Genomic DNA, 144,179 nt, shown 5'->3' on the forward strand with positions numbered 1-144,179 from the left:
TCGTTAATTATTTAATGTGTGGTTATCCGCAGCAGACTTACGTATCACATAATATAATAATATACCGTTTATCGATTCACTCGCCAAGGTTAACTGATGAGTAGAGTCATCTGTTCGCTCGAACGTATAGAGATAATATATTAATATGTAATAATATTATTTAAAAATATTTATGTAATTTAAATACCTGCATCCAATATTCTGTCATAAAAATACCATATAATCCGGCTTCAAGAAGTACCTGTATAGGTGTATTTAGGTTATACATTAGTGTATAATATATATTATATTGGTACAATGATTTATCACCGTCGTCAAAGTTGTGATTACATTTGAAGGACTTGCATACGAGTTTTGATTTCGGAAAGAATAATTTTTGGTCGGTATTATTACCATACAGCTGTATATGATATGCATTTCGGAGTTTTTTCTTCATCTCCGCGCAGTGCCGCATTAAGCCAAATTGCCGCCCCGGGGCAATATAAAATTTGCCGCCTCTATAATATATTTAAAAAAAATATCATATGATTTTCACCTCTCTTTATTCGGTATCATAAACACTGTGAGTTGATCTCGTGTTGTTACATCAGGAGTCAAGTCTACTATAAGTGAAAAATATTTAAATAATTTTTAGTTTTTTTTTCTATAAATATCTTGAAAATTTAATAGAAGGCTCCTAGGTTATTGTTTCAAAGGCAGATGAAAAAAATTAAAAATCTTTAGTCACAGTTTTTATTTATAAGCATTTAAAGTTCAAATTTTGACAAAATACGGAAAAATTAAGAAAATTAGCAAATTTTTTTGAGTTGAGAATTTAAAAAAATTTTTCTTTTTAAATCTAAGATTTGAAAATGTAATATAAGATTACTCATAAGTTTGTCTAACTTTATCAAAAAAAAAAAATGTCTACAAGAAACTTAAATTAAATTTTTATGAGCGTCTGAAATTTATATTTTTACAACATTTGATAATTTCTCGATTTCTCATGTAACAATTTTCTTATTTTATTGTAATTAAAAAACGAATGACTGTAGATACTTGGAAATTTCACTAAATGTTTATATTAGCATTTTCTATACACCATAAAATTTTAAAAATATTTTGACTCTTTTTGAGCTGTTTACAGACATTGTCAGTTTTCAATTTTTTAGTTTTTTTTTCTATAAATATCAATAAAATTTTATTTGTTGGGTAAAAAAGTGTGAATATTTAATATAAAGCTCCTGATATATAATAGCAGTTGAAAAATATTAAAAATACATAGGCAACATTTTTTTTATAAGCATTTAAAGTTCAAATTTTGACAACATTTATCAAATTTATAATTTATTAACTATTTTGTAGTTAAAAATATATAAAATGTTTAACTTTTATGGCTAAGGATTGAAAATTTAAAACAAGGCTCCACGTAAATAGGTTATATATAAATTACTTTATTCACAATAATATCATCAAATATACTTGGTAATATCATAGGCTGACTGACCGTTTTCGCTCAGAATCGTTTTTCTTATACAATGATATTATATCATTGAATTCAAATTTAACACCATCCATTACAGTGACCCACTTGTAACCTACTGTACAGTAGAGCGACTTCAACTTATCCACCTTTTTATCTTTTGCTGCTTTTTGGTAAGCTGCACCATTTAATTTAATTCGCTTACCAGACATGGTATAGTACTCAATAACATAAATTTAACAAACACAACACTGTTGTCTACCGAAATTGCATCGATACTGTGGTAGTGTGGTCGTCAACAGACGACAGTCGATGATAAGATTACTAAAATGATCCTCAAATACGTATTTTTGCGATTATTATTAGATCATACAGCCCGCATTGCCCGCAACTGCAAACAGGCGACAGCTCTTCGATGTGATTGAGTCACTCGCCGAAAATTAAAAGCTATAAATAACACAGACACACAACTGTGATCCATTTAGTTATTATTGAATCGTTGATAGATAAAATTATTATTGGTATTAATATTTTTAATATGATAATAATTATTTTAAAAATTTAATACGAAATTCGTAACGGAGAACGTATAATATTATAATATGATATATTTTCTAAAAATCTGCCGCCCCTCAAATCACCTTAAAATTGCCGCCCCGGGGCAATTGCCCCCCCTTGCCCCCCGTTAAATGCGGCTCTGTCTCCGCGGAGAAACATGCTGAGCACCTCCCATCACGATGGGAACCATCTGAACCGTAGTCGTCTAAAAATCAACAGACCATATCAGAATAAACGTTTTCAAGATATACTATACGAGGATTAAATAATATCATTTTAATAACACGATTATGTTCCGAGTTGTGCCCAGTTGCAGCATTATACAAAGTCGGTCGGATAAACGACCATCTACTACACATATATTTATATAATGTGATATAGACAACTATATATATATAGATAGGTATTATATACGGAGAACGACTCTAATTGACCGTACATAAACATGAAAATTGTGTTTATATATCTTTCACATCAGCTAGGTGCACCTGATCCAATATAATATTATATTATAAATCAGTGCCACCGAAGTCCATGCCAAGTTATGACGGGATATCATATTATACATTTTGTACGGACACACACCACCATTTTTTTTTCATGCACACAGTTTTCCACACCCCTTATTTCGTAATTAAAATCTTCAAATACTTGATGGTTATTTCAGCTGTGTTGGTTCTCCGATATACATCAAGGACATACCAAAAATGTAAAATTCGGTTTGAATGGTTTTGATAATATTATGTTAGAATTTATTGTGGGTAGATACAATAAAATATGTGCATACGGTGTATTTGATTATATATTACGCTTTTATTCATGCCAACAGTCATTATCGTCAAGTCCAAAAATTGAAAAACAAATATAAGCCATTAATACTTTCGAGTGCCACCAAAACACGACTTGTAACGGCCGCTACACTTGAAAATAGGGTTCGGCGCCACGCTGTTATATTAGTGGTACCCTGCAATGATACTTAGTGAAATAATAGAAATATTATTTTTAAATTCAGATATTAGTATATCATTTATCATTAAAATAAATTATTAGTTATTTTTATAATGGTTTAACTTTAAAAATGTGTTGTTTTGGCCCGATATACTTATATTTGATTGATCACATTATAAACGTTTAAATTATAGATTATATGGGTAAATAACAAGTACCAATATATTATTATACAATGTGTAATATTAAGAAATAAATTATAACCCATTTTGAAAATAACTGTTCGGCTTCGTAATGTATAAATATTTTTATAAGTACTTACATTATTATATAGGTAGGTACTTTATAAAATATGTGTTTAATCACGTCGTAAATTGCTTGTAATAAAATAATGGGTCCTTCGACGAAAATATTTTATTCGATAATTCCGTGGACAATATGACTTTTTTATAATATGATTTTAGATTCGGGACGGAGAAGCAGTGTTAAATGTGTTATATTATATTTGAACTATGAAATATTATAACACAAGGTCATTCATTCCGTATTTTTTGATAAATTCGAAAATACTTCATCGACATTTTTTCATGTTCGTTTAAAATTTGAAAAACATCGACTTCCAAATAAGCTACGCAAAACTCAGAAAATCGTTATTCCAACATCACTTCGATACAGTGGCGGATTAAGTAATTTGCCGCCTACAAGCAGGGCATTTGCCGCCCTTTCATTTTATACTTAAAACAAAATACATATAGAAATACATTGTTAGTTTAATAATTCTTTATTATATTAAATTTAATACAATCGTCAAATATTATTAAAATATTATAAATATTATATAATAAATTTATTAAAATATTTTTGTTCGGCTTTTTAAGTTAGCGAATGTTTCGATTAAGTCTTGAAAATCAATTGTCGACACTAATTCAGATTCAATGCAAAGGAGAGCCAAATTATTTAATCGATTTTCGCCAATTGTAGATCTCAAATACGTTTTGGTTCTTTTGAGACACGAAAACGATCTCTCTGCTGAACAATTAGTAACTGCCATACAGGAATATATTCTCAAAGCGATGCTTACATTCGGAAATAATTCTTCTAAATTTTGATTCCTAAAAAATGTAAACAAACTTTGATGTTGTTGTTTTTTTTCTGTTGCATTTTGCATATAAGTTTTGAAATGTATGCATTCTTGAGTAAATGTGGTTTCGTCAATGTCCGTTTCATAAAACTGTTGGAGTTTGTTGGCTCCTTGGACAATATCATCGGTATCAATTGACTTATTGTCTATGTTGATCAAAAATTTGAATTTATCGTAAATATTTTCATACCCAGAATGTCTCATTTCCAGTTGTTTTCTGAGTTGATCCAATACGGCAAAATAAACGGTTTTTAATTTGTCTTTGCCATCAAAAACTACTTCATTTGCTCTAGAACTACATTCGTCTAGTTCGTCGCATAAAAGGGGTCACTTAAGACGACGTTTTTTGTCCAATTCATATTCTTCTTTTCTAATTTTTTTTGCTTCACCAATGAATTGTTGGAACATTTCATCAGATCTTATTTCACTCACATAATCAATTAAAGATTTGTATAGATCAACAACATGTTCTAAGTTAGCTGATGTTGATTGTAAAACTGTGCTTGTTTTATTAAATCGTTCCAACAAAGAAGTCCAAAATATGGCGAAGTGGTACGAGGGCGATATTATATAATTGATATAATTTAATTAATATTATTTTATTCAAGCGTCGGCTGAGACACATTGTATTGTAAAATATTGTGCGGTGACACCAATTTATTAGCAGGTTAACCTAACCGCAGTGAACGTGTCATCAAAAATTTAAAAAAAAAAATATTTATTTTATAGAAATATAGAGTAAATTGTTTTTACTTGTTTTTAAATTTGTGAAAAAAGTATCGAGTTTTCTTATTTTTTGAATAACCCTTTTCTCTTTTTCTTCATGCTCTTCTCGCAGCTTTTTGTATCTTGCACCACTTTTCCTTTTTCTACCATCACTCATTGTGATGTAATACTTTGAAGAATTATTATAAAAATAAATAAAGACGTCGTTACACTCGTAGCACAAGTTGCAGTGTCGCGGTATACTAATAAGCAGAATAATGTTATGATAAGGATTAAAGAATGTGTATAACATTCTTTGTAATTGTAAGTAATAGAATCACGAAAATAAAATATAATTGACAAAAACAACGTCATATCGGCTATCGCCATAATGTATAATAATAATATGTGTATTGTGTAATCATATATATTTAATATGAACCGTTTCCGGGAAAAACATAGATTCGCTAATAATAACAATTCTAGTTGATCGCATTCACCAAAACCATTTCAGTATTTTACTGAGTTAATAACATAGTTGCTAATACTCATCTTATAAAACGTTATAATATAATTTTATAAATACATTTTTTTTGTTAAGTGCGGCAAATTTGCCGCCCTAACAAATTTGCCGCTCCAATCACCTGATTGTTTTGCCTGTAGGGTAACCCGACGCTGCTTCGATAATATCAAATCTGTTTATCATTACATTCCAATGTTTATAATAATATAGTATATTATAACATAAAACGATGTAGTCTTGCGCTAAGGTGAGCGATACGAGACGTCAGCTCGACGTTGAAATTCACAAAAGTCACTATATTATGTATCTTACCCAATTGTAGTATTTCATTCCTTAATATACTTAAGGTTTTGAATTTTTCAAGGTATGATACTATTTCATAGTATTCAATTATAAACTATTAAGAGGATTAATCTTACAAACATCCAATACGTACTAAAGTTGTTTTCAGAAGAATCCTTTAGTGTTGTTAGTTTTAAATTTTATTATTGTAATGCAAATTGACCTATTCTACAATTTTAAGGTAAATATATTATCTAGTAAATCTCGTAGGTTTTTATCGATAATTTAGTTTTTAAGTGGCTCAATGTAAAATGTGTATATGTAACTCATTTTAAAGATTTAAATATTAATTAATGTCTACGAGATGCCCTAAATAATAATATTATTGTTCCCTTTAAATTTGATACAGTCAATATTTACCATTTATTAAAATTAACGATACAAAATAAACTAGACACTTAATATTTGATATTCTGTATGTAGGTACATTGTAGGTATGACTGGAGACAACACATGCGGCCATACGGGCGTATTAAGTCCCCTCAAGATACTTTTCACAATTGTCAATTATACGCAATTTTATCATTGTAATAAACAATAAATATAAAAACCTATACAAGTATGGGCGTTGTCGTTTTAGTTGGTTAGGGTAATATAAAAATCTTGTCCCTTTTTAATTAATTTACATCTTAGACATACCACATAGGTACATACTATTATATTTATGCACGTTGAAGACATCTTTAGTACAATAATATTTTGATCGACAAATATATTATTATACATCATCCGAGAGTTGTGTTGTAGCACACCTTAAATACCCAAAACGTCTTTATGCGTATTTAACCGCGGCTGATACCTCGAAATAATATCTTATAATAATATTGTTTAAAAAGTTTACATTTTATATTAGGTAATACGAAATTATACACCCATTACAATATAATACCAACACCGTATACAAGTATAATATAGGTATGTTATTATGCTTATTATTTGTTCATTGAAATTCGAAAATACCTACTTACGAGTTCATTATTTTTATTTTATTTTTTAGGACCAAATGGTTTGTAAAATCATAGTCTTCAACGTGTACTATAATATACAGTCTTATGTTAATGGTATTATATACTTCACATTTTTATCCAAGTATTTTACATAAAATATTACATCATTATCATTATAAATGTCTATACTTTAAACAGCCACTATAGTACTGGTTTTCGAAGCGTATTATATTTCATATTATACGTTCTATACGTTCACCTTCTCAATGTAAGAGTTTTATGTAATAATCAAATACTTAAATATAATGTTGTCTCGAAAATATGTATTGAATTAATTTTGTTTGTTAAACGCATTTAGTAACCTAAATTTTAAATTCTAAGAACAAAACCAAATATTTATACCCGTATGAAACTCGACAGCTATCGCCTATAATTATTTTTTTTAAGATTATTTGCTATTCAATAATATGTTATTTATTGAATAACATTGAATAACTATATCAACACAATATTAAATTGTTGAATAAATAATATAGTTATATTTAGTTTTAACTGTCAATATATTATTATTATGTTTGTCATTGAACGAAATTCCACTAGATAAAAAAAAAATTATGAACAACTATCTGTATAAGTCTCTTTTATGTAGAGTAGGCTTTGAGTGTACTTCGCCATTGAGTAGGTCACTAGCTTCAATAGGTTAGGTGTATTGAATTTGAATCCAATAATAAATCATTGCATATTTGCTACAAAAAACATTATTACCGGTAGCGGAGATACGGTGTATCAGGATCATACTTTATTCCTAGGGATATTTTATAATTTATTTATTATTTATAATACTTATTTTTTTTCTCTTCAGTTATGTTGTTGGATAAATTGTCATCAAAAACAAATCACATAATAATATAATACCTAATATTATATCATATATTACTGTTACTTCCTATTAACCGATCTACCACAAACCGATGTGAATACGTTTATGGTATAAATAGCTTCAAATCAGTCTACAAATATATTGAAAACGTATTATTGTGTATAAAAAATAATTAAATACGCAATGGTGAAGTTTCAATAAATTTTGCAAGTATCTAGAATTGATAATTTTTTAATTACATTTTGTTCGGGGAAAAATCGTTATTTTCGATATTATCCAATTTTGTCATCATTTGAACTTCAAAGCATATCAAAAATGACTTTTTTAGTTCAACTTGATTATACTGAAAAGTACTGGGCATTTATAGTTTTTATCCTTCGAATAATTAATTACACCCAATTCGCTACCAGAAATTCTGTTCCAAAAAGTGATGACAGAGACGGAAATAAATAATAAAAAACACACACATTGTTGGAAAACCAATATATTCATGAATACGCACAGAAATTAATATTGTTTTTTTTATTGATTTACATAATTCATAATATAATGATATTCATTTGAAAAATATTATATGGGTGTATGTGTCTTCGATAAGAGTTTTAATTTCACCATTTTAACAAAATATTTAACATGCATAAATTCTCTTTAACTTAAGAGAATAAGCAATTTTGATTTTTTTTTAACACATGATTATAATTTATAAATTAGTTATAAGGCAGAGCGTAAAGACTAGAGATAACATACAAATATCATTATTTTAAATACAATTGTAAACAATTTAAATAAATAATACTATTAGATATTAATGTATTTAGCTACGTATTTTTTAGTACTGTGAGTATAATTTGTTGAATGTTTTAGATTTGTAAGGGATAACTGTATTGGTTCATATTTATTTATTTATTTATTATATTTAGACGATTGTAAAACTGTAATAGTGTAATGAAATACCGATGGTGTTGAAATATAACGATAATTTAAAAACACTAAAGTAATAGGTATGTTTTACCATTAAAAATCATTCTGTCCTATACATTGTTGGTTCGTTTTCCTTGTTATTTATTAAATACAAATATTAAATAGGGAGGTAATTTGATTTAATTAACATGACCCTGGACTTAGATTAAGCACAAACACAATTACCTATACAAATATGAATAATAATAATAAATAATAATAGAAATAAGTACAAATGCGTTTTTGTATTAGATTTATAGTAGACTGTTTACAAATAAAAATATAAATTAGACAAGATTTATACGTATGAGCAATATTCATGAAACATTACTATATACCACTGATTCAAGTAGTCCATATTATATTATATTACATATATTATGTTTATTGTTTACTTATTATACAATATTATATGTATTATTCTAAAGCGCGGGTGGACTACAAAATATATACGAATGTGTTATAATTATATTTGGCAATTGACAATGGTATTATGTATTTATACAGAAAAACTTGTTTGATTAAGTTATCAAAAACGAGTCATAACAACTTATCAATTAAATCCCTAGGTAAATTTCAAAATTGATTATTATAATTGCCATGGTTATTAAATGCCAAATATTTGAACATTTTTTATCTTAAATTTCATGCAAAGTATTAAAAATTATATGCCCACAAGCAATAACATAATAATTAGTAATATTATGATTCAAAAATATTAAATGTTCTATAATAACCCTTGAGTTTAAATTTTAACAACAATTAGATATTTAGATATATATATATTAGTATTGCATTTATTTGTCTGCATATTCTAAATTTTACTTTCTATATTTTAACAAAATGTCTAAAAAGTATATAAATAATAATTATGACGTATACTATAAAGTTTTGGATAAACAATCAAATTTGTTCAAAGTCAAAAATATCTAACATGTTTAGGTAGGTACCTGTACCTACAATATCATATTGTAATATTGTATATTATATGATATAAATAAATGTGTGTATAATTTCAAATTTTTTGCTAATAGTTCTAAAATAAAGAGTATAATATGTTGTGCGTTTTTATAGTAGCATGATGCAGAGATGATTCATTTTTGTTTAGAAAATGATTCACTTTTTGACACCGTGTACGATTTTAAATTTTCTCTTCTAAAACAAAAAACATACGACTATATTGTCTTAAAAAATATAAATCCTCAAAGTTATTGTTCATTATAAAAACGCATATTATATTCTCCACAACTACAATGAGCAATTATTTTTATTTTAGAGTACACGATGAGATTAATAACTGTTTTGCCATAATATAGTATTGTAGTCGACGCAACGATTTCACTATAGAAATAACAGCCTTCACATTATTTCAGATTCGTGAACAACACGAGCAATCGACTGAGGTACGCGAAACTGGAATTGTATAATAAATATGATTTAAGCTATTCGTGTAACAATTTTTCGCCACGATTTAGATATACCAACAGGTACATAATATATAATAAATTATAATATACAAATCGCCACGTAATAAACACCTCATATTTTTTTCAGTAATTTTTTGTGACTAATTTGTTTGTGTATTTTGAAGTACCTATACATAATAATAATAATAATAATAATAATATAATAATAATAAAGTCGCACGTTTTTACGAACATATTTTTCGCAGGTTCTCATATTGTTTGCATATTAATATCACTATCAATATTTTCAACTTCCTATTCTGAATCGAAATGTTTGCTCATTTACAAACATCGGATTTTAAACCAAAATTAAAATCATAAAAATATTTAATATTCAAAAGTGTACTCAATTCAATCGTATTTGACGGATTGCACATTTGCACTCGTGAAAGTAATTTAGAATATCGTTACTCGATAATAACCTACGTACGAACGGAATGACATGCGTAAAATATCGAATACGTTAACTATTGTGATTTATTATTATTATTATTATTGTTATAACCGTTCAACCCGATACGACACGATGCAGGTTATTGTTCGTGACGACGTCCATATTTATTTATTTTTTTAAAATCACTAGAATTTAGTTTATGATCTCCATTTTGTTCGTGAACCTATACGGCACCTCAACGTATCGCTTCAAATTACAGGTTGGTTTTATATGTTTACAAAGTGTCCCGACAAACTCGTTATAATTGCATTGAAAACGAATTTTCTGGTTGTAATTCAATAGATCGAAATAATCGTGCGATTTATAGACGCGAAAATAAAAATGGTTGTACTTATTATTTTTATAACGCAACACTGTAATATAGTTTCAAAATGTACCTATGCCTGCATTATGGTAGGTATTATAGGTACTTTTGGTCTCCGAAGGACGTAAACGTGTTTTTTTTCAATGTTAATATGGTTTCGTTCTCAAATCGTGTCCATATGCTCAAATAATTATCTCTTTTGACTGCCGGACAGGAATAACATCTTAGTTCACCAATTTATAGTATACATTTTTTTTAATCTAATATTGTATATATGTATATATATTATGTACCTTGGTAGTTTATTTGGAAAAGTTTGATTGCATTATCTTTCTGTGCCTCTGTGTTCATAATATATATAATATGTGCACATTATATTGTAGTTTAGTGCGCGTACCGAGCGTAATACTGAATAGGCTACAGTGGAAAAAAAATGTCAATAGTTTATTTTCAAGATTATTTTTATTTTGTTGTTGTCAAGCTAAAAGTTAAATCCATCTACAGTGAATGATAGAGGTACGTATACTTATTTTTATCTGCATCAGCGAACTCATTAATTATGGTATTGCAAGGTATAAACTTATTGAGACCTGAATGTGCAGTGATTGGATTATGGTCTGTTATAAATTGTAGAGCCCCGTCGAACGGTCGGGTGAATTATTTTCACATTATTAAAAATAAGTAGGTAAGTAACTTTATAAATGACATGGAAAAAGTATTTTACATATATCTTTAAAGACATTTAAATTAACTGATAATATGATAAATGGTTTATTCCAAAATTAAATAGTTGGCCAATTATTAGGAAGTTGGAAAAATCAATTTGTGATACCTCAAACGACACAATATAAACATAGTTATTTAAATGAAAGTAGGTACTTATTACAAATAACGTATTAAGCCGATTATATCAATATAAATAAATAAATAAAAAATAAAAACGTTAAAAAGCCAAAATATTATGGACATGTTATCACACATAGAAAATGCAAATTCCTATAAATATATAATGAAAATATCATCAAGTCTTTACGGTTATACATTTTTGAATTACAACAAACAACGAAATTGATTTTATCAGAATTTGTATTGTTTCTGTTTTGTCAATTTTTTTTCTTGTTTTTCCCGATGGTTTAAGAAAAGTACGGTGTAATTCATACTATCACTCCGCTCAGAATCTAAAATAAAGATAATAGAAATAATAGAAAAGGGACATGATTTAAATGAGTGCACAAAATTGTTCAACGAGGATGATTTAGGTCTAAGAATAATAAATTATAGTAAGGCGGAGTTAAAAAAAATTGGCTTCTTGGAATTGGACGGTCGAAAGAAGAAAAACGGGTCAAGAAATAATTACTGATAATAGTAAAAGAAGGACAATATTAAAGAGTATGAAATATGTAAGGAAGTGGTCATCAATATAAACTGTCTGCAGTGACGATGGTGATCACAGTGGAGAGACATTAAGAGAAAGGCGAAAAGAATGATTGGGTAGAAGATTATCGGCTAGACGAAGACGATAATTTTATACCATAACTCATAAGGGTTCTTTAATAATTGTAGCGAGACTCCAGAATTACGGACGATTTTGAACAAAGGGGTGAGAATGAATAGAGTTAATTTAGTTAATCATTATTTTTAATTAGCTACGATAATATTCTACAACGTGAAATATTATAGGCACGACTTCAAATTAACGTGTAATAAATACATTTATTTTGTGAAACTCATTAAGGCAACATTGTTTGTTCAATAATTTAAATTAATTGTTTTATAAAGAACCAGTATCTTATTTTCTGTCAATTTTGAAATATTCTGTAAGAAATTGTAATTATGTTTTTTTTTTTTTGGTCAAAAGAAAAAATGTCCAAAATAACGTAATTCGTCAGTTATATTATACGGACACCCTGTTTTTTAGAAATGAAAATTATTTTTTTTCTTTAGAATATATTATTATACAGATGTATCTTATGCCATTGTACGCGGGGGGTTTTAACGATTATAGATCGATGACATAGAATTTCGTTAAAACGAAAAAAAGACGTGTTTCTTTATTTTTAACAGGTAAAGTTTTTATAACAATTTCAAAATTTTTAAACACGCAGGTGTGCCAATAGGAATGTCAACTTTATTTTTTCAAATGGTAACTACTATATTTTTAATGGATTCTGGTAAAGCTTTTTTTTCTGAAAATTTTGATAGTCAAATCATCAATTTTGGTTCACTAGTTTATTAACTATGGTCCTCTAAAGTTTAATAAAATATATATTAATATACTTTTAATTGAAATAATTGATATATGGTTAAATTACAAGAGCTCAATAATTTTTCCTTATAAAAAACTTTTATAACTTGAAATTTGAACCTTAAGTTCCCTGTATTGCTAGGTATCGCATGCAAAATATGAATTTAGAAGTTGAAATTCTTTAAGAATTATTCAATAATCGTGATTTAAAATAAACTATTTGCAAGATATTTAGATAAATAGTCAATCTCAATATAGGTTTGTACAATTGTACGTAACTTAGGCATACTTTTAATCTGAGTTAATTACAGATTTCCAATATTATTATAACAAGAATCAAATGCCATTACCTTTAGTCAACTAATAAAGAATCCAAATTAATGCTTTTGTAAGAAAACTATGATAGGAATTTATGATAGGATAAAAGAATTAAATAAAATGTAAATGTCCAAAACTAAAAAAATATGAAGGGTTATGAATTTCAACTCCTAAATCCATACTTTGCATTCAATACCTACCAATATAGGGAACCTATATGCTTCAAATTTCAAGTTTATTCCACTACGAGAAGAGCACCACAAAACATTGCACTTTTTTCATTCAACAATTTTTTTAACCTCCATACATACCTAAGACATTAATGTCAACAATTGAATACCATTTACCAATTTATTATTATTATTTTAAACACCTAATAAAGAATCTAAATTTATGATATTGTAAGAAAAGTAACCATGAAGTAATTAATTACGATTACCTATAATAACAAATTAAAATAATAATACTGATTTTGATGATTGTATGTTAAAGTAAAAATAATGAACTATGTTTGCCAACAATTTTGTATATATATATTTTTTTTTTTTTTGAGAGTGTCATTATATTACCGATCAAACTAGTTAAGTGTATTACAAGATAGTTACAAGTAAAAATTATTTATCTCTTGTAAATTAAACCTATACCAATTATTTCAATTAAAAGTATTAATGCATATTTTACTAAACTTTAGAGGACCATAGTTAATAAACTAGCGAACCAAAGTTGATGATTTGACTATCAACATTTTCAAAAAAAAAGCTTTACCAGAATCCATTTAATATATTAGTTACTATTTGAAAAAAAAAAAGTTGATTTTACTATTGGTACACCTGCGTGTTTAAAAATTTTGAAATTGTTATAAAAACTTTGCCTGTTAAAAATAAAGAAACACGTCTTTTTTCGTTTTAACGAAATACTATGTCATCGAACCATAATTGCTAAAAAACCCCGCGTACAATGACATAAGATACATCCTGTAGAATATATTCTAAAGAAAAAAAAATGATTGGACTTTCATTTCTAAAAAACAACCATAAATATAAATACCGTGTCACATACACCAAAATAGCCCAATGAATATTTAAATTTTTGGTGGATGTCATCAAATTTGGCTAACCTTCAAATACTTGATACGATGCCCCTGATTATCGGAAATCTGCATATTATGTACCTATAAATTATAATATTACTGCAAGTTTCAAAGATGAGTGAGTTTTAGTTAGGATAAATACTACTATTGACTATTGACAAATGGCAATTATTATAATGTATTAATAAATTATTTTGAAGGTAAAATATTATGTGCTTCTAACCTGTAATTCATATTTAAATTGCTAATCATTATTATTAAAACTAAAAATAGATATAAATTACTTAATACGTCAAAACAAAAATGATTGATTAATGATTATGTTTATCAAATATCAATGAATGAGACTGACAAAAGTGTATTTAAATTTAAAAAAAATATTACTCATTTAACTATTTACCGCCTCATTAGATTAAACAATGTACTCGATATTTTATTATATAAAATATGTATATTCATTGTAGAGAATTTATAATGATGTAAAAATAATATGCTTATAGAACAAAGTTCACAAAAATTATAAACTTAAGTATACCTAACCTAAACTACAGTACCTACCTACCTAGCTAATATGTATAATATATTGAATAATATATTTAATATAAAATGTAAGACGTAAATACGTAATGAATTGTATAATACTGAAAAAAAATGAGTAACGATTAATACAATGTACAACTCAAAGAATACAACCAGAAACCATGAATATAGACTTTTATAGCAACGAATCGGAGACAAAAAAAGTGTTATCGTCTCGTGGTTATAGATATTAACAACCGTTTATGAAATTATTTATACTTAATCTTTTTTTTACGATAAGGAAAAAACGTGTAAAATATTATGAAACACAATACTAAATTATTAAGTATTTTCTTTAGATTAGTTTATCCATGATAATATTTACAAGCTGAAAATTCAAAATCTTATAGTGTAAAATACTAACACTACCTATTCGAAAACGGTTGATGGCTCGTTTGCCCATCTAACTATAACTATTGGTATTGAAATACAATACGATTGTTATTAAATGGATAAAATCTAATGTTATTTAAAATAAACATCAATTTATGATCTAGGTATAATAACAGCATAATTTTGTAAAAACGTATCCAAAACTAAAATGATTTATAATATTATTATAGGACATGGGTAACAAGTAACAAGTAATATAACCAATTCCAGTAATGAAACTCAAAAGTGTCAAAAGTCAAAACCTACTAAATACAATGCTAAAAAAAGTTGCTATAACATATGGATAATATTAATATAGCTTATATAGGTAGTTTTTCAGTTTTGGGTTTATTATAGTGATTACCTACATTGAATACGAGCTCATACAATGTAATATTCCTGTTGTGAAAGTCTGTTTCAGTGAGTAGTGACGTATAAACATATTTAATGTATTTTCTATCTTGGGTTAGTAAAGTTCGATGCCTCCCTGCTCTCAATCGCTTAGGCCATAATATGTGGGTGTAATATGCTCAGCTAAATATTTTAATTTTTGTTACCATAACAATTTTATAATACAGGTGAATATAATGAAATAGCTTACGTATACATATTATATTATATACATAAACACACCTCCGAAATATTTAATTAAAAATAATTAGACACATACACCATACAGGATTTGGTAAGTCAGAGCTTACCAAAAATTATTGAAATTTTGTTTAAAATAATCGTTTGTTTACATTATATTATCATAATTTATAATATAGGTACTAAGGCTGACTCCGTGCACTTTGTTGACAGTAAAATTTGGTTAACTCTTATATGATTCAAAGTTTGTTCAATTCGTTATTTGGAGTTAGTTATTATAAAGGTAATGGTATTAAAAACTTAAAATAAATATAAAAAATAAAAGATATAATTTTAGTTCAGAGTTTAGTGATAAGTAACTTTTTTTTCTTACGGTTAACCAAATGCTAGCAGAAATCATAGGCACAACTAGATCTCTAAAACGTGGGGTGCTATGATTGTAAATGCCTCACAAAGCCGCGTGAATCTGTACGGTAGGCCTTTGTGGTAACTAACTTCTGAAAAATGCAATAATTAATGACCTATAAATACACAAGTAAAATAAATTGTCAATTTGTATTAATTTTAAAATATATATACAGAGAAAGAATAGAGGCAAAGAAGTGCGTTTTTTTGGTTTTTTTATCGCTCGAACAGTATTTTCGCAAAATAACCAGTCAGATTAAAACTAGGAAACTAAAAACTATAAGCCAATTTTTTTAAATATTAAACTAAAGACGATATAATATTTCCTTTCTCGTTTCGCACAACAATTTTATCATGTGGTAATCGTTATACACTTTTGTTGTTTAATTATTCAGATTGCAATAATATAATGTTTTCCACCTTACGTAATACTTTGCACGTTTGGTGCGGACAAAGATCCATCTCAGTATACACCGGCTATATCATATACCTACCAATTTCATGCTAGAAGACGCAGCTTACATTCTATAGCAATATAACCGTCATGGCAATATTATGTGTTTAAATACGTGGAAACACATACGGCTAAATATCTTTTTCTTTTAACATTACGTTAATTCGTAATAATAGTCTTGGGAAAATAAAATACCGATACGAACAAATATAATAATATGATCGTGACCCCGACCGGCACACCGCGGACACTGCAGTTACAGTAATATTATGATTGTACTATATTATGAACGTCGTTCCTGACGGTGTAAAATCACATTAGGTAGGTGATACCTATATGGTATGCCTATATCTTATTAAAACATCGATGAGATAGTATTTTTTATCAACGCTCATAAATCGCGCGATTCGTTACCATTAGTCACTGTACATACATTTTTTACACAAACACGGTTTTACTCTTATACTATTGAGAATTGTATTTATTTTATTACATTAATTGCGAGAAAATGACAGCTATTCGGTGTGGTTATATCGCGTTAGAATGGAGAATTGGAGTTGTAAACCAACCTTCGGGTTGAAAAAAAAAAAAAATATCGCGTTATACTATCATGGGCCAATATAGGACCATCCGCATTCCATATACCTACTGGCTACTACCCATGATATTTTATTGTATATACACTTGTACTATAAGCCAGTGGCTAAAATACTCCCCTGACACACTTAGTGTCCCTTAAAAATCAAAGTGTGTCATCTGAATGACAAATGCGTGTCAAATATTATTGTGCAAGGTAAATGGTATATAAAAGATGGGGGGCGGGGGGGTTTGAGTGTTACAACCTCCACAGGTTTTTTTTTGCTTTAGAAATTTTCCAAAGCCCAAAGGTAACAGTTAAATTAATAAGTGTGGTCCCCTGAAATCATATTTTAGGCCCCGCAATAAACTCCCAATAAGATGACGTTTACTCGCATACTATATATTGTGGTTGTCTCTGTCATGCAGGCGTATAGAATATAGTAAGTTTAAGTTCAGCATAATTGATTTCATATTGTTAGCTTTAATATTAGAATGGATTGCGGTTTACATATTAAAAAACTTAAACTTAAATGTAATTTTCTGTGTTTATTTATTTCGATTTTTTACGGTATTTCAATTTTATGTGAGTTATGAGTGCATAAAATATTAATGTTATAATTAACTATTTACGAATGCTATCAAAACACACTTGAAAATTAATATTTCGTAAAAAAACAAAGACTAGCACACAGAAAATCGTTTTATCATCAAGATTGATAATAGGTCAAGTCACTCTATAATATTTTAAGCTAACAACACAAAATTAGATCTGTTAAGCGAAAATTTGGTGTGCTGTACATTTTCATGACGTTTGTCGACGGAAACAACGCGCATGCGCGAGTATATCGTACCTATTTAATATAGACTATGTACCGTCCTCTTAAAGTTATTATTTTTGTTCATATTTATTTACACAATTGCCCGACACTATTTTAATGGAAATTTCGATGAGGGTTCAAAAGTTTGACAGTTGTTGGTACGAATAAAAATCAGCCAACACCAACCGTAAATATTGTAAAATGGTATTGCCGTATTGGTATAAATATATTATGTCACTGCGCCAGTCTGTCCATCTGTCTTGATTTTTGACTTCGTTGCCATGTTTACAACTCAAAAGTAGTACAAAGTATTATATTTTAGCTACAAAGACATTATATGTTCGACACAATTTACATTATTCTCTTTTAATATTATACATCGTTTTATTGACTTTAAATTGTATTAGTATTTTCGTTTAGATGGGCACATATTAATATTAGTATAAGTATATATTTTCATAAATAGTAGGTTAGCATTCAATACACTAATCATTTATTGTTTAGATATTTATTTTCCGTAACATATTATCCGAGAATTTTTGTTAAGCAATAGGTATACAACGTTTATAAGTTATAACACTATTGGTAACATTTAATGTGGGACTAATAAATTACGTAGGTACTTAAATGAACCAGAAAATATATAATCTGTCCATAGATTGCATTTTTTCCTTGTTGTTATTTTATATTTATTCAAAATTAATCCTCATTGGCTTACCTACATCTTTTGTAATTTTTAAATTGTTCATTTCACTCTGTAAATTGTTTGAGAAATACTAAGACAACACTTTGGAAAAAAGCAATTATAACAGAAAAAGCAGTTTAAAACACAAATGAAAGCTGCCTACTTTATATTTTTTTATACTCGTATTATTTTGAAAAAAAAAATGTTTCATTTACTTTTTAGTATCAATACTTATCAATTATCATCAAAGATAATTTTAAACTGAAGTCGTCTGTTTTGAAGGTTATTGACTTAATTATTTCGTTTATTTATTGATATAAACGCCAATCGGCTTTTTACATATAAATAGTAGAAAATAATACGTATAAAGCTAATTATTATTTGATGACATATAAATGTTAAAGATAACAAAGTATTAATACAATTAAAAATAAACAAAACACATTATAATTACAGAAATTTAAATCAACATTATTATCATTTAATGGGGACGGAGTGGCCGAGCGGACTAAGGCGTCGGCTGCGATGCAGCCGACCCGAGTTCGATACCTTGGCCGCGGGCGGCATTTTTCTTCGGGCAAGTCACGGTGTCCGGAGAACAAGTGCCGCCATCCCCCCACCCGGGGCACGCAGAAACCTACGGGTGCCCCATTAGAAATTCTGCCAAAACAGAACACACACGTGTACCAACCTACTCAATTTAAAAACCTACAGTGCCCTCCCTCACACCCAATAGCCTATGTTGCCGCGGGTTACCCAATAAAAAAAAAAAATTATCATTTAAGCTACGCATTGTACTAACAAAAGGATCATTCAATAAAAAGTTTGAACGGAAATTTCACACATAAGATTTATGAAGTTGTATCTAGTTGTTGAATTATAGTAAAGGATATCATGTAGGTTATACTATGCTCCTCTACGGCAATAGGTATAAATATATTATAATATATATTATTATTATTATTATTATTATATTATATTATTATATTATAATATATTATATTACCTATATTATAAATATTAGTAAGTACCATATTATGTTTGTACAAAATGAGTAACTATATATATAATATATATAATATATATAATATATATAATACTACGGTTCGTCGGTATCGAATAAATTAAATTATGTTTAAATTGAAATATTTGACTAATATTGTAAATTTTGAAATAAATTCTCATTTTCAATAATACATAAAACATAAATTATATACTTAATAGTAATATACAATATTAATGTACTATATAGTTACGCAGATATAAATGAAATATGTATATTATACTGATTTATGTTAAATATCAAACAAGTGATTTAGAAGTATTTAACAAAAAATATATTTCAATTTAAGTGTTACGTTAGTTAAAAATATATATAGTATTGTTATTTATTTTATTATTTTATTTATTTGTCATATAATATGTCTTACTTTTATAGTTTTGTCACGTATTAATAGAGGAATACAATTTATTAACAGTGGATTTAATAAAATCTTTAATAATCTAAATAAATAAACACAATAAACATAATATTATTACATTCTTAAAATAATTTACACATTACATGCGTCTTATTTTTTTAATTCGTGGTATGATTAATTTTGTTTTGTGTCCTACATTGTTTACTTACGGTTTACCTGCACTATCAATTTTAAATTACATTTATTTTTATTGTGATTTTTATTTCAAAACTTTGAAAGATATAAACTCAATTGATGATAATTATTGAAACTAAAATAATAGTTTGCAGATCTATTCATCTAGAGGTATATTGAAGTTTTCTACAAATTTAAAGAATATTCTTTAATTTAATATTCTTTACATTAAGTTTTTGAATATAATTTTTTTTTATTACATAACACCAATTCAGATTTTTAAATATTAATTTGTAGATTACTGTTATGGTTTGATAGTAAATTACTGTCCTTCAACACATAATATTATGTTATAGGTAGCCCTGAACAGTGGACACTGGATTTAATATATTATAGAATTTTATTTTACATAACAGCTATACAACATAATATAAATTATAATAATAATAATATATATTATACTGTAACACAGTCAATTCTCAATAGTTTGTGTAATACGTAGTAATAACTAATATAATACTATAGTATAGTTGGTGTTTGTCTAAATCTTATACATTATTTAAAATAAATAAAAATATTCTACATCTTCCAATGAAGAAAATAAAGATTTTTTTTGTTTAATGCACTGAAAAACAGCATTATGTGCAATCGTTACTAGCAAATAGTAATATAGGTATACGGGATGATTCTTTAAGCATGCTCACCCCCATTTTTAATTTGATAATGAATTTATGAAAATTGTGATTCTTGTAATTTTAAAGTACCTATACTGAAGGGTTATATTTTTAAACACTTAGATTGGCTCCCATATCGTACAATGACAAACCTAGAATCCTCAGTTCACAAAGTAATAAAAAAATACCCAATAACTACTGTTTGAATTCCAATTTGGATACATACCAAACTTGTCCGTACATAATACGAGTACAAGATCCTAATAGGTATTAATATTTTTTTAAAAATTAATAATATCTAAAAAAAATTAAGTATTTTTTAATTTGGCACCACCGCCAAAAAAAATTATTATATGAAGCTCGCAAGGACACGTCACGTCCTATTTCCCCACCCACCCTTAGGGCCTGTACTTATAATAATCATTATTACGTAGGTATTTATACTCGTACATCTACATTATCATATATTATAAAATAACAGCGGAAAACGGTGTGGGCACCGCGCAGAACACCGGTTAGTATATGTTGTATAGGTAGTTTTGAGTCGCGGACTTGTGCACACGCAAACCTACAACTGCTCTCTTGGTACGACTATATTATAATTGATGCACGCTTCGGCATTGTATGAAATGCTAAAAACATTTGCACAAAAATGTTTTGCATGAAAACTATATTATCGTTTAAACCCGGCGATGAGAGTTTACGTACGTACATCTACAACTTGTATAAGACGCGTGTAAGTGTAATACGACTCACATAATATATTGTAGACAAGAATGATATGATAATGTACGTATATAATTGTGATAACATTATGTTATACAGGTTATGTACAGTGTGTTTTATACTTTTATATCGTCGTACTTGCCCGCCTACTATCTGTTGTATTACTCCACTCCCCGCGGCAACTGTCTAAACTTTGAGACCCACACACTATACTACATAATATTTTTACTCTTTCGAAAACAGTTTTTGAATAGCATATTATACGCTCAGTAAATAGTAATGGGTTTTAGGATATACAATTTGTGGCCCCACGCGATTGATCCGAAACTTATACAATTTTAGCAAACTGTTTGCGAGACCAAAACGTTTGAAATTGTATAAATATTTGTCAATTGGCAATAGGATTTAAATAATTTAACAATTTTGAATTTGAAAAATATGCTCCGAACTATACGTAGAGTGCCAGAGTATAAACTAGTTTATAAATACAAACGAGCCACTATAAAAAATGGGCGTATTACAATATTATAAAATAGTAATGCAGTCAAAAATCAATAAAATAAACTCACATGCGCATCAAAATCCATAATATTACTCAATGCCCATATACAGGTAAAAATTATTAAACTCGCCCTTGCGCCCACCGCACATAAGGAAGTAGGTAGGTACCTAAACAAAATATGTTGTCTACCGTTAAGGTTGATTTAATAAAAAAATAATTATTGGCTTTGCAGGGGTTATAACCTTGAAAGGAAGACAGTCCACCCCGAGGTCCATTTGGTGTACCAGCACTTTGTCAAAAAAAAAAAAAATTGACACGTTACAATAGATCAATAAATTCAAAACCTGCGTTGGCGATAATAATAAATTGCGTTTATACCAGGACCGCGAAAAAAAAATCGATTTTTAATTTTACTTTTATTCGAGTTTTGATCAACCGAAAAATATAAAAAGAAAACGAACGTGTCTCCTCGGCGAAAAGCCTCGGCACTTGTCCGAAATTTAAAATAAAAAAAACCTTTGACATGACACTCTGCAGCCGTTGAAACATGCGGTATACTCCAGTTGTACGCAGGCATTTTACTTATAGATATTGAAGTAGGACTGAGATCGGGTACTCGACACAATACGCGATATACCACAACAATAATATTATAGATAATAGGTATACCACCCGATACACGTGACAATAATAATAATATTGTCAGTAAATAATGTGCGCGCGCGCGTTGTCGCCTCCGCCGGGAAAGACACGAAACGCGCTCCCTGCCGTCCGAGCGGTGCGGCGGGGTGGAGGGGCGCTGACCACCGGCGCGCCGCCGGCGAACCGGTCCCGCAACACCGATCGGCGGCGGCGGCGGCGGCGTCAGCAGCAGCAGCAGCAGCAGTCGGTTGTCGGTGAGTCGGTGTCTCTACAGTCGTTTACTACCCGTCCGACATTGCGGTCGTCGCGTCCAGTTTTTTTCTCGGTGCACCTGTTCCTCCCTCACATAATATCATAGTTACGGTGTTCCGTCTTTTGTCCGTTTTCTTTTTGGCGCCATCCCCGCCTCGTCGTACCGAGTCGGTTTTCGTCACGTACCACCCCCCTCAGCTCTTCCCACTGTCCGTTCTGTAAAAATATTAATTATATAATCGATCGTCGTACCGAGTGCACGTGGTGAATACAAGACTCATTTATAATCAACCAGACCTGCCTATATCAAAGACGAGCAGCGCACGCCCACACCATCCGTCGGATCAGGTAAACACCTTAATTTTATTGATAATATTTATTAGCTGCGATGATAATATTACTGTTTATGGATAATTGGATATCGACGATCCGAAAGCCGGTTGCCACGGCCAAAATCTCCCGTCCCCCGAGCCCGTGTCGGATGACATAATATTATTATAATACGTCGTAACGTGTCGTCCGGCGCTTTGTCTTCCCTGTACACTTGTTACATATTTATTCACGGCGATCACTAAAAACGAGCGACAGGTTGGGGTAACGCGATATTGGGATGTATAATATATATTTTCGTATAGGTATACGACGCGTTGTTATCGTCGATCGATACGATAACGCGATACCCGTGCGATGGATTATACGTTTCAGACTGATATCGAACCCGTCCTTATCGATGTATAATAATAATAATATGACTGGTAGGTAGGTAGATAGGTTGATAGGCGATAGTTTTTTCGCAGAGTTCCACCGGGTGACTTGAATGCTGGTCTACCGAAAGGGTCTATTATTATAGTTCTAAGCCGAAAACGTGCGGCACGGTCTGCCGAACACGCTCGAGCGATGCGCTGTTCCCATGCTCTGTGAATATTCAAAAGCAAATAATACGTTATTTTTTTAACCGTAATTATTATTACGAACACAAAAAAACGCAAATAATTTAACAGTTGTGGGTCGTCTCTAGACTTCGGTAAGGAATACGTTTGGTTTAAATACGATTCATTTAAATTGTTCTGTAATAATTATTGTTTTTGGGTTATTGTATTCTCGTACATAATTATTAAAATTGTTTACTTCATTAGCGATTGTTGTTATAATTTTCGAAGAGAACGACTTAACCATTATAATAATATCATATTATTCGATCATAAATATTTTATAAATTACTATTCTGTTGTGAACACAAATATTTGGAAATTTAACGACTGTCATTAAAATTTAAAGTGTCGCATGACTACTATTTTGATTTTAAATAGACATTTCTTATGACAATCTAAAAACGATTATACCGTGTCGATTTATCAGTTCGATCCCACCCAGTAAACGATTAGGTATGATATCCACCGTACTCATTTATAATTAAAAATAAACGTCAAATTAGCTTGAACCATTTTCGAGTAAAAACATTACCTATCGTAGAAGTTTTAGAATTAAGCAAACTCGTGTAAACACTAATATTATGTACCTACTTATTTAAATTTAAAACGAAACATTATTATAAGGGTGTCGTTAAGTTTTGAAGGTCACTGTAATTTTCTCCAATAGTTTAATAGGTTTATATTATAGTAATTGTACAGTGACTCATATAATATTTAGTTACATATATTTCAGACGTTGACTAAACAATAAACTAGAATAATATGAAATATTGTAAAAAAAATAATAGGCTACGAAAACTGGACCAAGATCGTAGGAGTGCATTGTTCATACACTATATGCATTGCAACACAGACACACTATATTATGTACTCTGTCTTATAATAATGTATCCAACGGGTGATTAAAAATAATGTACGGGTGGCATTGTGTTGAAATTTTATAAGTAGGTACTCGAATCGAATTTAAAAACGATGGAAAATAAAATTTGTTTCGTACAATGGCGACCGTCCAGATATGCGGATCGTGTCCGATAAACCTTGGGCGGACGGGATGCCGTCTGTCGAATTTTAATATTTTTATCTGAAGTCCATTGTAGTTTAGTCGGAGAATATGATAGTATTATATACCAATGATACAATCCTTGGTCGATGTATAACTTTGCTGAAAAATCATATTGACGAATCATTATTATTTGGGTAAAGAAAAAAAGTAAACGATAAGTAAGCAAGTTCGGGTTTACTTTTTTTTTTTAATCTTCAGTATACAGTTTTAAGTAGTTTTAACGATTGGGTACGTTTGTAATTTTCTTGACGGTCATATAATATGTCAACGTCAACGGTATAAATCTCGAAAAGACTATTAAAAGTTTTTAAGATTTTAAAATACAAGATTACTACGAGTTAGGGACGAGGGTGGTGTGACGTGTTACGCGTAGGTGGTAGGTATATTATATATATATAATATATACGACATTTAATATACCTTGACTTCGTGTTAGTGATCTTGTATAAGGAATGAAAAATAATAAACGTAGTCCTTTCCGTAATGCTTATATCGTTCATTTCAAAGTTTATTTCTCGATAGTATAATACAGGAAATGCCGTTTATTTTTGTTCGAGGACGATACTTCACAGTTCACACTATTATAATACATCTTCTATTATTATACTGTTCATGATTTTGGGCAAGGGCGAATGTTAACTTCTACGACCATTTGTTTTTACATTGATTAATTTATTTTATAAAAACCAACTTTGAAAGTCCATTATTGCGACCTCATGAATTAAAGTACTAAATCAATGTCATAACACTTTATTATAATTATATAACAATTGCATATCATTATCTAATATTTTGTTTCAGATATTTCGTTGACGATGATAGGGCATTTATGTATAAGTTTTTTTTGAACTGTTTATTATTTTTAATTTACCAGCTTAATAATTAAGTTGAATTTAAATAATAAGGTAATCAATTACATTGATTAAATATACTATAATTTTAACTTATTATGATAATCACGAATTGGTCCCTAGAGGTAGGTGGTGCGGTTAATGAATAATATTATTAAATTTGATTACATATTGGAATTTCGTAATTTTAAAAGCTAATAATATTTACTGATTCTATAAAATAAATTTTGATGTTTAATCACATAAGCAACCTATGTACTATAATATAACTTGAGATTTATTTTAACTTATTTAATGGTCCTGATAACTACGAAATAACCTGATTTTTTTCTTTAAAGATAAAACAAGTTGTATATTAAAATATCTATAATCTAAAAAAACACTGTGGACAGTCCAGTTTAGTACAAGTTCTGGGACATAATCCGAAGGATTACATTTATGATTATTTATTTATTTATGGAACATCAAAAACATTTAATACGAAGAAAAATTATATGAAGTGTTGATAGATATACCGTATAAGCATTTTTTGTGGTAAGAGCAGGAAGTATTAATCTTAAAAGTTTAAATTAAATAAAAATAGAATGGAATAAATAATACTTAGTACATAATAAAAAAATCTATCCTTACATAATTATAAGAACGTATTTTTGAGCAGGGGTCAAGAATTTATCGAAGGATCTTTTTCGGCACCTTCCCGTGTTACTTGTTATCTATTTTCTGGTTTGTGTCAACTTCCTGTCTATAGTCAGCAGGAGGTATCATAACAACTATCGAGATCACTCCATTGTCTCGTAAATATTTTATCTATTTTTTTAATTTTTTTTTTGTCAATGTTCAGTCCTTCGAATCATAATAATGTTATATTAACTATACACCGCGATACCATCATCACGTACCACTACCGTACCGGCGAACCCTGTCGTGCATTACAAACAAATAAAATACATTCCTGCCGGTCGATGTCCACGTGGGGAAATTGATCGATAGGTTAGCCTACGCGTTGTCCGTTGGGTTATAATATGCACCTATAGGTATAGTATTATATATATATGTATATATATTATAATATGTAGATATATAAAAAAAAACGTAGGTATAATAGGTAATAATAAATAAATGGATTACGTTAATAATTTAATATACGACCTTGTCGGAAAGTATAATTTTTTTCGAGTAATCTATTTTTTTCGAACCACTCGACCGTAGTACTGTAGGGTATAGGTATAGAAAAATATGTTATACGCGCGAGTTCTTCGATCTCCAGTATACCATATAATAATAATGAGCAGCATTTGAACCGGTTAACTGGAACTGTGCAGGCGTAGGTACAGCTGCTGCATTCGAAAACTGTTTGGTAGAAAGTGAAGGGGGTTTTATCGGTATTTGTCGTTGGTCCACTCGATGTACATATTATTATACCTATACCTATAAGATATAAGGCACTTGAATGAAAACTTACGTTTTTATATGTGTACGCCGTCGTGTGTTCGATATAGCGTGTACACTTGATAATACGTATTGCTAGCAGAGTTTTCGTGTCAAGTGAATAGTTTATTACCCCATACGGTCTTGGAGAACGACGTCACATGCGCATCATCGTTTTTGAGAGCCAGCCAGAACACAAGTGTTATGGTATAATATATAGTGAGGGTACCTACTTCGGAGACCTAAAAACAGTTTTTGCTGCGTAAATACCAACGAGTGGATATATATTATGTGGATATGTTTTCGTAACAATATTCTTGTGCTGCGTTAAAGTGTGTTCTGATGTCTTGTGATTGCATTTACAGTCGTTTAACGAATTTTATACCATTGGAATGGCTGACCTACTCATCAATAACTAGTCAAGAATTCTGTTGTCATATATGCTCGAGACGGTACTTATATAAACATCACGAATTGTGTTGGTTTTCTTTTTTTACTCTCAATAACTTAAATAAGACTTTTATTGAATCAGTTTATTTATACAGATTAAGACGTGTGTATTTGTATGGTAATTTAAGCAACCTACTTGATTTACCTAAGCATAATATTAAAATTAAATTAGATCGATCCTTAATCAGAAACGATACTTTCTACTTAATTTAATCTAATAATTAATTCTTAATGATCTCATATGTTTAATAAGAAAGTACTTTCCACAGTAAATAAGTATATATTTTATTTGTACTAAAAACGAACAGTATAATTAATATAAACTATAATATAATATCAATGTTTTGTGGACTAAAAGATAAATTTACTGTCATAAGCTGTAATATTTACAATATTAAAATAATCATAAATAGGTAGCAGATTTATGAATAAATAAATAAATAATTTTAATTTTCGTGTAAAGAATACAATGAATAGTTTCCACATATTTACAAAAAAACTATTTTATGATACAACTGCGAGATAACTTATAGTTCATACTCACTTCACGAGTAATAGTTAAACAATATTTTAGACGTGATAAATAATATATCATATTCTACACCGATTTTGATTTTTTCAACTCATAACAATATAATAAACATATTATAATTTCATAACTGTAATAACAATACTCTTAAACGTTGACATCACAGTATCCATTTCATTTAAATTTTTACAATCATATCCATATTATGTTTTGATTTACTATAGACGACCGACGATCGTCAATAATATTTAATGGTCCTATTGATCCCGTAGTCTTGGGGGCAGGCACATAAGTACTCACGATTTAGCTTAACATTTGAAGGTATGAAATTAACACGACTGTTAATATGCGCGCGTGTACAGTGCATAATTTTTATTGCTGTAAGGTCGATCGAAGGTCGAAAACTAAAAAAAAAATCGTGCAATCTAATTACTCGGAAAATCACATTTAATTGCTCTAGAGTCGACGGTTGTTTAATAGGTATAACGAACGCCGTCGCATTTACATCGTTGTACTGTTAGACAACAGCGTTACATTTTACCGGAATTGTTTGTAAGTAAGGTGAATCGACGAATATTATTTTTCTTTCTATCAATGTTATAACCTCGTAACCGTGTTATCCACTAAATCCCGTAGAAGACTTTTTTTCCCCATGAAAACGAGAGTGCTCGCTCATCCAACACGATACGTATTCGACTATTCGGTCGGATACACTTGGACTCCTTCGTCTGTTTATTTCAATAATATATCGTTCTTTAATATGTCACAGACGACCGACCTAAACCGTTAAGATATACGTATGTAGGTAAGTACTCGAAATTAAATTCAAGCGAATCGATTTTGAAAATTATCTAATATCTTGAAGAACATTTGCTTAATTATTTTACAGTTAAAATTATTACAGTTAGATATTCATATAATGATTAACTATTAAGTAATATCTAATCGAGGTAATGATCGTTAATAGTTTCAAATTAAACACTCAAGAAAAAAACAATAATTATAGCTGACAATATGGTAAATTTTGAAATCGGCAAAATAAAAAACAATGTACTTTGACGTGTTTTAGAAGTTATAGATCTTATGCCGATATCATAATATAATAATTTGGGCTTTTTTTAAATTATTATCATTTGTTCTATACGTGTATGATATATTATTGTTGTTTATATTTTGACCCGTGCCATGGTTTGTCTATTGCATAGACATAGAATATATATTATGGTCTATTGCTATATACAAATCATTATTCATGCGTAAACCTGATTATATGATATTATGTGTTCTACTCGTGACCAGTTTGTCCAACATCCGATCAACATATTTAATTTGTGACAAAAATACTAACACGTATGATAATATTGATATTGAATAATGTTTTGTTGAGTAATTTCTTCACGAACAGCAGAATACTTTCTTCTCAAACAAATACTAGTGGTCAATAGTATTTTCTAATTTTTCCTAGGTATATTCAATTAAATTAAATTTATTATTACAATCCTATATTTGATCTATGCATACACATGTAATAATTGTTTTTCAATTGTTTCACCAACTCCTAGGTTGTGGTATGAATTGAAATAAGTAGACTACAATGTTGTTTTTATTTCATTTTTTTTTTTTTGCATTTACCGGTAATATATTTTAGTATAGTTTTAGCTACATAACAGTATGAGAAGTAGATTCCGTTTCAATTAAATTTTTATATTCAAAAATCATATTGTAATTATTTGGTTATTGACCTCAGTGTAATGAACAATGACGTTTTTATGCATTTATAACTATAGTTTTCCACGTTGCAACTACAAACCGAGTATCGATGTCTATTGTCTTAAGCAATGATCTTTAATATTATAAAAAAACGTCATTGTTTCATGTTATATACTGACGCACAAATATACCGGAAATTCTTAACGAATTCCTAGGTTCATTTTTCAGATTTCTCATTATCATTATATTTTAGTGTCAAACATGAGGTTATTCTACACAATATGTTTCAAAAAACGTGGTCAAAACTTATAACTCATTAACGAAACGTCTTTAAATATATTGTTGAAAAATGCTCTCAAAGGAAAAAAACCGTTCTCATTAACATATATTTTCTGAAAAGCATAGTTTTTCACTTTGAATAAATACAACGGGTATTATATATGTAATAAATGTGAAATACATTAACTAATTAATTATCTAATTAGTAAGTAACGGAAATGTTCTAAATTAACAGAAGTTCACTAAATTATAAAAATTATCTAACAAAATTTGTAACATAAATGAAATAAGTAGGTAGGTACTTATTTAAACAATGCATCACGAAATGAATATCTCATAGCATTTGAATATTTAATATAAAAAAATTGTTATTAAAGCAAGGAAAATGCATTTAATTGTTTTTAGTAGGTCTTTTATTATAGTTTTGTGCAGTATGCGAATTACTGAATTCAAAAAAAAAATCCTGAAATATTTCTGTACAGTTAATTGTTACATTGGCTATTCGTTTTTAAGTACAAAATAAGTATAAAAAATTCTAAAAATGGTATTATTTTACACCAAATATTATTATTATATAGGTTGGTTAGAACCTGCTCGAAATACAAATACATAAATTCAAAATATTTTATTAGAAATATTATGTGACACTTTTGAGGATTATATAAAAGTGTGCCTTATATAAGATTTAATAATATATTATATTGCAAACAAAAGTTATTATAAACATATTTTCTCGATTTCTCGTTATTCTTCAATCGTTGACAGTTTAAAACCGTATGTGGAATAGGTACAACAGTCTAAACTCTAAATGGTTATTTCAAATTCTATAAATGTCCCAACGAAATAAATTGGCCAATCGATTATCGCACACATCGACTATTGGGAAATGTCACGATCGTTTTCGTTAGTCGCCATCTATACTTTCGAGACAGACACGTTTTAAACGAAAAGTGTTTAATTTCATCGACACAATATCGATATTATATAATATTTTACATCCGTGCAAATTGATATTTAACTTTTTTTTGCCGACCGTTTTTTTGTGTACCTACCTACCTATATTGTATTTAATCTTCTTCGCACAACGAACGCTTGCGACCGACTGACCGATACGTGATAATCCGTAAGACCATTGTAATGGGATTTCTAGGTGTACACGAGCGGATAAAAAAATAAATAAACGAAACGGACGGGCACAAAAAAAAAATTTCGCACATCTAGTTTACGTGGAAAAAAAATAATAAAAATGAGGTACCACAAGAGTATGACTATTGAAATACTATAATAATATAATACCTGCTATTCGCCATTTTATAGAGTGGAACCGTTTACACACAGTGATGGTTCAGGTCCGTTTTACCGGAAATAATGTGATTTGCGTGTTATACTCGAAAACAATGTGGCTCGAAAATCGTTCATTGTGTCCGAGAGAATAACCCGCTGCAGTGCAGGCCCGTTCGATATAGTTTATTATTCGATTCTTGTCCATAGCGTGTGTGTACCTATTGGTTATTACGATTGTGGTCACACGCGTGTACGCTATATTATATTTTGTAGTTTGTGGAGGCGTTGTTTTTTTCGCCGTGACACGCGGGCCATAACATTTGAAAATATTTGTCATGACCATAAACAAATACATATATATATATATACCTATATACGATACCTACCTATGCAGAACCTATGATATTATATTGCCCAACTACGTTATCCTGAATCACTGCCGATATCGGTCAGTGTCATAAAAACATTTACATCGTATATAGCTACAGGAACTTAATGTTGTTTAAAATTTAAATCAAAATCGCTGAGAAAACCCGCTCTTTTATTAGATCACTGTTTTGGATCGTTCTCCTGTAAATCCTGCATTTTAGGCACAGCATTAAGATTTTGATATTATTTTATAACCATATTATACCAGTGTAATAGGTACTATTATAAAAATATATGATTTTATTGTTTATATTTTTCGATCGCGTATAGTTGTTTGGTCAGAGCGCATAAATCGTATCAATTTCTTTCATATAAACGTAATACGTACACGTGTTTTTTGTTAAACTGTATTTGATAATATTATTCCTATGAAAAACAAGTGTAAAAATCACTGACAACTGAAAAAAAATAATCAAAATTGTACTTTTTTTCCGGATAATAAGCCATTTAAAAATTCTTATTGACGTCTTGTTCGAAGTTTTACATTGCCTTAATTATAATATTATTTATATTATTTTTTAATAGGTACGCAATTGATGATACCCAGTATAATGCAATAGGATCTGCAAATTAATACCTATATATCTATGGTGGGTACTTGTTTTATTTACACATACGCATATAATGTACAAAGTACATATACCTAAAATATCAGAGAATATATTATATAATATGATGTAAGATTCGATGTTGATTTGCGTATACTCAGTTGACTTATTTATCTTGTATATTTTTACTATATTTATTATTTATTGCATTTTTTCCAAATTTCCAAATTATTATATTTCATAATAATAAATTCAATAAAATTGATGTATGACGTAACACTGTTATGGAATGTATTATGAAACGTGGGTGTGAATTTTTCATTATTATTATTATTGAATATATGACTGTAAAAAATTTCTACCCGGTACATACATACTTTTCATGGATATTATAACATTTTTCCAATTACATCGTTTAACTATAATTTTCTATTATATTTTATACTTGACGCGGCACATATAAACTTCGATAATCATCTCACGACCGATGTTAGTATGTTACTTACTAGCGAGCGGAATCAAAAACCTATTCTGAGTTCGACGAAAGCTGCGGATTTTAAGGGTACTTTAATTATTTTATTGATAGGTATCCTTAAATCGTTATTTGAATGTAGAATGGTCTCTCCCCAAGATTTTCGTCCCACGTACGGCTACACAATCACACCTATTTTGATGTGTCGCATGATTTGTCAAGATTTCTGACAATGGGCGTGAAATGTGACTGTCCTTTGAAAGTATACGGACATGCAAAATATAGGTTTTCGATTCCACTCGCACTAACACGAGACCGTATTCAAAGTTTGTATGGAAATCACCGCATTGTATATATTATAGTTGTATGTATAATAGCTGGTAGGTACACCTTGTAATATTAGAATTTTTCCAGTGTTGTTGAAGGTATGTGCATGTGTGTGTGGATTGAATTTTATACATTATAATGATATGCAACATTGGAGCCAGCTGTTCATCGTGGTGAACGTATCCGAGTAACGTGCCGTAAACAAGTCTGCAGCTCGATGTAGTTATATATATATAATATATATATAGTGCATAATAGTATACCCAATGTTGCGTGATGACATTTTATCACAATAATCATGATAATAATATATGTAATCAATTATATTGTAATTCTTAAGGGAGGAAGCCAGTGTTTTCATCGTTTCGTGCGTACGTCATGTGTAGCCGCGTATTAGAGTACCTATATTATTTTATTATTATTATAAATCTTATGATAAATATTAATCGCATCGATTATTGTATTATATATCTATATAGTTGATACTCTGTGCGTTCGCGCAGTTGAGCAGCTGTTGTGCAATCGGGTTTTTACATGTTTAATTTACAACAATATTATAGCAATATATTAGAAAGCAAAATGACTGCCGGGCGAATCGATCGAGTGTACGGCGGTCGGTGACTGTGTACCTATATTGTATGCGTTACCATTCGTATGGTACATGTAATAATATGGTTACCTACGACTTGAGAATGTGACTAATGTGAGTCACTGGGTGAAAGAAATGCTAAAAAGCGCCTGTGTATCCATTAGTGTATACGTCGGGGGACTTTGAAGTGCAGTGGGTTGCACAATGCATTTTTCGCGGTCTGCAGTGGCGAAATACCCGACGATTCTTATACGTTATCATAATATTGTGGCGTGAGTGCGTGTGTGTGTATTAAAACAATATAGAACAACAGATTTATAGTATTCTGTGTGGTGCGCGTTTCATTATTATTATGGTTATTATTTTTCACGCGTGCATCATAATACGGGGCCGATGACAATGTCGCGGGAACAATCGAGTAAAAGCTCTCTCGAATATCACACCCGAAGCCTACGCTTGTACAAATCCGCCGGACCGAGAGTAGAGAAAAAAATTTGCGAAAGTCGACTGCGGTGACGACTATGCATTTCGTAACACCACCGACCTTCGTCGTCGAGCGCATAAAAATTCCAGGTACGAAAGGTATTCGCATTTCTCGGAACTCACATGCCCCGAGCCTCCGATGTTCGTCTGTCGCAACATTAAATCGAATAGTTATGTTATTTGTTGATTGTGTCGTTTATTGGAGTTTAACCCGTTCGACGGTGACATAGGTATAATATAGCCAGTAGGTATTGACGTCATTTCTTCAGATTATGGGAAATAATATTATAATTTATAATCCCGATAATATAGTGTGATGACGTTTACTCGACGACAGCAAACTGGAATAAAGTTTTTAAGTACCCGGTGTGTCTGGTGTATAATCAATATTCGTTTTCGATTTTGCATACATGTTTTTACCTTATACCACGGCTACGATAATCGGTAAAAGGTAATGTTGGTTATAGAATGGAGCCGATAGAAACATAATTGTCTGCTAATTAGGTATAGGTACTCTGGCTCGTTTTGAATTCGGATGACTAATCTCTGTCTCGAGTGACACGTACGCATAGTATGTCTTTATTAATATCGTAATCATTGGTCTGTGTATTATTATAATGTATTTATTTATAAGCTTACAATCATTAGGTTATAAACAACCTATGGGTGCGTGCGTGCGGTATAATATAATATTATGGCCATTGGCCACGAAGAACGCCCTTTTTTATCCGACTGATTTTTTCTTTCAAACGAGCGTAGGACTCGCAAAATTGTAGTCTCGCAGAATTTATCGTACCTACGTAATTGACGCAGGGTATACTAAAAAGTAAATCTACGTAAAATGTAAAACAATCTACAACAATATTATGTATTAAGAATGTAATAATTAATGATTATGAAATATTCATTTAAATTTCTTCTGAAAAATATGCTCTCGTGAAAATTACATTATGATAATATATTTATATACAACTACCATTATAGTTGTTATACTTGTTTCTTAAACTTTGTTTATTCTACATATTTTACTCTGCGTTTCCACGAACCGGGTGTCTATTCTGAACTTGAACGATGCTTATATACACACTAAACCGTGATGGCGTTTAATAAAATATTATGGTAATCGCTAATTTAATTTACGAGGTTTCCGACCAAACAAATGTTTACCTAACAGTTTATTATTTAAATTTTAAACTTTCACGATCGCGAACGTTTTCTTTTCGTCTGCACCTCTGCTCTCTCCGTACGGCACTCCACCCCGTTGTCACCCTTTCTTCTTAATTTTCCCGTCGTGAAAGATTCATTACACGATTACTGCTGCGAATGAGAAGGGTTTAGATTAGGATCCCATACAGCAGCTATATGTATGATTCTCCCGAGCTCCCGAATAAGACTTACTGCGCAGCACCGTTGGTTTGATTACAAATTTTAAAACATATATATATATATATACCTAACTGTGGGATATGTAGAAAAAAAATAATACGAATATAAGTCCCGAGTACTTCTTTTGTACACTTGATGTGTATTTCCCACAATAATTATCACAACAATCTTGATGGTTAACAGCCTGTTATTCATCCGTGGGTATACGCGTGGCATGAATATATTCGGTATAATGAAGTTCAAGTTTACCGTTTTCATCCAGTAATATTATTAAATGTTAGACATAAAATAATATATTGTACTTACTGTTTTAAATGTACCCCACAATTATTACGCATAACAGCATCAAAACAGTGCAGGTAGGGACGACGCGTTTGGTTCGATATTTTAATGAATGTAAAAAAGTAAAACATTCAACAATCTAATAAAAAAAAAAAGAACCATAAAGATTTATGAAATGAAAATAGTCTCTATAAGGTTTCGCGCCTAGATTGGTGTGATTGATACACTATATGTACTTGTGTCCAGAACTTTCTATCGTGAAATATTAGATAAAGAACACGTGGCGTTTTGAATGGCTGATTTACATTCTAAATTGGTTCAAACCGTTTGGAACGTATACCTATGGTCGAAAACCCGTTTCAAGTTATTATAATTATCATCATATATTGTTATAATATATACACACACAGAAGAATTGAAAAATGAAACAATTGATTGTCACGAAAGCGGAATACACCTTTTGAAAGTGTTTCGCTCCGAATCCGACCCCAGCATATTGTCGTAAGCTCGAATTTCTTTGGATTTCACTCCTCGGACAGTCGGATCCCTCAAAGTCGTAAACAAGACTCGAGTTATCGTCTGCGAAATCGTAATTGTGAGTGATATACTCCATATTGTATTATAGTAATTTATGATAAAAATTAACGTACGTTTACTCTGGTTTATGTTTTTAAAATGCCTTCTCTCGTCAATCGCTCTAATGTATTATTATTACTTTTTAATAGACCGATTGTATTTATCTATATACGTGATTTATCATTTATTAAAATCAACTATATAGAACGTCATAGAACGTGACGTTTATTTCGAAATTTAATGATATACTGAATCACTTCTGAGTCAATGGTATTTTATTTTCAATGTGCTACTAACATAATTATTAATAGACATTTATTGCGTTAGTACCTATTTACATTATAGATTTATCTCATTTTCACATTTTTATCTATATAAATAATATATGGTGATTGGTAAAAAAGACCAAGGAAAAAAAGAACACGGAAAAAAGAACAATCAAAAAAGAACACGGGCAAAAATTAACAATTTTTAAAAATTTTAAATTTACATATTAATTGATTATCCCATAAAACCAGAAATATCAATATCAAACTACTTAACTATAAACGAACAAATAAGCTAATGTAAAATTGACAATTGTCTACATATTCACATAAATGCTTCGTTCTCATTCCTTTATAAAATATCATATGACATATATTTAAATATAATAAAAAGTTAAATTAATTAATGATAATCGAAGTATATTATGTATGAGTCGATTTTCGATATTTTATTTTCAATGTCCAATAATTAGCTCTAAAACTTGTGATATTTTACTTTTTGAATTTGAATTATTGAGTTTAGTAATTAAAATATCGAAAATTTACTTTTAGACAGGCGCAGATTAACTTCTCTTCTACAATATTGATAATAGGTGTTTTTACTCTCAAACCGTATTCTTAAAATAAACCATATTCTTTGAAATACAAAAATTAATATTTTCATACCATTTTTGATACTATTTATATTTGTTATTATTTTAAAGTTCATAATCAATTTATTTATTTTTAATTTTTAAAAATTGTTCTTTTTTCGTGTCTTTTTTTCCTTGGCTTATTTTTCCAGGATTCATAATATTGTATATATATACTTCTAACATTTTAAAACTGTTCACTTAATTAGTACCTATAATCTGAAATATTTTAAACTTTATTATATATATTATATAATAGAGACATATCATATTTCGCCACCACTTGAAATATACGATTTATAAATTATTTAAATAATAATTCAAAAATTAACAAAATGTACATATCAGCTTCTGCCATCTTTCCACAGATATGTATTTACGTATAGTGCTAGTAATTTTAACATAATTATTTCATATTAGTTAAAATAAAGTTCATATAAGACTAATTATAAGAATTTAACTGTCATATAATATTCCGTAATTAAAAAAAAAAAATTATAACAAAAAAACACGAGGAAAAATTAATGTCTGAAACGTATAATTATATAGATAGTTTTGGATAATGATGTGTGCCTTTTACCTTATTATATAATTACAATAGGAGGTACCTACAGTATATGGGTGTAATAACAAAATTCGAAAAAATCACAAAAATGGAATTTTAGTTGCAATTTTTTCCTACACAAAAAAAAATTCCATGTTTCAGAGCACAATCCATATGATTTACAATGCAGATTTAATGATAAAAAATAACTAACAAATTAAAATTAAACTTTGGAAAAACAAATCATGATATTATGAAATATTAGGCCTGCACCGTAAAAAATAAAATTCCAATATTGCACTGGACGCTCTGCAGCTGGAATACGCTTTAAGTGCGATTATTTTTATGTTGCACGGCAATCTAAAATACGATCGATGGAAAACTGGTTCAAACATTCCTTTATGTATTATTGACGGGGTTTGAATGGAGGGAAATCATAATATCGATCGCGGCGACCGTGACGACCGCGACGGCGTCGGATGATCCAGACGATAATAAAAATATATAATATTCGAAACCTTTATGGTACGACTACGATAATAATATTATTACGTACAATTCAATGACTTCGGCGCGGCCATTATACTATAATATCATTGTTAGCACGTCATAAAGGTCTCGGGTCCGGTAGAGTACCTATATCGTCATACACACCCATGGGTAGAAATATATAGGTCTAGACGAGCGTCGCAGGACACTAGGCGGGGCCGGCTCCTGCAGGATTTCGACCAGCAGAGTCTACAACGTACAGACGCCCGCCGACGTGATGCGTATCGTCCGGCGGCGGGACGATAGTGAAAATAATGTATAATATTTGTGTTATCGAAACCTTTATGGTATATTGTAATGATAATATTATTATAACGTACAATATTCGATGCCGTCGACGCGGCCATTGTATTAGCATTGTTACATACGTCATAAAGGTCTCGCGTGTCCGGCATAGAGTACCTTCATCGTACACACCCATCATGGGGCCGGCTCCTGCAGGATTTCGTCGACCTGCAAAGTCTACGCGATACAGACGACCGACGTGATGTGTATCGGCCGGCGGCGGCGGCGGGACATCCGGGGCGCCGAAATGCCCACACGGACGCGACGCGAGCGGCGTCCTCGGAGAGCCCACACGACCGTAATTATCGTGAAATCGAGCGACCACGCGACGCCCATGATTGTATACCGTCGCGTGTGATGTGTCGCCGGGCCCGGTGCGGATAGCTATTGTAGCGTAAGAGCGCACATATATTTTGAGTGGGGGGGGGGGGGGCAGAGAGAAAAAAATTACATATATACATCGGAGCGAATACAAAAAAAAAAACGCAAATTGTCGATTAGATATTATTATTATTATTGTGTAATTAGATTCAGCAGCAGCAGCAGCAGCCCCGTAGCAACTAGTCCGTACGATGTTTGCGTTAAAAGGTCAACGAGCTCGCGGGTTCGTTCGTCGACATCGGCGGAGGATTCGGGTGCGCACGCGTATAATATATAATAATATAATGTCTCGACTCGACTTCGGTTCCTGTTGAGTTTGTCTAATTAGACGGCGAGACCTAAAAACGTATAGCACACGTCTGTCGAAGACGCACAACAATAATATTATTATTATATACACTCGGAAACGGGTTCGGTCTCGCGGGTTTACAGCTATTCGAACTCGGAACTCCAAAAGCAATCATCTGCAAACAATGACCTTTCCCGCGCGCGCACACACACATATGGCGTATTATACGCGCGTACAACACTATCGAATATTAAATATCAGTACATTATGTATTTATCGTTTGCTGCCGTATTTTAAGAGGACGTGACACCCCCGTTTATTATACGTACTGACAGCGTGGTGTCTGTCTAATTAGCGATATGCCAAGACGTTCCACTAAGCGAAAACGAAATTGTGACGTCCGGGTTTTAATATTTAAACGTTTATCGTCAAATTTGATTTGTAGTATGTTTTTCATAAAACATCGTCTTATGAAGAAGTCACGGCGACGAAATTCGAATATTAACATAATATTAATGCCACAGTTTTGATTTCGCGCAGTGGGATTCGCCATATATTATTTACCGTTCGATAATACGCTATATACACGCATGATACCACGTCCTCTTCTCTATAATATTATTACTTTTACTGGAATATTTCCAGGACCGGAAGAGCGAATATTGATCTCGCAAGACAGAGTTTTCAAGCGTATAGCCACGATGATATACAATATATTATAGGTGCACCTAAAACCTACACTGCAGCGTTATAGGTTTTAGCACTTATAACGATTATGTTATATAATCACGTTAATGTATTTGGAGCATGTTGTGTCACGCCCAAAGTTTGCAACTCCAATTCCGTGCAACGTGTGGTCGTCTGTCTAGTCGAGCACATCATCAGAGTTTTCGAAACAATCGCCGCGTGTCCATAATAATATTATTATATATAACGTACGTGTATCTTATATATAGTATTATTAAATATAGGTGCAAGACTGCTGCTGCAGCAAAATAGTAATGCATGTCCTTCGACGGAAAAAGCATATAAAATCACGCAGATGCGAAACAACAATCTTGTGGCGTCATAATTTGTTTTCAAAATTGAATTCCACGTGTACACCTATAAACGTACAATAATATGATATAATAACACTGTATACGTAGGCACTATACTACGACCGGGTACCTATTCGTATTATATGTTATATACGTTTGTCGCAGCACAATAGAACAGCGCGGTAATTACCATTATTTTTCCCGCTCGGTCTCTCTCTCTCTCTCTCTCACTTTTTTCTGTATAATGTGAAAATAATTTAGCAATGATAATGTAATCATCGAGTGGTCAGGGGAAGGACGCGTACGTGTACGTATGGGTACGCACGATTGTCAACGAAGAAACAAACGCTCGTGATATACGTCATCGTGATAGCGACGATAATGACAAATTGCTATATAGGTACTATTATAATATTTAAGTCCAAGGCAAGCCGCGGATAATAAAAAAATTAATATCTTATTATAATATTATGTTTACAAATTCGCGTCATTATACTATCGTGCTAATAATAATATATAATATTCACTCGTTTGACGTAAACTCGGATCCTCGTTACGGCGGCGTGCGTGTAATATTATGATAATAATATTATATTATATGTCACGGCGCCTTGTGCCAAAATATTAGCGGAATTTATTATAACATTTACGAAATTACGCAACAAAAAAAATAATGGCCCTGTTTTTTTTTTCTACCAATAACGTCACTATATGCGCGTTATTTGGGAATTCCGAGAAACGTCAGCTGTTCAGAGTAGAATTTTCTATAGAGTTCGCGTCTGTCATGATCGTTATAACGTAAACACGCCATTCTGACAGACTATTATTACAGAGTTGTTATGGATGATTGCGATGTTACTGTAAAGTACGAGTTTGTGAATCATCTTTTTAAAAAAAAACCAGAATTGTTATTCTTAATAAGTAGATATAGACTCGATGACATTGTATAGTATCGATTTTGCGATATATTACGTATAAGTAAATACACATAATATCGTTGTATACTTATGCTTGGTATATATTATAATGATATAGAGAAAGGGAACGGATTTTCCTAACGAAGTGAACGTTTTTCAATTCGATCGAAGAAAAGAAGAATATATTGTGCACCGTAGCATAGTATTCGATTGGACCGTAAAAATTACACAAGATAACATTATGTAGGCAATAGCGTGTATATGTTGTTACCCTGAATTTGGACCGGTGACATAGGTGTACTAATAACACGTGTTAAAATTGTAATGTTAACGTCATAATACGCGCATGTTAAACGTTAAAATAAATTGTAATGTTAACGACCCGAATATTTACGTAATAGTATTATAATAATGTAACATCGCATCGATTCTGGCAAATTGTTCACTCGGCGAATAAAACAGCGTAGACGGTATAACGCAATAATAATATTATTATTATGATGCGTTCAGCTAGACGCGAAAATAAAAATCTCCCGTTCGGCAAGGAGTATGGCGGGTGTGTGTAATGGATCGAAGACTGTCTGCACAGATCCTATAATTATTAGTGTCGTTATTCGATTTATGTTTTATGGATTTCGTGGCAAATGCTGATGAACGAGTATAATATTATAATATTGTCCTGCGCATAATCGTACACCTATTATAGGTATAATATTGTGAAGGTACTATTATACGCGTTTCAAGTGCCAATTTTGACTTGCCGCGTGCAGATTACATCGATATTATTATTATGATTATTATTTATTATCGTTATACCATGTATAAACGCAGCATAATAATTGACTATTATAGTTTGTCGGATATTAGCCAAATCCGTTTTAATTATACAACCGTGGAATATATACCTATACTATAATATATATACGGTTGCATCGTGCATAGGTACACACAGGACGGGTCGACGTATTATAGAGGCCGCGCGAACGTTTAACAGAAACCGCATGATAATATTATGACGATATAAAACAATAATTTTTTAGACAACAATTATTTTGGAACGCCGAAGAAAAAAAATTAACACTCAAACCGATGGTAAAAAAAAAAAATAAATAAAAAATGTTCTAGTCACGATTCCTAAATAGGTATATTACTAGCTGCAGTTGTGTTAGTCGTCGTCGCCGGAGGCCGCGTGATGAGCCCCAAATAATAAACGGCAAACCGCAGACGAGTCGTCCTTGGCGTCTTCGCGGAGATGTGTGAACCGGATGCGATGGCTTTTGACTGGCGAATTTCAATGCGCTCACGTCGCTCGTTTCCTTATCTCGTCTGCTGTCGCTTTTACAATGGGTGAACCTCACGATCATACATCCACCCCTCCGCCCGTCATCTTCATTTCATTATAATATATTATTCTACTTCTCTCTTTTATCCAGTTGTAAACGACGTGCAAAAGGCTGCAACTGCCGGTGCAGTTTTCGTCGGTTTCCCATGGTGTATAGCGAGCACGCCGCCGCCCGTAATGCGTGCGTAATTTTCATTTATTTTTTCTGCCCGGCGAGAGGAAAAATCGCGTTTCATCGTATACGTGCGAAATACCACGCGTATTATTATATTATAATAATGTAACATATTTTTTATTTTTATTCATGGTACAGCATCAACTACTAGGTTATTAGCTTGCAACAAAATTGGTAGTTAGTACATAATAGAGTATAGTTTTACAATAAATTCTTAAATTAAATTATACATGTTAATTTGTTTTAAAAATATGATTATTTTGTTGGTGTTGTCATGTGTAGGGCTGAGGGCTTCAAAGAGGTTGTCGGGCATTTTTAGATTTTTTCTGGTATCTATATGGATGCGGCAGTGGATGAGGAGGTGTTTGACTGTGAGAAGTTCCCCACAGGTTAGGCACATTGCTGGTTCTTCTCTGCGCATAAGATGACCATGGGACATCTTTGAGTGACCTATACGTAATCTATTGATAACTACTTCATCTTTAAATGTAACATATTATTGTGTATAAATATAATATAATATTTATCACGTACGACGACGGCGCAATCCGTGTCGTACAAATCGTACTCTGTATATATGTATATATAGTGTACGGCTACCGTAGATTCGCCTACATACGAGGGAATAACACGGCTGTCAATAATAATACATACGCGCGTATATGTATATATAAGCGACAGCTGCAGGATAACGGTGTTACCATCATCATCCGATCTCTATATACCTAGGTATATAATATAATCGCATGTCGACATATTATATTATTGCATGTAGTATATTATACAGATCATATATACACACACTCACGCGGCTTGTGTGTTTCTCTTTTCCCCGTGTCCGGGCGTAAGAGTCTTGGTAATTGCAGTTTTCACACAGTTTTCTATAGTGTATAATATAGATACCTGTGCGTGAGTTTATTATATACAGTGTGATGCGCAGCAAATGTGTACGAACGATCCGCGAATACACCGTTAAGCCGTTGGATGTATAATAATAATAATAATACGATATCCGTTCTCCCGTATGACGTACATATGAAGCATACGACCCGCGGTGAAAATCGTAAATATTACCTGCAGGTAGCCCAGGGTCTTGGTTGAAGTACGAATTTTCGAAATTTTTCAACTCTTGTCCGTTTACGCATTTCACGATTTTAAGACCCTCGGAGAAGATAATACTATGCAGGTTTCATGAATGGAAATAACGATCTCTGTAATGTTGTCACTGTCGAAAATTGCACAATTCCGATGGGAAACGAATATTCTTCAATGGTTTGTCGTCGGACCGATAACACTTCGATCAAGTTCGTTCCGAATACTCTGCTAATACGGCCTCGTCTTTCTCCCCCCCGATGGCTATTAGAGCAACTTGGAACCGTGGATTAAGGTGGATCCACGGATTCTTGCAAGAATAATCTTGTTCCTGATGCTTGCAGGAAGCTCGCTAACCACGCATTTCTAATAAGTTAGGTATATAATATATGATATGTAAAATTTTATAAGTCGAGGGTTTCTTGTGACCAGTTTCGGTGAAATTCCCTCGAACGGTTGAAAGCCGCTTGTAAAATGAAAGTTTATATAATATTATATATACCTATATAGCTGTACATTATGATGTATAATATAATATCATAATAATATTATATTATAACGGCGAATTATAGAGAGAAATAAAATATTCTCGTCTCTTATATTAATATCACTGTACACGACGAGAGTTCTCGACAATCTCTCGAACAGCGTAAATAATATTATATATATATATAGGTACCCATGTATACATAGTAACCCGAACGCGTGTGTGGAACCGTTTTATAGCGTATCTATCGAACGAACAAGACTGCGAACGCCCAACACCGTGTTTCCGGGTAATATTACACTTAGGTTAGGCATTACTCGGTGGTGGAAAATAATATAGTATATATAGGTTCACGTGTATGTACATAATACATAATATATGCTCTCTTCGAAATCAAACGGACCGCGTGTCGGTTTGCCGGCACTGAAAGCTTACGTACATGGTAATAATAAGCTCGAATTTCTATTATCCCATTATATGTATATAGACGGGGGCGTATATTATTATACGACAACGCGTATTCGGTCGTGTCAGGTTTGGTCCATTGTTTATTCGCTGACAGACAAATAAGCATACTATACCTATATTATTATAATATGTATAATATTATTATCATTAACATAATATGCGTGCGGATTGGACGCGGCGCGGAGACGGTCGTAGTAAATATTTTTATAGTGGTCGAACCTCAGATCCAGACCACCCCTCCCGCTCATCTCATTAGTACGATTAATTATATCAAACTATATGAATAGGTACAACCCACAAATGTCGATCTATATTTTTTTTTGTTTTTGTTTGCACAACATTTGTCTGGTCGATGAGAAATAGTATTGATATACCTAGTTGTACTTATTTTGATAATAGTTTACGTTTAGTATATAATAATTTGAAATACTTTCCTTTTCATTATTATCATTACATATTTGTGTATGGTATTAATTAAAAGTAACACAGTGCCTACACATATATCAGTGTCAAAAAAATGGGAGTGTACTATAATTTATTAAATATATTGCAGTTTAATATTATATGTGCTATTAAATAGCGGTTGTCTATCGTATTTCTTAGACCCCTCTCTCCTTGAAAAAATCCCGGTCGCGCCACTGGTACTCCGTACTTATTCGTACTTATATCTCCGATCCTGCGACCGTATAGTTGTCAGCCAGAGGGCAATTCGCGACGAGTACGTAACGTCGTTGTTTCACTCGCTCGTATAGCAAATGTACAATATGTTTATATTAATCGATGTAATCGTTGATACGTACAATATTATATTATATACGTTTGACAGTGTATTTTGAAATGATTATTTGTCGGGCAATGCCTGTTTACGGAAAGTGTCGAAATATGTGTCCGACAGTTGTGCAGACGAAACAAATTCGTTGAACGACTCCAATTTTGTGCTTATACTTCCGATAGCCATGAGATTTTAACGTGATTTCGTGTAGCGCAGGCCGTAAAATATTATCGAGGCTTAAGAGGTTCTGCAGCAGAGAGCGTTTTAGTTAAATAACTATATACGCGTCATATAACGTTTATTGCGACCGCAAGCTGTGTGGACTAGGATTCAATATTTATTTTTTGAAACACTACCCCAATAAAAGTCATATATATATACATTACAAAACATATAAAAATCGTTTTAGTCCGCTATTAAACTGTCGTCGGAAAAACCCGAGGTTTGGGCGATGCGCATAAAGGGGAAGAGAAAGAATATCGAACGGGTCGTGCACGTGCTATATAGCTATTATTTCAGTATGTACAAAATAACATGCGCTCCCGGTTTTCTTTTACTCTTACATAGATCGGTCGACAGAAGACTACGCTGCAGGGAGATAATCGTTATACTGGCGTCTAGAAATAGGGCGATATTTTATTTCTCTATAATATAATATACGTGGTGCGCATTGTGTCAGCAGTACTATATACCCGTATTACAATAGGCGGCACCGGCCGGTGGGAGAAGCCTCGCACCGTATGATGGCTGCAAGACGTGAGCAGGAGTTCTTTGTATAGTTTGTAGACGAACCCGTATATTTTTGTGAGACACCGCGCGTAGACGAGGAGATGTATAATAATAATTATGAACATCGAGCGAGGTACTACCTGCAGGTACCTACCGCACACTCGAACAAAAAAAAAAAAATATAATAATAAAATAACAGAGCTAAAGAAAAATAAATGGTTATTTTTTGACCGAAAAAAACTTACAACACACGTCTTATTAATTTACGTTTTGAACAGAACGATACGGTACGATTCAGAGTATATACCTATCAATTTTTTAACGTGTCTTGTGTGGATTTTCGATGCACAGGTCTTACGCATCGGTCGCGGTCATCCTATTGGAAGATTCGAAAAAGAGTCTTAGACGGTGCATCATCAATACTCGTCGGCTATCGGAAGAGCGCATCGCAACTACAGCCTGCACGCTTTCTTTGAATAGTTCGTCGACCTCTCGTCGAACACGAACAACGACGACGTGTGCGCACATATACCCTTCGTAATTATAATTATGTAAAGCGACGGCGACGGAGAAAAAGTGTGATTTACCCACGGTGGATATTATAATTATTATACACGCTGTATTATACCTTATACGTATTGTGTGTCATTAAACAATATATTATAATATACGTATACGACGTACCTTATCCTTTCCTATACAGCTATTATACAAACGAATTTACAACGAATAAGAAAAAGTTGAATTTTACTCGGCTAACAGCTATGGTATACACTTATAATACATAAATTGTGATTTTGGTATTTGACGTAGTCTGTGCAGTCTTATAATATACGTCGGTCAACTCTTGCCTGACCCCAACTTGTTCACGGGACTTTCGCCGATCGTTGCACAACTGCAGCCGTGTACGGCACAGCGCGATTTATAGGCCGCAGTTAGTGGACGGATTTTTTTTTAAAAAATTTGATTTTTCGATAAACCCCAGTATAGGCGCTCCGTCATCGGCTCGTTCGTTGCAGTTAACGATCGACCATAATTTATCATCGGGTTGGGCAGCCTTCTAACACACTAGGTATGCGGTGTCGAATCTCGCTGTGGCGTGTATTTTTCACGTGGCGTCCATAGGTCGTAGGACATGGATCATAAACGATGACGATGAATTCCAACTGCGCCGCGATATCCATCAATATCCGTCATCGATCCTCTCGCGCGCGCATTTATCAATAATATTCGTCGAGATTCAAAATAAAAATGTATCATATTATAATATATTATTATGCTGTGCACACAATATATTACACGTTTTACCGTCGGCCGCCCCTGTTGCGCAACCGACTCGACTACCTAGTGTGTATTGGTTGTCGTCGTCGGTGTGGCTGCTGTGAGAGGCTGTTTACCCATTTCAGGTCATGCGTCGCGCGTTACCCGTAGGCGAAAAGAGGGAGAGCTGCGATCGCCCGTCTCTCGTGCATGTTATACTTTTGTATTATTATACTTCTACACTCACACACATACATACAACATACAATAACAGCAGTGCCAGTAACGGTGTGTGTATATTATATGTGAGCGTGCCGTATGTGTGTAAATGTAATTTTTTTTACGGTGTATAATATAATATACCGTCGTCGACCATAATATAAATTAGACGGAGAAAAAAAAATAAGAAGAGACGAAAAGAATAAACCGACTCTATATAATAATAGCGATAATAATATAATACCTGAAAACACCTGTATTTATTATTATTATTGTTAATGAGGAATGCGCGCTCGGGCGTTCTCCGCGGCCCCTCCCCCGAGATCGTTCTAGCCCCGCGCCCGCGTGCGCACGGGACATCGTGACTCCCCGCGCGGTATACCGTACCACCACCCATTTGCCTCGGTGGGGTTGACGGGTGTAGGTTAGGTTAGGTGCACTCACACACACACTTGCCTCGGAGGTAACGATTGTTGACCGTCGCGTCTACACAATATTTAGGTAAACACGACCTCGAGCAAGCTCTGCGTCGAGGCGGCAAGTCGTCGCGTCGACGACAAATATTTATTTTTCGTAAAATAATAACGCCGTTTGCGGGTCTTTCTGCCCCGGTGTGTGTGACATAACCCGTTTGACGTTTTCGAGGTTTTCGAAACGTACGTTCCAGCCGTGTGCGGTTATATCATATTAGTGTTTTACGAAACGGCGAGTAAACATAATAAACGATATAAACAGGTAGACAGGTAGTTTGTGTATATTATATCATAGTATAGCGTAGTGGCGCGTATATTACATTACTGCAATAATGCTACTAATCGTGTGTCGAGAACAAAATCCTGTTTACCCTCCGCGACGTGCAGTTAGACGTGGCGTCTGGCTCAAAACGCTGTCATATTATAGCTGCAGTATAGTATTAATATAATAAGTGATAATATAACATTAATAATTTATTGGCGTTTTGATTCGATTAAGAAATTCGACGTACAGGTTGTGGTTATCTATCACTATAATATATACGCGGCAACGCGACACCGTTGCGATTACACTTTTACGTTTATAATATTATTATCATAAATATTGTACGTGTTTCGTGTACATATTATAATGTACGATTGTATTATGAACGCGCGAGTAGGTAACTACGTAATTAATATTTATTATACGGAATGAAGACGGACCGAGATAAAAAATTATAAATAAATAAAAAAATGAATAAAGAGCGGATTTAAACCTTTTACATAATTTAAATAAAACAGTATATATTTTATATTTGCAGTGCTGCAGCGTATTATATAGACTTTTGACTTTGAACAAAAAACCGTTTCCCGTTAACGCGCAGCGTATTAAAAGGATAACATAACGGTTTGTACCTAGTAATAAGACTTTGGAATAAAATATTTTTTCGCTTTTTCTAGTTAAGCTTTTCGTTGAATATGTGTCTATTGTGAAATACACGTGCGTGAGGGTAGTATTATCATTCATCACGATTTAAAATGTCACATTAATTACAAAAATAGTTAGTGCAGACGGATTACGCCTTTGTTTATGATATATCGTAGTGTATTGTGTATAATATTATTATACTATATAGCCATATATAGGTAGTTAAACTCCTACAATCGCTGAATTAACTCGCAGAATAATAATATATAATCTGGCCACCGTAAATATATGATTTACACATCATGCCTAAATATAAGTACCTATGATAAATGATAATAATGTGCATCATGAATTCAAGGGAAAAAAAACTTTAAGATTGGCGCAGAGAAAAGTTTAATCATAGCAAATTGGCAACATTGATAATATTTTTCGTTAAATGTTATTTTTGTTTTTGTATAATTTGAGAATTGAGGAGAAAACACAAAATATACAAAAATAATTTTTAAAAATATGTCTTGAATGTTAAATATTTTTTACCTAAAAATATTATTAATTTTCTCAGTTAGGTGATTCGAAATTATTTAATTTTCATTATAAATTATTTAAAATATTAAAATATTAAACAATTCTGATACGTGCGATAAAAGTATAAATCCAATCTATACGATAATATTATAGCATTCAACGTAAATATACACTAAAACTGTCCTGAAATCCAGAAATAAATTCTTATCGAATTAGATGATTTCTTCGAACTACCTATATTTACTTTCCAAAAAATAATACAGCATCTGCAGGAAGAACGATTAATTCTTAAATAACTTTTTGGACTTTTCGTTCGTGAACGCACCTTGAAACGCGAATACTATATGCATTTTGGGGCACGGGACTTAATAGGTGCATCTGCATATTATTATATTTCATTCGGAAAGTAAATAAGAGAAATCATCCGAATCGATACTGTGAACTTGTTTCTGGACATCAGAACAGTTGGTGCATGTTTTTACGTATTCGCGATGAATATATTTTTACGATCAGCGTTTCGAACTTATTTCGATCATCGGCAGAATCGACGTTGTTTATCGTCCGCGCGGGTGGGGAGGGGGGGGGGCTGCATGGCCCCACGACTTATGCGATTTTTGGGGTGTGATGGGAGTCCGCCGAAAGTTCGTCGTGATAAAAAAAAATGCACTCGTCGTCTGGCACGCGTACGCGTATAAAATGTACGTTTTTATAGGGATGGGCCATGGGAAAAATTCGATGGCAATGACACGTCCGTCCGGCCAAGTTCAAGGGCGTTCAGTCCATCTCACTCGTCTCTCCCTCTCTCTCTATCTATCTTTCTCTCGTTCGCGCGTATACTGTATTATAATATTGTAATGTACGCCCACCGCGCTTGCCGCAGCCGCGAAATACGTTCTAATATATTATGCTTGCGTATAATAATAATAATAATTACATAATTACCTCACGGACGGGCGCAACGCTGTTATCACACACACACACACACACACACACACACACACACACACACACACACACACACACACACACACACACACACACACACACACACACACACACACACACACACACACACACACACACACACACACACACACACACACACACACACACACACACACACACACACACACACACACACACACACAACGAACCGCACGGACAACGTTATTATTTTATTATTAAAATGTGTAGGTAGGTAGATATTAATAATTATGATATATACTATTTTACATTAACGTTATTATTACAACAATGTTTTTCCCCTGTTTTGTCGTACTTAACAACCTGTTCGCACGACTCCCGAAAATATGAATTAACCACAGACCGAATTGTCAAGGGAAAACTGAGTACTTATGCGTATTGTAAAGTTTGATACGGCTCAAGTTACACCACACGAGTTCGTTACACGCGAGCACCAGAATTCTCGAACCACATTTGCGTCAAAAACCATTACTGTTGTTTTATTACTATATTTAATTAAAATGATTAATATAAACATTGCATAATGCGGCAGCAAAAAAGTATATATTAATATAAGATAAGTGAACTTATTACCTATATCTATATAATTCGTTACGGTGTATATCATCGGTTTGAGTTGTTAAATGTTCCTTATTTTTATATAATATTAGGTATCTATGCATTCTACATAATTCTTATGTGACAACTGATAGGTGATTGTAAACGTATTCCAATAAACATTTTTAAGTGATCACTATTGAAGTAAGTCAGAAAATATAATTGTACAAAGGAAAGAAAATAGTGAGATAGACGATGTTCGTATAGTTAAGAAATCTGAAGTAATGTTTCTCCATAAAGATTACCTTATATTTATGCCAAATACATTTTAAAAATAGTACCTAAATATAGGTAACTATCATATTTCGCATTCCTTTTTTACGTTTATTTTTTGTTGTTTTAAAATTTGTATGTTATAGTAAGATGGACTTTTATGCTATAATATAGTATTTTGTTTATTGAAAAATAAAATAAAATAGTATAATAATTATGCTTTTGCTGATAAACTACATAATTTTTTTTTGTTTCTACTTTTATTTTATATGTATCTATATTATCAATAGAAAAAAAAACAAAATTAAAACAACAAAGAAATAAAACGAACAAGTACAAAATTATACGAAATCCAACCAATTATTGTATCAAAAAAAAAAGCTGAGCTGTTTTATGTGATACAATAGATTTCACAACAACTGTATAATATAGATACCTACTTATTAGTTATTTTGTGAAAAATATATTTAAAAAAATTATCTCAATGCAATTTACAAACCTAGTATTAGACTACCAAGGTAAAAATATTTATTCTTTTAAATAATCTATTTGTGAAATTATTTTTTTGAAACTAAATATAAATTAATTTAAATGTGCACATGATTCAAATATACAGAATTGTTTTATTTTTAGGTGTTTGCCCACACGAAAAAATGTGTTAAAAAATTAATTTTTATAGTAGGTTTTATGAACAAATTAATTCATTCTATACGCAAACAATATTTTATATACACAATAAATAATTATTATTCAATAAATTAGAATTAATTGACAATTGCATATCAAATAGGTATTTATAATATTATAATAATAACAAAATATAAATTGCATAACAGGTGAAGTCAACCGAATCAATTAAAATAAAATTGTAATTTATTTCAGAATATTATTATTGTTTATGCAATCGATTTGAGTTATTATATTTTTCTTTTTGAGTGCGTTGTTGTCATTTAAAATATAAATTGATGAATTCATAATAGTATAGGTACCTACTCGTGATTTAATATACTTTATTGAATTGTTCGCTATTGTTACAATAATATAGCCAAAATAAATTAATAGCAGAACACATTTTCAAAATGTAATATTATAAATTCCTTAATGAAACCGAAAGTGGACTTGGGAAAATATAACAACGGTGTTTTATCAATCAACCAAAATAAAAAAAATATGTATCGTTTTAGAGCGTAAAACCGGTTTATATTGTGTATATATCATATTATGCGCATAACTTATATCCGCATTTGTGTGTAATACTTTTATAATATTCCTTTCACTAATCGTTTATGTATAAATCTATACTACAACAGAACGCGTGTTCGATATTCTTATCATAATATCAAGGATTTATATCGCATTTATAGGCACCGGTCGATCGGGTGTTATGATGAGGGGGTTGAACATCGTGGGTGCTTTGTGGTAAAGTTAAACGCGTAATACGCGTATTTTTTGACCTTAACTTATAATACGAGTCTGGTAAATGATAATTATATCATATTATTGAAATGTGGTTGTCAAGAAAAAAAATAAAAACAATTTTCTAGGTCAAAACTAATTGATGATGTTTTTGATTTTTTTTTCTAGAATAAAGAAAAGTTTGCCAACAAAAACGCCGAATAGTTTCCGCACCGTTTTACAGTAAGTCGACACATAATATTATTGTCAAAGATAATACCATTTATAAGTGACACGATTAAAATGTTATAGCAAGAGCACGTCGTATGTGTATTGAAATTGTAAGAGAAAGTTTAAAAATATGTTTTTACGATGTTATAATTTAACTGTTAGGTCCTACCGTATGACAGTTAGAAATAAAGACATTTCAGTATATGGATGTGTATAATTAACCCCATCGGTTTTTTTTCTGGCAAGATACTGTAGATTATAATAGCCGATTTGCTTCTGTAATCGTGTAAGAAAACAATTTCGTCACATTATGCCCACCTATAACCTTTATTTTTATGAACATTCGATTTATACAAAACTTGGTATATTGTGATTGTAATGTTTTTTTTACATTTCATAAACCATATACCAATGGCAGCCAGGTCTCCTATAGGCTATATGTGTAGCATGTGTATGTCCTATGAACATCGCGATTATATAGGTAGATAGTCAGATAAATATGCGCGCGTCATAATCGAATGCTTAAAATCGTGCGTTATTTGATTAATAGTTGCTCGAAGGGGGTTGCTATGGAAAATCGAAATGCATTTTTGGTTCCTGGAATGTACATTGGTTAAAACGGAAGTTCGTCGGAATTGCGGTAAATGCTCGTTGTTCGCGTTAGAATTTTCAAGTTTAATTTATACGCTCGTCGACATCAAATTTTTATATTTTAATAGTTTTATACTACGTGCTATATTTTTGGTATATACCTCTAAATAAAAAGAATATTGAACCACGCCATGTGTACACCTATAATGCTTATAATATGTGTGTGCACGCCCGAGTAAGCGTTTTAAAATATATTATTTATCATAATAAACAGATGATATATATGTAACAAAACGTGAGTAACTTCTTTCATTAAGTTATAATAATGTCAAGATGTTATCTGCAGTGTTCTCACTTTGGCTTATTGATGATATTTCAATTTCAATGCTCGTAAATAAAAATTGAAAATTCCTATTAAAGCCGACGCAAGAACATAGATAGTATTTTTGACTTTAAGTTTGATTGTAGCCTATAGGTCAAATCACTCTATGCGCACTGGTCAGAGAGAGAAAACATATAGAGCACTAACATTCTCTTAAACTCGTCTGTATAGCTATTATTTTTAAACTTTAAAATTAGACAATTCAAATGTTTTTAAACGATTTGTTTGATCAAAATAATTTATACAGTATATAATAAAATACTTCTAAATTATAAATAATTATTATTTATTAAGAGTTGGTCTCAATGATAGAAATTCTAATCGCTGACGCTTAAGAATTTAGAATTACCGTTGTTTGATTTATATTTACCCAAAGTCGACTGCATTTTTTGTTGGTCAATTTTGATTCATTACACTATCATGATACATATACATATATACATATTTCTTTAATAAAAACGACTAACGAGTAATATATTATTAATCTAGTTTGAAACTAGTTGAGTATTTAAATTACTAGTTTTTACTGAATTAATGCGTTTTTACAAATCGAAACCCGATAAGAATTTTTATAACCTATACATATTATTATTTATTAATAAAATATATGATACGAAATTAAAAAACTACTATATTTATATATTTTTCACCGGAGTGTTTCCGAAAATTTTAATGTTAACGATTTCACAATCCCGCGTACATAATATTTGGAACCATAAAAATATTTAATTCTAGTTAAAACTATAAAAAAAAAATACACTCGAAATTTTTGGTGCACGCGACTGTAGTTGGGTTGTAAATAATGTAAATAATAATTACCTATCCAATTATAAAATACCCAGTTGAGGAGAGAACATCGCCCATATTAGTTAGGCAGTATATGTTTATAATAAAATGTATAGAACCTTGGTGATTGAAGTCTTAGATATTGTTCTAGTTTTTGGGAGCGCAAAGATATTTTATTTCATCGTTTCACGCGCGTGGTTGATAGAACGGTGAACATTCTTTCGTTGTCGGTTTATCCAATAATGTCGACGTGCCATCTGATTAATGCTATGCTATGGCAGCCGTAAATCGCCTATGCCCTATTCATAAAATAATATACGACACGCAATAACGGTGGTCGGACATACGAATAGGAAACGAATGGTCCGTATAGTACTATAAATAACAATAATCAGAATATTAATAAAAATCCATATAGGTACCTATAACAACTGCAGCGGACTTAAACGTACCGCATAATAATATATCACTATACATAATATTATATAATAATAATATAAGCTGACCTCGTGCGACAGGGGTGGCGGCGGATTACCGCGATCGGGATCGGTCGTCGAATTATAGGTGTATATGGTATGCGCTTCGACTTACGATAAAAAAAAAGTCACGCTGACCAGCAGCAGGGATCGACCGAGGTTATGGTTGGACCGTAGTCTTACTAAGTACGCTATATAGGTATTACATAGGGTATAACCTATTACAACACAATGTATTATTGTATTAAATCCGAATAAAAATACGATCTACATTATAATATTAATGCGATAGGCGTTTATAAGTAATAGTTATAGTGTAATAAAATAAAATATTTAAAATTATTATGTGGTTGGATGGTTATTGCACCCGGGTTCAACGGACCGGTACACCGAAATATGTGTGCGTGTGTGTTGCCCAGGGGTTAATGAGAGAAGTCGTTGCGGTATTACTGGCGGACGATGCGGCGGCGGGAGAGGGCAGCGATCACTGCTACAAGAGCGTCGTCGTCGTCGTCGTACCTGCTGCACAGACAAGGTGCGATCCCATCGTGCCGCCGCCGCCGCCGCCACTATTCACTTCTCTTGTGTCCATTATATTACTATTACAATAATAATTCCCCTACAATTCGAGACTATTGTGATACAAGAATCTGTGCACAGGACGTGACGAGGTCCGAGAATATAACGAACGAGTGTACACTATATTATAGTATACATATGTACAATGCATATTGTATATTATGTATTATACATGTATATTATATATTTTATACACACATATTGTAGGTACCTGCGCAGTATACCTGCGTTATGTTATTATGATATTATTATAATATTACATATACGTAATACACAAGTCCATGGGTCCAGAACGTGCGTCACAGGTGTATATGAGAGATACAACCCCGAGGAATTCGTCTTTATATTGAATTTTTTTTTGTATTAACTCACGCTGTAATATATTATAGTACGAACACCGATTTCTCATATATACAGTTAATATTAATATTATTATTATACGATACCCACTACCTATAAGGTCTTTTTAGTTATCAGATTTACGAAATGTTTCGACAAACACGTTTCGGAAACAGAATCCGGCTGTAGCTCGTGTTTTACGATCTATTCAATATATGATTGTGAAATTCCTGTCTGTAACTCGTATAAAATATGTTTTCGTCAAAGGTATCAATACGCATATCCTTCAAACTTCAACGACATTTGTGAAAATAACATAACAGCTCAAAACATAATTATTTATATTATATTTATTACGTTCGTGAAAAAAAACTATTAAATTAAAGTTATTTTTTTTTAATTTATTGTTTTAAAATGTACCTACATTTAAATGTCAACGGACACGATTGTTATTCAATGAGATGTTTATTTGAATTCGTATATAAAGTTTGTATAGTGTTAAACGTTTTAAATGTGGCGTTACAGTATACAACATTTGGAATTGAAAATAAAGTCCTCTAGAAAAAAAAACATTTGTAACCTACGTTCTACGTGTTAGTATCTTTTATTTTTTCTGTCACTGCTGCGTTTATTCTCACGTTTTAGAGAAAACTCATTTCACTTCTGAAACATCGCGCATCGTTAAGTGTGTACTTATATATATATATACTCCAAAAAGGGCACGTCTGTAACCTACTCGCAGGTATAACAACGAACCTACCAGGTGTATCAGCAGGTACATATTGTATGGTAGAAGAATATTGGTTATTGTCCGGTGGAAAAGGTTTTTTGTACGTTCTAGCACAGAAAAATGCCTTTTATTCGTTTGTCGTATTTCCGCCATTATTTGATATAGCTCACCATTATATTAGTCTGAGCCATTGAAACCCCCGTAGTATTATACCTTGTATTCAAATATTTCAATGATTCGAATGATTTATCAAATGTTACTTGACATTATTTCTACAAAACCTGTTGATACAATGATACGTTGTGTGTTTAACAACTGATAGTATAATTTATTTCAGTGTATAGAAATAATTATGAAAGATAGATAAACAAAGTTTAAGAATACAATGAAGAAATTACCAGCAACCGAATTCTTGTACACCATTATACGGACGTCTATAAACCTGAAAAAACATTTTAATCGGAAAAGTATATCTATAAAGTTATTAAAATAAAATTCGTTATCATAAGACCTATACTGTTAAAAAAAGTTATGCAATCGGACTGAAACTAACGAAACTGGTCATAATGATACGAAACATTTAAGATTCATTCAAGAGTTTTAAACTTGTTGTATAATATATATTTCTTAATTCATGGTATTTTTACACTTCTGGATGCGATGAAGAGAGAGATTAAAAAAACCTGTATTAACTGTCAACATTTATTATGTGCACTTACATGCATGCATGAACAACAGACATGTTATTTACTAAAATGATATAGGAATATATAGCTAATTATTTCAAACACTATTAACAGTTTAAAATACGATATCAGAAAAAACATTGAACACAACTGTAGGTATATTCGACCATACCATACCATATCCTGACCATACCTAAGTATTAGTTAGAAAATCGTATCGTAAACTTAACTACAATATAGATAATATACAGTAAACATATTTGTTTTGTTTCATTATTGTGTAATAATAAAATATAATATAATATATTATTACATAAAATATAATGAATACAAAATAGTTGTATTCGTATATGATGTACTTTAAGTGGATGTTATATAAATCGAAAATCAAAGCGGAAAAATAATGTCTCTTGAAAAATTGCGTTTACGATTTGATTGAATTGTATTAAATGTTGTCAACGCGCGGAGGATGACATCAGCGTAAATAGTCGATTGAAGGGGAAATAAATAAATCGACTTATTTCGATACATGTTGTAGGTAATATGCGTATTGTGTATTATTATTAAACAAGACGTTACCTAAAGTCTCAGCCGGCTAAAGTAGGAATTGAATCCTTTGAGGACGGTACCGACGTATTTGTGTCATAGACGTGTTTCGTGAAAGTATCCATCTATAGCCGTCTATGGCGTATTATAGAGCATTGAGAGTTAAATACTTTTAAACGTGCCACTTATAATGCATTCGCCCATTGTTTATTCTAAAACGACACTTACAAACGCTATCCGTTTAAAATTGCCATTTAACTGACCTTTCTCCGAGATTACTGCACGGGCTGGTATTGGCCGCACCAACCAACACGCTCTGGGCTTCTCGCATTATGATAATTGATAAACATGCAAGTCGACATGTGTACTCACACACACACACACGTCACTCATAAGTATATTAGTCACGTGGTAGGGAGAATTTCGTTTCCTTCAGTTATGCAACGTTTGTTTAACGCGAGGAATGTGTAACGAACGACCTACAATAATAACAATAATAATGGTTATAGGTAGGTATAATAATAATAATAATAATAATGCTTAAATATGTGCTGCACCCGCGGCTGCACAACGAATTATTGTGTCAAGGAATTCGTTAAGACTGTTAAGAGTATAATAATATATAAAGTAGGTGCCCACAAATCTACAACCATGATACCATGGTCTGGTATAGGAAGCTTGTGTGTGTGGCCGACGACTAATAACTATACTATACCACGTTTCGTGTATTATTCAAAATCCGACCATAAGACGATAATATTATAATAATTCTGGACAAACCGAAAGCAAATCTAATACGCAAAGTGTATAATACCTATTCCTCGCGTTATATAAATTATCGGATTATTTATTCATATTATTATGTTACAATATATTATTATAATTTTGATAATGATAACACGTATTGAAAGAAAATAATTTACCGTATTTATGAAATCGCATCTTAACATAATATAGGTATAAAACTATAAACGTATTATATAGTATTATGAAATAATTGTACTCGCCACTGGATAACACCGGTGCAGTGGGGTGCCACGATATACCTTGTGATTATCACATTGCCTTATGGAACTCCGTATTTAAATGACAGCCTTGGAAGGCAACCGGTTTGGGACAAGCAAACAAATTACTTTCGGTCATTTTTTTTTTTCGTTTACAATATACTATTTTTTTATGCACACAAATAACATGATGTTTGGTAATACTATTAACAATCGGCGAGGTTTTGTCATAAATCAGATTTTTATGGGTATTTACTGGCATACGATCCAATATACGTTGGAAACCAGTTTCGTCCAACATATATGGAATTTCGCCCGGACGATCCCACATGACTTTGATTTTGGGTCGTGTATTAAAAGTGAAACTGATCATAAATAGGTATTTCAGTAATTAAATAACGTAATCGATTTATGTTCTTATCGCGATGATTGATCAAATCAATTTGACATTTGCAAAGGTCGAGGTTAAGCGACAAAACAATAATATGGTAGGTATCTACATAATACATCATAGCTATTGCTATATAGGTACGTGAAGTTTGGTGAAAATCTTTAAAACTAGAAAGTCGATAGACTTTTTCGTAATACGCTCAAGTTCACAAATTTGATTATTTGCTAACGTTACGAAAACGTTGAATCGTGTCGGAATTCGGATTAAGATTATTGAACTATGAGATCACGATGTTATAATATATGTATGTATCGAAGGTCTTTCTTTTAAATATAGGTACAGCTTATTAATATTGAACGTGTTCATAAAATTAGATCGTTAATGTTAATAAATTGACCTCAATTTAGTTTAAAACGTAATAGGTTTGATAAAATTAAAATTTGTGAATTTTTTTAAACATTTAATAAAAAGTCTTTTAAAAACTAAATACAAAATGACTATGGAGTTTTGTTTGTATGGTATCGATTTGAGTTATACGTCATACTGTGGCATTCGTAATCAAATTGTGTATAGGTACCTGTACAATTTTTATAAGTAACAATAATCCTTCTTAAAGTTATAATAGGAGATACCATCACCGCTCGTATAACGATTATATCCTCTAATAAATAATGCGTTAAAAATTCTTCCGCTTCCTGATTTTCAGAGCTTATTATTTCAGAGCATATCATAATAATGGCTATAGGTATTGTATTATTATAAAAACCGAGTTTATATCGAGTACACAATATGATATTATACATTTATACGCAGTCTGTTAACCGCAAGTTGAATTTTTTTTACTAGTCTGCAACTCTGCGTCATCCATCGATGTTTGCGGCAAGTTATATTATAATATTATACCGATAGGCACATGGAATTAATACGATTTGTATGAAAACTACTAGTCATTGTTTATAACTATATTGATAGGAAATACATAATATATCATATAATTCATGTATAGTTACCGATTGACCTTACCCTTGTATCGGATCATATAGTTTCGGTGTAGTTATACTAATAGACGCGTACGCGTGTCACTTTATTGTTTGTTACAAATTTCATTTCCTGACTGAAAGTTTAACGTGATTTATTTGTATATTATGTTGTGCATCGATTTATAAAACTGCTATACATGTTATATATTGGCTTCAAAATATTATTATAACCATTGGCGCAACTAGACATTTGAAATATGGGGTGCTTAAGCTCCAAGTTTTTTTGTGACTCAATGAGACCTAACATCCAACGAATTTTTAGGGGGTACTAATGACCCAAAGCACCCCTCCCCCCTAATTGAGCCAATGATTATAACCGTCGCAGTGCATTTTTTGATAAATTTGGTAGTGGAAAAGAGAAGTGTGTATTTTTATACTGCACCTAATCAGGCTTATAACCATTACACGCAAAACGCAATACATCTATGTCCTATAATAACTAAGATCGTTCACTAACGTCTTACATAACCGTTAACCAATGTTGGTCATTTTTCAAAAGTGTACAAGCGTTTTCATAACGATCCGTAGTTCATATTGTTGTCGTTATAGAGGTGTCAAAAGTGAATTGAATAGGTATATAAAATTGTGGTACCGGATGTTTTCTATCAGTATTCGACTATAATATAGAGGTCGTCGACACAGACTTAGAATAATACTACCTAGCAACGAAATATAAAAACATTATTTCAATATGATTTAAAATATTCAAAGTAACCAATTATGTGATCTAACCAATTTTAATTAAAATTATATATTTCCTCTTTTTTAAAATCTATAACACATATCGTAAACAGTGTTATAAAATTGTTATGTATAATATTATTTAATTAGTGTTCTTCGCTCACTTGTTAAGTGCATTTCAAAAATCTTCATCCCTTCTACTTAATGGCTCTTATTATAATCGTTTATACTTCCATTTATTACTACGAGTTACTATTTTTTGGAATTTTTCATTCTCATTACCATTTTAGTATGATTACATAGTTTAAATAAAACATATATAGTTACATTATGTCATGACTTAAAAGGGTATTTTTTACTTTCGTTGATATTTTTATCGTTAGTTTTTAAAGTAAGAAACATGGAAGAAATTTAAAAAAAAAAATAATATATTATGTCTAAGCTAAGAACAGCATATTTTTCATATTTTGAGGTTTTATGATATATGAATACTACTATCTACTTCTATTTCATACTTTATAATTGTATACGAATCTGGACCTTATAGTTATCACAATATTGAACAAAACAAACTATTTAGGTACTTTTGTAAACTGTGGACTGGCGATTGCCATTGTCATAGTATCAAACGTATGTGTCTTGTACTTTTTCTTAATATTTTATGACGCAGTATAAATATAGTATAATATTCACATTATATATGTCATGTTTGACATATTATTTTTTTACGTTTCTTGACGTCACATACATATTAAATAGTGACGCTGCCATTAAATCCACTTATATTAGCCACCCATAACTAACTTGGGTTTATGAACGCAGTGAAGGGGTTAATTTATTCGCGAGTACGTGACGACGATAACGCCAAAAATCGTGTACAAGTGGTACATGACTGTCATAAGTCAAAAATACATACTTTGCCAGTCGACGACCATAATATAAGCGTAAATAGGGTGCGAGGGTCGCGGGACCCTTTGCAGAAATTAAAGCGCCCTACCCAATAATCGATCAATATATGTAATGTATTTATTTCCAAAACGTTTTTTTGTTGCGTACACATTATTGAAAAATTATATTGTGTAAAAGCATGTTCATAATAACATTACCAATTAATTCTGCTAGTTTACTATACAATATAAATACACAAACGTCCATGGTCCACCATGCAAATATTTAAAACGTACCTATAGTTTGGATCGACAATGTTGTAAAAGTAGTGGTTTAGTATTGAAAAAGGTATATTTTATGAAGTCTCAAATTGAGTTGCCGTGTCTAACAAGAGACCAATTTAACTTTGTGATTATTAATGTTTAATCAAATATTATGACATAGTAGGTGCCTGTAAGTTATATTACGTCTATATAAATCTTCTTAAAAAAAAAAAATCGTTTTATTATTCCGGATTGATTTTGGAATGTGCGCGGGGGGGGGGGGAAGATACGTCCGGACGTCCGTTTTCCCTTCATATATATAGGGCTCAAGCACAGTTTGATTTAATTACGTCCTATTCTCGCGCGACCCACGTCGACTGCAACACGCGTTCGATAATATTATTATCGCCTTATCGGTATTGGCTTGCGATCAGACGAATTAATATTATTATTATTATTATATCATAAGCCTTATTATATTAAAACATTATATTATTATTATACCCACCGATTCTCTTGTATAGGTCTGCGAAATCGTATACAACTTACTATAATATGCGCACGATAATTTTTCCCACACCCGCAGCAGCGGAGGAATATATGGTAAACGATACCGTCTCGATGTCATATGCAATGTACGTCGTGTGCACGTGCGGTAACACCACACTCGTTTGGGACGACCGTAGTACACACACACAAACAGATATATTATTTATTTTTTTACGCGCATGTGTAATACGCATTACAATATTATCAAGGTAAACGAGAATACCTCTGCTGGCCGCCAGAAAACCAATGAGCCTCAAATTTCGTATATTATATTATTATTATTATTATTATTGTCATAATGTCGTGTGGCGTCCGCTGTAGTCGTTGCTACTGCCTACTCTTTACACGGCTATTTACACATCCCAAGTCCTAACCCATCAATTGGCTACTCGTCGGAGACGATGATGCGCCCGAAGAGGACCGTTGCTGTTGTTGTTTTTCGTTGCTTCGGTTTTCTTTTTTTAGAAATTCCATGATCAAAAGATCAAATCGCGGTTTCCCGCATTGACCTCCGACGTTGTTTTAAGTACTGTCGTTCTAGGTCGACCTGGCTGATTTAACCTGGAAAATTATTTCACGTATCGCCTCGGGAACGTCAAAAGTTCAACTCTGTCTCTACTATATAATATTATATATTTCATATGTTCGCATATAATTTATTCTGGAAACTTCGACACCAATTATATAATATTATATGACATCAGACGATGCAGAGTGCTTCAAGGGTGACCCGAATAAAATAAATATTCAACTTTCCGTCATCGCACAGATTGCGCAAACTTGGAATATTCAAACGTAGCTTATATAATATATATATACATATATACACTAATAGGGGAGGCATAGGGCCGGGAAAAAAGGGGGTTGAAATAAATGGCTAGGGATCGCGATTAAGCTATATATACCGGAGTTTCCTGAAATGCATTAAAACTTATTTTCTCGTTCCACCTTTTGTACCTGCGCGCGTAGTTATTATTTCCCTACACTAGAACTTAAATTTTTGTTTTATTCTCCACCCTACCGTAAAACCGCATATACACGAATACTTCCGTTTTTCTTTGTATACTAAGACCCAAATCATTGTTGTCTACCACCAAAACGTATTCATTCTTTTATGCTATTCGAATTGGGGCCAAGTTATATATATGTATATAATATAGTATAAATAGGTGACATAATGGTCTTATGTAGGTACACGTAATCATATTTGAAACGCGCACAATACTGTCTGAAAAATTATAATGGTACGAATTTATGGTGTGAGTCTTATTGTAGTAGTTTTAGACTATACTTTATAATATATTATTATGTATGTGTTCTCTATCGTACCTATTATTATTATCAAACATTGCATTTCAACCACAGTCTTTAGAAATGCATTTATACGGTAACGATTGTCACAATATTGATAACTATATATTATATAGAATCTTATATCGCGAATCACATGAATAAAATAGTCTTTCAACCATATACTTTGATAAAAACGACGATATCCGTCGCCCGAAGGTTAGGTTGGGCTAACCCTAAGATAAGTACGCTATGCACTATTATAGACCAAAAATTGCTTTTATCTCGGTTTCCTAACGTTACGTAGTTTACCAACAGTACAGTTATTGCAGAGCTAAATATATATAATATAATATATAATAATATGTAATAATAATATCGTCTAACCGTCGTTAAAATATATTATATTATATTATATAATACATAATAATATATAGAACAATAATTGTATCGTTAAAATATATTATCTATGACTCTTTGAACGTTTAGAGTCGTCTCGCCGTAATATTTTTAATCAAAATTACAACGTTCGGTGAAAATGAAAAAAATATTTTTTATCATTAAATAAAAATATGATCGTCTAATCACAATAACAAAAAGCCTGGTGGTCGTGGAGCGTTGTGATTTCTGTTTTATATTACGATACATCGCCGCAGGATTTGCAAAGAATACTCGTTTATCAAAATAACAATATTATAAATGGGTTGATAATTCGTATGTAGCATGCGTAGGAGGAAATTAGAGGGAGAGCTGGATCACGTATTGGTATGACAGATGAACATTATTTAAGACGTGTTTTAAGACGCCATTCGAAATACTTAACATTATGTATAAATAAGTATAATATTATACATAATGTATTACATATAATTGTATTTCATAATCTTTATGATTTAACACAAATGTAAATTGATATAACTTTTAGACTTTTAATTCGTATAGCTACTGAATTTGATAAAGAGCGATAAAACAGTAAACTGGAATTAATAATTATAATAGGTAAAATATTTTTTTAAATTATTTAAGTTCTGTATTGTTTGACATAAAATTTTAATAGTTCGAGTTCGGATCGTCTCCGAAAACATCACTTACGATACGATCCGCCCAGCTTTTGGAAAAAATGCCATTCAAAAGTTGTCGAATCACGTCCCCCGCGTGTTTGAGAGACCCTGTCCGTCGGCGCGTCTGCAGTTACCCAGCGACCACTTTCACCTTTCCGGCTGGACCTCACCCGCACACGCGTGCCCACCCCTCCACTCGTTATAATGTAGGAATAATGGTCCGATTGGACACGTACCTACAGGTTGAAACAATTTGCCGTCTAGACATTGGTAGCCATATATACCTATACTGTATACACAATAATATTATTATAATAATATAATGTGCTGCGGAAACTATACACAAGGAAACGTAATAATTGGAAAATGGGCACTCGCCTAAGACAAACTGTACAGGACATGACGAAATCGAATTCCATCAAATTCGGTTGGCCGCCAAAAAATAATGGTAATAATAATGGTAAATAATAATACTGCGGTAACGGGTATAATATTTAACGTGATTTGGCTATAGCGAAGGCCGTACCGGTCTGTTTGACAATCGAACACCGTTAAGTGTCAAACGTATATAATATAATATACACTGCAGCCTTTTAATTTTGTATAATACGTTACGTGTACAATTATACATACCTACTTAAAATGTACCCGAAATCAAGACATGCTGTTTATTTGTACGATGTGCCCGTAAATTGTTATTCGTTTGAGAGCGTTTCGACTTTTTCGTTCGATCCGCAATTTAATTATCTCTTTTTCCCAACGATGGGAACGACGATTAGTTGGAAAGTCGCCAAACCTATTTGTTATCCCTTTATACGCAATTTTTCGGAGTCCTATATTAGCACGAAATGATTTATATTTTTGGCTTAATTCGTGGACTTTTCAAGACTGGGTTAGGTTGCCAGCTTTTCAGAGAAACTTTGTCGTGAAGCCCTGAGCATTGTTCAGCCTTTCAATTACGATATTATTTACTTTATACTCCGTTTATTAGGTATACAGAAATAAAACCAAAATTATAACATATAAGCAATATAGTCACAGAATATAATATACAATTATAATCTATTTGCTGTGTTATCAATATAATAATCTATAATGTTATAAAGCTTAAAATGCTGGTAAAATTGTTAAAATGCTCCGTAAATAAAATAAAAATATTAATATAATATCTAACATATCAGCTGTAGTGTTATCAATATTATTCCATAATATTAACATGTTATATTATAATAATTTCCATATTTTACGATACATTAAATTCGGAACTTTGAAAAGAAAACTTTGCAAGCCGCGAGTCACAAGAATACAATGCAGTAAAGTCACAGTCAGTACACTGATCAATAGTGTATTTTTATATGATCTTCGTGTTCCCCCAATTTAAACAGTATAATATCTTGACAGATTAACTTATCAGACTCGTCTTAAATTTATTGTTGAGTTATTTTTAATTTTTAAAAGCAATATTATATTATATTTACAGGGAATTTCTGAAACTTAAATTTCATGTACCTATTAGCAAATTTTTTATACATAGGGTGATCATAACTTATATTCTATCATATCATTTACTTATTATATGATTATTTGTACAGATTTTTCTACACACAAATATATATCATATACTTTTTTCTAAAGTACGCTTAATATTATATGATTAAATACCATTTGATAAAATTAATAAATTTGAAAAAATAGATAAAATCTTTTTGTAAATAAATTGGACAAAATAAATATATAAATAATTGTATAATATTTGAATGAATGATTAATTTATGTATATTTTTTATAATATTGATAACACAGAAAATAGATTGCAAATATATTCCGAGATTATACTAATTATCTCATTATATTATCATTTTCGTTTCTAGGTTTTATTTCCGGGATTCCCATTTATTACGCATGGAATAAAAAAGTAAAATAATTGAGTATTTTCTACGGCTCAGGGCCAAGTATAAAAATATTCATAAACAAAAAAAAAACGTTAAAGCTTAATTTCTGAATGTATAATATATATGGTAATACTACTTATAGACTGATGTAAATATATTCATGGTACACATCAGTCCCTTGGAAAATTTCACACTGTATTGAAAAGTATGATAATATAAAGTTATAACGGAATAATTCTAATATATGTATTTTGAATGGCAATGAAATTAACTTAAATCGTTATTTTACGTTTCAAGTATCAGATTTCGCCCAAAATTTGAAATTTAACACTTACATTAAAAAGCAACTGTGACTGTATTCTGATGCTTATGAATTATTATTAGGTATATGAAAAACTTACGACGGACCTTGCATTACATTTGCAAGCCTTAAGTATTAAAATTAAAAATTGTAATACAAGTTAAACCACCAATATAAATCATAATCAATATAATCTGCACATTTTTATTGGTTTGAATGAATTTCATCAAAATTTGAACTTAAAATGGTAAATTATGAATAAAATGTTACTATACAAACACTTTGTAAAATTTCAATTCTGTACGGTAATTTCTTTCTGGATTACCTACAACAAAGAAAAAATCGAATTTTTTAAAGACTGGTGTTGCGTAAATATTTCAGTTTTCCCGTGTTGGTAGTTTTCCTCCGAATTATTAAGAAAATTCCTGCTTGATAAAATGTTTAGATAAAATATTTCTAAACCGATTTATATTTTTATTTAAACTAATAATAAACATAATTTTATAAGCTAAATCTAACTTAATAAATTCTATTGATTTTGTAGAATATAAATACACAATATTATGTATAAGCTTAATTACTTAATTTATACGTTTTAAAAAGTGTCATATTAATAATTGTCTTACATAATATAGCAATATTTTCTAAAAAGCTCTTGAGTGATGATCAATTGTAAAATAGAAATTTTTTTCTCTACATATTTGTCATTTAAAATTCAATTTCCGTTGGTTTTGAGGTGAGTTTAACCTTGTGACACAAATAAGTCAAAAATATTTTATCTTAAGAAACACTATTACACATAATTGTACTTAACCGCCTTTTCCTAACTCTAAGCCATAAATAATTTTGACAAATTATTGAAATTCGCCAGTCTGTAGATCAGTTAATGTGTTTATTATACAATTCTTTTATTCTTTTCACAAATGATGACACCAGTCATTTTCTAGTGCACCTAAAGTCCGTAAGAAATGGGTACTATGACGCACACTAAACGGTGGTTAGTCATTAGCGACACGCTATAATGTACCAATTGGTTTTCATTGGTATAGAATTCAATACTTCAACTGTGAATATTAAATGGTTTTGTTTTTTATATATACTGTTGACCTCATTTAGTCAAAAATTATCACACAGATTAAGAAGATCCCACTAGGATTCTCACAAATTTCTTAAATAATTTGTAAGTTAGTTTTATCTAAGAACTTTTAATTAAAGACCATAATATTATAAAAGAAAAAATTATATTACAAAACATATCTAGTTATTTTGATATAAAAAAAAATATATATAAATACCTACCTATTATAAAATAAATATAAAAGTAGGTAGGTACCTATATTGTTTGTTGGAGTTTATAGCATTGGAAAGAGATCGCATTTATATTCTATTAGGATTGAGGTTCTTCGATGTATAAAAAGTGGTTGCTAGTCCATTTACAAATCATATTGATAACTATATAGGTACATCGACACATACAAAGATCTGAAATATCCCGAAACGTATCCAGTTGTTTTATGTCTTTTATCTGATGGACAGCTTTCTATACAGGTTCTATATTCAGTTTCTTTACAGGACTATTTTGTCTTTATCTATAAGATAAGACAAATATAATATATATATATATAAATAGTATATATTAATAAATAAGTCAGTATAGTATGATATGTATTTAAAAAACTAAATTTAATTTAATTGATATTAAAAGAAATGTCAATATTATTTTCTTCGATCTCAAATAATATTAAACATCTCGCGTGTATTTTAAAAGAATTTTAAGTGAAATCCCTATACAAAATGCGGTATCTCAATATGCCGTATAATAGGTGTCGAGTATACTTCATCATTGACCTAGGTAAGGTTAGGCATAGCATTGGATGCGTTAAATGACGAATAATGATAAACAATTGCATACGATAGTATGCGATAAAAAATAATTTTGAGTGGAAACCGTCTGTCAGTCTGCGAAAAATACGTAGAGATACGTATTAGTTAAAATTTTCAAGTTCCTGCAAATAATATTTTTTAATCAATATCAACATAATTATAATCATTATTTATTTGAAATTTTCTCGAAATTTGAACTTTAAATGTCTTTACAAAATCAAACTTTACTATTTTTGAGTTTCTAAGGTTTCTGTAAGAGTAACTTATGTGGAATCTTGTATCAATTCTATATAATAAAATGTGTTAATAATTTAATATTTAAAATTGAATTGATATTTTAACGCTTATGAAAAATTGTGACTGTATTTTTGATATTTCTTGATTATAATATAATATAATTATATATTTTTTCTTATTTTCTGTTGTATTATCTAAATCTTAAAAACTTTTTTTTTTATAAAATTTCAAATTATACTTATCCTATCATATTCATCATATGATATTACCAACAATTATTGTAATTAATTGTCTTAACGTATATTAATTATTATGATTCTTTTCTATAATGAAAATGTAATTAACATAATTATAATTTATAACTATGGTTAAGCATAATAAACAGGTAAAATTCAAAACCTTAAAAACATTTTAAATATTTTGTATAAGAGCAGGGTTGGTTATAAACTTATATCTAGTTGTACACTAATATTACCATTTTGAAAAAAACTACCAAAGGCAAATAAATTATTGCATATTTTTTCACTTAGTAAGCTTTCTCTTTCCTTTCCAGTTTATTTAACTAATCGACGGCATAACTCTTTTAGATATGAAGCACCTTTCACTGGTTTCATATATTTATGTATACAGATGGGGTGTCATATGGACCGCATGCGAAGTTTATACATTTCCCTATATAAAATCTGATATGCCTATGATAACAAAGCCCTCCCTAGTATTGTCTAAATTAAGTCTACGATCATACATATTGCTATACACATACTTTGGCAAATACAATTACCTAATTTGTGTTTCTAAATAAAAAATAATTTTTAATTAATCTTAATTAATTTTTACAGATTTGACATGTTAGTAGTGTCTGTGGAAATCTGAGTGGTTACGGGGACTACGGGGATATGTCGACAACCAGTGGCGGCGACACTAAACACATGCAGGAGAACTCGGTGACCACCTTATACGACGGTGACCGGACGGTTGTCAACCATAGAGTGTCGCCACCGTCCTCATCCAATGCCGACAGTGGTTTGGACAATTCTAACACAGAATCATCAGCTGGCGACGCTAAACTCATTATAGACGTGCCCGACTTTTCCAGAGGTATTGTTGTATACAATTGTTGTTAAACAATGCAATTGATTTTTCATAAAAAAATGTTGACTAATTGTTTGATAATATTCCTAACTCATATGTCTTATTCTTTAATTTAATTCCGAGATTATCGTAGTTATAAAGACTAACCTATAAGCCTATATTTTAAAATATATATTATTTTATTGAACTATATTTAATTAAATATTTCAAACATAACATTCTTAAGGTGATAATATGATATAAATATTTTATGTATTTTTACTTTTTATAGAAATGGAAACACCTCGCACGGGTATTGATAACCCGAGCTTTGAGACTGATAAAACTGACGTACCAAAACCTCTAACTAACGGGCATAATGGTACCGTTAATCAAGAAAAGGATAAAATGGCTGAAGCTGTGAACTTAGAATTAATTAATATGAAACCATTCGCCAAAAGCATTAATGGCAAAGAAAATGGAGTTCCCACGAAAAAAAAAGAAACTGCTGTCAATATGAATGATACGTACGATGACTATTTTATCCCTGTGAATGAACACAAAAAATACATAAGGTTAGTGTTTTTCATAAATAATAAATTAATTTTGATGGATTACAATTTTTATGACTTACAATTAATTTGATTTACCATAGGGGTGGAGAAAAATTGTATGTAACCAAAGATAAACGAGATATGAATCAATCTAAAAAACCATTTATGTGTTGGGTGTTTGGATTGGTATTATTGGCTGCTGCTGTCATCGTCGCTATTTTAGCGTCAAGTAAGTAAAATCGATTTAAATTATAAATCAGAGATTAATCCCACGTATTTTAGCCGGTATTATATTCAACAACGAAACCGCAGTAGAGAGTAGGAATTTCATGGAGAATGAGAAAATCGCTGGTTTTGGTAATCACCACGGACATTTCTCGTCAGTCAGCCCACCACCTAGTGTAGAAAGTTCGAGTCCATTTAGCCCTCCGACCACCGATATGTCGGGAGTATACCTTCCTAGAACCGTACAAGGCGAAATTGTTATTGACAATATGCAATTTACTCCTGACTTGGCAAATAAATCATCTGGAGAATTCCAAAGATTTGCGCGTTCAATCGAAACCGAGGTAATTTATCGTTAAATTAAAAATTGTATTTTTACAATAATATATTTTCATATGCTTTCAGCTGAAAAATGTTCTTTTTAAAGATCAACCATTAAGTACTGTTAATGATGATATGCATATTAAAGTCATTGAATTTTCGTAAGTATTGTTTATTCATTATAGATTAAAGTAGAACTTACATGAACTAACTGTTTATTAATTATATAGTGCTGGAAGTGTAGTAGCTAAATATAGAATAGGATGGGAATATAAAGATGATAGCGAACCACAGGATCTCATTGATGCAGTAACTCTTCACAATCGATTGGATAGTTATTTACGAGAGTCTAATGGATTTTTATACAATTATAGAGTTCCTATCCATAGATTGCGCTCAGATCGTAAGTAAAAATTAGCCTTACCTGGGTACCTTATTTTTTTTTATAAATAATACAATATTTCAACCTTAATATTATATTTACAGCTGTTATGGATAAATGCAAAATAGATAACGGAAAATGTTCCCATTACTGTTCTTACGATTATAAAAATTTAGAATTTGTATGTTCGTGTCCATCTGAACTTACCATAAGTGAGAATATGAAAGACTGCAAGCGAATTAGTAAGTGTTTATAAAACAATCAAATGTGTTTAAAATCTATGTATACATTTTTTTTTTAGTTGAAGAAGACAGCTTTGACACTATGTCCGAATACGATTCTTTTCCGAAACTTGAACCTAGTTCGGTACCTGAAACAAAATCGGAAGCAGAGCCTGAATTAAAGATAGAAGCTGAATCAAATTCAAAATCTGAACCTAGCTCAGAACCAGAATTGAAATCTGAACCAGAGCCAAGTTCAGTACTTGAAGTCAAAGACGAACAGAAGCCTAGTTTTAAACCAGAAATGGAAGCTGAACCGGAGTCAAGTTCAGTACCTGAAGTAGAACCGGAACCAAAACAAAGTTCAGAAACCGAAATCACTGCAGAATTTGAGCCTAGCCCCGAACCTGAAGTGAAAGCAGAACCGATGCCAAGTTCAGTATCTGAAGTAAAATCTGAATCAGAGCCAAGTTTAGTGTCTGAAGTAAAATCTGAATCGGAATCTAGTTCAGAAACAGAAGTTAAAGCAGAACCGGAGCCTAGTTCAGAACCAGAAGTCAAAGCAGAGCCGGGGCCAAGTTCAGTACTTGAAGTAAAATCCGAACCAGAGCCAAGTTCAGTACTTGAAGTAAAATCCGAACCAGAGCCAAATTCAGTACTTGAAGTAAAATCTGAACCAGAGCCAAGTTCAGTAACCGAAGTCAAAGCTGAACCAGAGCCAAGTTCAGTACCTGAAGTCAAATCTGAACCAGAGCCAAGTTCAGTACCTGAAGTCAAAGCTGAACCAGAGCCAAGTTCAGTACCCGAAGTCAAAGCTGAACCGGAGCCAAGTTCAGTACCCGAGGTCAAAGCTGAACCGGAGCCAAGTTCAGTAACCGAAGTCAAAGCTGAACCAGAGCCAAGTTCAGTACCCGAGGTCAAAGCTGAACCGGAGCCAATTTCAGTACCCGAGGTCAAAGCTGAACCGGAGCCAATTTCAGTATCTGAAGTAAAATCTGAACCGGAGCCTAGTTCAGAACCAGAAGTCAAAGCAGAACCTGAGCCAAATTCTGTATCTAGTGTAAAACCTGAATCTGAAGTGAAGGCAAATCAGCCAGAACTTAGTCTAGAACAAGAAATAAAATCAGAATCAGAATTTGTCACAAAAATAGAACCTGATACTAAACCAGAACCGGAAGCTAGTGCAGAGCCAGATTCAAAATCAAGTTTTATTGACACTTATGAATCGTTGTCAGACGTTGATATTAGTTCTGATTCAGATCTCGCTGAACAAAATAATAAGCCATTTTCAAGTTCTTCAACAGAGAAATCAATTTTAAATATGGATCAATCTGATAGAGAAGCAAAATCACATTCAGAAGAAGTTTTTAGTCATGAAATCAAACCTGAAGTGACTTATATTGTATCAACAGAATCTGAATTTGAAACGAAAACTGAGTCACCATCTAAAGACAATTCTAAATCCAAAGAAAGTTCTGAATTGTTAGGAGATATGGATTTGAATGATCCAGAAGAATCCACTACAATTCCATCGATAACCGAAAACTGGTTGACTACCGCTTCATCTATAGTTCCAGGTATTCCTAAATTACCTAGTGATTTGGAAGTAACAGAAAAAGAAAATGTATCCGCGGAAGAAGAAATGAAGACAGAATCTTTAGGTTTGGAACAAATGGAATTGAAATCAGAAAATAATTCTTCTATTGATTTAATATTGGAATCCCACTCTGAAAGTCCAATTGAAAAAATAACCGAAATTCCGGAATTAACCATTTTGGATAACGTAAAAGATTTATCTGGTATAGTAACCGTTTCAACTATAGATACAGCTTCAACCATCAAAGAAGATATGAATTTATCTATTAAAGAATTGGAAAATATTACAACTGAACATGTTGCTGAATTCATTGATATGACCACTATGTCTTCAACAATTAATCAAGAACTAATTAAGCCATTGCATAGTTCAACAGATTCAAATTTCTCAGAAAAAAAACATTCAGATGATTTGATAACTTTAGAAAAAACTAGTATACCCGACCCTACTAAAAAGTTACAGTCTTTAACATCTCTGGAAGATCAGATAACTAATTCACCTAATGTTGATGTTTTAAGTACATCTACACAAAGTAGTTTCGACAATTTCAAGGAAAATAGTTCACCTGATGAACAAGATGCGATAGATCAAATTATAACACACTCGAGTGAATCAAACTTTTCAGATGTCGTTAATGAAAATGACAATATGAGTGCGTTAGATCTATACCAAAAACCAGAGTCAAAAAAAAAAGACAAGAAGACTTCCAAAAATCCTGAATTTTATTTTTCTGATAGTGGATTTACAAAGAGAAACAAAACAAAAACAGAAAAAGAAAACAAAAAAAATAATAAATCAGATGCCATGGATATGATGTCAGAATTACTAAATTCAAACAAATGTGAAGAAGGACAATTCCAGTGTATAAACGGTACAACCAAGGACGGTTCATATTGTATAAAAATGTCATCAAGATGTGATACAAATAAAGATTGTACTGATAACTCAGATGAATATGACTGTGCTGAAAATGCTTGTTCTGGAAATTTCCAGGTAATAAGAGTATAATTTACTAACTAATTATTTATGTCAATCAATATTAAATCAATATTATTTTTCATCAGTGTAAAAGTGGTGAATGTCTACAAAGAAATCTGGTCTGCAATAACATCATGGAATGCGAAGATGGAAGTGATGAACAATCTTGTGGTTCGTGTACAATACACATAATTCTTTCTTTTTTTTAACAATTTATAAAGTCATAATAAAATGTATGTTTTATGTGTTATTGTTTATATAATAGATTTATGGAAATGTGCCAATGACGAAAAACAATGTACTGGTGGACAATGTTTACCAGTATCCTATTTTTGCGACGGAAAATCTGATTGTGATGACCATTCAGATGAGCTACAATGCAATAGTAATACTATTTATAATACAAATATAATACAAATATTAAATTATGACATTTATATAATTTCTTATTTAGGTACTTGTGATGGGTATCAATGTTCTAACAGTTATTGCATATCGAGTACTTTACGGTGCAATGGAGTCAATGATTGTACCGGAGGCGAGGATGAACAAAATTGTGGTATGTAGATTTAAGATTATAATAGGTTAACTATAATTGTGTAGACTTACCTTGTAGCTTGTTTTTAATAATAAACCTAAGAAATGTGTGAAGTTTCAGTTAAAGAATAACTGAAAACTAATGATCTATCTGATGCAACTGTGTAAATAATATTTCAAAAATTATTTAAAATTATAGTTACGACTTACGGGAGACCCTTTCCCGTTGTCATGAATATATTCAATTAAAAAAATAATTATAAGAATTATAAATCAAATATAAAACATTAATACATATAATCGTTTATTTTTAGAATGTAATTCCGACGAATTTAAATGTAATACTGGGTCAGAATGTATTCCAAAAAACCAAGTTTGTGACAATATAGCACAGTGCACAGACCGAAGTGATGAATGGCAATGTGTTCAACTCGATGGTGTTCAACTTTTTGCAAAGTATGTATTATTGTATTCTGTAGATTTTTATATTATTACATTCATAGGAATATTATATTAGAGGTGGGTTGTGTGCTTAAATTTGAAAAAAATGTTCGAGTGAAGTTCGAGTACCGATTCAACTTGACTACTTTTTTTTTGTACGAGTACACCCAAGTACACTACTTATTTTGAACTCAACTTGACTCGGAAAAATTAATACTTGACATGAAAATAATAATATGTACTCGCTTAACTTTCCTATAAATATATTATATATAAACCATCTATGTTTAATGACAGAAAAGAAAGCGAAATCGCCATGAAAGTATGTAGTGATAATTGGACAGACACTTGGAGCAACTTTGTGTGTCAAAGTCTTGGATTTACTGAAACAAAAACAACTAATTTCCGAACAAATGAAAACTCTACAGAAAACTTTGTGGGCTATCTTAAGTTGAAAGATAATTTGACTTTAAATAGTTCTAAGAGTTTGACGGGTTACCTTGAACCAGCATCGACATCCTGTGAGACTGTGGAAATTAAATGTTCTTCTAAGCACCGTAAGTCTTTATTTTGTATTAATTTAATTTTTTGCATTTCAATGTTTAACCTATTTTGTAGTGTGTGGAGATTTTGGAGGCAAAGATCCACTATCCATGGAAATGTGGCCCTCTGTTGTCTACCTTCATAACGCCAAAACCCATAAGTCGTGTACATCTAGTCTTGTAAAACGGAATTGGATACTATCGTCTTATAGCTGCGTACATTCTATGTTAGTACATTTTACTGTTAAAACAAAAAAAAATTATTGGTTTAATTATTTAATCTTAAAATTTGTATTGTTATTATTTTAGTGATGAATCTCTATCGCCTGAACAATGGGAAGCGATTTCAAGCAAATCTCGAGTAGCCAATGAACAGAATTTAACAAGAAGATCAGTTTCCAGGATAATTAGTCACCCTGGAGTAAAATTCGAAAAATTCCGTTATTTCAACGACTCTGTATTAGTAGAACTTAGCATGCCGTATGATTTATCAGACGAAGTCAATACAATTTGTCTACCCGAACAAGTTGTCGATAACAAACAACCATGTGTCACCGCAAGTTGGTCTTATGAGTCTCCAGGAGGTGTGTATTAAATTTTATAACTAGTTATTCCCTAACAAAGTTATTACAAAAATCAATAAATTTATTACAGTTATATAATTATTACAAATTTTAAAATTATTAAAATATTTAATTTATAACATAATATTATATATTCCATAAAAAGATTTTCATGATTATTCAGTCTTAGATGCATTTTTATAAGCAATATATTCATTTTTATAATTACAGTTTTCAAACAGTTTTCACGCTATTTGTCTGAACCATTAATGCAAACAGATTTGTGCAACTCAACTGAACACTTTAATGGTTTCCTGACAGAACAGGAAATTTGTGTTGCTTCGCGAGAAATGGAAGCCAGTAATGTAAGTGTTATTATCACAATGTAAATAATATTCATATTCTAACAAGTAACAATATATTATATCGATTTGTATTGTATAATGTACAATAAGTATGTGCCAAAAGGTATAAACATTAGAAACTTAGTAAATTATAAAAATATTATTTAACGAATGCGTCAGAATAAGATACAAATGTATTATAGTAAAATAATTTAGTACCTATACAGTATTTAACTCAAAAGATTTGAGATGGTCAAAAATCAAAAAATCAGTACGAAATATCATATAAGATTGATAGGTATAAAATATATAATTTAACCAAACTATTCATGAACTGCTTACTATAACAGAGGGTTGGTATAGGTAATACAGTTTTTGTATACTTTTAATAATAACAATTTTAGAAATTAGGGGACGGAGTGGCCGAGCGGACTAAGGCGTCGGTTGCGCAAGTGCCGTCGCCGGTTCGAACTCAGCCATGGGCGGCATTTTTCTTCGGGCAGTTACGGTATCCGATGAGAGAGGCCGCCATCCCTCACCCGGAAATGGCAGATACCTACGGGTGCCCACTTAAAAATTCTGCCAAAATAAACACACATGTGTTCAAAACTTACTCACCCCCCACAGTTCCACAGACTAATGACCTCAGTTGTCGAAGCCACAACCCCTTAAAAAAAAAAAATTTTTATATAACCAAACTATTTAAATAATATGGATAAATAAATAAATTACTATATGGTTTTAAAATGTACATTATATAATATATATGTACATTACATAGCTATTGGCTACTGTTTCACAAAATTATAATGCAATTACGATTACCTTCCATTATTTCAAAAGTTGAGTACCTATATATAAATTGTACGTGTTGCCAAAAAAATAACTATAATAAGTAATTTTATATATAATACATATTTATTAGTTATTTTTAAAAATACATTTTTATTTTCAATTAAATTAATAAGGTTGTCACAAATATAAAATAATAATTCAAATTTACTGCAGTATTGTAATGAATTTTTATTATTATTTTCATTACTCAATTAAAATATAGATATTGATTTAATGTTAATCGTTTTTTCTCAATCAACATCTATTTTTACAATAAATAATATGACATAGAAATATTAATTTAACAAATGACGTGTTTGGATTAAAAAAAAAATAATGTAAAACTGTCTTTAATTTCTACGATTTTAATAATATGTTAATCTGACTAAAAAAAAATAAAAAGCAGAACCTTCATCAATTTGATACAGAATCCTCATTCATTTTTATTTTTTAATTTATTAAAATATCTTAATGATCACTCCTGCAAAATATGCTACATCTGTGTTTCAAAATACTCGTGAACTTTTTTAAATCAGAACATCTGTAGTGTCTGAATACGTACTGTTCATAGTAATATTGTGTGCGAATTTGTGATTAAACAATGTTATAAAATTAGTTTTGTTATATTATACCTGCATTTATGAAATAATATCGTGTGCAAAAACACCTTTTAGACCGAAAACATGTATGTCACTCATTGAAATGTATCAAGGACGTAATTAATATTTTTTTTTGTCAGGTGGTATAGGTATTTACCAGAATCATTTTGCTTTAATTTATCATTCGCCTAGCATGTATTAAAAATCGACCAATTAACAAAATAGAAAACAAAACGTGTTGTACATCAGTAGATATTTTTTCGTTTGCTATTTATTTATAAAATATCGTTGTCGTTTTACAGATGGAAATTGGATCGCCACTAATGTGTTTGGCGGAAAATGGATTGTGGCAGGTACAAGGCATGCTCAGTTACCGGGGTGGTTACGGCCGGTCATCAAAACCATCGCTTTACAACGCAATTGTAGAATCTGTACCGTGGGTAGAGAACACAATAGCATTTGGGGTTTAACATGTTCTCTCGGCCGATTCCCCCCCTCCCCCCACGGGACTAAATGATTAATACTGTAAAAGTATTTAGTAATAATAATGAAATAGAAATCTATTAAACGACGACCGTTGTATTATTATCTATATGTAGTGTCGTAATTTATACTTTTTTTTTAAGGGGATATTATATTTTTGTAATATAATAATGTATTTGATGTTTTAAGTACCTACTTTTAATTTTTTTTTTTTTTTTACTTATGTTTTAAGAGAAATTAATCATGTAAACTTATCTAATTAAATGCGCGGTATATTATATGTATACAGTTAATTAATATTTAATTTCATAGGCTTTTATGATACGGCATGTTTTTTGACACGAGTAAATACCGAGTTGCCATATTGATTTATAGGAATATTATTCATGTCTGTAAAATATTATCCGTCCATTTATTATTATTATTTTGTATTTTATATTATTAACCAGTATAATAATATATACGAACATGTTCCTTCGGTCGACCGTTTACATTGTTTCGTGTGTTGGACACGCGATCATAATATTATAGCTTCATTAGTTTCGTTTAAACGACTGTATGTCAGTCGTGCAACGGTCTCATCGACGCAAAAGCTCGTTAAATCCAAAATTATATCTTTTATACTTGTTTGTAATTATTATTATAACATTTTTGTAGTTGTGCTCAAGAATATTATATTTTAATATATTATTATTATTTTTATTATTATTTTATAAGTGATGTGATTTGTTTTAAAGTTTGATACTTTGATGTATCAACATTTACATGTATATATTATATGTATAATCATAAAATAATACATATTAATATATTATACATATAACTATACCAATATCAGTTGGATTTTACTATGAAAAATATACTCAATATTAATATTAAATAGATTTATTGTATTAATTGTATGATTTAAAATAAAATAAATTTGATTTACATACTATTTGTTTTATTTGATTTTATGGAATTATTTAATGTGTTATTTTGATATTTCGACCATTACCATAATATGAAAATAAGGTTATTCTTTTTCCTATACTTATTAGTTATTACTTTTTCAGTTTTAATAAGACTAAGTGAACTACTCCATTTTAATAATATCAACTGTATTCTACGCAAATATTGCAGTTTTTCAAATAAGTACGTTTGTCAAAGGTACCATTTTGAAATTGACATTATAAAATGGTTGACTAACGTTTGTGCTTACATTGTTAACCTTTAGTGACGCGCGTGGTAGTATCAGACCACATAGTTTCGTGCGTTAGATACATTTTTCCCGTTCAAATAAAAATAATATTACTATTTCAATTATTGTATTAACTACTAAATTCTTACTATTAGGTATTATTAAAAAATCGTATGCATAACATATTAATAATTAATAATTATAACATAAGAATTTATTTTTAATTTCTGTGTGATACAAATACAAAAATCGTAGCCACGAAAGACTGAATAATAAAGAACATACGCATTAAGCCGAATTTCACACGTGTAGACTTTAAAAAGAATCGACATACATGATCATATATGCATTATATGGTTAAGTGTATGTAATCCTAAAAATCGGGAACATTGGTGCATAGGTACTCTACCAAAGTCTTTTAATTTTTAATTTTTCTCGACTTTTATAGTTCGGTACACCGAGAACGATGACAAAGTCAGAATTTAGTAGTTGGATTAGTTTCGAAGTTATGACCTTTGGAAGTTTGTCGTTTTGGCTAAAGTTTACTTTACGTAAACTGGTAAAACATCCAGGGATAATTTTATCCCTGAGGGATTTGAGGATAATAGAAACCTGCATCACCGGCGTGATAATGTGAGAGTATAGCTATCACGAAAGTCATAATGTAGCCTGGTTCTATAATAATTATTATGTAAGCATACAATAATATAATAGGTACATTTTTTTTTCCAAAGGAACAGCCGCAGAGGAATATGAAACCGTCTACAACTACAATAGAAACCGGCGAATAATGTGCATTGTTGCGTGTGACTCGGACAGACGATTCAGAGTTTAAATTGATTCGAGACAAACATGCCAACAGTGGACGTAAAACGGTTGATTATTTTAACAAAGCGCAAATTAAAATGTATTATCTGTACTGAAAGTATAGTGTGTGACATGATGATGCTCAGGAATCGACGACTATATGAACGGTACATCAGACATCTAAATAATATAATATGATGTACTGCGACTTATTGTAAGTACGGTGTCCTCTTTTCCTAAATCCTAGAGCGAAGGTTGTATAATATTATTGTGTAAGTAGGTATACAATAATATAATACCTTTTTATTACTAGTGAACGGCAGCAGAGGAATACGAAACCGTCTAACGAACGCTGCCCGAGGATTATGTACCAGAAAACTCGAAAAAGGTAGAACGCACAGTCCATATTATACCTGTTACTTGTATTATTCAATATTCGTAATAGTTCCTCGTATGAATAATATTGAAAATTTTACACTCGTCTACGAGGTTTAGAAAATTCAAGTTAAACCTTAGCGAAATAGTCAAGCGACATATGGTTAATAGGTATCAATTAATATTGTGGATTTTCGTTTGCCCGTTTCCCGAGGATCTTGCGCCGGGAAACTCGAAAAAGGGGGACGCACAGTCCACACCTGTTAGGTATAATATTAGGTGCAATATTATGCACCTATGGCAACCACCTAATAATACATACTTTAATGTAGAAGCACTTACCGTGGTATGCACGTGATTCATGTATATTACGGCCAATACAATTGTTTACAGAAATACAATATTAAGGAAATTTGATAGTTCGCATACGTTCATATTGGTATTTATCGAACCCCTGAAAGGCTAAAAAAACACTAACGCATTGTTTTATCGCTGAGCGTGATGCTAATAACTATAGGACCCGGTCTTGATACATTTGCATTTATTTTTATTTTGCTAATACGCCGCTCTTCTTAATTAAATTTGGTTCATGCAATATAGCTATAATAATATAATGGTACGATTTTTATTTTGTATTTAACAAATTATATTAATAGATTCAAGTTCATAATATATTTAGGAAAATATGTTGAACCTTATAACGGGTTTATTTGTTTTTTTTTTTACAAATTAATGCATTTTTATACTGTCTAAGGGAATATATTTAAATGTTGTTATGTTGTAGGTGCCTCTTACTACCCTATACATTATATCATACCGATGCAATTAGTGAGGGGAAGCAGCAGCAGAACGCTTAAATAGTTGGATCCTATAGGGGTTGGAGTATAAGTGGCGGCGGCGGCGGCGGTCATCGGGCCACAGCTTTAAGTCGATATATGTACACAGCACGCCGCCGGGAATCGTGGGTCAAAAGCCAATGACGTCACGCGTTCAGACGGTGACGTCATGCCGAAAAGGAAAATGTGTAACAGATTAATTTCTCTCGTCTCGCGCCGTGTCGACGAACTTTTATAACCGGCCGAAACTGTATAAACTGAAACTGTATTGTATATATTATAACCAATGTTGGGAATTATCTAGATAAGATTTTTTGAAATAAATTATCTTTTAAAGTATCTAGTTAATTATGTTACGATTTATCTAATGTTTAGCTTAGATAAAAAATGGGCTTATCTAGATAAATTGTATAGTGCCCCTAAAAATGTATAAAACCAATGTTACTAAAATTCTAATATAATATGAATTATTTATAAAATTAGAAGAATAAATTTCTTGTTATTATTGCCAACGACAATATTACGATAATACGAGAACCTGCATGCGGGCTTGCACTATACATCATACTATTTCTCTACTAGCCATAATAAGCATATTAAAAATAATTAGGTATAGGTTTATTTCCCCATTCATTTTAAAAATAAATTAAAATTAACTTCGTAGAACTGTATTTCAAAGGCTCAATTCGTTGTTATTATAAATATTATGTCATTATACTGATATAAATATAATATTACAAAAATACTAAAAAACAATAAAAATAAGTGTAAAAAATGATATTTATCTAGATATTTGTATAGATAAATGTATTGTTGTATTTATCTTTATCTAGATAAATTACATTTATGTTATCTTAATTTTTATCTAGATAATATTTTGTTAAAATTATCTTATCTTATCTAGATAATTTTTTAGTTATCTATTCCTAGCACTGAATTTATAACAATATGCATACCGTGACATAAGACATTACAGCGACGGTTTTAACTCGACGAAAAGTGGTTATGATGTGCAGTGTGGGATAGGGTGGCCTATCGGCTGTAATTATACGCTGAAAATATAATATCTCTGCGGTTGCTATACCATTACGCGCATACAATATAATAACATATACAGTGCAGGGTAATTTACCAAGCGTTCCCTTTGTTAATCATTTATTAATCTATTTAAATTCTGAAGTTTGGGGGATGTTTACCACCACTTAACGACCATATTTTAAAATATTCAGATCTTTTATGCAATTTAAGGATTGTGTCCTGCAATATAAAATTCATTTTTTTAAATCGAGTTTTCACATTTTTAATATAAAATGTTAAGGAGATAATTTCTTCAAAAATGTTCATCGCCACAACATAATGCTATAAATAAATGCTATAAATATTCTAATCATTTAAAAATATGACCTTAAAGTATACTTAAAAATTCAAAACATCAGCATTTGAATAAATACATTTTTAAAGGATACAAGGGCGACGATCGAGATATAGGTGATTAGATGAATTTCCCTGTAATCAGTGTACATTTTAGAAATAATGCATCTATATTATGTTTGTATTGTATGCGCGTAATGGCATCAGCGGCGTAGTAATATTTTCAACATAATATAACCGCTATACTCACTACTCACTAGGTCTCTTTACTACCCTCCTATCCCTTTCTATTTCCAATATATGCCATGAGTAGTTCACTTGACTTATATATGTATGGCACAAATACGAGATGCTAAGACCCCTCCAATAATATCTCAAGCCCTCTCGAGGAAAGATGAATAAAAAATATATATTCAACTTATAAATGAAGATTGTTTTTCAATAAAAATTTCATATAATAGACATTTATTGTATAGGGTTTATTTTCCAAAGAATTTCTATATTTTTCTGCTATAGGTTAAAATATTATAAAATACGCGATTTAAATATAATTCATAACATATTATATCACTGTAAACGTCATTTCATAATAACTACGATCTACTACATCTTACAACATTATTGTCTAGCTAGATAGGTACCTACGTAATTTGAAAAAAAATGAAAGACGAATACCGGTTACATTGAATATTAATACAAATATACTATATAGGGCATACTTATGAAAGACCGATCTTATAAGATACAGTTGTATTATTATAAAACCGTTATAATTTATCATTGTAGTAATTAATAAACACTTTATGTAGATAGGTTTTAGGTATACTAGTATCAGAGAATGGTAAATCTATGAAAACTTTCCAAAGTCCATGGGAGTTCTACTATTAAAATAATAACTAAAAGCGCTTAAACTTTCCTATACATATAATTTTTTATTTACACCACTGTGTAAATATTTCTATATATTTTTAATACTAGCCCACCCGGCGTTACCCGTGCCAAAGAGTTGTGTTTTTTTATAAATATATTCTTAAAAAACGTACTTACCAAATTTCTACTAACTATAATAGTAATATAACATTATGTAACAAATGACAACCCTACAAATAAACACAAAAAAAATATTTTTCGTGAGGCAAAAAAAGTGAATGTGTGAGCAACGCCCCAATTTACCTACCTACTATATGGATTGAAAAAATAAGCTATAAACACCCTCCGAGTCTTTAGGAATCTATTGATATAACTTTTATTGAAAACGGTCCGGTAGTTGTTGAGTCTATTAACTTAGATTAAACCAATATTCATTTTAATACACATATATATAACGTCATATTATAGTACTGTTATTATTGCATAGTCTTTGTGGTGCGTATTGATTGAGTACGGTGGCGGCAATGAGGCTTATACGTATCGTTTCATCACTCAGATAGTCAGACCTCCCATCCTTTTCACACCGAGACGGGTTAAAATTATACGGTTTTACTGCTAAATATATATAAATAATAATCAACGTGTCGCCCCGTCAATGTGTGCGTGTCCCGTACACTCTATTATAGACTATACGTTTCCGGAAATAATCGACGACGACAACGACTGTATTTCGACATCAATATACTTTTTCGAAATAAGCTCATGACGTTCGGGTCAGGGCTCGTGGTGAATTTTGATCGATTGCAATAAAATTCGTATAACCAAAGTCCTAAAGTATTTACTGACGACATAATCATATTTTTCAAGACCGCAAGTACCAGCTATATGCACCATAAGTATTATTGATTTTCATTTATTAGCCTAATAGTTAAAAAAGGTGGGTAAGTGGATATCGCTCTGCTGTACAGTAGGTTACAAGTGGGTCACTGTAATGGATGGTGTTAATTTGAATTCAATGATATCATTGTATAAGAAAAACGATTCTGAGCGAAAACGGTCAGTCAGCCTATGATATTACCAAGTATATTTGATGATATTATTGTGAATAAAGTAATTTATATATAACCTATTTACGTGGAGCCTTGTTTTCAATTTTCAATCCTTAGCTATAAAAGTTGAATATTTTATAAATATAACTACAAAATAATTTTGATATTAAATTTGAAATTTGATAAATGTTGTCAACATTTAAACTTAAAATGCTTTTAAAAAAAATTATGCTAATGTATTTTCAATATTTTTCAACTGCTCTTGCAACAATATATCAGGAGCCTTTCATTAAATTTTCACGCTTTTTTACCCAACAAATAAAATTTTATTGATATTTATAGAAAAAAATTGAAAACTGACAATGTCCGTAAACAGCTCGAAAAGAGACAAATTATTTTATCGTGTATAGAAAATGCTAATATAAACATTCAGTGAAATTTTCAAATATCTACAGTCATACGTTTTTTAATTACAACAAAATAAGAAAATCGTGACATGAGATATCGAGTGAATATCAAATGTTGTAAAAATATAAATTTCAAACGCTCATAAAAATTTAATTTGACTTTCTTTTAGACATTTTTTTTGACTTATGGATAACCTTGTATTACATTTTAAAATCTTAGATTTAAAAAGAAAAATTTTTATGAATTCTCAACTCAAAATAATTTGCTAATTTTCGTGATTTTTCTGTATTTTGTCAAGATTTGAATTTTAAATGCTTATAAATAAAAACTGTTACTAAGGATTTTTAATTTTTTTCATCTGCCTTTGAAACAATAACCTAGGAGCCTCCTATTAAATTTTCAAGCTTTTTTACCCAACAGATAAAATTTTATTGATATTTATAGAAAAAAAAACTAAAAAAAATGGAAACTGAAAATGTCCGTAAATAGCTTAAAATAAGTCAAAATATTTGGAAAATGTTATGGTGTATAGAAAATGTTAATATAAAAGTCCAGTTAAAATTTCATGTATCTACAGTCATTTGTTTTAGAGTTACACCAAAAACCAAAATCGATTTTCTCGAAAACAGATTTTGCGTAAAAATTCCCGTTTTTCCTTAATTTTTCTTTTGTTTTTCACGCTGCTTTTGAAAACTACTGGGAAATTTTTACTTTTGACCCCTTAAAGTACCAACTAGATTCACTTTCCTATCAGAAAAGTTACTGTTGAAGAAAATCCAAGCACTTTTACTGTCCTAAAAGGTGATGACAGACACAAAAATTAAAAAATTTAAAAAATTTAAAAAAAAAACACACATCATTATAAAATCAATACAATCATCGCTTCGCTCAGAATCTAAAAAAGGTGGGTAAGTGGATGTCGCTCTGCTGTACAGTAGGTTACAAGTGGGTCAAAGACACAAAAAAAAACACATCATTGTAAAATCAATGATCGTTCCACTCAGAATCTAAAATATATATAATATCTGCATGGGATTATACAACGACTCTGTGACTGGCCTACAAATAAACACGTTTTTCTATATAGATATAATATATATTTTATATTTATAGTTTCATAAAACTTATACATATAACCTATAATAGGTATCCACAATTATAATAGACGTCCATTTATCAGTTAGTGGCTTAGAAGTTAGAACCTTTAATGATTATTGATTATATATAGATAGGTATCGCATCCTGTCCGAGTCTAATGTATGACATATAAAGTATAGTCACTAAAATAATATCTCCACTAAGTTATTTAACATATTATATCTATATGTCTCAGTTTATCAAAACACGTATAGTAAACTTAGCTTCAACCTTGTGTTTAAAAAAAATTCGATAATTGCATGAGTAGGTATTGTATAATAACGTTATGTAAATTGTTGAGAAAACTTGTCAAGAGCGCTAATTATCGCAAAAGATCCTCTAAGCACACAGTACGATGCTGTTGTAGATAACTTTGAGTTTCGACCCAAAATTATACCACAACTGTACAGAAATTAATTTACGTGGCCATTCGCAGCATAATACAACTCCGTAGACAACAAAAGTCAACAACCACCGGGCACCTGGCGCTAATATATACATATTTAACCGAAAGCTCTAGTACTTAACCACTCGGACCATATATTCTAAGTTAACGCAGCAGTTAATCAAAGGAACGCAGTAATGCAGTATTATAATATTATTTTTTATCATCATATTCTGTGGACATTTTTTCATACAAAAACACATCCCATTTCGCAAGACTAAAATAATTACCGAACAATATTTAGACAGGTTATACAAAACGTCAAATTGGTCGTTCGGCATCAGTCACCATTATGTCTACTATTGGATCTCTGTAACAAGACACGCTTATGGCTTATTACTCGTACATTTTCGACGAGGGAATCGGTACCTACTTAAAATGAAAAAAGTAGGTATCCGCTCTGCAGTATAGTAGGTAGATGTCAAGTATTCGAGTTTTCCTCGTCATTGAGTAAGTCATTGTAATGTATGTGTTAAATGTAAATTCAATGATAAATCATTGCATCCGAAAAACGACTCTGAACGAAGACGATCTGTCGGGCTATATATTACTTAATATATTTAATCTTATATTTATATTGCTACCTAATAAAGTAATATTTATTTTGCTATTCGTAATAGGCCTTTTTTTTAATAACACCAAAAAAGCAAAATCGATTTTGCGTAATAATTCTTGTCATTCCTCAATTTTAGAATATGGGCAGAGCCGATGAATGTATTAATCTCTCAAAGTTGTGTTCTTTTTCGTCTGAAAACACTTTTTCTTGTAAAAACAGAATGCTTAAATTTTTAATTTTGGAGGCGGTTTTTTCTTTTTGGTATCAAATCGCTACTTTTGGAGGTTTTAAGAGGGTTTTCTAATTTGTTTTTGGTATAACTCAAAAACCAACATCATTGTAATTTGTAATAATGTAATCAATACGTTCACCACTCCACGCAGAAAAAAAAACATGTTTGTGCTTTTTGTCTCACATTTTCATAGAAATAATAACTAAAATAAATTATTAGTATTTACTTTTGTTTTTAGTTAATTTTTGTAAAATTAAAATTAGTCTATTAATATAATTAATTTAATTGCTCTGAAAAATTCAGAATAGAATAGAATTTTGATAATGACCGTTGGATTATGATTATTTTCATTCAAACGTACATTTGAATAACTGAAGAATTGAAGGAGATATTCTAAATTCTTTAATCTAAATATAACAGGAGAAACAATTTTGAGAGGTACCAATAACTAATAAATTACACTTTAAATTATTTATTAGTTTTGTTTAAAACATTATAGAAATAAAATTACCTTATACTTAATTTAGAATTTGTATAATTATGTAAATAAAATTATGATTAACTCACTAAAAATATTAACATTAGTTGATTTAACTATATTTTAGAACACATCATTTTTGTGACAAAGAGCAATATAGAAAATAATTTAACAATTAAATAATTTATTGGAAATTTGATGTTGGCACGAACGCACTTGATTTGCCTATTCTACACGCCGTGTTAGCCAAATATTAAAATGTAATGGAGTAAAAGAAAAGTCGTACCTATAATCATTTCAATAAATATTATTAAAATAAAAATAATAATTTTTAACTTATGAACATATACTAAAACTTTGACCACAACTATTAATCCTGAAAAAACTTTTTTTTTATTATTTAACTATATTAATTTTAATAAAATAGATTATTGTATATTACACAAATAACTACGTATGTTTGTTCGCTTATATAATAACCAACAAATATTTATAACTTCTAATATAACTGTTTCAAATAATGTGTAGATATCATGTTAATCATAACATTTAATTTAGAATATAGAATAAACAATTAAGAGGTATTGTCATAATTTTTATCAGGCCTAATTTTCAAGCCGAATTAAAGAAGTGGAGATTATCTTATTTTAATTGGAATGGTACTATTAGATTAATTAAAAGAAGACAATGAAATAATTAAAGCTTAAAAATACCTAATATTATAATATCTACATTACAAATTTCATGTGACCTTCATTGTAGAGTAGCAGAAAACAAAATCTATTAATCTTTAAGTGATTTCCATCTAGCTATTTTATATATTTTTTAAATCAGAGAAAGTACCTACTTTAAAAATATATATATATATCATATTTATTCGGGTATCTTTTTCTATGACCCTATTTAAATAAATCAAAATACTAAATAAATATTATGTGAAATCTAAATAACTTATCAACATTTCTGCCTAAAAGTCAAATAAACTCAGACTTCTAAAATTTGTAAAATACTGTTATTGTAAAATGTATATTATAACATAGATCATTAGTCACACATATGTAGAAAAGTATATTATGTATAGGTACCTATATAGTATACGCAATAATTATAATTTATCAATATTATAATATTATAGGTATATCGTATCCATTAATTATTTTATAAGTGATATTTCTTGTTTACTCCATAAGTGGGGTTCATACAGTCATACCAATTTTTTTATTGTTATAATACATTTTTTAAGTATCTTTAATAGTTTATTTTTTAAATGCCTTTATATGCGACTAGAAGTCTTTAAAAATACAATAAATAAAAGGTTTATAAATAATATATGAGTGAACATGTTCGTGGTTGTACCTCCGATCAGGATTAAGTTTTAATATTAGGAGTAGGTATAGTTTGTAATTTTAGTGAAACAGAAGCAGAACTGGATTTATCGGTTAATCCATTTCTTTGCTTTGATATGATCAATTTTACTGTGGAGAATAAGTCAAAGAAAAAATGTGAAGCATGGAATGAGCCACTTTTTAATATGTGCCCGAAAATAGTTCCCGAGCTTCAAAATATCTTGATGGTTGTTACATTTTTCACAAGGTTTCTTTGGGTGTGGTTGATTTCTATTTGTTCCTCGAGACTTGCTTCCATAATTTTTGTTAACATTTAAATTTATCAACATTAATCCATTAAAAACAATGAAAATCTAATTCAACGGTATTACACGCAACAGAATATTTAAAAATTGTAATATTAGCCAAAAGGTACACTCAATTAATGTTCTTAAAATTTTGATATCTGTTTACTAAACGCTAAATTATTCCTCTTACAAGTTGCAATACTTAAAAACATTTTATTATTTATGTTTTCATCTAATTTAGGAACCTTAGAATTTCAATTTCAATATGTTTTTATTTTTAATATTTAAAATACTTAAATTGAACATTGTCTTATCACGATTAAATACTACAAATTGTAATTCAAAGCATTTTACTAAACTGACCATGAAATCTAAGATTGTCTAGTACCTACCTTGTAATTTAAAGTTTAGTTAATTTAAGTATAAACAAAAATCAGTAAAAACAATAAATCATACTGTATATTTAAATAAATTAATTCCTTGTAACTAATTTGATTGTTGTTCAAAAGCTATCAAACTTCATGTAAACATTCTACAAATCACATAAAAATATGACCTTTAGTAAGCCAGTTAAGATTATTTTATGTTTTGTCAATACTTCACAGTTCATTTAAAGTCAATGAATATGTTACCATGGTCAATATTTGTATACCTACTCGAAGTTCCAACAGTAACGAAACATAACATTTTTCGAGCGTATTTGTAAAATAATTGTATTTTTTTTTATAAAAATGCAAATCACGGTGTTTTAGTAAAATACTACGTCCTGCATTATTCAACTGGTGGCTATCACAAATAGCTATAGCTTCACATTGTCTTAATTTAATTGGATTAGATAGCAGTTTTGATGTAGGAGTGGAGGTGATAATTGTATAGTATGGAACAAAGTTACCACCGACAGTAATTTTTTTCGATTAAATTAATTTCAATTCATTATATAAAATAATATAATTATCATAAATTACTAGAGTTAGTTTTTTTTTCTAATTAATTCTGCTAGGTTGGTCATTGGTATTGTTTAATATGTATAATATGTACCCTTATACAGAATAGCATAATAATACAAATACAATGTAGAGGCACAACGGCACACGTAACAATATTAAATGTAATAAGTGCACAGAAACTTTTCATGGGTAAGGGTAACCCTCATCAACTTCTATACCACCACACTAAAATTACCATGATATGTATACCTTTGAATGGTTGCATGTTTAATTTAAATAAATAAAAATTATTTGGGTGTGTATGTGTATGAGTTATGTTATTGTTAAATTCTAGTTGTGTGTAGGAAATATGCCAAATGGCAATGTATATAGCACAATATGAAACGAATTATTCGGTTTTATATACCTAGCCATTACGTCAACATCGATCATCTCTTTAGTATATACCAGTTTAGTAAATTGTAGACTTATACGAATAATTTATAACACCTATATATCAATAATACCATGTCATATCATAATATATTATAATTTAATATTTATAATATATGGCATTTAAGTGCGTAGTTTTACCTATTTCTGTAAGGGATGGCTTATAATAGTTATTTGAACTATATTGTAATTTTTAATAATAAAAAAATACGTATGTGCACGGTTGTTCGTGCATCTACAGGCAGGTTGTGTTGGGTAGAACACCAAAAACAATTGTATTCTATCTCGTTATTTCAAAATTTCCCACGAGACTTAAAAACCAAAATATATTAAAGTACTATCAATTTGAACTTGAATAATAAATAATATGGACGATTCATGAAATATAAATGAAAATAAAACGCTGTTGGATAGGTATAGGTATAGTAGATAATATTATTATGTTTATATTAAAATCATGAATAATATTAATATAAACATAATAATCATAATAATAATAAATAATAGTATCATTAATTTGAAGCGAAACTAAAATGTTGACATTTTTTCAGATCCAAATAAATAACAAACATTTAAAAAAAAAAAAGCGGGGAAGTAGATGTCGCTCTGCTGTACAGTAGGTTACAAGTGAGTCAATGTATAATGGATTGTATTAAACTTGAATTCAATGATATAATATCATTGTACAAGAAAAATGATTCTAAGCGGTGACGGTTTACCAGTCTGGATTTTTAAAATTTTTATTATTTATTATAGCCTTTAAGTTAAATTAATATTATAAATTATAATATTACAATTTTTTATTCGTTGCTACGGTGATAAACACAGCGTTAGAAATTAAAATCCCATTTTAAGCGGTTTTTCGTAATTTGTCAATAGTTTTTCTCATGGCATTAAACAACTATTGAGAAAATCAAAAAATGACCTCTTTAAAGTACCATCTTGATCCAATTTTCTAAAAGATAAGGTACTATATGTTGAAATCGAAGCACTCCTTCTGGTAGAAATTTTGTATACGGGATATGAAAAAAAAAAAATAATAAACACCATTGTATAACCACTAGCTTCCTCGCTCCGCTCAGAATCTAGAAATCATCGTGCTTAATAATCGGGTAGGCTTTCATTTGAAAAATATCAGTCGGTATAATATGGCCACAGGACATATTTTCTTAAATACTGCGCATACAATTTAAGTATATGAAACTAAGGAAAGTGTACGTACATAAAAATTCCGAAAATCTGAACTTGAATAAAATATATAAATAATAAGTATAAAGGCGTATTTTAGGATAAAATGTATAGAGGTAAGCATGACGTTTGGTCTATCGCTTTGTAAACATATATATATATATATATATTATATAGGTACATATACGCAGGCGATTACGAGTCCTCTTACAGACTATTACCTAGCTATATATTTTATAGTGACTATACGCCGAAAAAAGGTCGTTAGATTAGGTTTTCCCTTATCCCGTGCACACGCGACAAAAATATAATCTCTATAAGGCGTGGGGGGGGGGGCGCGACTTTGATAGGGTGGGCACGGGTGTGCAGTGCGTGCGCGACACACACCCTTTAACCATCGCGTCGAACGAACATCAGCCAGGATGTGCTCCCCGTACCCTCCCCTCCTTTCCCCTCACCCACCACCACAACTGGGTTGCCACCCAACGGAAATCGTGCGCGTGAGTGCGGTGCGGAGTAATGTTTTTGAGAGTAGCCGCTAGTCGTGTATTATTATTATTATTATCATTACCATGGTCGTGGCAGTCTGTAGTTTGCGGACCACGCTTCAAACCGTACACACGCGCGTCCCGGTCTTGATCCAGAGCGGCGTTTCGGACTCAGACGTTTTCGCCTCTTTCACATCATCATCATCGTATAAAAATATATTGTAACATATATAATATATATATATATGCACGGGTGAGTCGATTGCGTGATGTTTTTCACATAATTGTTCACCAATCGGTGTTGTATATAATATGATAATTATTACTTATAATATTTTGGTGTATGAATAATATTATGATATCTTTTGTTGTTTTATGATTTATGATTTCCAACAAAATTATTTACTAATACGCGTGCGACGATCATTTTTTTTTTCCATTACCAATTATTTTCTTAATTTTTTTAAAAAATACTACAGCTGCTTTACATGTAGCTTATAGCCTTAAAAATTAACAAACTTGTAATTACATATTATAAAATAGGCATTTGAAATAAATGATAAATAAAAATATTATTTTTTTAATTTTATCTGACATTAAAAACAATTAAAATGTTATACTAATATATGATTTAAGTCCGATTTTTAATAAATGAAGATTTCACATATATTTTACAAAATAAATTCGGGTATTTAATAATCAATATTGTAAAATATCATACTCTGAAATTTTTTAATATATTCGATCACTATACTTTTATTTGTATCTTCATTTCAACTTATATAGTACGATTGTACAATCCCATAACATTCGTGTTAATTTAATTACAGTAGGTAGTAAATATAACTATGTAAAAATATTGCATAAGACATAAGTGGATATAGGTATCAAACCATGAGCTGTGTATCAATTACCAACGATTATCTAAATTTAGGTAAAATTAAAATAAATATAAAGGGCTTAATATGTTATTGACAAATTTTTACAAACATGTCAGTTAAAAATGTTCAAGAGGTACTAATAAAATATAGGTAGGTACATACTTATGAAATATGAGTTATTATGCATAATTTAGAACAATTTAATCAATATCAGATAAACAGGTAATAATTATTTAAATGGTATGGTTAAAAACAGTCTAATTATTATTCCAAACTAAAATTATAAATATATTAATTTTCATATACAAATGTGACACAATAATAATGTGTTATTATCTTCTTGAAGAATAAATAAAAAAAAAAATTAAATAATATATGTATAATATATACAGTATAAGTATATACATAGGTATATTACATAATCCCATTTGTCTTTATATTATATTCACAATATAATACAATATTATTACTATATACCTATTCCCAGATAGTATTTTTCATACGAAAAGGTTCATTTTCATTAAAAGTCATAATAATAACATTAAATACTACGTATTTTATTCACATATATAAGTCATAATATTATTAATGTAGGTAATACTAAGATAAAGGTATATACTTAACCATCGAATATTATAAAATTTTACATTTCTTTAAACTATATTTTTATTTATTTTTATTACGTTTTAAATTATGGTTAACTCAGATTTAAATGTACTTACCAATAAAATAAAGTAAGTCAAATATGCTATCCTAATAAAACATATACTCAGACTTCTGATTATCATATTAGATAATTTAATATGCATTTCAAGATATAGGCAAACCAAAAAAATTAAAAAATCTGTAGCCAAGCAATTTCATGAATAATAAATTGTTCTAAGAAATTTTTAGACACGAAACACAAAAATACTATATTAAGTCCAAAATATATATAATTTATTTGTTTTTAAAAGCAAAAAGTAGTTTCGACATCTGTGATTTCAATTATTAATTCTATCATTATTAGGTTATGAAATTTATTTAAAAGATAAGCTATTTTTATTCTTGCAATTAAAATTACTCAAAAAACTAAATAAAACTGTAAAATATAAATGTTAATGAAGAAGATTGAAATATCATCCATTTGAGACATAAAATTAAAACAAACTCAAACCATATCTGAATTTATGTTATTAAAATGATTTAGATACAATTTCATAAATTAATAATTCCATTAAAAAAACCACAAAGAGAAAATAAATATTTTTTATTTTTTATCTCATTTGTGTGTATTTTTTTTTTATTAAGTTTAACCTAGTTAACGTTTACTTTAATGTTATTTTACTGAGTTAAATATCCCAAATAAATTTCACTGCCGGTAAAAATTTGAATTGTAAATTTCTACTAGTTTTTAATTATAATGATTGATGAAGTTAAACGTATGTTTAGTAATATTATACGCTTTCCATTTTTACGAAAATAATATTTTATCGGTGAATATTTATCAAAATGATGAAAATGAAAACCAAAGAAAAACATAATAATATGTTAACTAGTGTGTTATTTTTCATAGTTAATACTAAATAAGAGTAGGGGGCAAGGTAAATAATATGCACGACAGTACAATACTATACATTTTAACTAAACGAGCAGTTTAAACCACAAATAACAATTTTTTCTAGGAATACCTACATCTTACTGGGATTAATTTTCATCATAAAAGGGATAATATTTTACCCTTCATTAAAATAATAATATGAAGTCCATAATCACTGATAGGTTTACCGGTGCAGTAGCCACGGAATTAACTACTTCCGTCAATTAATTAGTCAAGTGATGCAAAATTGATTATGCTATAATTACAAGAAATAGAACAACATTACTTCTATACGATGTTTTCTTCTTTACCTTTGCTTCAGACAAAACTAATCGCTTCCATTTTGTATTTCTTTTAAGTTTTCGATGAAAATAAAATATACAACTCATTAAAAATACCTCCACAAATAATTGAATTCATATTTATTTTATACACGTATTAATCGATTGATTCGTATCCTAGTATGTAAACTATAAGTACTGCTATGATTCATTTGTATATAGAACATAGCATAGAGTAAGATATTTAACACCCTTGATACGTGTTTTTCAATATTTAAATTCCATAGATGTAGGTAACCTTGACAGGTGTCACTTATTTTTTATATATGTGATGATACGCATCATACTATAGCTGATGGATATTGTATGCAAAGTTGTATATGATCACCTGTTTTCTGATTATTATTTTTATATTATTATTTTAACATATTCATTGTTCACAGTTATATTCTATGTTCTACTTGATAGGTATGTAAATGTAATAATATTTAGTTGAACAAAATAATATTTTTATATAGGTATTTAAAAAAAAACTGGATAAATAAAAACTTTCTTTTTTTTTTCTTAATTTATTAACAAATTAAGTACAATAAGTAATTTGGATTTCTGTTACAATACATACATAGCGAGTCTGACAGATTGGGAGAGCACTCAGTATAGTGCCACCCGACAAATAATAACTTATAACAACTATTAATATGCATAGTAAATTTTGTTTTTATTCTCTGTTTTTAACTATGGAGCCATGACGATACGTTTTCTCAAAATATTTATTGTAGCATTTTCAAGACGGAATTTTCAAAATATTTAGTCTTTATTATTTGCCGATATTTGCAATTTATTTTTAAATAATTTTTTTCAATTTATGTACTTAGATAATATGTTTGTTTGTAACTAAAAAAGCTTTAAAATTCAAGGCAACCCGAGGGTCATGTACTTAAAGCAGTTTCAAAAATACAAAAATATATAGGTACATTTTTATCTATAGAAATATAAAATTCTATTTTTGATGAAATTGAATAATTGAACGAAACAAAAATTACAATAGTTGTTACTTGTTAGAGTGTTGAACTGTTCGCTCTAAGTTATAACCATTATGCGCATTATTATTCTTTATATACAATGCGATTTTCAAAATATTTAGACTAATATTTTAAACCACGAGCTAATGAAATATAAGTTTATATTATAATAACCAATAGGTTAGGGTAGTTTATATAAATATGCAGTGTTTTTAACAAAAAAATTGTTTAAGTTACCGTATTTACTAATAGAAAAATAAATAACTTACAATAATATCAGAATCTCTACTCTGAATCATTTTACACATGCATTGGTTTATTATTAAAATCAAATTTAACTCATACATTACTAACCCTTTAACAAAATACACTCAAAAAGTACTATACAATAGTGCAACTTCTCTAGTTTTTTTTTGTTATTTAAAAGTATTATTTAACAAATTATATACATACATTTTATTCTAATTAAATGACAAAAATGTTATTAGTTATTTATTGTAATTTAAAGTGCAAACAAAAGTCAAAATAAACAAGTAAACAATATACATAAATATTTCTGACTACTATTACATAATATATAGTAATATTTTATGGTATTTATTATAAAATACAAAATATGTGTGGAACAATGACGAATATTTGAATTACTTACAAACAAATAAATAAAACAATTAAACCCAAAATTATTAAAGAAAAAAAACAATAATATATCTAGAAATGTATGCAGAATATACTGTAAAACAAGGTTTTTTTTACTAATGGACTATGGCATAATTAGCGATGTATAGACAGACAAAACAAGCATATTATTATAAATTATTTTTGCTTTAGTTGTAAAGACATTTAAAGACTAAAAGTATTTCAATGGATTAAAACTACATGTGGATTTCAAATTTCATTTAATCTTTTTCATCATTCATTGGATCAGATTGAAAATAAATTAAATTTGTTAATACGTGATGTTTTTGGAAGATTTTAAAGGTAGGTAGTAAGTACTTACCTAAGCTGACAGTTGGCCCACACAATCTCTCTGATATATTTTCAATCGAAACAGATATACTGTCAGTATGTTTATCTATTCTATCATTCCGCATGGACTTTAATTTTCGCAGTCTTGACTTTTATTGTATTATGGTATATACAAAACAGGCATAATTTTACCAAAAACAAAACACCGACTTAAACATTATACTCAAAAGATGGCTTAAATTTAAATCCAATTTTCTGGGTACAATTTATTTTAGTAATTCCCAGGGAGGGCTAGTATTATCAGAAAATCAAAAAAAAAAAATACCTATCAAAATTAGGACATATAATGTTAGTTTTATAATCAGATACACGTTTTAAAAGTCAGATCTGACATTGGCCTGTATGTCACAACGACAAAAACAACTGAAACTATAATATATAAGCTGATTCAAAAAAACAATTTTGTGACATACCTTTTTTTAAGTTTTATAGTTTATTATTTTTCATATTATTTTAATTAGACAAAAATAATTGTACTATGTTAATTAATGTACACTTTAAAATAAATAATGATACATATTCAAAATGAAAACCACACACTCGTCTTGTATAATAGTACCTATGTAAGTAAATAAGTAAATAATAAATATTATATTATATTATAACATTGGTATGTTTCAACGATAATAATTTATATTCATGATATATCCATTATCCGTTAGGTATCATCTACTAGAGGTTAAATTGACGTCATACTACAGGGTATTTTTAGCGTTTATACCACGTATATAATTAAATTGTATATATATTTTTTATTTATTTACATAATAATCAATTTTGAATATTACTGCCTTACTCAATTACACGAAACCCATGAAAAGTTTATTTTGCAATGCTTTGATCCAGTAAATCGTATTAAAGCCTATACAATTTGTATGATATAATGTCAATATATACAAAGACTGCACAAGTCCATACATTTAAATTATTAATTATATTTTTTATTTTTATATAGGTAAGTACGATATATATAACTACAAACCTACGTACTTACGTCCAAAGTTTTGATTGCAATGAAAAACATGTTTAATTTTTCTTATTTCTAAAATATATTGTATTATGTTGGTTTTTATGTATGATCTACCACCATGATAGCATGATTCACAAATAATAATAAATATAAAAAAGCGGGTAATCGGAAGTCGCTCTGATGATGTACAGTAGGTTATAAGTGGGTCACTGTATAATGGATGGTGTTGAATTTAAATTCAATGATTTAAATCAAAGAATGACAAAGAAAAACGATTCTGAGCGGAGATGGTTTATCAGCCTATGATATTTTATATTATATTTATATTGTTATTACTTATTATTAATACGGTTGCCGGTTAAGTTGAATTATTATTATTTGTTTATTATCATATTTGTATATAATAATATACTATAGAAGTTTCAAGTACCCACTAATAATATTTTTTAAATATAGCACTAAACTAAAATCGGTCTTCTTCGTTTGAATATATTTTAATTTCGTCCAAATTTGAACATAAAATTACTATAAAAAAAAATGTGTTTTATATTTTTTAGACTTATTTGGTCACAGAATAACCTACTTTCGTGAAGCATTGTTTTAAATTTTCAAAAACACAGTCACAAATATAAAAAACACATCGTTGTAAAATCAATAGGTTCATAGCTCCGCTCAGAATCCAAAATAACACGCGAAAAGTAGACCCTTACATGAGTATACGGATAGGAAGCACTATACCCATATATTTTGATACACTAAATAAAAACGGTGAATCGTTAATATTTGTAACATATTAAATCGGAAATTATCGATACTTCTCACTCTCTCGTAAAACCAACAAAACATAATAATAATATATAGTGTACCTATATATAACGTGTCGAAATATTATAGTTTATGCTCGTGACGTAAATATTTGTGCGGAACATACGTATAATGAGTACCTATATATATAAAAATGATTTGATTGACACGGCAATGAGAAATCTGCTGCAGTGTAGCGCGCCCGTAAGAGTCGAACTAATCATTAATTTATCAAAAGGATCAACGCGCGTGTAAATATATATATATCTAGACGGGTTCCAACGGCCACAATGGGGGGATAGGGGTGATCGAGATTTCTATAAGAGCTTTACTGCCATATACGGTGGTACGTATATAATTTATTTGGCAACGGCATTCACCACAGTCTTATACCACTGCTTGTACCTATATACCGCGATTGGCGCTCGTTGGCGTCGTTTTTAAAAGCCATTAATCCTCCGACAGACCTCGCAACATCGAACCGCGGCCGCACTGCACGCACACACACACACACACACACACACACACGCGCGCGCGATATTATGTGGAAATAAAATATTCTCCACGATTTGTCTCGTCAGCAATCTTTTCGCTGGCGTTCTTTTTCTTCCGGTTTTGTCCTGCAGCCACGCCGCATAGCCACCATTACTTATTCGGACCGAGCCCACGTATATATTGTTATGCTGCAGCGTAGACAGGCGGCATGTATTGTATATTATTATACTATATTTTATATTATTATGCATGGTGTGTATATTGTTATAATATAATACTACGGCCGGGTCTATATAATGTACGTCTATATTATATATACGCGAAAAGTATCAAGCGCGTATATAACATATCACTATTATCTCACAATGTAGGTAGGCGGGTACTATATTATATGCCGGCTAGTTCATCTATCACTCGGTCCGACGGACGATTTGACAAACGTAAAAACTGTATTATCCGCGTTGTGTAGGTATGTGCGTGCGTGATACTACAATAAATTGGACTTGAATGTTGAAAAAAGACATTATACGCCGAGGAAATGGAAAAAAACACTGTATACCTAGTCGCGTGTTCAGAAATGCACACAGAGCGATACTTTTGATAGTGATGTCGAAAAGTATTAGAAGTATGTACCTACCTGAGAAGTATTAGTCATACCTTCGAAGTATACGAAAATATTATAATATTTAAATTACAAAAATATAAAATTAATGTAATATTAAAATATAGAATCTAATATTTATTATACTCAGATAAATTTCACAAACTATAAAATGTTGATGGATTAATATTAATTACAATAATCTTCAACTCATCATAGTCCCCATTATGGTCATACCAACCAAACCTATATTATCATGAATCTACTATAGGATTATGTATCGTTTGCGCATCACCAGTTTACCTTACGTCAAATTATCGTATACATTATTCGTGCATCAGAATATTTAACGATATAGCTGGTAAGAGATTAGGAGTACCCAAAAAGCGGAAGTTGCTTACTAACTTTCAGCTTAAAACTTGACGCATGTAATATTCAATTTTCAAATATTGAGTATATCTATAGATAATTCTGTTTAAAAATAATATAAACGTTAAACGTACATAACGACAACTGACAAGATTAAATGATTGCAGAAGTGTACGGGTGACTGATTTGTAACCACTACCTGCCAACTAATAGATTTTTATACCACAATATGTAGCCATGTAGGTACATTTATTATAATATTTTATAATTTAATTAAATAGTCCAATTTATTTTTAATTTTATAATATACACATACACTTATTTATCATATTATAATAATTGTTAGAAGTTTGTATTAATAGTACTTCTAATGTGTGGTGGTGTATAGGCACTTTTCAATATTTTTTTTTATACCCCTTCCTATTTGTCGATGCAAAAACAATATACGATATTTTTGCAAAATTAAACAAACACATTTTAAAAAATGTTGCTACTCTACAGAGTTCTGAATACTATTTAAATGATATAAAAATCTTAATATTTTTAAGTATGTTCCTAAAGTATACTCGAAAATTATAAGTTCCAATACTATCAGAAATTGAATAAATGCATTATTTAAGGAAAAAATAGTGGTGAAAATGCTCCGTGAATCACTTTATATACTATATTTGTACATAGTTAAATAGATTATTATAAATAAATTATTACTAAATAGATGAATCATACAGATATATTAATATTAATACATCTATGATAAATAGTCGATAATCAATGTAGCGTACCCAAAATAGAAAACGACTTTAAATTGTATGTTAATAAAATAAAATAAAATCCCTTTTCATATTTTTTTTTTGAAAAATGTACTCGGAATTAGTTACGGAAAATTATTCATATAATATATTTTATTGACTTTTCTGGGGGGAAGGGTTAAATCCTCAAAAACGATAATTATAAGAAATAAGTAATTACACTAAAGCTGAATATACTTGACATAATTTAGTTAATCGTTTTCATCATTACCTATTTTACTATAATAGACTGATTTGATCTCATGGCTACTGATTTAAATTCCTAAGTAGTTTAAAGTACAAGTAAGTGATTCGCAAGAACCATTATTTAATTGTATAATATAATGATCATCGTAAATTGTAGGTATAATTTCAGTTGGTCGTGTATTCTCTATTAAACAATAGCTAGAGGACAACACACTTTTTTTCTCTAAATTTAGGAATATATGATTTTTAACTAATCAGTGTTAACGAATTAATTATAAATATTTTTTTATTATTTAAATTAAATATTTCCTCCCAATAATTACTTAAATATAACATAATTTAGATATTTTTTAATTTGTTAATTATTCAAACGTAAAATAACGATTTCTCCCCATATTATTTTTGTTATTTTTTTTTTAGTTCTAAAAATAATTAGTGATTATTAATTATTACTTATTATAGTTTGTAATTTGTATAAGTTATAGACTCACACAATCCATTACATTTTATGTTACCTATATGTTTTATGTTTTATGTTATATTAATAGTATTTTAACATACATGCATAGTACGTACTTATATAGGTTGGAACAATTTTAATTATAACTTGTAACTTATAAGTTAAAACCAATAAAATAATGATAATAATAATAACTATTATATATCAAAAAAATGTCTTAATTTTTAAAAATTTGGAATTAGCCTTGAATATTAGATTTACAAGATATGAGGACTATAATGTATTATATTTATTATGTATTTGAAAATTATAGCAACTATCGTTAATATGTTAACATTTTATATTTTTTTTTTAACTAACCCACGGAAACGGGCCATTGCAGTGTGAAGGTTATTTTTTAAGTTGGTTTTTTACTGTGAGGGAGTATACACTATACGGTAGTTGGTTTGAACACGTGTATATGTGGTAAGGATTTGTCACTGAAACCCGGGTGGTCACCCATCCAGGAACTATCGACATAGGCCAGGCTTTCACTCAGAACACGTTTTGTGACTGAGAACAACCACCGCGCCACACCAGGCCACATTTATGATATTTGTTAAAATGTTCTGAGTGTAATAGGCACCTGAATAAACTTTACATAATATATTTTATATTTATATACTTGTTCAATGAATCATACTGTATAATACCTTATATTCCTATATTATTATTATCTCTTATTATATATACCATTTGATATGCAAATAAAACACAAACGGGTTTTTTATTCTATGCATGTATAAAAATGTTAATTAAATTAAAAACAAGAAAGGAATGTATGATGACATGCAATTCAACTGCGTAATACTACGTATGCACGTATTTGCACATTTAATGCACTAAACTGGTAAGAAATTTCAGATAAAATATATGGTAAGGGTAAAACAATATATAATATGACTACCAATATGAATAGACATCGAATTACAATTATTGATCAAGTAAATGATTTGGTGACGTTCAACCTAAACAGACAATACGCTTGTGTGTTTGTTGTAAAATTATTATACCTAGGTATATTTATTATTATATGGATACAGCTTAACATAGCCATCGGGTGGTCAAGCTTAAAGTGGACACTAGACACTGACTATAATATAATAGTATATTTTTAAAGTATTACTTTGACAGTATAAATAATAATACGCGTGTGTGTGATTGTTATAATACACGACCGTATCACGTGCGCGGCGTGTTTGAGAGGTTTAGAAATAAATCTACTACGAGTGAAAAAAAATCATCGAAAGCGCCTCTGCGATAATAATACGAACAATTTCCATATTATACAAACATTGTGTTAGTCATTAAAAATCGTACACAGAACACTTGGCAGGACTTTCAGTAAGGATTTTTGAAGCAGTTATTATGTCGATTAAGAAATTCACGTCATTATGTCGATCGGAATGGAATCAGTAAATTGTTGACCGTGCAGAATGATTACTTAGCTGTATTATAATAATTTTCTGAAATTTTATTACGAGTCATAAAAATATGTACATCGGTATTGTTTTTTTTTTTATATTTCGTTATTTAAGCCTTGAGGAGTATTCGCCATTTTCGAAACGTCGGTTCCCATAACTTTTTGAAAATCTTAAAAATATATATTAATTTAAACCTATCATGAAAATTGAAAACTTATGTTTTTTTCCTGAGCAGTGATTTTATTTATTTATATTATTTTGTTTTTTGAAAAGTGTAATGCAATATTTCGATACTAAAAATCATTACATACGGATAATATTTATAATAAAATACCATATTGTTATTATTATAATAATATTATATATTTTTAATACTTTTCAATAATAACATTATGGTAACACGGCGTTCTGGACAGGCAATTTAGCTACATAAATTTCATTGGTTCATTTTTCCTGTATATTATAATGAAAAAGTAACTAATATTATTATACTATAAGCTTTTATCTGCGTTTCTAAAATAAATCTAATATAATCACACGGGGTTATCTGCAGCAAAGGCTATAATTATATTCAGGATTGATAATAGTATTTAGAGTACAAAGGCCTTCACAATTGTATGGAAATTAGAATATTATTAGATATTTCTGTAAATATTTTAATATTGTATAACTGAAGATTGTCGTAATAATTTTATTTATCTGTTTAATGATTGTATAGAACAGTGTACTATTTTAAATCATCTAAAATTGATCGATGTTTTTCATTTTTATCAGGATTTAATTGTAATTTTTTTACATTTTTTATATAGAGTACATCTGGAATATTTAAATATTTATTGTGAAATTACAAATATATTCTAGATACACCCTGGCTGTATTGTAAGTATATTCAAAATACAATAATAATAAGAAGCATACTATAGGTAATCGCGTTTATATTAATTATGCGCGTGTTTCATACATTTTAAATCTGTATGTGTGTCACGTGTTGGTTGTTATGCTCAAACCAAATTAATATAATATATTTATAAATATACGCTATTATAATATCGTATGTATTGTATTATTAGCTACGATACACGTGATATAATTAATTTTGTTTTGAAAGTAGATATATAGCCGTGTATAGATATTATTAGGTACATAATAAAGGACTATCTTGAAAGGGTCGTCGTTGCGAAATATATATTGTTATATTCTTTACACACATTGCGGATTGGAATTTAGTCAAAATAAAGTCAAATTTAAAATAACTCAACGTGCTATGTACAGAGTAATTAATTTAACTGCATTCTAAAAATATAGACTTTTTCTAAGTTAATTGAAATTTTTATGTTTTTGTAAAAAAAATTTTTCATATGATTTACCAAAGTATTTTTATTTTTTAAATGTTGGTATGGTTTATAATATTTGGAAGACGCCGAATCCACGTGTATTGTCTCGGTCTTACAAATTTAAGTAGGTACCTACAACATATCAACAGAACCAATTTTGTACTGTTAGCTTTAATATTAAAATGAATTGACCAATAAATTATCAAATTTAATTAAGTTAATATAATAATATTAATTATTATCTAAGGCATTCCATATTATGATATTTTTGATTTTCAAGGTGATTTATGAACATTTTAAAATGTAATACTTTATTATAGTTTTTTGGTTATAATACTCACTTAAAAATATAAATATTAATAAAAGCCTATATCTATATGATATAGTATTCTTACCCTTAAGTTCTAAAATAAGTCAATTCATTGATTACTACCTATTTTTAATGCTAACAACACAATATAATTATTGTTTCTGCAGAACTCAAATTGAATGTTTGTATAACGGAGAAAACATGGTATATGATTTTGGCGTCCTCCTAAGCTATTAAGCTTCAATATTGATGATTATGTATTATAAATACTATTATTTTAATGATTTATAACACTATATTTTTACAAAGGAAAGCGGACCACATCTATCGCGTGTGAACCCTTGCCATTTTACTCCACTCATCCAAACCGTGAATTCATAAAAAAATATTTATTCAATACTCCATATTATATTATTTACATAAGAAAAATGTTAGAAAAGTATTCTATAAAATATAGATTAATATTAAAATAATATCGTAGTACTATATCTAAAAATCTATTCTTGAAATGTAATACGTGTATACGAATGCCTAAGACTGTAAAGAACATAAAAATTGACTTTCAGAAAAAGATGCATAATATAGTTGAAAAATAATGTAACCGATAAAAAATATGTATCACGCGCACTCTTTTATATTCTCGGGTAGGTACATACATCATGAATAAGAGTGTAATAACTCTTTACAACATAATTATATATTCTCATCTTTGGATTTTACAATAGGTCAATTAACTCTGATATGTGTGAGGTATTATGTATACATGATTTAAACTAGAGCTCGGGTACCATGTATGATTGCGGTGAATATATAATAATTATATGTAGGTATATTATATAGCCTCAGAAGGTAAATTGGCTGCTCGTATATATTCAACGCCTCAACGGTGAACGGATGGTACATATTATATCATATACATTTACCACGATTATTGATTATATTATTGTTATTATTATTATAATAATATATTACCTACCTATAATTCAAAACAATATTATTAATCATAACGCATGGTTGCATACTATAGCGTGTATCATCAGTCGTGTCGAACTTTACCAGTAGATACATATTCTATACAATGTACTATGATAGTAATCAGTGGCGTATTTAGGAATTTGTCATGGGGAGGGTCCAGATAATTTTCAGTAAACAGAGCCACGGGGGCAAAGTTCCCATACCACCCAATTACTCTTTATTAAATAAATATACCATATTTATAAGACGATATAAAATATTTGAGTTTTTAATTATTAAATAATAATATGTACAAAACAAATTATAAAAAAAAACGGGAATTGGATGTCACTCTGCTGTACAGTAGGTTACAAGTGGGTCAATGTATAATGGATTGTATTAAACTTGAATTCAATGATAAAATATCATTGTATAAGAACAACGATTCTGAGCGGAGACGGTTTGTCAGTCTGGATATTTTATATTGTTATTATTTATTATTTTTAGGTGGTTTTTCCCGTGTCATTAAACAACTATTGAGAAAATCAAAAAATGACCTCCCTAAAGTACAATCTTGATCCAATTTGCTAAAAGATAAGGTACTTGTATTGAAATCAAAGTACTCCTTCTGGTAGAAATTTTGTATACAGGATAAAAAAAAAATACGGATCCAAAATACGCCACTGATAGTAATAACGATTTAATTTGAATAAATTATGAAAATAGTATTGTTTTATTTCAATTTTAAAGTACCTATTAAGTAATTTAGCTATTAGAGTTAAAATTTAAGTTTTTCTAACTTTTCAATAATGTCTGATAGGGAAAAATTAATTCAAAACCATCCATGTATTTGAAACATGAGTTCAGATGAATTTAGCAATAGAAATTTGATAAAAGCAACTTGGTGTAAAATGACCGAGTGTTCTGTGTTTTAACGCAAAGGAATGGCTTAAATTTCTCAGAAACCGAAAAAGATTCTTAAGGTAATTTTAATAAACATTATAAATTACGTATAATATTATACACTCCTTTGTGATGATAATATTGTGGCATAGCAGGTAGGTAGTAAAATAATTTTACATATTAAATTTAAATTAAGTTATTTCAAATATACCTACTGTATAAAGCACTATTTTAAACTGATTAAGATATTGTTTTTATCTGCTTAAAACTCAAACGATGTTTTAAACAGTGTTAAAACAAAAAATGAAAAAATTCACCAACTTTGTCTGAAACAGTACTGGCCCTTCGTTCATTAAATAGTCAACATAGTCTCTTCAGTCTTCACTCTTGTCTAATTTCTATTCCTCGAAAACTGAGGTCGAATTAGTTATTTTGCTGTAAGCCTGTAATACAAAAACAAATAACCATTAACCATAGATAGGTAGGTACTTGCAATTTGTACCTACCAAATATTTATATAAGCATTTTCTATTCGTGGTATGATTTTCGAAATATTTTTGCTCTTTTTTTAATTTAGTATTTACCTATAGACATTTTAAATGAACGGTTTTTTTTTAAGTTTACTAAAACTTTCACATAAGTTATTTTATTTACAGTATAAAAATAATTAAAAAGATATAGGCACTATTTTTTTTTATAAGCGCGTGAAGTTCAAATGTTGACAAAATTCGTCAAAGTTCTAAAAATTTAAAAATAGGGAGTACCTATTTAGATAAAAATGTATAAAAAGTTCATATTGTAAATTCTTGATTATTACCACGGTCTTAGAAGATAATTCTAGAAGATATCTTCTAAGACCGTGATTATTACTATCTTAAATCGTGATAGTGACATAGAATTCTGTGATAGTGGAACAGAATTGTAAGACGATAACTGGGGTGATCATACAACGATGATAACATTATCATAATCTTCTAAATTAGTTAGGTGTTGACATTTTTTTTTCGTTGTAATTTTTTTTTTTTTAACGAAGATTTTTTGGTGTATAATGAATGGTAATGCCGTTTTCCCCATACCGGTCGAACAAAAATATGAGAACTCATTATTGGGATGCTCGGTATTTCGGTTAGTTGGATGTCTGTTTAATTGGACTGTTAGACCGATTTATGACGAAACGGGTGTAATAATAATTATTTGAGCTAATATGGTTTTTGTTTTTACTTTTTTAGGTGACCAAGTTCAATACTTGGTGATTTTGAGTAGCTGTTCCTATTGTACGTCATGGAAGACTGGATGGCAGCGTTAAAAGTCACAGCCAGCAGAGATATTTTAAATCAGGTAATCATTTTGATAGACTAAGGTCTTACATACATCAGTGACAGTTTTTAACAACAGTTATACCTATAGTAATTTATCATGCAAATAAGTACCACGTACCTACATAGTTTTTGAATACTAAAATATTTTTATGAAAGTTTAATTTGAAATAACTGATGTTAAATTAACTACCTATTATTGAAACTAATAAATTACCTACCTAGGTTTTGGTTTAAATTTTTCAAACTTCATTTATGTTTAGCCGATTGGTGTGGATTTAAATGATTTTCTGTCTGGAAATCACTCCTGGCATACTACATCTCATGCACGTCCAACATATTGCAATATCTGCCGAGAACAGCTATCAGGTAATTTAAATAACATAATATCAAACTTATTATTCATTGCTTTTGTCCTTAAAATGCATTAATTAATATTTACCATACAAATATTTAGGTGTTACATCTCATGGATATAGTTGTGAGGTATGTAAATGTAAAGTACATAAAAGATGTGTGGACAAGGCGATCAGCAACTGCAAGTGGACTACATTGGCTAGCGTTGGAAAAGACATAATTGAAGATAAACAAGGGGTAATAATAATTTATATTTTGTATTATTTTTGATAATATTGGTTATTATTATTTACATTTATGCAATATAGACATAATAGTTATTATTTTTAATACTTCATCAAAAACTAATACTTTTATAAAACATAACTATTAACCATTTTTATTAGACGGAAGTAACAACTATCAATTTAATGTATGTACCATTAGATGTACTTACTAATTTGGTGACTTGATTATTTCCTTTTAAGTAAATTAATTTAAAGTATAATATCTTAATGTTCAGTGATTGAATTAACAGTATACATCTATTTAAGAATTCTTTAAATAATTTTACCTCATTTAAAATTGAGTAAGCTTTGATACTATAATTTCTAAATTAATTTAATTCTACAACAGAAATAATAACAGATTTTTGCAATATTATTAAATTGATTTCAATATTTGAATGAAATTTAAGACTGATTGCTTATAGAGACAAATATTTTTTTGCTTGAGGTTTTTCTAACCTATTTTAACTAATTGACCCAAGAATTTATTTAACATTTTAAATATGTTTTACTCTTATTAATTATAACGTATTTATGTATTATTATTTGTTTATAAATATAAATTTGTAAATGAGTTAAAAGCAATTGTCTGTAATTTAATTATTTATATATATATCTTAGAATATTTTAATGATACACCAATGGATGGAAGGAAATTTACCTGTTTCATCCAAATGCGCCGTCTGTGATAAAACATGTGGATCAGTCTTAAGGTACATATTATTTATTGTTTTTAAGGTATTTATTATGTCAACTCAATTTTTATTCAATTGCAATCAGGCTCCAAGACTGGAGATGTTTATGGTGCAGAGCAACAGTACACACTGCATGCCGCCCTAAGCATACAATTAAATGTCCATTGGGGTCTAATAGATTAAGTGTTGTGCCACCCACAGCTATACATTCTGTTGGTAAGATAGAATTTGTAATTCATTTAGTATAAACTAATATTTAAATACTAAATATTTTATGATCCTAGCTAGTGATGATTCCTTAGAAGCAATTCAACCCCATGGATGTTCCCCATTATTAGTATTTGTCAATTCTAAGTCCGGTGACAATCAAGGTATAAAATTTCTCAGACGATTCAAACAAATATTGAATCCAGCACAAGTATTTGACCTCATTGGTAACGGCCCTGGACCTGGGTAATGGAATCTTTGCAGTTTGATTTATTTGACAAAATTAAATATCTTATTTTATATCTTTTTTTAATATTATTTATTTAGGTTGAGATTATTTAGACATTTCAATCCGTTCAGAGTGTTAGTATGTAGTGGTGATGGTTCTGTTGGCTGGGTACTTTCTGAAATTGATAGGCTTAATATGCAGGTAACATATTATATCTATTTACTGAGTAATTATATTTATAGTTTTAAATGTGTTTGTATATCAGGTGCAGTGTCACGTAGGTGTACTACCTTTGGGCACTGGTAATGACTTAGCAAGGGTATTAGGTTGGGGCGCATCTTGTGACGATGATGCCCATTTGCCACAAATAATGGACAAATACGAACGAGCCAGTACTAAGATACTTGACAGGTAATAGTTAGCAACTAACAAGTAACAACTAGAGCACAAATTTCTATGCACTTAATTATCACAATATTCTGTATAATATTTTGTAGTAAAAATTGTAAAAATATGCAAATTGGTTTTTAAATATAGGTAGGTAATCATTTAAAAAAAAATAAACTGTTTATTAGATAATTATGAATTTATTAGGTATAAGAATGATTTAAAATACATTTAATAGCTTAATTATTAGGTACTTAATGCAAATCAAACACACTGTTATAGTAAAGTTGCAACAAGGTTATGAACAAGAAACTTTAATGATAAAATTGTAATTGATATTAGTTTTTTAAAAGACAATTGGATCTTAGTCTTCAACATTTGTTATTAGAATTTTCTATTCAATTAAAAATTATATTGCTTTATTAGATTTGGAAAACAGTGTATAATTTATTTTCACTTCAATAAGCAATAAATATTAAAATTTTGTTGAAATATGCAATAATCATCACATTATATAGAAATATGTAAAAAAAATTGATTCCATTAGCTTTAAAGTTGAAAGTTGAAACTATTACAATTCATAAAGATTACTGACAAAAATCCAAAAATATCAAATGGAAAAATAATAATAATAAACAATTGCATAAAAATCGGCACTCTAGTAATGACTAATGAGTTGTATTATATGTGGTTTTATTCAACACTTTGTTTGCACTTTTTAGATGGAGCATAATGGTATATGAACGTAGCATTGATATAGGTAGTGGCACAAAACTAACAATGAATTCTGGGGTACAAGAGGGTATTAGTTTAGAATCAGCCATATCTACATACTACAATTATATTATGACTAATTTGAACATTATTTTGCAAACTCATGAACATGAAACAATTGTTAACACAGCCAAGTAAGTATATATTTTGTGTTAATATATAAACATTTTAATTTATTTTAATTTTATTATGTACTTTTAGAGTGTTATGTGGTACTGTCAAAGATTTTATTGTATGCATATCAGAAATTAACAATGTTATTGACAATACTGAATTTAATGAAATGCGTCAAGATTTAAAGTATAAATTAGACACACTTTTAAAACTTCTTCAAAAAGAAGAGTTCAAAATAACATATCAGACAAAAAATGTAAGTTATTTTTGCTTTATTTTTTTCCATTGTAAGTTTTAAATTTAAACTTTCATTTTTATTTAGGAAATAGTACATAATAATGATTTAAACGAAGAAAACATGCACATTAATATTAATAAAATAATAAATAACAATGTAAAAGATACTGAAAGTAAAGCCATAAAAAAAGTAAGATATTTATTTATTTATTTTTTTTATTAAATGCTTGACTTACAAATTGTTATAAAGGTCTATAAAAAGCAATTGCTTGAAAGAGCTAATAGCCTTGAAAAATCAGTTACAAAATTAATTGAACATTCTGGCAAGGCAGCTTTTTCTTCTACTATTTTGACTCCACTGGCCACGTCAGAACTGGTATGCTATAAGATAGTCATGAAGTATAATGCCTTAATTATATTTAATATAATAATATAAATTATTATTTTACTGTTAAGCTATCACCAAGCATCGATAACAATCTGAACCTTCAACAGCTAACTCCTACATCTATTGCCAATCCTATATCTATTTCTCCTATACCAATGTTAAGAAGAGCATCATCGTCTTCAACAGAATTAAATATTGAATCTTTACCAGTACCTGTAGAATTTTCTGATTGCCGTCAGGAAATAGTTTTGGATGATCAAAATGCTGTGTATGTTAAATTAAATTTATTTATGTATTTTAAACTGTTGCTATCAAATAAAAATAATAAATATGATAATGTATTAACAGGATGTCTGAAGAAGATACGAGTACCTATCAAACTTCGCAGTATGATGATTTGAATAGTTATTGTCAAATATACGAAACTGATAAATTAAAAAATGAGTGCAAAGATCAAATTAGTGAACCACTAAAAACATATCCTGCATTTAAAATAAGTGAAGAAGAATCTTTAGGAAATATTTGTCATATTGATTCATCTGAAGCATCAGATGAAATACCAGATAGTTATAAAATGTGTGATAATAAGTGCCAAGCCTCTTCGTCTCGTTACAGTTTTCGCCAAGCTTGTCAAGGCCAATTTTCACGTCATCGACCTAAATTGAATTTTGGTGTAAATGAATGTATTGAGTCTGATGTAGATGTATCAAATTTAATATCCTCATCCCCAGACGATGAAGAAAGTGAAGACTTTCGTAAAGAGCTTATAGTTGTAGAAAATAGTTCTAAGAAGTGTAGTATTGCACATTTTATTGAAGGAAATGACATCGCGCGAAGATCAATTAAATGCCGTCATCTTAATAAAACATATAGTGATATGGAAAAAGAAATTGAATTTGGATTTCAAAATATAACCAAAGAATCAGAAAAATGTACTGTTAACAAGGGTTTAGAAGTACCAAATGAATCAAAATTTGTTACAGATAAAAATGAAATAAATGTCAGAATTCAAGGTTCTAATGGTAATATAAGTACAAATGGTGATAATTCATTCCTACTTCAAGATTCTAAACCAACAAGTGATGTTTTTGAAGCTGATGATGATGATGATGATGATGAATTACATAGTTTCAAAGGATTAAAAAGAAGTCAAACAATGACTGGTCCAGCTGTGGTCATAAATCCACCTTCTCCCCAGAATTTCTCACCTAATAAATTGTGTGATGTGGAAGAATCACATCTGGACTGTAGAAGAAATAGTTTTGACAGTTGTCGGAGACGTAAGTATAAACACTTGACAGGACTAAAAATTTAATTCTGATAATTGTTTTTATTTTTTAGTTTCTGCAGCATCACCTATCATGTTAAATGCTTCACCTTTGCGAGCTTCACATAGAATTTCTAGTAGCACAGCATTAAATAATCGAAATCATTCTCCTACACCATGCTCAGTACAAAATTATACATCACTTAGACGTAGTAAACATTTACCAATCATCAATCCATTGGTTACATTACCTACTTGGCCTAGTAAGAAAAAAATAATTAAAATGGTTATTTTAATTTTATTTAATAATCAATATTATGTATCATTATACATTAAATAGATGTAACAGAATCAAGTTTGATAAGTCAAGTGTTATTAGCAAATGCTGATGCTCTATGTGCTCCTGCTGTACCTTTGATGGACCCCGATGAAACATTGTTGTAAATAAGAATTATAATCATACATTTATTAGCAAAACAATAATAGTTTTATTTTTATTTCAGAGAAGGATTTTTTGAAAAATGCATTATGAATAACTATTTTGGTATTGGCATAGATGCTAAGATTTCATTAGATTTTCATCATAAACGAGAAGAACATCCAGAAAAATGTAGGTCACGGACTCGAAACTACATGTGGTATGGAGTATTAGGAAGCAAACAGTGGTTACAGGTAAGTTGTTAAAAAAAAAAAAAGATGTTATTTTAATTTTGATTATTATACTATTTGATAAGAAAACTTATAAAAATTTGGATCAAAGAGTACAACTGGAATGCGATGGACAAAGAATTCCACTTCCTTCATTGCAAGGAATTGTAATACTTAATATTCCAAGGTAAGGAGTTATTTTTTTTTTTTACTCGATTCAAATCAATTAATTGATGTTTAATATTCAGTTTCATGGGCGGTACTAATTTTTGGGGTGGTACTAAAGAAGACCGAGTATTTTTAGCTCCTAGTATTGATGATAGGATATTAGAAGTGGTAGCTGTGTTTGGAACTATCCAAATGGCTGCATCACGTTTAATAAACTTACAACATCATCGCATTGCCCAATGTACTACTGTTCAAATAAATATTATGGGTATGCATAGTTGATTTTACTTAGATGCATAGAGATGTTGATTTTACTTTTAATTTAGGCGATGAAGGGGTACCAATACAAGTAGACGGCGAGGCATGGGTACAGCCTCCTGGAATGATTCGTATAATTCACAAGAACAGAATGAAAATGCTATGCAGAAATAAGGCACTTGAACTGTCACTAAAATCATGGGAAGAAAAACAAAAACAAATTAAACACCAGAGTAAACGCACTCATAGCCAATCACTATGCAGATTTACTCCTTTAAGCCACGATGAATGGACTATTCTAAAGGAATTTTTGGATGCCACAAATAACTTAACCGAGTAATAATTACATTTAATGTTTAAATTAATGTCATTTTTAAATGATTATGATTATTATTTTTAGACTGATCAGAGAAATATTATTGAAACAAAAATTATTTAAAGGAGATGATTTGAAAAAATTAACTGATTCTACTAATGATAATGTTAAAAAAATCAGTATTATTGAACACGAAATGAAGGAAGTAAGTTATAATGGTCTTAGTATTTTACTCAATTTATTTTTTATATTTCTATATTTTATTGTTGCATTGATTTTCTATTTGATTTTAGAAGGAATTACGATCAGTAGCAACTGACATTGTATTAAGCACAAAGCGTTTACATGAAGAGACACTAACTATGATCAGAAATGCAGGAAATGTTAGTAAACAAAATTAGTTTGCTGTAAACATTATTAACTTATAAATGTTATAATATTTAACAATTTTTTTATTTAAGGTTTTTGATGGAGAATTTGTAGTTAAACTTTCATTGGCATTCAGCAAACTTGAAAATGAATTTAAAAAATGTCTCATATCATCTAAAGACTCTGAAGGAGATAATGATTTATCATCATGTTATGTTTATTTCCTCAACAATGCTTATGAAACGGTAATCTATTGATTTTTATAAAATTACCTAATTAGTAACTATACAATAACTTGATATGTATTATGACTGATAACGTAAATTAATCGGTTCATTTATCCTTCTAAGGCTTCATGAGAATTACTTATTTTGGAATTAATAGTCAGTTAAATTTAATATATTTGTAACAGTGCATTGTTTTGTAAAATGTTGCAAAATATTGTTGTTGATTTTTAATTTGTATTTTTTGTTCTCTTGCATACTGTTATCAGTTATCATTAAAATTATATCTACAGAAAAAAATACATAAAACATTTTAAAAATGTTTTTACATTATAGAAAATGTTGTAAATTATATTTAAATAGTAATATTAAATATTAAACTGTTCTGTTAACTTAACATAGGACAAGTTGTGTCGTAAAGGACAGTTTTGGCAAAAGTTATGGAAAGCTAATGTAATGTCTTCTAAACGACTTGGTCAAGATATATCCAACTGGAGCACAGTGGAGGTGGGAATTTGGCTCGAGTCAGTCCAGTTGGGAGAGTACACTGAAATATTCGCCAACAATGATATTCGGGGTAAAGAGTTATTAAACTTATCGCGACGTGACCTAAAAGAAATCGGTATAACCAAAGTAGGGCACCTTAAACGCATACTTATGGCTGTCAAAGAATTAAGCACGGTCCATGAAGATCATTAAAACTGATTGAGGTAAAGTGTTCAATATTTTGGCTATAATATACATTATATCAATAGATATTGTATATATATATTTTTACAGAAGCTTTTTAATTGATTTTTTTATGGAATATATTATTTGTATTATATTTAAATACTTTCTCAGATTACAATGATAGATAAGTTTCCAATGCCTCAAAGATTTAATATTTCAAGCTTAACTAATTTAATTTCCAGGCTAAACTCTAAAAATTAATTAAAATAGTAATCAAGAACAAAACAATCTAATTAAATGATGTTCCTAAAATAAAAATATATATAATATAGTATATATCCCATGGATATACACTATTATGCAATTCTGTTTATGCATAATATTTTGATTTATTTTAAACAAACATTTACAATTTTTCTTACGATATCTTTTATAGATTAACTTAATTTGTTATCCTTTATAATGTTAGCCATGGATATAATAATGGGAACATGATCTATAGTCCCCAATATCCATAATCATAATATTAGTAATTAGGTACATTATTTTAACACAATTTTCAATTTTGTATTACATTAATTTTTATAAAATATTGAGTATAAAAATTCAGTGATATCATTAATTGTGGGATAGCAATTGGTTTCATTTTATTGTTGGGACTATTAGGATCCCACAGTATAATATAAATTTAGCCCATTCAAAATATACTAATATTTACGCGCATACTCCAAATTTAAATCCTGGATCTCTACCTGCTATATGTATAATCAGTAAGTGTCTATCAATATGTGTATGCTGGACATTATTAATTATTATGTTAACGGGTAAATTATGTTAAATTTAAAACAGGAATGACAAAGACTTATTCTACTTGCTCTATTTAACTTGTCTATTATCCCTATCATCTAGTAACTTAAGTGCCAAATAACTATTTATTAACATTTCATTATTTGTTAATTTTTTTATAATGTTTTTATAACTTCAACATTATACTTCTATATAAAGAAAGTTTTTAAAAATATTAACGTTCAATTTATCAATTTATTCAATCTTAATGTATAATTCATAAATATAAAAATTAAAATTAAATACACTCGTTACTCATTAGTATATTTACCTATATTTTTGTTACGCACACATTTTTCAACATTTTAACAGTGTACATAATATCATTCATTTTATTATTTTTTAATTACGAAGTGATTCATATTGTGATACGGTTAAACTATGATGGAAACTATTCATCATTCATAATGTATAACATTTGATGACTATTGATTTTAGACAGATTTCTCTTTATATAAATTGCGACTTATACATTTTAGGTTACAACCTATACAATTCTCCGTGTATATTATACTTATATAGAGATAACCAAAATTATTTTTTTGGATTTTAATGTTTAAGCATGTTTAACAATATTGACAAATTTACAGACATAATATTTGAAAAATTATTATTAATTCATTTTTACTGATTCAATAATATGATTTTTATAAAGAAAATATTTATACAACAAAAATCAATAGTCAGCCAAATTATAATAAATTTTAAATGTTCAATATTGTGTACTGACTAGTGATATAATAATTAATAACTAAGGCCATCAATGTGTTTCAATGTACTTTTTAATTATTTATTTATTTGACTATTACTTGTGACTATGTTAAAATGTACTATGAAATCATCTGTTTACACTAAGTAATAATTAATTGTTGGTGCTAATAACAGTGTTTCATTTAGTTTAGATACTATTTCTAAAACAAAAAAAATAATAAAACTTAAAAAAGTCATAATTAGTTAAATTAATTAAAATTAGATTAATTCAATCTGTTTTTGAACATAGACTTTGTCTCACAGGGTTTAAAGTTTAAACAAGTGACTAAATATTCTACCTGTGTCTGTGTTACCTATAAATGGTTAATAGGCCACTGTTAAAATCTTGTGTAATTGTTATTACTTATTATTATGGTAGAATATAATGTCTTAGCAATAATGTATTGAGCAATAGTTTAGTAAGTTCCTACTATTTTGTTCTAAAAACATATATTTATTTACTTTTTATGTAAACAAAATCTATATTGTGTAGAGTAGACGTACTTAATAAACATAATATTACATCATAATTTATTATAATATTGCCTTTTGGTTTCTTTGGCGCTTATTTGAAGAAATCAATTGAGTTTTGTTTATGGTATACTATTTTTACCTTTGTGATTATAAATAATTAATAATAATAATCATATATATATATTATAGACTGTGTTGTTGTTTCATTATAAATTAATCACTTCTTTGCTAATCAATCTGCAATCCAATTCAAAGTATATGGTTAGTATATGGGTTCATTGCAATTTGGATGGAATCAAATGACTATGCGTTCTTAATTGTAACTTTAAAATATGTACCTATTGAAGTATCGATTGGAGTGACATACATTGTTCTGTAAATATTGAAAATGATAAATTATATTTTTTAATATTCTCAACTTGGTATGTACCCTTTTTAACTAACATTTTTATTTTAATGTTTAAAACTTTAAATCAATAAAAGTTACAATTATTAGGTAATTAAAAATATTTGTTTTAAATTATTTAATACTTAATAGATGTAAGCAATGTGATAATCAAAATATTTTCCAATTACCTAGCTGCTAATGTAAGGTCAGGTTCCCACTACTAGTATGGTGTACTTAAAAATATATAGGTATTTGTCATTTGTGTGAATACTTTGGCCATGCTGTAGGAATAGTATACAATAAATTGTATAATTTTACACCTATTATTATCACTTGTGTATTTCTCAAAAATTGCTGGTAAGTGAGTCAAAAGAATCACCAATATACTTGTGGTATTAATGTTTTCATCACTTGTATGTGGCGATTATATGTGTGTATAAAGTTAGTGCTGTTTTCAAAAAAAATAAATTAACCATTGAATCTGCCGTCTGTGTATTACAAAACATCGACATATTAGAGTTAGTTATCTTAAGCTGCGTTTACATGGGACGTGAATTTGAGAGTGAACCACGCCACGCCACCTTCGTTCGTATCTCACGACTGAAAATCAAACATTGTTTGATTCTATCACGTTTGGGTCGTGGGGCCAAAAGCGTGGATCACTCTCGTGATTCACTCGTGATTTATGTCTCGTGTAAACCTAGCTTTAGTTAAGGGCCAAGGGGATTCGATAGTTCGATACCGTGATTTTCTGTTTTTGTCTAACATAATATGCGCGACATGGTATTTTAGACATGTTTTTTGCCAAACATTCCAATTGATCTATTGAAGCGATAAGAATTCTGAAAACAGATTTGAATTTGTCGTCAAGTCTTTTTGAAATCGACTTTCCCACATTTTTGATTTTTTGATTTTAATTTCTTCATTAATTCAAATACGACAATTTTGAATACTTTTTTTTAATATGACATTTATAGAAATTTGGGGAATAATATCAAACATGTGGGAAAGTCGATTTGAAGTAGACTTGACGTCAAATTCAAATCTGTTTTCAGAATTCTTATCGCTTCAATAGATCAATTGGAATGTTTGGCAAAAAACACGTCTAAAATACTATGTCGCGCATGTGTTAGACAAAAACAGAAAATTACGGTATCGAATCCCCTTAAGATAAAAAAATATACACTTACATACAAACCAGACCCATCTAACAACTAAATAAGTAATATTATACAACGATAAATGAATCACTTTCACATAAGTATTTAATTTTCAATAACAATAATATTACGCACGGCGTCCTGGATAGGCTTTTTAGTTACATTCCTGTGATATGTCTATTTTTCTGGTATCTCAATTAATATAATAATTGTTAGTGGTCTTAACTTTTAGATCAATAAGTGGAAGTTTAACTTACGTACATCCTGATATCTGATAATTGTTTTGAATATACGTAAAAATACAAATTAATAAAAATATAAAATATCTCATGGTTTTAAATAGCGCTACTTTCCGTTAAACTTTTTCATTTTTTATAGAGGTACAAAAACTTGTTGGGAACATTCTATTAACATTTTTAATCTTAATTATAAAAAGAAAAATTTTATGAATTTCTAACCTAAAAATATTTTCCAAAATTTAAAAAATGTCTCATGGCTATAAATAGCTTAAAAAATACTAATAATAGTTTGAATATACTAGCATGTATGGAAAATGGTTATTATAACATTCGGTAAGAATTTCAAGTGTCTATGGTTATTAGTTTTTGAATTACAACAAAATATCACAAATTGATAGATGAAGGTTCGTTAAGTTGCCGATGAAAATCCAGTACAATATCGTAAAAATGTTTAATTCAAACGTTTATAAAAAAATTACTGTTACAGGTCCATTTCAAAGGCCCCCCCACTTTCGAAATTTGAACTTCTGACCACGCCAAACGTTTGTGCATCGTTTGTGCAGAAATGTGCACCAAGTCCAATCGTTTGTGCACAAAAACTGAAAGCTCTATCCCTAAAACAAAATGGGGGGGGCATTGAAACGGTGCCCCCCCCCCCCCACATTGAATATTTGGATTTTTGAATGTGCCAAACGTTTGTGCATCGTTTGTGCAGAAATGTGCACCAGGTCCCGATGTTTGTGCACAAAAACTCCCAGCGCTATCCAAAAAACAAAGTGATGGGGGGGGGGGCATTGAAACGAGACACCCTCTTTTTGGAAAATTGAAATTTTTAAGGTGCCAAACGTTTGTGCATCGTTTGTGCAGAAATGTGCACCAGGTCCCGACGTTTTTGCACAAAAACTCCCAGCGCTATCCAAAAAACAAAGTGAGGGGTATTAACACGAGGGTCCCCCTTTTTTGAAATTTTAAATATTTGTCATATTAATAAATGTTGTTTACGTACCTAATAGGTTTAATAGAATTTTACTATTGCCATGTAAACGTATGACAAATAAAATCTTCAAATATTTTTAATTTATCAAGAAAGCATTATCTTGTTCTAATGTTTTTGATTTCAAAATTGTATGGATAAATACAGTTTTTTCTTTATGCATTTCTTTACTTTATATTTTATATTATATTTTGCTGATGAAAATGTGTTTATGGACAGGTACCTCAACTCAACGTTGCTGTATGTCCGGTCCAATAATGTAAGTTATAAGTCATTGTGTATATTTTAATACAACAAAAGCATAGTAAAAAAATAATTAATAGACTATATTAATATAGTACCTACTTAATTAATTTAATATACCTAACCGTACCTATATACATATAAAAATATTATAATAATATATTATTTATGTTTGAATTCATTAGAATTAGAACAATGGCGTATCAGACGTCGCTCCCAAACCGGTCGACATCCATCTGCATAACTGTGGTTGAAAACGTCCATATTTAAAAATTGTTATAGGATAATATTTATCTAATAAATTAATTTTCTTTAGCATTCCGCAAGAATGAGCGGTATAGTTTGAAAACTTACCAAAGTTATCTGGTGGATGTCGATACGTTGGTGAGCAGCCGTCGCACATAGGTCTGATGTACCTACGGAAAGTTATTATTGGATCGGCCATAATATTACGTTGAGAAGTTATCTGTCCATAAACTTATTTTCAGATTTGTAGGCCAATTCCGTTGCCATTTTTTAATCATTTTTTGTTTTTATTAAAGTTGAGGTGTAACAGCATTTTAGGGGCTATTGTAATTCCCACTTCCAGGACTTTATCATACATACAGCCGACAGCCCGATGACCTACATTTTTGTGTATTCTGGTCTACCCTATGATGGCCGCGAAGTAACGATTACGTCACCGTTTATCAGATTGCCCAGTTTGAAAGAGTCTCCAACAATTTCATCGGATAGGTACGCCATAAACCGTGGCATAGCGCTGGGCCAGCATCATTTTGTCCGGATCAATATCTACAAAAATGACGTCCCAATTATTAGAAGCTAATAATATAGATACTTAATATTTATTGTAATATAATATAATATTAAACTCATTATACCCAGTTATTACGATTAAGTAGAAATAATATTTTTCAAATAATATTACAGTGTCTTTGTCGAACAGTCAGCTGTACGAAGTTTCCGCTGTGCCACAAAACGGGTCGACGCCGGTCGCTGAACATGGGAAGTCCTCAAGTCCACCCAGCATCGTATTGATGAATCAACAATACATCTTACATCTTACATCTATCATTGCAATCTTATAATTATTCACCTGAATGCATGTAATCCTGAATGTACAGTTAATTTATTACTACCCATCTACAAAGTCAACACTGTATTAATAAAAGTATTTATTGTTAAAATAAAATTGAGTTCTATATTATTTGTAGGTACTTAAAAATTATTTGGGTATAAAGGAAACATATTTTAATCATACAAAATTAGATAAACTAAAAGACAAAAATAATAAGTAAATACGTCGTGTTAAAAATAGTTTTTAATTAATATAGGTAGGACAGGTACCTATTATGTAAGTAGGTACTTATCCAAAACTCGTTTATCAGGAATTAAATAAAAAGGGAGGTCAATTAAAAAAAGGTGGGTAAGTGGATGTCGCTCTGCTGTACAGTAGGTTACAAGTGGGTCACTGTAATGGATGGTGTTAAATTTGAATTCAATGATATAATATCATTGTATAAGAAAAACAATTCTGAGCGAAAACGGTCCGTCAGCCTATGATATTACCAAGTATATTTGATGATATTATAGTGAATAAAGTAATTTATATATAACCTATTTACGTGGAACCTTGTTTTAAATTTTTAATACTCAGCTACAAAAGTTGAACATTTTATAAATTTTTAACTACAAAATAATTATTAAATTATAAATTTGATAAATGTTGTCAAAATTTGAATTTTAAATGCTTATAAATAAAAATTGAGCCTATGTATTTTTAATATTTTTTAACTGCTATTAGAACGATATATCAGCAGCCTTATATTAAATTTTCACGCTTTTTTACCCAACAAATAAAATTTTATTGATATTTATAGAAAAAAAAACTAAAATAATTAAAAACTGACTATGTCCGTAAACAGCTCAAAAAGAGTCAAAATATTTTGTAAATTTTATGGTGTATAGAAAATGCTAATATAAACATTCAGTCAAAATTTCATGTCCCTACGGTCATTTGTTTTAGAGTTACACCAAAAACCAAAATCTATTTTCTCAAAAACAGATTATGCGTAAAAATTCCCGTGTTTCCTTAATTTTTCTTTTGTTTTTCACGTCGCTTGTGAAAACTACTGGGAAATTTTTACTTTTGACCCCCCATAGTACCAACTAGATTCACTTTCCTATCAGAAAAGTTACTGTTAAAGAAAATTCAAACACTTTTACTGTCCTAAAAGAAGATGACAGACACAAAAAAAAAAAATAAAAAAAACCACACATCATTGTAAAATCAATACATTCATCGCTTCCCTCAGAATCTAAAAAAAAAAAATTGGAAGTGACTCTGCTGAACAGTAGGTTACAAGTGGGTGACTGTTATGGATAGTTTTAAATTTGAATTCAATGATATAATATCATAGTATACGAAAAATGATTTTAAGTGGAGACGATTTGTCAGCTTAGGGTATTGTATACTATATTTATATTGATATTATTAAATATTATTAATACCGTAGCCGGTTAAGTTGAATTATTATTATTTGTTTATTATCGTATTTGTAGGTACATGATAATATATTTTAGACGTTTCAATTACCCACGAATAATATTTTTAAAATAGGCATATGTATATATTACAAGTAACAACGAATTAAGAACGATATTGTAAAAAATAATTGCCCGAAATCATTAGTTTTTAACTGAAAACGACAGGGAAGTCTGAACTTGGCGGTCAGTCTTATTTTTAAGTTATATGTATAATGTATTATAACTAATTGAAATTTTTGGTATTTTCATATGTACCTGGTATACCACACTGCGCTTGCTCGAACAATTAAAATCAAAAACATCCCTCGACTTGTTATGTAAAACCACCATGGGTGGGTGTCAGAATTATTTTTGCATCATCAATTTTAAAACGTTGATTTACCTAGATTAAAAAAAAATTAATTTGTAATACTTAAGCTCGTTGTACGGGTGCGTACAACACCGAAAATCGTGAACTTCGTAAGGCTATACCATAAAAACCAATGATTTGCAGGTAGTCGAGTTTTGGACAAGTACCTACATAGGTAACTTATAATAATTCATATTGTAAATTAATTAGGTACCAAAAAAATATAACTTCTCAAACACTTTGTCTATTGGCACTGAATGTATTAGAATGTCTATAAACTTGCGGACCAGTTTGTATAGTTAAATTTGGCATGCAAACTATAATTGAAATAGAAAACCAGAATAGGTGCATTGCAGATCACAAAGATTTCTGTAAAAGAACATACGATTTATAAATATACCGTATAGGTTTACTGAGTACTTATATAATAATATATAAGTTCTTTGGATTTATCATAGTAAATAATATATTTTATGATATCTATGGCAATCGTCAATTGTCGAAATTCGTCGGCGACGGTTAACAATTCTAATAATTTCAGCAATACTATTGTATTATAAATATAATATATTGTATGTTTTGATTTCATTGGACAAAAAAATAATAGGCCACAAATATAAACGGACAGTTCGTTAAACCGGATAAGTTGTAACACAAACTAGCAAATTTCGTTTGATCAGGTTATTTTCATAAAATATTTCGATACTTTCAAGTTTCAGCTCATCGGACTGAGATGATTAGATAAAGATGGATGAATATGGCGGCACTCTAGCTACGTTTCACCGGAAGAGTAGATGTTTACGAGTAAGTTTGTTTTCATATTATTACCCACTATTTTACATTTACTTTTTAGACTTAAATTAAATATTTATTGCCACGGACAATCTGTTAACTACGTGACGTAGAAGCATTTATAAGTTTAACCCCAATAGCGCAATGTATAAAATACGCGAGACCGTCTTCGTTTTACCACGCCAAGTTTAATACGCACCTTTTTGCATGTTATACTATACGCCGGGTATCACCTTAGGTTTGCGCGAAGTATTTAAAACAATATAATGTTATTAATCTTTATATTTTATATTTTTATTTACATAAATAAATATAAATATTATATAAATATACACCTCATATATTTTATTAGCATACTTACACCTTTTTTAGTGTAGTTTATACCCTGATGGCTATAGATATGGGTATTAAATGTCTTGCAATTATATATTTTACTATAATTATTAATTTTATTATAATATAATATAACAATACACTCTAAATTAAATTAGTTGTTATCAAGACAGACAGTCTTAAAACAAACTCTTTTCTGGACGTTTTCAAAACGTATTATGCTTAAAAAAAATTGCACAGTTGTCGTAGCAGTCAGTTGCTAGATCAAATGTGTGACATCAAATAGGAATTATTCTTGTTTTTTTAAATAGTTTTTTCGAAAAATATATGTAACATGTATAGCTCATACAATTATGAATTTATAGTTAATAGAAATGCGGATGTTTATACTTCATAGATATTTTTTTAGTTAATAATCGTGTAAATAATTTGATTAAACAATACGGTACTTACCTACTCATCATTAGTATCAATTTTATTATATTACGTGTAAAATCACCAACACGAGGTGCAGACTGCGTTTAAAAAATTAAAAACATAAAATAAAATATAAAATAATGTTGTAGTAGAAGCTGGAAACTGTAGTTTATTTTAATTTATAATCCAATTAATATAACCGAGAATGTAACTATTAAATTCATCATTGAATGATTATTCAGAGATCACTTTGGGATAAATGTATATTAAATTAAAAATAATTAAAAAACATTTTGTGAAAGGAACAAGATTACTGCTACTGCTAATATTTAAGTCTTAATTATTAACAAATAAATACAAATAATAGATTTTTTAATAGCTTTTTACTATTAACATTCAGTGTAAATATAGTTTCTGATCGACTTACCAATATGTAATAAACCTATATGTAATAAAATAATTATTCATATCAAATAATCCTAACAATTTAATGCAAGGATTCTCATAAATTGATCTTACTGCAGCCTTAAAACACCAAAAATACATTTGTACATCATTTACAAAATTTTAGTTCCCTATTATGGTGTAGGTATTAATACAAACATTAAACATTTTTATTTAATAATTCATAAAATACAATATGCTCTTATAAAAATATTCTTGTGCTTCTGATATCTATTCACCACCTTAATCAATAATTAAATTGATAAACGAAAATAATAATTTAAATAATACCTATATCATATTATTATAATTTAAATTCAAAATTATAAACTATTTTGGTTTATTGTCATATCAAATTTCAATGAACAAATTGGTCCTTAACACGGAACTCTTTGATATAAAAATTTGCATTATAATATTATATCCGTGGATTCATCATATTGACGTACCTAGTATAATATCTATCATTTATTTATTTAATCTATGGCAAATCTCAAAGTCGTTGCAGAAGACACAGTCGATTAAAAATTCTAAAATGTCAATAAGCAAAGAAGATATGAGCAAAAAACTTACTGCGTTTCGTATAATTTTATTTTTCATAAATCACAATATTCTAAGTTCTGGCTGTATTCTGGAGCGTTTCCTCATGGGCATCGCAGTTCACACACGTCACGGATTCCGCCAAAAGAGTCGATAATTAAAGTAAGTTTGTTTTTATATTCTTTTGGGGCTTAAATTTACTTTTAAGACTTAAAACAAATATTTAATGTCACGAAAAATGTGCTATCCAAGTGTTGTAGGCGCATATTTTAGTTCCGGACTAGAAATGTATAAAATACGCGAGATATAAACGACGTCGTCGTTTTTCCAGTCCCTGTTTGTAGAATAATTATAATTAATAGGTGAATACCTCTATACAGGGTACTTAATATAAATATTTAAATATTTTGGTTTAATGGTCAACTGCCTATCCTGACGTGTGCGCACTTATGAATAATATACCTACTCATATACTCGTGTAAGGTATATAAATATACCTATAAAAATAGTGTAATACTACATACACGAATGGGTTACCTATTATGTCCCTAAAAGTTCAATAGTTATTATTATATTTATTTATTTTTTAAATATAGGTAGGTACATTACAAAACTCTAATTACAATCACATTTTTTTTTTATTTTTTTGAACACAATGTTTTAAAAATTATTAATTAATATATAATTTATTGGTATAGTACTAAATAAATTAATGAAATAAAACAAACACAACTACTAATTATTAGTAATAATAATATTCCTATCCACGTATAAATATTAAAATACAAAACGAACAAACGAAAAACGATTCTGATCAAAGATATCGTTGACTAATAAATAATATTGAGATTAAAGTAATTTATTTTTTCGGTAGAAAATCGGTATAAACATGAATTATAAATATTTTTTTATTTTCATAGGGGGTGGACAACCCCCTCACTCTTCCGCATTAATGCATCAGAAATTATTATTTATAATATTTAAATATAAACTGCATTTTCTGAATTTTCTAAAACATTGCTTTCCAAGCAAAGAATTCGTTTTATATATTATCAACGAATTGTAAAATGAAATTAGAACATTTATATGGGATAAAGTCAATTTTATAAAAACTTATAAGAAAAAAATTAAATACAATTAAATAAAGGTAATTTTTTTTCTTATATTTCTATTTTTTTACGTACCCATTATGTTCGATACTATAACTTCAGTCTTCAGTTATAGAAAACAACACTTGCCAATATGGAATTACTGTCGAATTTTTTTATTTTAAAATATTAAATAGCATCTGATCGACTGATGTGCTATAATGAAACTCAAAATATAACGAATACACTACCTATACACTTATCTAAATTCTATTTTATATTCGTTTAAATTGGACTTTTAATTTTTCTGGCCATTTTATTAAGCTTTGTAATATAAGTGCATTAAATCGTATTTTTAAGACATTTTTCTTATTTTTAATACATTTAAATCCACGTCCTATTTATAACTTAACGTTATTTTGTATATACCAATCGATTAGTGTACACAATAAAAAATATAATATTATTGATGGGTTAATAGGTTGATAACTATTATGTAGGTAGGTACAGTTTTGTACGTTCAATGTATCGTTCTTAATTCATAAAGTAACTAAATGAGTCAAATGATTTTGTCAAAGGGTGGGGGGGAGGATATAGCTGATTTTTTAACATGCACTATTTCAAGGGCTCTTGACCTAAGGGGCGCACCACTCTAAGGAGGAGTGACACAATTTCGTAAGGGGGAGGGGGGGACGTGAAAATGTTTAAAAAAAAACACGAATTTATTTAGTTATTTTGTTATTTAGGTAATACATATTAATTAATAGGTATTTCTTAAATTTTTTTTATTATTTTATTTGAAACACTATTTTTAAATATTGGGATCAATAAAACTATTTTTATATAATTACTATTTTATATCAATTAGAATTTGTTTATAAACCAAGTAATAAATAAATTGTTAACAAGTAAAAAAACCGTTATCTATATTATAAATTTGAATTCAATTTACCGCATTTGCGTCTAGTAGAAACAAATAAATGTTTTTTTGAAGATAATGTAAAAATATTCATCATCCATCGGTTAGGACCATATATATTATATTTTCTATGATTGGGACGGTTAGGTTATAATTATAAATAATCTATGGAAAATGACAATCGTTTGAGACGAACAGCGATTCCAATACGTACTCACATATTTCGTTAGGTGCTATTAAGCATATTGAGCTAGGTGCCTATTTTTATAAATGTCATTAATCTCAATACTTCCAGACTGAACTTTTGGATCGGATATATGAAGACGCGCGCTGCATTTTCCTTGACGGAGACGCACAGCTCTGACACTAGACAATATTATACACTCAAAGGGACCGCGTTTCGCCGGAAGAATAAATAATTACGTAAGTTTTGTCCTACTACTCTGTGGACGCGGTAAACCTAATGTAAATATTTATTGTCAGACAAACTTATATACCCGCTAGACGTAGAGTAGTTGTTATAGGTGTACACAAATTAGGATATTATGAAAAATACCTTAATTTGTAATACTTTGCCTACAACTGTTAATTTATTGTTATAGTAGAATAATTTTTAAAATTTTAAATCAATGATTAGGTAATGCTTTTATAAGTAGGAAGGTAGGTTTTTATACCTACCTAACAAAATAAGAAAATACATAATGATTAATGTTATTTAATATGATTTGTAAGTACATAGCAGATTATACCCTATCACTTGGTGACGATTATTTTTGTTTTATACGTTCTTCGTAATTCAGTTCCGTCACGATAGTTTTAGTTTTCGTTAAATGTGAAACACACATCTTTTATGCATACGGGATACGGGCATTAAATATTTGGGTTTTAAGAAAACACCTCAAACGAAAATCTGTTAACTAAGTAATGTAGAAGCATATACGTTTACTACTGCCTACCAAAGGCGCAATGTATAATAATAATAAATTATACGCCAGTCCGAACAATCCAAACGCTGTCTTACTCGTAGTCGAGTTCTAGTTGATAACTGACTTGTGAATAAATGTAATTGTTGTTAGGTATACAAATAAAACTAATAAATCCTTGAATACAACATTAAAAAATACAAACTCTGTGTAATAAAAATTATATTAGGTATTTATTGGTAGGTTTATATAATATCTGTAGACTGTAACGCATAGGTCATTAGAATATTGTAGAACATTTTACTGCATAAGATGCGTGTTATTTCAGAAATGGTATTCGTCAGTGAACATTTTCAAACTGGGAATAATATATCATAAGCAGATTGAAATGTGTGAACGTTTCAGTGTTTCGAAGACTAAGTTTCGTAGCAGATTTTGATTCCGTCACGGGGTATGTATTTTCTTATTTCTCAGTAGGTTTTTTTTTATTATAGTTAATTGATCAGGGGATGTATTGCCCGAAAATTTTCAATATTTGTATTGTAACTATACTGGTATAACGCTATTCGGGCTATCGATAAAGTCGTGTTCAAAATTAGAAAATTGGTGAGGTATGATATTTTTTTAAGCAATTCTTTCGAGTAGAGAATTCGCTCAATGATATTTAAATATTTTCACCGAGAATCAAGTACGATGACTTGTAGGTAACTAGAGACTGAGTGAATAGGGATTAGGAAGTGTGTGATATGGCGAAGATAAGGAAATGGGTCAACAGGATTTCAGAATGTTTGGTATATGAAAGGGAAAGATGAAAAAGAAATGTAAGGTTAGGGTAGGTAAGTGGAGTGAGAGTAGCAGATATGAGAATAATAAGTAAGGTGTTAAGGTACAAAAGAGGATAGAATAAGAAATTAATTAATTAAGGGTAGTGTACATATTGCAGTGAAAACAAGAGAGAATAGGTTTAGGTGGTTCGGTCACTGTATGATAAGAGATAGTGAGAGTGGCTATAGAAGTTAATTTAGGGGAGAAATGATGGACGAGAAGACTGAAGAAGAGATGGATAGACAGAATACCGATCATATGGAGGTGTGGAATGAGAGTGGCTGAACCTGTATATAGCTGTGAGAGACGGGGGAAGAAAAAGTGTAAAGGTAGAATAGTTATGTTAACAATGCCGAATGCGTAGGAAAAGATCTTGAATTGCAAAGGCCTTATTGACTCTTTGGCTTCAACTAACCATAGGTTTACCTAACTAACCTTCTTATGACTCATTAGGACACTTTGAATAATAAGATCCTGAGATGCAGGTTGCCAAACTTAAGTGTTTGATTATCAAGTTGATCCTTTGATTGTTGACACCTTAATCCATGCTATGAATGAAGCCCATAGATAATAAGACCGCTGATTAGACCATTATGTCCTATCAATATATTTATTATCTATGATGGAGCCATACCCAGCTCACTCGTGTAAACTTGTTGCCGGTTGGGATGTCAGCGCACTATTTGTTTTCCATCTTTGACCCACGCGTAGCATACCAAATGTACGATTAAGAAAACACTACAATGATTGGGTCAGAGAGAGAAATAAATGGTGCGCTAAAAATCTGACATCCTCAGCTGGTTACACACGGAGCGGTTTGGCCGCGCGCGGTCGCGGTTTTTATCCACAGCGGATAACCGCCGACGATTAAACACGGGTTATTCAATTGGCATATTCATACGGGAAAAACAGCGCCGCTGATCGGCGCGGTCGGCTGCTTGTGACCGCTCTTGTTTAATTTTCGAGCGGTCGACCGCTTCCGCTCTCCAAAATTAAACAATGCTTTTCCAATAGACCTGTTCAGACGCGCGGTTTGGCCGCCGCGGTTCGCTAGCGGTAGTCTTGTAAAAACATTTAAAAATCAAATTCATTGCTTCAATCCTAATCAGCCTTTCTTCTTTTGAAATTGGAATGCGCATATTTGTTAATTGTTTCGATATCAATGGTCCACTTAATGAAATCTAAAAAAGAAAAGAAATTAGTAGTTACATTATAATTGGAATAAAAATATATTATTAAAAGTATATCTTATTTACTAAGAGCATGACCCTAATTATTTTAAAGCTAAAAAAAGAAGGTTGGATAAGTAACTTTGCCACTCTACTGTACAGTTGGTAAATAGTACCTTGCAATTTATAGGAGTAACTCAGTAACAGGAGTATGTTAGGTAAGTAAAAGTTACTCACTGTAGGATGTTTTAAGTTTGAATTGAATGATATAAAATCATACGAAAAACAATAAATTATCAACCATATTTTTTTAATATTATTGCTATTAATGTAATTTATTTTTCTATAACTAACCCAAAAAAAACGCATATTGGTAACGGTGTTTTAATAATAGGGATCTCCCAAAAAAAATACGTACTAATAGTTAAAACAAATCATAAAAGCCAACTGTAATAAATATTAATTCATGAAAAAGTATATTAAAAAGCATTATTATTATAAATGAAACAAAACTATGAACTATGGACCGTGACATAATATAGGTATTTCTATATTTTTAGCTCCATAATTTCTGTTAAAATATTAGGAAAATGTATTAAGTACCATAAAAGTGCTAAATTTGAGCTATTACTTAAAATATTATATTCATAACAAATTATCATAGAAGGTCATACCACATACTTATTATAGTTTAATTTAACTACAACATTCTAGTAGAGTCTGATAAAAATTGGTTTCACGACTTTGATCATACAAACTTTAAATACTATGGGTCTGAAATTTAGTTTATATAGATCTAAATAATCCAAAACATATATTGCTTCAAAATATAAAAATAAAGTGTCTTGTATTGTAGTAGGTAGCTTTCAAAAAAAAAACTAAAAAAAATCATACTTGAAATCTATGTATAATATACGTATATTGTAATAAATGTTCAAATGTTTACTATAGTACATTATAAAAAATTAACTTAAGTTCAATATAACACATTATAACAGGTGTTCAAATAAACATTTCATACCAAAAATGTTGTTAATTCACACAGTCTCTCTTCAATTTTAAATTTTTCTTCAAATCATCTACAAAATATAAATGTTTAGTAAATTGGAAGACTTGATTAAGTATTTAATCATTTATCTAAAAGAGATGTGCCGGGTCGCCACATTACTATATCGAGGGGCCATGGTGCAAGTGTCGTCCATAAATATCATAAAATATATTATATTAGAAATACAAACTTAATATTTCACTAACAGTAAATAGTATAAAAAAATATTACGAAATATACTATACTCATATTATATTATGATTGTAGTAGTTACAAACTCTTGAATTAAGAATTATGTTTGAGGATTTAATTAATTTCCTATAAGGAAATGCCTCAAGCTTGCCTCAGTAAGTTGAGGGACCGTAGTTAAAGTGCCGTCCACCAATAAATGACCCGAAAAAAAAACGATTAATTCAAATATAGAAGGTACTTATATCATAATATACTTTTATCAAAATATGATTGTGTTAGCCACAGTCTTGTGTAAATTATATTGTCTTATGTTTTCCCAATCTAATAATATAAAATACTGAAAATTAATGAAATCACAAATATTAGTAGGTACAATAGAGAGACTGTGCATTGATTTACAAATTTGTCTTAAATTTACTTTTTGCATAGAGAATAGTATGAAGGTGGGCTGGGCTTAGACGCTGATAAATCATTAATAGAGACGCGTTGATCGCTTTTATGTGCTTCAAATCAGTGGCGTAGCCAGGATTTCTAAAGGGGGGGGGGGCCAAAAAAAAATCTTATAAAAATTAAATTTTTTCTGTTTTCATTATAAAAAATAATTGAGATAATTCGTATACTTATTATGTGACCACATAAAACACTAAATACATCCAGCTGAAATTAACAAAATATTTAACAACTTTTTATTTATAATAATTTATTGCAAACAACTTAATAAATATAAGGTAAATATATTTAATACTATTATTATGTCCAATCTACAACTTTCATCCTCCTAGGAGATTTATTTATAAATGCAGTCATTATATCTTTTTCTACGTTTTCATATTCCAATTCATCTTTATTTATTGTAGCTAAGGCCAAACCATTCAACCTTTCTTCATTCATTGTAGCTCTTAAATATGTTTTCAGTCTTTTAAGAACTGAAAATGTACGTTCTGGAGTAGCTGATGTTACAGGCAGAGTAGCAAATAATTGAAGAATCTTCTTTATATTTGGAAAAAGCTCTGTGCAGTGTTGAATTGCTTCTACAGCAGTCTCTGGTAAATTTTCTCTCAATTGCCATTGATTTCTCCGTATGAATAACTCGGCTTTCAAACATGTATTCATGCTAACTAAAAAGTCATCCTCGTAAATAGAAGCAGCAGCTAAGATTGCTTGGTCATCATAATGTGACAAATTAGATGGTATGAGTCCTTCTAGTGGTATAATTGTTTCTAGTATTTTATCAAATCTTGAACGCAACTGTAAGATTAAATTATCAAGAAATGGTATAAATATTACTATTTTATAATATTCCTCTACGTCTTTGGCATTGACATTGTTTCGGGCAGTTTGTCTCCCACAGATTCGAGGCATGCGTATTTCAATTTCAAGTTCAGAAGCTATTGTGGTAACATTTTTCATTATTTCCTTAAAGGATTTATCAGCATCTTCTCGAATGGCTTCTAAAGCTTCTCTAACAATCATAACATCATTTAAAGCTTTAGATAGGTCCTGCTGTTTACTTTGTAGTACTTGACTTAATTGTATTATATATGAGAAGCAAGTTACAGCTACTTCCAGAGAGATAAGGAAATCACTCTTAGTTATAGCACTCACATATAACGACGCTTTGGTTGACGTTTCAGGATTTGTATCATATTTCTCAAGATGTTCTAGAGTAGAAATTATATAAATGTACAGTTCTTTGAATGTTATAAGTGAATCATGTCGATCAACCGTTGTCGATCATCGTGTTTCACAAAATTTTTTTAATTTTGTTTTTTTTGTATTATGACCACTTTTATTAGAATTACCTGCATCAATGAAATGTTTTAATTTATCCATACGTTTCGCTGAATAAGAAAAAAATGTAGCAACTGTACCAATTATACCGTTCATATTTTTAATTGAAGATACCTCGCATGCCTTTGAGAGACAGAGGTTTAAAGAATGACTAAAACAGTGGGTTACTGGGTAGCCGACGATATATAAAATTCACTGCTGATCGCCTAGACCAGTGGTGGCCAAACTTTTTTTACCTCGGGCCAGAAAAAAAAAAAATTTTTACCGCGGGCCATAAAAATTTTTTTTACTTTTAAGTAATCAGAATTTTAGGTATAGGTATATAATTTCATATTTAACGACGTTTTTACTGTACATAATAATTTTAATGTCTTTATTTAATACTTAACTTAATAATTACTACAAATGAAAAAAAATTAAATCGGCTTACATTTTCAAAAATTATTTTTAAATAAATTATTAACTACACATATAAAAATAAATATAAAATATACAAAATATCGTTTTACACTTACAAAACATATTTTAAAATGTATTAATTTGACTGATCACGACTGATCACGATGGCTGTAGAAACTACAATGTAGATAAAATTGGTCGCGCCAGTTAGGTTAACCTAGACAAAACGATTGGTAACATTAGACGTATTAGTAAGTGGTGATACCACGACGTATCACCACACTCACGTTTGTAACCGAATAGGTACAACTACAGCGGCACAGATAAATATAATAAACACGATTTAAGAAGACCATCATAAATCGTGATAATGAATAACATTTCTACTTTTTTAATACTATGGACGTACTGATATAAAAACAATAATAATAAAAAACACGGTCGATGGGGGGGGCATGGCCCCTCTGCCCTCCCCCCCGGCTACGCCACTGCTTCAAATTGTTTACAAGAGTGAGCTGGGTATGGCTCCATCATAGATAATAAAGATATAACATAATGGTCTTATCAGCGGTCTTCGAGGGGAACAATTGAGGCCAAATAAAGTATACCAATATCGAGTATCGACTTTCAATATAAAGGAGCCTCAATTGCCTTTCGCGGGAACGCGGCCTAAAATGTATTTAACATAGGCGTGGACTATCCATATCTTTATTATCTATGGGCTTCATCCATAGCATGGATTAAGGTGTCAACAATCTAAGGATCAACTTGATAATCAAACACTTAAGTTCAGCAACCGGCAAATCAGGATCTTTTTATTCAATGTGTCCTAATAAGTCATAAGAAGGTTAGTTAGGTAAACCTACGGTTAGTTGAAGCTATGGTAATGATAGACGACTACCATCACCGGTCGTGAGCTTTGCGATGATCTTTTCCTACTAACTATCAAGGTAATCGATATTGTAAACATAACAATGAAAGGAAATATTTAAATATTATTAATTTGGTTAGGTTAGGTTAGGACAGGGCAGGAAATTAGATGTTAACTAATTATCATAGTTTTTAACACGGTCTTAAAGACTGTCAGCAAGAGTTGTACCAGTATAGTTATTAAAAACTTAAATACAGCCAACATTAAATAATGATTTTTTTACCACAACAAATTATAAAATGTATTTTAAAATATAACAAAATATTATTTTATCAGGGTTTTATAAAGTGTTCAATACTTATGAGTTTTTGTAAATAGAAAATGTATAAAATCAATAGTTTTAATTTAATATATGGTTTTGTGTTTTAATATCCTATTTTCAAAGAATTCTCAGGGTTTCCTTTCCACATTTTTTTACATTGTACTAAATCTAATTTTTTTCCGCACATATTTACAAAGACTAAAACTATGTTTTTATTTGCATTTAGACTTTATAGTTTGTAATTTAATATTGACTGTGGACCCACCAAACACAATATTATTTTAAATTAAACATTTTATGTCCTTCATAAATTACAATCACATAGTAGAGTCCGTGCAGGACCTTTTCTCATTTAATTTCTTTGCATCCTTTATAATTTACATTCATTTTTATACATTTTCTAATACATATATTACCGTAATACACCTCTGATCATAATAACTGTTCGCATTATTATAATGTAAAGAACACCTAGTTTTTAGATTGTAGTTAATGTGTATTGCAGTATTTAGCTTCCAGAGTATTCTTTTGTTTAGTGTTATTTCACCCAGATTTCTCAAACAATTATTTTTTCACTTCATTAAACTCTAGTAGATTTTTTTGTATAAATATTTTTCAAGATTAACCGGCTATACCTGTGAGTACGATGAGTACCTGTGTACATAATATATAATTTGAAAAGAGACTGGCTAGGTTCTCTCACGTTCCCCATTCAATTTATTTTTTTATATATTTAACTTTTTTTGATTCTTTTATACATATCTTTTTTTAAAACAAAACAACCTGGTGCAATATGATTTTTTTAAAATTTTTTATCTGCTTCTTAAAATGCGTTTGCCTGCGGTAGCCCACGTTCCCTTTTCAATTTTTTTTCATAAATTTAATTCAATTATGATTTTTAATATGAATATTTTTAAATTTGTAAGTCTTCAGAGAAATTTTTTCTGTTATTTAATTCCTATCTAAATCTTTCTATATAAATTTTTAAAACACTGACAAGCCGGCGCCAACACCCTCCTTCAATTTTTTTTTTTGTTATGTAACTCTACTTGAATATTTTGTATTGACGTGAAAATTGATAACTTGGTGCCCTGTAAATAATCATTCTTTAATGAACTAAATATTTTAAATAGTTTTTTTGGTTTAAGAAGCTGGGCATTTTAATTTGTACTTTGTAATGTGTAATCATACAGTTAAATTTATTCAAAATTTTTTTTTGGTTTCCTAAAGAGCATTTGCCTGCGGGCGCCAACACCCTCCTTCAATTTCTTTTTATGATTTAACCTTTAGCCAAATTTTTTAAACGGACAATCTGGTACCTTTATATAATCCTTATCTTTAATGAACTAAATATTTTGAATAGTTTCTTCTGTTTAAGATTCTGGGGAACTTAATTTGTACTTTGAAATGTGTATTCCCACAATATAATTTATTTAATTTTTTTTTTCTTTTTAAAAATGCATTTGCCTGCGGGCGCCAACACCCTCCTTCAATTTTTTTTTTATTTAACCTCTAGCCAAATTTTTTATACATTGACAATCTGGTACCCTTTGAATAATCCTTGTTTAATGAAATAAATATTTTAAATAGTTTTTTCTGTTTAAGAAGCTGGGCATTTTAGTTTGTACTTTGTAATGTGAGATCATACAGTAAAATTAATTCAAAATTTTTTTTTGGTTTCCTAAAATGCATTTGCCTGCGGGCGCCAACACCCTCCTTCAATTTTTTTTTTATGATTTAACCTCTAGCCAAATTTTTTAAACATTGACGAACCACCTTTAAATAATCCTTATCTTTAATGAACTAAATATTTTAAATAGTTTTTTCTGTTTAAGAAGCTGGGCATTTTAGTTTGTACTTTGTAATGTGGAATCATACAGTAAAATTTATTCAATATTTTTTTTTGGTTTCCTAAAGAGCATTTGCCTGCGGGCGCCAACACCCTCCTACAATTTTTTTTTTTAGTAATCAGACTCTAGTTGAATATTTTGTATTGACTTTAAAATTGATAACATGGTGCCCTGTGAATAATCGTTCTTGAATGAACTAAATATTTTGAATATTTTTTTCTGTTTACGATTCTGGGGATTTTAATTTGTACTTTGTAATGTGTATTCCCACAGTATAATTTATTTAATTTTTTTTTTCTTTTTAAAAATGCATTTGCCTGCGGGCGCCAACACCCTCCTTCAATTTTTTTTTTTATTTAACCTCTAGCCAAATTTTTTATACATTGACAATCTGGTACCCTTTGAATAATCCTTGTTTAATGAAATAAATATTTTAAATAGTTTTTTCTGTTTAAGAAGCTGGGCATTTTAGTTTGTACTTTGTAATGTGAGATCATACAGTAAAATTAATTCAAAATTTTTTTTTGGTTTCCTAAAATGCATTTGCCTGCGGGCGCCAACACCCTCCTTCAATTTTTTTTTTTATTTAACCTCTAGCAAAATTTTTTAAACATTGACAATCTGGTACCTTTATATAATCCTTATCTTTAATGAACTAAATATTTTGAATAGTTTCTTCTGTTTAAGATTCTGGGCATTTTAGTTTGTACTTTGTAATGTGGAATCATACAGTAAAATTTATTCAAAATTTTTTTTTGGTTTCCTAAAGAGCATTTGCCTGCGGGCGCCAACACCCTCCTACAATTTTTTTTTTTAGTAATCTGACTCTAGTTGAATATTTTGTATTGACTTCAAAATTGATAACATGGTGCCCTGTGAATAATCGTTCTTGAATGAACTAAATATTTTGAATATTTTTTTCTGTTTACGATTCTGGGGATTTTAATTTGTACTTTGTAATGTGTATTCCCACAGTATAATTTATTTAATTTTTTTTTCTTTTTAAAAATGCATTTGCCTGCGGGCGCCAACACCCTCCTTCAATTTTTTTTTTATTTAACCTCTAGCCAAATTTTTTATACAATGACAATCTGGTACCCTTTGAATAATCCTTGTTTAATGAAATAAATATTTTAAATAGTTTTTTCTGTTTAAGAAGCTGGGCATTTTAGTTTGTACTTTGTAATGTGAGATCATACAGTAAAATTAATTCAAAATTTTTTTTTGGTTTCCTAAAATGCATTTGCCTGCGGGCGCCAACACCCTCCTTCAATTTTTTTTTTTAGTAATCTGACTCTAGTTGAATATTTTGTATTGACTTGAAAATTGATAACATGGTGCCCTGTGAATAATCGTTCTTGAATGAACTAAATATTTTGAATATTTTTTTCTGTTTACGATTCTGGGGATTTTAATTTGTACTTTGTAATGTGTATTCCCACAGTATAATTTATTTAATTTTTTTTTTCTTTTTAAAAATGCATTTGCCTGCGGGCGCCAACACCCTCCTTCAATTTTTTTTTTTATTTAACCTCTAGCCAAATTTTTTATACATTGACAATCTGGTACCCTTTGAATAATCCTTGTTTAATGAAATAAATATTTTAAATAGTTTTTTCTGTTTAAGAAGCTGGGCATTTTAGTTTGTACTTTGTAATGTGAGATCATACAGTAAAATTAATTCAAAATTTTTTTTTGGTTTCCTAAAATGCATTTGCCTGCGGGCGCCAACACCCTCCTTCAATTTTTTTTTTTATTTAACCTCTAGCAAAATTTTTTAAACATTGACAATCTGGTACCTTTATATAATCCTTATCTTTAATGAACTAAATATTTTGAATAGTTTCTTCTGTTTAAGATTCTGGGCATTTTAGTTTGTACTTTGTAATGTGGAATCATACAGTAAAATTTATTCAAAATTTTTTTTTGGTTTCCTAAAGAGCATTTGCCTGCGGGCGCCAACACCCTCCTACAATTTTTTTTTTTTGTAATCTGACTCTAGTTGAATATTTTGTATTGACTTCAAAATTGATAACATGGTGCCCTGTGAATAATCGTTCTTGAATGAACTAAATATTTTGAATATTTTTTTCTGTTTACGATTCTGGGGATTTTAATTTGTACTTTGTAATGTGTATTCCCACAGTATAATTTATTTAATTTTTTTTTCTTTTTAAAAATGCATTTGCCTGCGGGCGCCAACACCCTCCTTCAATTTTTTTTTTATTTAACCTCTAGCCAAATTTTTTATACAATGACAATCTGGTACCCTTTGAATAATCCTTGTTTAATGAAATAAATATTTTAAATAGTTTTTTCTGTTTAAGAAGCTGGGCATTTTAGTTTGTACTTTGTAATGTGAGATCATACAGTAAAATTAATTCAAAATTTTTTTTTGGTTTCCTAAAATGCATTTGCCTGCGGGCGCCAACACCCTCCTTCAATTTTTTTTTTTAGTAATCTGACTCTAGTTGAATATTTTGTATTGACTTGAAAATTGATAACATGGTGCCCTGTGAATAATCGTTCTTGAATGAACTAAATATTTTGAATATTTTTTTCTGTTTACGATTCTGGGGATTTTAATTTGTACTTTGTAATGTGTATTCCCACAGTATAATTTATTTAATTTTTTTTTTCTTTTTAAAAATGCATTTGCCTGCGGGCGCCAACACCCTCCTTCAATTTTTTTTTTTATTTAACCTCTAGCCAAATTTTTTATACAATGACAATCTGGTACCCTTTGAATAATCCTTGTTTAATGAAATAAATATTTTAAATAGTTTTTTCTGTTTAAGAAGCTGGGCATTTTAGTTTGTACTTTGTAATGTGAGATCATACAGTAAAATTAATTCAAAATTTTTTTTTGGTTTCCTAAAATGCATTTGCCTGCGGGCGCCAACACCCTCCTTCAATTTTTTTTTTATTTAACCTCTAGCCAAATTTTTTATACATTGACAATCTGGTACCCTTTGAATAATCCTTGTTTAATGAAATAAATATTTTAAATAGTTTTTTCTGTTTAAGAAGCTGGGCATTTTAGTTTGTACTTTGTAATGTGAGATCATACAGTAAAATTAATTCAAAATTTTTTTTTGGTTTCCTAAAATGCATTTGCCTGCGGGCGCCAACACCCTCCTTCAATTTTTTTTTTATGATTTAACCTCTAGCCCAATTTTTTAAACATTGACGATCTGGTACCTTTAAATAATCCTTATCTTTAATGAACTAAATATTTTAAATAGTTTTTTTGTTTAAGAAGCTGGGCATTTTAGTTTGTACTTTGTAATGTGGAATCATACAGTAAAATTTATTCAAAATTTTTTTTTGGTTTCCTAAAGAGCATTTGCCTGCGGGCGCCAACACCCTCCTACAATTTTTTTTTTTAGTAATCTGACTCTAGTTGAATATTTTGTATTGACTTCAAAATTGATAACATGGTGCCCTGTGAATAATCGTTCTTGAATGAACTAAATATTTTGAATATTTTTTTCTGTTTACGATTCTGGGGATTTTAATTTGTACTTTGTAATGTGTATTCCCACAATATAATTTATTTAATTTTTTTTGTTCTTTTTAAAAATGCATTTGCCTGCGGGCGCCAACACCCTCCTTCAATTTTTTTTTTTATTTAACCTCTAGCCAAATTTTTTATACATTGACAATCTGGTACCCTTTGAATAATCCTTGTTTAATGAAATAAATATTTTAAATAGTTTTTTCTGTTTAAGAAGCTGGGCATTTTAGTTTGTACTTTGTAATGTGAGATCATACAGTAAAATTAATTCAAAATTTTTTTTTGGTTTCCTAAAATGCATTTGCCTGCGGGCGCCAACACCCTCCTTCAATTTTTTTTTTATTTAACCTCTAGCCAAATTTTTTATACATTGACAATCTGGTACCCTTTGAATAATCCTTGTTTAATGAAATAAATATTTTAAATAGTTTTTTCTGTTTAAGAAGCTGGGCATTTTAGTTTGTACTTTGTAATGTGAGATCATACAGTAAAATTAATTCAAAATTTTTTTTTGGTTTCCTAAAATGCATTTGCCTGCGGGCGCCAACACCCTCCTTCAATTATTTTTTTATGATTTAACCTCTAGCCAAATTTTTTAAACATTGACAATCTGGTACCTTTATATAATCCTTATCTTTAATGAACTAAATATTTTGAATAGTTTCTTCTGTTTAAGATTCTGGGGATTTTAATTTGTACTTTGTAATGTGTATTCCCACACTATAATTTATTTAATTTTTTTTTTCTTTTTAAAAATGCATTTGCCTGCGGGCGCCAACACCCTCCTTCAATTTTTTTTTTTATTTAACCTCTAGCCAAATTTTTTAAACATTGACGATCTGGTACCTTTAAATAATCCTTATCTCTAATGAACTAAATATTTTAAATAGTTTTTTTGTTTAAGAAGCTGGGCATTTTAGTTTGTACTTTGTAATGTGGAATCATACAGTAAAATTTATTCAAAATTTTTTTTTGGTTTCCTAAAGAGCATTTGCCTGCGGGCGCCAACACCCTCCTACAATTTTTTTTTTTAGTAATCTGACTCTAGTTGAATATTTTGTATTGACTTGAAAATTG

The 144,179-nt window shown here is 29.9% G+C and overlaps 2 protein-coding genes across 4 annotated transcripts; both read left to right on the forward strand.

Moving 5' to 3' along the window:
• Window positions 1-11,120: 11,120 nt before the first annotated feature.
• LOC132942478 (uncharacterized) lies at window positions 11,121-80,830 on the forward strand. Of its 2 annotated transcripts, none has more exons than XM_061010894.1 (19): window positions 11,121-11,206; window positions 53,569-53,622; window positions 71,046-71,304; window positions 71,570-71,852; window positions 71,933-72,060; window positions 72,114-72,400; window positions 72,462-72,538; window positions 72,608-72,780; window positions 72,864-73,001; window positions 73,061-75,570; window positions 75,642-75,726; window positions 75,821-75,940; window positions 76,010-76,114; window positions 76,407-76,548; window positions 76,831-77,090; window positions 77,152-77,302; window positions 77,385-77,659; window positions 77,870-78,003; window positions 79,718-80,830. In XM_061010894.1, exons 3-19 carry the CDS (start codon window positions 71,103-71,105, stop codon window positions 79,883-79,885), a joined length of 5,238 nt encoding a protein of 1,745 aa, XP_060866877.1. In that variant the 5' UTR covers window positions 11,121-11,206; window positions 53,569-53,622; window positions 71,046-71,102; the 3' UTR covers window positions 79,886-80,830. The 2 variants fall into 2 exon arrangements, with proteins under 2 accessions (XP_060866877.1, XP_060866876.1); XM_061010893.1 differs by lacking the exon at window positions 11,121-11,206 and adding an exon at window positions 23,219-23,565.
• A 13,619-nt stretch (window positions 80,831-94,449) lies between these two features.
• On the forward strand, window positions 94,450-119,930 carry LOC132942976 (diacylglycerol kinase eta-like). 2 transcript variants are annotated; one of them, XM_061011714.1, is made up of 25 exons: window positions 94,450-94,583; window positions 110,010-110,118; window positions 110,360-110,465; window positions 110,554-110,690; window positions 111,341-111,432; window positions 111,500-111,630; window positions 111,699-111,867; window positions 111,949-112,051; window positions 112,116-112,261; window positions 112,960-113,145; window positions 113,213-113,381; window positions 113,448-113,552; window positions 113,613-113,738; window positions 113,819-114,018; window positions 114,099-115,030; window positions 115,092-115,280; window positions 115,358-115,457; window positions 115,521-115,689; window positions 115,752-115,852; window positions 115,914-116,101; window positions 116,160-116,427; window positions 116,492-116,612; window positions 116,701-116,790; window positions 116,869-117,021; window positions 117,403-119,930. In XM_061011714.1, exons 2-25 carry the CDS (start codon window positions 110,062-110,064, stop codon window positions 117,697-117,699), a joined length of 4,335 nt encoding a protein of 1,444 aa, XP_060867697.1. In that variant the 5' UTR covers window positions 94,450-94,583; window positions 110,010-110,061; the 3' UTR covers window positions 117,700-119,930. The 2 variants fall into 2 exon arrangements, with proteins under 2 accessions (XP_060867697.1, XP_060867699.1); XM_061011716.1 differs by lacking the exon at window positions 94,450-94,583 and adding an exon at window positions 109,765-109,905.
• Window positions 119,931-144,179: the final 24,249 nt, after the last annotated feature.

This window comes from Metopolophium dirhodum, chromosome 4 (genome assembly GCF_019925205.1).
Source record: "Metopolophium dirhodum isolate CAU chromosome 4, ASM1992520v1, whole genome shotgun sequence".
Taxonomy (NCBI): domain Eukaryota; kingdom Metazoa; phylum Arthropoda; class Insecta; order Hemiptera; family Aphididae; genus Metopolophium; species Metopolophium dirhodum.

Bases quoted from the DNA above. Each gene is read 5' to 3' on its own strand.
- LOC132942478 (XM_061010894.1), top strand. From the start codon at position 71,103: ATGTCGACAACCAGTGGCGGCGACACTAAACACATGCAGGAGAACTCG. The intron at 75,941-76,009 runs GTAATACTATTT...TTTCTTATTTAG, and splicing joins AGATGAGCTACAATGCAATA to GTACTTGTGATGGGTATCAA. The intron at 77,303-77,384 runs GTTAGTACATTT...TTATTATTTTAG, and splicing joins TATAGCTGCGTACATTCTAT to TGATGAATCTCTATCGCCTG.
- LOC132942976 (XM_061011714.1), top strand. From the start codon at position 110,062: ATGGAAGACTGGATGGCAGCGTTAAAAGTCACAGCCAGCAGAGATATT. The intron at 111,631-111,698 runs GTAAGATAGAAT...TTATGATCCTAG, and splicing joins CACAGCTATACATTCTGTTG to CTAGTGATGATTCCTTAGAA. The intron at 113,382-113,447 runs GTAAGTTATTTT...ATTTTTATTTAG, and splicing joins TAACATATCAGACAAAAAAT to GAAATAGTACATAATAATGA.